At 47.7% G+C, this 120,107-nt stretch overlaps 3 protein-coding genes across 12 annotated transcripts; 2 read left to right on the forward strand and 1 right to left on the reverse strand.

The window, feature by feature from the left end:
• Window positions 1-20,560: 20,560 nt before the first annotated feature.
• LOC115644461 lies at window positions 20,561-83,975 on the reverse strand. The gene is made up of 10 exons (XM_030548828.1): window positions 83,965-83,975; window positions 79,797-79,933; window positions 63,605-63,714; window positions 35,487-35,573; window positions 30,956-30,978; window positions 29,502-29,617; window positions 27,874-27,978; window positions 24,572-24,698; window positions 23,833-23,907; window positions 20,561-20,752 (listed from the first exon to the last, which is right to left on the reverse strand). Exons 1-8 carry the CDS (start codon window positions 83,973-83,975, stop codon window positions 24,589-24,591), a joined length of 699 nt encoding a protein of 232 aa, XP_030404688.1. The 3' UTR covers window positions 20,561-20,752; window positions 23,833-23,907; window positions 24,572-24,588.
• LOC115636566 (zinc finger protein 501-like) lies at window positions 36,199-55,080 on the forward strand. Of its 6 annotated transcripts, XM_030536858.1 has the most exons (7): window positions 36,199-36,419; window positions 38,364-38,490; window positions 39,568-39,681; window positions 41,487-42,275; window positions 43,781-43,956; window positions 46,192-46,285; window positions 47,717-47,749. In XM_030536858.1, exons 1-7 carry the CDS (start codon window positions 36,237-36,239, stop codon window positions 47,728-47,730), a joined length of 1,497 nt encoding a protein of 498 aa, XP_030392718.1. In that variant the 5' UTR covers window positions 36,199-36,236; the 3' UTR covers window positions 47,731-47,749. The 6 variants fall into 6 exon arrangements, 4 of the variants coding, with proteins under 4 accessions (XP_030392718.1, XP_030392709.1, XP_030392728.1 ...); XM_030536849.1 differs by lacking the exons at window positions 46,192-46,285; window positions 47,717-47,749 and adding an exon at window positions 54,314-55,080; XM_030536868.1 differs by lacking the exons at window positions 46,192-46,285; window positions 47,717-47,749 and adding an exon at window positions 51,809-52,169.
• A 12,394-nt stretch (window positions 83,976-96,369) lies between the features above and the next one.
• Window positions 96,370-109,510, forward strand: LOC115636747 (C-type lectin domain family 5 member A-like). 5 transcript variants are annotated; one of them, XM_030537211.1, is made up of 6 exons: window positions 96,370-96,437; window positions 99,097-99,194; window positions 107,007-107,075; window positions 107,197-107,333; window positions 108,094-108,203; window positions 109,372-109,510. In XM_030537211.1, the coding sequence occupies exons 2-6, from the start codon at window positions 99,116-99,118 to the stop codon at window positions 109,484-109,486; spliced, it is 510 nt and encodes a 169-aa protein (XP_030393071.1). In that variant the 5' UTR covers window positions 96,370-96,437; window positions 99,097-99,115; the 3' UTR covers window positions 109,487-109,510. The 5 variants fall into 5 exon arrangements, with proteins under 5 accessions (XP_030393071.1, XP_030393091.1, XP_030393101.1 ...); XM_030537231.1 differs by having other exon boundaries at window positions 96,385-96,455; XM_030537241.1 differs by having other exon boundaries at window positions 96,394-96,442.
• Window positions 109,511-120,107: the final 10,597 nt, after the last annotated feature.

The raw sequence follows: 120,107 nt of genomic DNA on the forward strand, positions 1-120,107 counted from the left end.
CTGAAGGTGCTACTTCCTCACCTGTCCACTGACCTCACAGTCTGGAGGAAGAAAGGCCTCTGGGCCTGCAGCAAAGCGCTGTGCGCTGACTTTTTGAGCAAAGACAGAGCTGGCCAGAGAGGCACGTTTCACTGGTCCTCCCCCCCAGAGTCCTCTCTGTATAAAGTCAGTCAAAGTCAGCAGGTCCCATGGTTTAAGGGCCAGCACTCAGGACTTTGCATCCTGAAATCAAAGTTCAAGCCCTAGTGGGGTATTGAGGTCTTTTAGTTGCCAGCTAACCACACTGGGTTTTCCAGAGCTTCGTCTTGCTCTTTCCAATGACATAGCAGCCTGTCATTTGCCTGCTAGGTGTTGGGACTCACACGGGAGGGGACATTTGATCCAGAAATGAGGCTCTTAGGCTCTGTCTGAACAGAGGTCAATGCACCACTGCACGAGACAGGTCAATTTTATTTTGCTTTGCATAACCAGGTTTTCTCCTGGATCTGATATTTAATGAAAAAAAGAAGAATTTCTCTGGGCACCAGATGGAGAAGCAAGATGGGACTAGTGCTGCTAAGGGAGCAAGAGTAGCAAATTTTCTGAATTTTCTGCCCTCATTTTCTTGACTAGATTCTCTTCTGCACCAAAGTTGCCCTTTGTTGCAAGAGCCTGATTAGGTTAGTTGGTAGAGCTTCAGACTTTTAATTTGAGGGGCCAGGTTTCAAGTCCCTGTGGTCAGAGGCAGAGGAAACCTTTATCTCCAAAACTACAGGATGAAGGGGCAACTTCCTCACACGCTCACTGGTCTCTTAGTCTGGATTAAGAAAGGCCTCTGGGAGCTACAGAAAACTGCTGCATGCCAACTTGGGGAGCAAATGCAGGGCTGCCCCCACTGGGTCATCCACACCAGAATTCAGCAGAGGTGTGGGGGTTCCTTATTGGTCCCATGCTGTAATGTAAGGGCCAGCACTCAGAGCTTTGAATCCTGCAATCTGAGTTGAAGTCTCCATGGGATCTGAGGACAATTCCTGTGCCACCTAACCCTGTCTTCCAAGGCTCTATCTTGCTTTCAAATGGCATGGGAGCAACCACAGAACAAAAACACTAACCCAGGAACCTATTCTTGCAACAAAGCCCATTGCCAACTCTGTCCACATATCTATTCAGGAGGCACCATCATAGGACCTAATCACATCAGCTGTATTTCCCCCTGCCCAAGCTACTATAAGGGCTTCTCAGACAAACTTGGGATGTTGGTAGATCGCTACTATGTAAAAGGCTGATGGTTCAAACCCAGCAGCACAGGAAGATAATGAGTTTTTGTTTTGTTTTAAGCAATGAGAATCCAGTACATTTTAACAGGCAGAAAATCTCCTCTATTCTGGTCTAGTCCCATTTGACTCCTTCTGCCGGTCTTCTTCCTTCCCCCTCAGTGTCTTTCCTTCTCCACTGGAGACATGCAGAGATGAACCCCAGTCAGTCACATCAGCCACACTATCAGAGACTCATTCACCTGCACATGTACCAATGTGATAAATGCCATCATGTGCCAGCAATTCCCTGCTGCCATGTACATTGGCCAAAACAGAAAGTCTCTACGTAAAAGAATAAATGGACACAAATCAGACGTCAAGAATTCAAAAACCAGTTGGAGAACACTTCAGTCTCCCTGGTCACTCATTTACACACCTAAAAGTTGCAATATTACAACAAAAAACCTTCAGCAACAGACTCCAACAAGAGACTGCTGAATTGGAATTAATTTGCAAACTGGACACCATTAAATTAGACTCAAATAAAGACTGGGAGTGAATAGGTCATTACACAAAGTAAAACTATTTCCCCATGTTTATTTGTCCCCTACTGTTACTCACACCTTCTTGTCAACTGTTGGAAATGGGCCATCCTGATTATCACTACAAAAGGTTTTTTCTCCTGCTGATAATAGCTCACCTTAACTCATAGACTCATAGACTCATAAGTCAGAAGGGACCAATCTGATCATCTAGTCTGACCTCCTGCACAAGGCAGGCCACAGAACCCCACCCATCCAATTTTATAACAACCCCTAACCCAGGACAGAGTTATTGAAATCCTCAAAATTGGTTTGAAGACCTCAAGCTGCAGAGAAACCACCAGCAAGCGACCCGTGCCCCACGCTGCAGGGGAAGGCGAAAAGCCTCCAGGGCCCCTGCCAATCCGCCCTGGAGGAAAATTCCTTCCCGACCCCAAATATGGCGATCAGCTAAACCCTGAGCATGTGGGCAAGAGTCACCAGCCAGCACCCAAGAAGGAATTCTCTGCAGTAACTCAGTTCCCATTCCATCCAACATCTCCCCGCAGACCATTGAGCAGACCTATCTGGTGGTAATCCAAGATCAATTGCCCAAATTAACAATCCTATCATAACATCCCCTCCATATACTTATCAAGCTTTGTCTTAAAGCCAGGAAAGTCTTTTGCCCCCACTACTTCCCTCGGAAGGCTGTTCCAGAACTTCACTCCCCTAATGGTTAGAAACCTTCGTCTAATTTCAAGTCTAAACTTCCTAATATCCAGTTTATACCCATTCGTCCTCGTGCCTACATTAGTACTAAACTTAAATAATTCCTCTCTCTCCCTAACGTTAACCCCCCTGATATATTTATATAGAGCAAGCATATCCCCCCGCAGCCTTCTTTTGGCCAGGCTAAACAAGCCAAGCTCTTTGAGTCTCCTTTCATAAGGCAGTTTTTCCATTCCTCGGATCATCCTTGTAGCCTGTCTCTGAACCTGTTCCAGTTTGAATTCATCCTTCTTGAACATGGGACACCAGAACTGCACACAGTATTCCAGATGGGGTCTCACCAACGCCTTGTATAACGGTACTAACACTTCCTTATCCTTGCAGGAAATACCCCGCCTGATGCATCCCAAAATCGCATTTGCTTTTTTAACAGCCATATCACATTGGCGACTCATAGACATCCTGCTATCAACCAGTACCCCAAGGTCCTTCTCCTCCTCCGTCGCTTCCAACTGATGCGCCCCCAACATATATCCAAAATTCTTATTATTAATTCCTAAATGCATAACCTTGCACTTTTCACTATTGTATTTCATCCTATTTCTATTACTCCAGTTTACAAGATGGTTCAGATCTTCCTGAATAGTATCCCTGTCCTTCTCCGTGTTAGCAATACCCCCCAGCTTCGTGTCATCCGCAAACTTTATTAGCACATTCCCGCTCTTTGTGCCAAGGTCAGTAATAAAAAGGTTAAATAAGATCGGTCCCAAAACCGATCCTTGAGGGACTCCACTAGTGACCTCCTTCCAGCCTGACAATTCACCTTTCAATACGACCCTCTGGAGTCTCCCCTTTAACCAGTTCCTTATCCACCTTACAACTTTCATATTCATTCCCATCTTTTCCAATTTGACTAACAGTTCCCCGTGCGGAACCGTGTCGAACGCCTTACTGAAATCTAGGTAAATTATATCTACTGCATTTCCTTTATCTAAGTAATCCGTCACCTTCTCAAAGAAGGAGATCAGATTGGTTTGACACGATCTACCTTTACTAAATCCGTGTTGCAATTCGTCCCAATTACCATTGACCTCTATGTCCTTAACTACTTTCTCCCTTAAATTTTTTTCCAAGACCTTGCATACTACAGACGTCAAGCTAACAGGCCTATAATTACCCGGATCACTTTTATTCCCTTTCTTAAAAATAGGAACTACATTAGCAATCCTCCAATCATACGGCACAACCCCCGAGTTTATCGATTGCTTAAAAATTCTCGCTAACGGGCTCGCAATTTCATGCGCCAGTTCCTTTAATATCCTCGGATGGAGATTGTCCGGGCCCTCCGACTTCGTCCCATCGAGCTGTTCAAGTATGGCCTCTACCTCAGTTGCGGTAATATCCACTTCCATATCCACATTCCCGTTTATCATCCCTCCATCATCGCAAGGTTCCTCACTAGTCTTATTAAAAACTGAAGCAAAGTACTTGTTTAGATGTTGGGCCATGCCTAGGTTATCCTTAACCTCCATTCCATCCTCAGTGTATAGCGGCCCCACTTCTTCTTTCTTTGTTTTCTTCTTATTTATGTGGCTGTAGAACCTTTTACTATTGGTTTTGATTCCCTTTGCAAGGTCCAGTTCAATGCGGCTTTTAGCCTTCCTCACTTTATCCCTACACGTTCTGACCTCACCAAGGTAGCTTTCCTTACTGATCCTGCCTTTCTTCCACTCCCTGTAAGCTTTCTGCTTTTGTCTAATCCCCTCTCTGAGTTGCTTGCTCATCCAGTTTGGCCTACAACTCCTGCCCATGGTTTTTTCCCCCTTTCTCGGGATGCAGGCTTCTGACAGTCTCCACAGCTGCGACTTAAAGTAATTCCAGGCCTCCTCCGCATTTAAATCCACTAATTCCTCCGTCCAATCCACTTCCCTAACTAATTTCCTTAACTCTTTAAAATTAGCCCTCGAGAAGTCAAAAACCCTAATCCCAGATCTACATTTGTTTATCCTTCCATCTAGTTTGAACTGAATCAGCTCATGATCACTCGAACCAAGGTTGTCCCCTACCACCATTTCTTCTACGAGGTCCTCACTGCTCACCAACACCAAATCTAAAATGGCATCTCCTCTCGTAGGTACTTCAACTACTTGATGAAGAAATCCATCCGCTATCACATCCAGAAAAATCTGACCCCTATTATTCTTGCAAGTACTCGTTCTCCAGTCTATATCCGGGAAGTTGAAGTCCCCCATAATCACACATTTCCCCTTTGTGTTTACTTCATTAAAGACATTAAAGAGGTCTCTATACATATCCCAATCAGATCCCGGCGGTCTGTAGCACATGCCAAGCACTATCTCAGGGGAAGCTCTAGTTGCTTTTTTACCCAGTGTGATTTTCGCCCAGACAGACTCTGTCTTATCCATTCCATCGCTTCTTATTTCGCTACAGTTAATTTCATCATTGATGTACAAGGCTACTCCACCACCTTTGCCTTTCTTCCTGTCTTTTCTAAACAGCACATAGCCTTCAATACCCGTGCTCCAGTCATGAGTACTATTCCACCAGGTTTCAGTTATCCCTATAATATCCGGTTTCACTTCCTGCACCAGTAACTCCAGTTCCTCCATCTTGTTACCTAGACTCCTCGCATTAGTGTACAGACCTTTTAATTTTCGGCGTTTGGCGTCAGTGACATTCTTTCCCCCATCGTGCAGAGATCTTTTACCACCAGCATCACCCATTACTCTGGTTTCTCCACTATTCCTCCTTGGATCAATTCTTGGGACCGCAAGGGTATCCCCTCTCACTTTGTTTACTTTCCTCTCCAGGTTATATTCCGGCGTGGAGATCTCCCGAACATCTCCCAACCATCTCCCCTAACTTCCTAGTTTAAAGCTCTCTTGATGAGGTCGGCGAGCCTCCATCCTAGAATTCTATTTCCCTCCTTGCTTAGATGAAGTCCATCCTGAGCGAACAGTCGTCTATCCGTAAACGCTTCCCAGTGACCGTACATCCCAAAGCCCTCCTTATAACACCATTCCCTAAGCCATCTGTTGATCGCCATAATCTTGTCATTCCTTCGTCGCCCCGCTCTAGGAACCGGCAGAATCCCACTGAAGATCACCTGAGCCTCGATGTCTTTGAGCCTCTTCCCCAGTCTGGCATAGTCCTCCTTGATACAGTCCAGCGAGTAACTAGCCGTATCATTCGTTCCCACATGAAGCACAATCAACGGATTCTTTCCCGCTCCCGCTAAGATCGTATTCAGCCTCAGGTCCACATCCTGTATCTTAGCCCCTGGCAGACAGCACACCCTTCTGTTCTCCCGATCAGGCCTAGTTACAGGCCTATCTACTCTTCTCAGTAAAGAGTCTCCAATCACGTAGACTTGCCTTTTCCTGGCGATAGTGCGATTCTGCGGTCTATCCCCCACAGCAGGTGGTCGCAATTCCTTTCGATTTGTATTCGCCCTTACAGTCCTCCTAGGGCTCATACTTGGTGTCGCCTCCATCGACTCCTCCCCTCCTTCTGCAGGACTAGCTGCTCGCCTCTTCTTCCTCGCCCTTTGTCCTTCAGCAGCCTGCTGTGCTCCATCTTCATTTCCCAACTCAGCAAACCTGTTCCTGAGTTCTATTTGTCCATCGCTGGCCCGTCTTTTCCTCTGCCTGGTTCTCCTAGTCACATGCTTCCACCGTCCACTTTCCTCACCCAGCAGCCCCTCCTCAGAGTCCTTTGGTCCTGCTTCTATCCGCTCGTCTGAGCTTGTCCCCTGCGCCTCATCATGTCTGTGTTCCATCAACTGCTCAAATCCCCTTCTAAACTCAGCCAGAGTTTCCACTTGCATCTCCAGTCCCCTTACCTTTTCCTCCAGCAGCTCTATCAGGCGGCACTTCATGCAGATGAAACTCCTTTCAGGTGCTCCCTCTAGGACCATGTACATGCTGCAGCTACCGCATCCGGTCATCCTCAGTGTGTCTGCACCTGCTACCTCTGCCTCCATCGTAGCGCTTCAACTCTGTGCCTGGCAATCCACGCCTCACACCACACCGCAGGCCACCAACAAGCGCTGGGCTGCTGGCAGACCCCTGCCTCTTCCCTACTCTGCCTTCCTGGTTCCTCTGCCTTGGTCCCCCCTGTAACCTCCCCCTGGAAACTCCCACTGAAACTCCCGTTAGCCGCTCTGTTCGCCGCCTCCTGTGCTGCTGCAGCTGACTGCTCACTCTCGTTATAGTGTGTATGGCAACACCCATTTTTTTCATGTTCTCTGTGTATATATATATATAATCTTCCTGCTGTATTTTCCACTGCATGCATCTGATGAAGTGGGGTTTAGCCCATAAAAGCTTATGCTCAGATAAATTTGTTAGTTTCTAAGGTGCCACAAGTACTCCTCATTCTTTTGCAGAGAAATGAATGGAGGTTAAGTCTATGAATGGCTATTAGCCAGGGTGGGTAAGGAACAGTATCCCTAGCCTCTGTTTATCAGAGGGTGGAGATGGATGGCAGGAGAGAGATCACTTGATCTCTGTTAGGTTCAGTCCCTCTGGGGCACCTGGCATTGGCCACTGTTGGCAGATAGGATGCGGGGTTGGAGGGACCTTTGATCTGACCCAGTATGGCCTTTCTTATGTTCTTATGAAGGGAGGGGAAGACTCCTCTGACAGAGTTTCTGTAGTGTAGTGGTTCCCAAGTTGGCTTAAAATATAAAAGGCTCCTGGTTTGAAACCATGCAGAAACACGATGGCTTAATTTTCCCAGCTCCCACTGGCCTGTCCCTGCTGTTGTAGGAAGAGCAGTGATTTCTATGCTCAAAAGGTCTGTTAAACTTTGTCTCCTCTCCCTCTCTGAATGCCTGTGAAGTGGCTTTCCCCCTCTCCTTCCCTCCTGGAGTGCTTGTGGGATGAATGGGCTGGTTGAAGAGCAGAAGAGCTCCCAGGTAGACAAGGTGTCTGGGACTCTAATTAGGCAGCACTCACATACTCAGAGCATGGACACCTCCCAAGCTGGAGTGTGACCCACCAGCTGCAGCCAAGTCATCTTTAGTCACAGGCCATGAGGAGCAGATCCTTAAAAGGGGAAGGGGCCATGTGATCAGGAGTGCACTCACAAGCTTGTACCTCCAGTGAATGCTCTTCACCTGGACTGCCTGGCCAGTGGTTTGCTGTGTAGCATTTTATTGTGCCTCAGGAAGACTTACCTTCATCACACTGTCCATCACAGTGTTGTGGAACACTTACCTTGCAGAATCCTAACATCTCCAGTTTCGTGCCAGCCCTGGGAGCATGAGTATGTGAGTGTGATCCCCCCCGTCTTTCTTTTGAGCTTATCTGTCAGTATAATAAATGTGCTGCTTTCTGCTGGACTCTGGTGGGTCATTAGTCCTCTCTACTCTTACTAGCTGGCCCAATTCCTGGTAACACCTGCGATAACCCCAACCCCTGCATGACAGAGGGTGGTGAAATGAGATGAGAAAAAGCCTTGGCATCAGTAGGGGAAAGCTAGAGGATCTTGACCAGTCACCTTTTGGAGCCTTGTGGCTTGGCCTCCTCTGCCCTCGGAGGTTGGCCTGTGGACGCTGGCTCTTCCTGCTGACCTCTTTTGCTTCACTTGCCAAAGGAGGAAGTGAGGCAGGAATGGGAAAAAAGAGGAAAGTCAAGCTGAGTAAGGCAGGGCAGAAGCTAAGCACCTCAGTGCAGCTAAGTGGGGTTAGTAGAGCACCACCATTTGTTCTGCAAAACCTGGGGATGTGCGGTTGGCTGCTGGGAGGCAGAATCCTGTGCTTGCCTCTTGCCTTCCCAGGGATGGCTATTTGCAGCGCAGGAGAGGAAGGATGGTTCTGGGTGAAAGGAAGACAAACACAGCTCTGGGAGGAAATTTGGGTGCGGGGTGCTGACTCTGTGCTGGGGAAGGGGGTGCAGGAGGAGTGGTGCTTACCCCAGGCACTGCTGCTCCCAAAGCTTCCTGGTCAATGGGAGCTGCGGCATTGGTACTTGGGGCAGGGGGAGTGTCTCCAAGCGCTGCCCCCGCCCCAGGGGATGCTGGGACATGCCAGCCACTTCTGGGAGCTGCACGGAGGGACAGAGGCAGAGTGGGCAGGAAGCCACCTTAGTGCTGCTGGCACATCTATGCACACCAATTGGGGGAGGGGAGCATGCACTGCCTAGGGTAGGGGCAGTGCACAGAGCTGCCTCCCCTCCCGGGTCTATTGCAGGAGTGGGTGAGTGGGGTCTTTTGGCCTGCAAGGTCAAGGTGATCACACTGGTCCCTTCTGACCTTAAAGGTTCTGAGCCTAAAAGGGAGAGGGAAGTAACGGATTTTTTTTTAAAATAAACCAAACATAATACCAGGATGACTCCAACTGCTCATTTTACAGTCTTGCCCCTTTCTTTCTCCCCTGGGTGTTTAATGACCTGCTGAAGTGTGGGACACTGATTGTATCAGTTTATTAATGAAAGAAAGTGACTGAAACTAAACCAATTCCCAGTGGAGGAAACATCACATCATTGCATTGGTTGGGAATCAAACCCAGGTGAACTGTTTGAAAGGCAGTGATGCTCACCACTATACCACCAACACATCTGGTAAAGCACCCTGATTTTTCACACTTGCTGTCTGATCACCCTACTGCTCAGTTTGAGGCAAATGTGGGGAGTTTCCCCATTGATAACATTTCTTGCTCGATCAGCGAAGGGAGAGAGAAGAGGCATTTGCTCTGTTTCATTCCTCTCCATTTTCTGTTCCTCCCTTCCCTTCTAGGGTCCTCCCTTCCGTTTCAGATGGTGCAGTGACACCCTTCCCAAACCGAGGACTCTGGAGCCTCTAGAGGAACATGATCACATGAGAGCCTCAATGACCAAGGGTCTCTTCCAACTTCCAGGAGACTCCAACTTGAGTCTAAAGGAAGCTCTCTTCCTTCCTGGGGATCCTCTCTCCCTTCCTGGAGATCAAGGTCATGAAGCCTCTGCCTTGCCTCCTTGGTCTGAATTAATGTCTGATTTCTCACTATCTGCTCGAAAGAAACAAATGTTTCTAATCCAGGTGAGTGGAGTTAATTCAGCTGGAATCCTTCACCCAGATTCCTTAGGAGATACAGACTGTCTGTGACACAGACTGACTGAGGTTTATCTCTGCATGTCCCCAATGGGGAAGGAAAGACACTGAGGGGGAAGGAAGAAGACCGGCAGAAGGAGTCAAATGGGGCTAGACCAGAATAGAGGAGATTTTCTGCCTGTTAAAATGTACTGGATTCTCATTGCTTAAAATGAAACAAAAACTCATCATCTCCTGCGTTTGAACCATCAGCCTTTTACATAGCAGCCAAAGTGGTGAACTTCCAACATCCCAAGTTTATCTAAGAAGCACCTATAGTGGCTTGTGTAGGGGGAAACACAGCTCAGCGCATAAGTTCGGGCCTCACCCAGAATATTGGTTTTCATTAGCCATGTAGGTTCCCACACTTGCTTTGCCCAATTCACATGGAAAGTGCCATACGAGGGTGATGAGAGTAAATTCTAAACTCTGAAATGAGGAGGTTGGCCCATAGATTGGGATAAGGGGTTTGAAGAGAAAAAGCTCTAAGAGTATAAAACCAGAGAGTCTCCAGGGGCAGATACTGTACAACGCCTCAGCAGGGAGCCATTTGGGGGAGGGGGTTTCACTTCCTCTGTTAAATGTCCTGAGAGGTATTTGAAGGTGAAGATAACACCATGGCTAACAGTTGACTGGCACGTCCTGGGTTAAAGAAAGGAAGGGACCTGGGTTAATAGTCTGAAGATTTGTGTTACTGTCACTGTCTGACCCCCCCTTCAGTGCGGAGCAGGTTTGTACTTTACTGTATGGAACGCACAGACTCCTGGAGGGCAGGGGCAGCTGTTTCCATGGCAGAGAGCCTGGCCCTCAGGAGACTTTCTTGACTTGCTGTTTTGAAGCAATTCAATAAAATAACAGTGGAGCTACAATATCTGGTCCAAAATTTCAGCCCCCTGCTGCAAAAATGCTATTTTAGGATCTAAACAGGAGGCTTCCAGCACTAGGACATCTGATCAGAGAGCTCAGTGGGGGATGTAACAGCTGCTGACTCTGAAGGTCCTGGGCTAAATCCACTTGCAGGTGGAAGTGTTTTGATTTATTTGATGGATAATGAGCACCAGCTACCAGGGGAGAAGCTCTGACAGCCACCGCCACTCCAGCTGCTGCCCCACACAGGGGAATCCCAGGGGGCCAGCTGCTTCTCCGGCCACCCCAGGACAGCTGCTGGGGGCCACCAAGCTGCAGCTGCTCCTGCTCCCCTTGGAACTGCTGGTCAAGCTGTTCCCAGAGCCAGCCGCATTGGCTGCTGCTTGGGCGGTCCCCAGAGTCAGCTGATTGGGAGGCCCTGGAGTGAGCCACTGCAGAAGTCATGGAGGTCACAGGAAGTCACAGAATCCATCACTTCCATCACCTCCGTCAGAGACACAGATCCCTTACAATGAGACAAAGCCCCCCCTGCTGTGACTGCAGTTCCTGGAAGGAAAGAGAACAGAAAGTGAAGAGAGAAAGAAAAAGAGAGACTCCCTGTCACTTCTCTCCCTGCTGCCTCCCGCCCTGTAGTCTGTAACCTCATTTCACTGGGTTCCCTGTGCTGGTGTCATGGGGTTGACATGAGAGTTCTGGGGATTTGTGGGGAGGAGAAGGGGGCTCTTCACTGCTCAACATTTCACACAAAATTGTCTTTGGGCTGAAATTTCTCCTGTGGGGCCTCTCAGTCAGAGCTGTACCTCACCCCCTTTAGTGGGAAGGGAGGTGTAAAATGTGAAATAGGCAGAGAAGTCACCCATTAAGGGTCATATTGTTCTGGTGACTGGTTCTGACCTGGGTCACATGTCCTCTGACACAGGATCATGTGCAGAACATGGAAGCTCTGGCTTTTCCTAAATGCTGTAAAGTTCCTAGGACAGGGCAGGGGGAGAGGGAGCAAGAGGAGAAAGGTAGAGATATTGGAGATGAGGAATTGGGGGGAAAAGAGACAATAAATGATTGAAGCAGAACAGGTGTCCCAACTCAATCTTGCTCATCACAGGTGTTCAGAGAGACAGGCAGTTGCAGGTTTTCCACAGTGTCAAGTCTGAACTTTGATTCTAACAATTTGAGTTCAAATATCAAGGAGATCTCCACATACCTGATCTCTTCCACCCTCCCCTTTTTTACTATTAATTTTTATTTTGAAGTGTTTCGCTTAACTGTGATCTTCTCTTTCCCTAACTATATTGCAATTTGGGGGTTATTTTTATTTTGCCTCCCTTTTGTTCATGTCATTATAATTGTAACAGCAAAGGAATCTGCAGGAGCAAAAACTAACCCAAAACTTTATTTCCGCATCATGCAGGAACATCATACAAACATCACACACAGCTGGAATCATAACACGGAAGGCCAGGGGATGGGAGACGCAGGTTTCCAAGTTTTCTGTCTTTCTCAGATGACACATTCCAGCCCCATGTATGTCTCCATCCTGTATGACCTGCTGGGTTTTGACACATTTATTGTCTCATTCTATTGATAATGTGATTGTAACACAATGTGACAAATTAAACCACTTCCAGACAAGGAAACACAAAAGAGAAAAGCCATTATTGCATTGGCTGGGAATCAAACCCAGATCAACTGCTTAGAAAGCAGCTATGCTCACCACTATACCACCAACACATCTAATAGGAGTGGCTTTCCTGCAGGCTGTGTGTGCTGGCAAATGGGGTGACACATGACCATGGAGCTAGTGAGCAGGGTGGATGGGCTAGAACTTGCCTGACAGCTGGGAGCAGAGTTATGATCCCAGAGTGACTGAAAGGGGGCAAAGGCGAAAACAGATCTCATTGGGAGCTGGCCCCCCCGCCCCCCCTAGGAGAGGGGAACTGAAGCTCAACTTCAATGGTAGAAAAATCTTCCCTGAGAAGGAAGGTAACAGCTTGTTTTAAAGACAAGGTTTGTGTTTGTTCCTGCTACATACGGAGGAGCTGGATAGTGCTGATTCCAGCCCCCAGACTCCGGGAGAATAAGGAACAGATTCATGCTGCCAGTGACCTGCAGGAGGGAGATGATCTTTTGACAGTGACGGACGCCTCGTCCTAAAGGACTTTGTCTGCCCCCTTCTAGTGACTGTTTGGCACAGGAATGCAGCTCTCACTCCTGGGTCTCTCCTGGGGAAATAATGTTTCCGTGCAAAACACCAAAGCTTTTAACAGAAAGGAGGGAAAGGAAATGGCTACACGATGGGACCAGGACATAAGGAATGAAACATAAGATGCTTCTCCCATGTGTATTGACTTTGAACCTTGGTTGTGGTGGTGGTGTATCCATGTTGGTCCCAGGGGTCCTCTCGGGTGCCTGGCATTGGCCACTTTCAGAAGACTGGACAGTGGACTAGATGAAATGGTCTGACTCTGTGTGGCCGTTCTTCTGTTCTAACTGCTGTTTGTGGATGAGACCTTTAAGACTACACAGAACTGAAGAAGTGTGCTGGGTTAGCTCCAAAGCTTGTCTCTTTCACCAACAGAGGTTGGTTCTCTGCAAGCTCTTACCCTCACCCGCCTTGTCTCTCTTGGATTCTGAAAAGTGCTTTCTCTCCACTCCCTTTGGAGAGAAGTTAAGTTTTCCCATTTGGGAAACTATCAGGCTGAAGCAATTGTATTGATTGTGACACTAGAATCCAAGATTTAATATTATAAATAAATGAGTCTAAACCTGAGGTTCTGGTTTTCACATTGGTTTTTCTAACTCAGTTCCCAATGCTCTTCTAGAAAGGCCTCCAGGCTGCCTGCCCACCCCAGCAAAAGTGGCAAGGAGAAAGCCCACAATGCTGCTCTTTCAGGTAGTTGAAGGCTATCAAGCCCCCCTCACTCAGTTAGTCCCCCGTCTGTGGCAGTGCATGGGAGTCTTCCGTCTGAAGTGCAGGACTCTGCACTTCGCCTTGTTGAACCGCCTCAGATTTCTTTTGGCCCAATCCTCCAATTTGTTTAGGTCACTCTGGACCCAAATCCTACCCTCCAGTGCTTGGATTCTTCACATGCTTTCACAGAGCAAAGAGCACATGTTCCATGATTTCATAGGGCAGAGTTTTATGCTTTAGGAAGCTTTCCCTGTGTGAATTTCACAGGTGGATCAACAAAGAGACACATTGTGACCCTTCTCAGGGTGCTGAGGACTGTGAGTCTCCTTGTTGCCACCTGCCATGAGGAAGAGGGAGTTTTGCATTTGGCAGCTGGATGTTAGTGACCAAACTCACTCAGCCTGCTGGAACTCAAGCACCCTCCTCTGAGCTACAGCAGCCACCCTAACCCCTGAGTTCCTTCAATATGTCTCCCTCTGGGGTCCAGCCCGGATCACCAGATATTCAGAGAACTTCCAGATCCTCTCTTCCCGAAGTATCCCAGGTTACTAGTTTTACTGTGGACCACGGCTACTGTACCTCACACAGCACTTGAGTACAGTTAACGAACAAGCACAAATTTATTTAACGGATAGAGATTTAAACAGAAACAAATGTGTGATGGAAACCAACCGTTACCAACAAAACAAAATTAGAAAATGAAACCTATATTTTTAAATAGTTACCTTTCCTATCTAAGTAGATTCTCACCTCACACTTCAGTCAATTTCACTGATTGCTAGTCCCTAGGAGCCACGGCCCTGCCTTTCACGAAGCACCACTGGTCATTAGGAATCTCCTTGGTGAATGGACCCAGAATGTTTTTCTCCACCCTGTTATGAACTGAATAAGTTTTTTTGTCTTTATTCACAGAAAGGACAATCTCTTCATTCTCATATTGTCCTTGACACTTCCACAGGGTTTCAATGTCGCTAGTTTGTCTTTGATGGTTTTCCATTGGCTCTTCTGGATTGGTGCAAAGGTTGACAATGCAGCAATACATCACATAACTGACTAGCAAGGGACAGGTGCCAATTCCCTCCCACTTGAATGGGCTGTCCCCACCAGACCTTTGATTGAGGTGACTCACTTTCACAATATCATATGGGCATAATTTTCCATGTACTCACAGTACTCCTTAAATATGATTCATACACACACCTCACAGTGATTAGGAGTATCAATAATTTACAAGCTTTCAGTAGAGATCTCACTGCTATGCTTCCTGGATAAATATCATAAAAGCAGTGTATTCGGTGTGGCGAGTTTGTCAGGTCTGAGACAGGAGTTGCTTGTGAATAACAGTAACCCCTTTGGCAATTGGCACCAATCAGCTTCTGTCACACATGCACTAAGCTATACAGTCACACCCTGAGAGAATAGAAAGGCCAGCACAAAAAACAGAGAGAGGAACAACAAAATACAATGACAATGGTTGGAATGCTCCATTTCCCTCAGTCTTTGCATTCATGGGTACTAAGAGTTGTAGCTACAGTTGAGGAACCAGGCGATCAGACAGCTGGCTCAGCTCTCCATACTAGTAGATTTCTCACCAATAGGGAGATGGGTCAAAATTGGAATTGATGTCATGACTCACTTCCCAGAGAGGATCAATCTGTCTAAGGCTATGTCTACACTTCAAACACTGGAAATAGTCTTCTGACAACATAACACTGTCTACACTGGGGCTCAGGTCACAATACTACTTTCAGTAGAGAGGACTTTTCACACCGACGAGAGATGTGGCTCTGCCAACATACCTTTTCAGCACAGACCAGCCTTTAGATGGCTTATTGACCTGAAAATATCCTAGCATCCAAATAATGGGGGATATAACAGCCACCTTGCCAACAGATGGAACCTGGGATTTAAACTCCCAATGATCACACTGTGTTTGGAATCCATTTGAATTCCCCTTCCACGTCTTTGATAGTTTCATCTCCAGTCATAGCAACTCTGATATAGGATTAAAGAAGTCAAAGCATCATCTCCAAGCACAGATAATGGAGAATTCTTCATCACAACACTTTGAGAAGTGGATAGAGAGAATGTGATGAAGATAAACTCTACATGGGTCAGACAAAAGGTAACAGTTCTGCAGTGATGTGGAAGGAGGGAATCTCTGAGTCACCTCGTACTCTTCCAGTGTCACAGAGGCTGAAATAACAGTTATTTTCCTGCCTCTTCTCCTCTTCATTTACATATAATTTGAAAAGTTCCCATTATATCTTCAGCATAACCCAGAGCAATGTGAGAACAACTAGCAATGATACAATCTGAATCATTGGTGACTCTAACAATAACTTTTCAATAGAAGGAATGGTATAAATGTGATGCTCCCTGGTTCCTGACAGGAAGGGCACACTAGAATTACTCATGAGACAATGGAGTTGATAGAAAGGACAAATGGGTCCACCTCAAAACAGGGCAAACTGCAAAAAGGCAGCAATGGGCCACTCATCTGGACAAGCTGAGGGATAATGGTGCTGCAAACAGTTCAAATAGCTTCAAAGTTACTATGTGGGAATCAGGAAAATTATTAAAGAAAAAGAAAGTATTGATAGCCCTAGAGGTTTTTATGGTGTTGATCTCCCTTGCAGATTCTCTGATGGATAACATGGGCTGAGTGCCAAGAGAAGGTATTCCCACACTCACTGCATTCATAGGGCCTCTCCCCTGTGTGGATCCTCTGATGGGTAAAAAGGTTTGAGCTGCGATAGAAGGTTTTCCCACAGTCACTGCATTGATAGGGCCTCTCCCCTGTGTGGATTTTGTGGTGTTCAGAAAGGGCTGAGCTGCTAGTGAAGTTTTTCCCACACTCACTGCATTCATAGGGCCTCTTCCCTGTGTGGATTCTCTGATGGTCAGAAAGGGCTGAGCTCTTAGTGAAGCATTTCCCACACTCACTGCACTCATAGGGCCTCTCTCCTCCTTGGATTCTCGGATGGTGAAAATAGCCTGATCTTTGAGTGAAGCATTTCCCACACTCACGGCATTCAAAGGGCCCTCTCCTGTGTGGTTTCTCTGATGCTTTATAAGGACTGAGTAGTCACATAAATTTTTCCCACCTTCAGTGCATGTATTTTTTCGCTTTCCCATGAGGATCTCCTGCTGTGTTGTGGTTTCCTCGAGGTCTGTCTGAGTTCCCCGATAGGAAATACATTTACCCACTTTCTCCCCTGGATGGTTTCCCTGCTCTCTTTCTGGTCTGTGCTGAATCTCACAGGAGTTTCCCTGCTCATGACTCCTGGGCACATTCCTTTTCGGTCTTTGCGATAATTCTCTGTGTTTATCCACTTGCTCAACATTTCCTGCTGAGAATTCTGCTCCTCTTTGTCACATACCATTGCGTCACCTGATGTGACAGAGACAGAAACCTCAGATAGTGATGGAAAGAGGAAGGCCAAACCAAAACAAGTGCTAGAGAGAGGTCATATAAAAATCAGGAACTGAATTCCTGCAAACTCTTCCACCAAATGTAGTAGTAGTAGGATTTTATGTTTGTATTTTATATAATTTGGAATGAAGGATAAAGAATAATTACATAGCATGTATTAAGTGTATTGCTGTATGATCGGAGCACATCCTGCTCTTTTGAATAACAGAAAGGAATGGGCGAATGGGCCAATCGGTAGAAATACATCAGCCAGAATTTGTGTCTGGACTGATTTCAAGGCAGAAACAGACCTTTGAGGGTCACCAATTTGTTGTAGGTTTAGCATTTTAAAATAAGTAAAAGAATGCCATGATTGTTTTCTTTTGCATTGCAATTTGATGTTCCCGTTCAAAATGTTCTGTGTAAATTAATTCTGTTTTGTGTGTGAATAACGAATGCACGTGTTAAGAGCTAAGTGTGAAGTCCATCGCTGAACCACATGTACAAGGGAGGAACTGAAGAAAGACGCAAGGGCACCAGGAGGCTGCAACATGCCCCTATTGAAATGTCAGAGGAGAGCAGATTGATGATTCTAAAGATGAGACAGGCACCTATCAGTGGGGACAAGACAGTTCTGATCTAAACCAACATAGGATAACTCCCTGAGGAACTAGATGAAAGAACAAGATAAAGGATGAGAAGGACAATTTAAGAAAACAAGTACTCATCAAACAACAATTGATTACAGTATGACAGTGCAAAACTCATTGGTTCCAATGTGTCCCTGCCTGCAGGTATATGGGATCTTGGGGAGTAATTACTACACAGGTGGGGTGCCAATTAATTTCTTTATTAAAGGAAAAAGGAAGTGGTGGGAATTTAACAATGAAATACAATGGGATGGAGTGTATAGGGTGTTTACAATAGACAATGATGGGGGGGTCTTCTTACTGAACAGTGTAGGGAGTTCTAACAGTGGGGTACAGGAAGTGGGGTTCAGCACAATGGGGTACAGTACAGTTAATTAGCGTATCAAAAAGAAATGCAAAATAAAATGGTAGCTTCTATATAAAATGGTCAACAATCTTAGATAGAATGTATTAAGTGGTTGGTGGCCTTGTACACAATGTAACACAATGGTATCAATGCAAATACAAAGTATATTAGAAAAGTGGAAGCAACCAATGGGTGTTATAATTACAAGTAAAATGTGAATATAAGTGAATTTATGCAATGTAATGGTATAAAAGAAAAGTAATGACTTAATTTGTGAGGCTAGGATAGCAGATAATCTGTCAAGGAAAAGGAGGGGGGAGGGGAGTGAATGATTAGTGGCAACTGATGAGAGGAGAGTGCGGCTGGAAGCAGCGAGAGACTCTGAAGCCCTGCAGGGTAAGGACAATGGAGCAGCATGATAGTGATCTTCGGTAGGGGAGGGGCAGCGGAGAAGTGTAAAGAAGGGCTAGAGAGAGGTTTAAGCAACAAGCGGACACCAAAAACAAAGGAAAAAAAGCGGCAAAGGGTTTGGGAAGTTTCACAGGGGGAGAAGCAGCAAGGCGTTTGGGGAGTTCGGAGGGTGATGCAGATGCGGGGGGGGAGGAAGCAGCAAGGAGTTGGGAGGTTCGGAGAAAGTGCAGATGCGGGGAAAAAGCAGCAAAGGGTTTGGGAAGTTTATACAGGGGGAGAAGCAGCAAGGGGTTTGGGAGGTTCGGAGGGTGATGCAGACGCGGGGGTGGGGGAAGCAGCAAGGAGTTATAACAGGGAGACACAGAGAAGCACACAGAGGGGGAGATTGGAGCGGGGGAAAAACGGACACAAATTCAAGCGGCAAAAACCTTGTCTATAGACACGGAGAAGTACACAGAGGGGGAGATTGGAGCGGGGGAAAAACGGACACGAATTCGAGCGGCAAAAACCTTGTCTATAGACACAGAGAAGTACACAGAGGGGGAGATTGGAGAGGGGGAAAAACAGACACGGGAAAGTTCAGGGAGAGATCAGGACAGCGGGGAGACAAATTCAGGCAGCAAAAACCTTATCTATCTTAACCAACGACTAGGCAAAACAACAAATATCACAATTCTAAGCAAAACTATAACAAGCAACTATACGGAGCAACAAAACAGTACACTATAACAAGGCAGGTGAACTTACAAGCTCTACAAACTTAACAAACTATGACTTATTAAACTAAAAAAACAAAACCTATGGTGCACCTTATGCTATGGGGAAGTCACAGAGGGCAGAGTGGTATGTGCCCAGGATACAGCTCCCAAGGAAGCCAAGGGATGGTGGCTGTAGCCAAGGGATACAGCTGAAAGCAGGGAGCCCCGAGGCAAAGACCACAGGAGCAGAACTTAGCAGCGGCACAAACTTATTTTTAGCAGCAAAGCGCTGCGGAGTTTAAGAGAGGTTTTAAGACACAGACCAAGGTTTAGCTTGAGTCTGTGTGCTGGGGAAACAGAGCCAGCAGCTAAAATAATAAAAGAAAGGTAGGGAAAGTTTCACAGAAGGATTCTTACCAGTCCCCAAGGCAGCAGCAAAGGCAGAAGCAGCAAGAACATCAGAAGACTCGGTACAGTCTCAATAATCAGGAGATCTCTCAGGTAGCAATTCGTTCTTCGTGGGGGGGGGGTTCAAAAAACGGGGGTACGCTCAAAAAATAAAACGAGAGTGGAGAAAGGACCCCCCAGAACCCCTGGCTGATCAGACCAGGCAGCAATGCAGGAACCTTTCTGATGTTTGTTTCAAAAATGTCTGTTTTTAAAGGCAAACTCAGGCAGTTTCCCGCCAGTAATTCTGATAGGCTCCCTCTGTCACAGGGGAGGAGGCACAGGGAAAAACCAGGCAGGTGAGCACAGAAACATGTCTGGGCAGAGTCCTGTGCAATAGGTCACTTAAAAGCACATGAGGCCTATGACTTATGCCCAGGATCTTAAAAACACAATAGATCTTGCAGCTCTGGACATCGCCTGCCCTACACCGAGCCCAGGTTCAACGAGGTGATAACAGGAGTAACACTTTGAGCAGGGCAGTGGTCCCATTTAGCACGCAGCACAAGTGGCCATCCCTTTGAGAAGGGCAATGGCTCTTGTTAAACAACTCAAGGGGCCCTCCCTTTGAGAAGGGCAGGGGCCCTGGTAAGCAACTTAACAGTCAGGGAAGGGCAGCCACAGGAGGAGAACAAAAACAAAATGGAGTATGGGGACAGCTGTAAGAAACAAAATGGAACAGACACTGAAGGAAAATCACTATATGAACAAGGTGCTTTGCCATAAAACTTTGGGTCCATCCTGCCAAGACTTCCCCAGAGCATCACGTCATGACCAACGGAAGCCGGCTCCTCCTACCCATGATCAACCTAGCTGGCCACTAGGTTGATCTGGACTCTGGACTGGTAAATGTAACATCGACTGGCCAGACAGTGTGTGTGTGTGATTGAATGCATATGCAAATTTATCTTCAATAATGCGGTGTATTGCCTTTTTCCCTGAAAAAGATCCTGTGCACTTCTTATAAGCATAACAGGGTAACACCCACAAGGTAGCTAGCTACCACATCTTGGAGGGACTGTTCAAATTAAGTGGTTCATCAAGACACACTTGATTGACAATGGACCATGGGAGAAACCCATCTACACTGAGTGGACTGTTGTCTAAATGTGCTGTCTGGAATCTAGCTAATGGCTTCCTGCAATGACTAAGGGAAATTGGGCATGAACATGTGACTTGCCCATGTGACTCCAAACTCCATCTTATTGCTGTAATTTTCCACAGTAAGAACAACGGGATGCCCTCCACATGGCAAAAGTTATAAAAGGCCCTGGAAACACCTCCATTTTGTCTTCAATCCTGCTTCTTACCTCCGGATGAACTTTGCTACAGACTGAAGCTCTGTACAAGGGACTGAATGACCCATCCCAGCTGTGGACATACTCCAGAGACGACTTAAGCCAACAGTTTATTCCATCACTGCCACAAGCCTGAACCAAGAATTTTGCCATTACTGGATATAATTGATTCCCTTAGCCAATTTTAACTCTCCCCTTTCTTTATTTTTATGAATAAACCTTTAGACATTAGATACTAAAGGATTGGCTCCAGTGTGTTTTGGGTAAGATCTAAGTTGTATATTGACCTGGGAGTGGCTGGCCCTCTGGGATCAGAAGAACCTATTATTTAATGACAATGGTTGTAAAGAACCACTCGGCTCTGAATCCAGTGTTTTTGATGGTGTTATAAGAACCGGAATGCCTGAGAAAACTGCCTTTATGTTTTCTTGTTAGCCAGTGTGGTAAAACAGGAGTTTACTTTTGTGGCTGGTTTCGTCTATCTTATAAAAGAATAACCATTAGTTTTGGGTTGTGTTTGCTGCATTTCTCAGCAGTTCATCCTGAAGATCACTGTTGTATCCCCTCCATTAACTCTTTTTTCCAAACTAAACACACCCAGTTCCATCAGCCTTTACTCACTGGTTTGCGTTCCACCCCTTTGATCATCTTTGTCACTTGCCTCTGGATTCTCTCCAGTTTCTTTACATCCTGTCTAGTCACTGATGACCCAAACTAGACCCAGGACTCACCCTAAGGATTAACCAGTGCTGAGTAGAGCAAGTACTATCACCACCTGTGATTTGCATGCTACGCTTCTGTTAATGCATTTGCTTCTTTTTGCATTACCATCACACTGTTGACTTCCTGTTGAGGTTGTGATCCACCACAACTCCCAGATCCTTCTCAGTGGTGTTGCTGCCATACCAGTTATCCCCCAGTCAGTATTTGTGCACTGGGTTTTTCTTCCCGAAGTGTAGCACCTTACACTTGTCTTTGTTGAATTTCATTGTTGTCTATAGCCCAGTTTGCCAATTTATCACGATCCCTTTGAAGTTTTGCTCTATCCTCCAAAGAGTTGACAACCCTCCAGCTTTGTGTCATCTGCAAATTTGATCAGTATGCTCTCTATTCTTACATCCAGGTCGTTAATGAAGACATTAAATAGCAGCAAACCCAAAACAGATGCCTGTGAAACCCCATTTGAGAAATCCCTCCAATCTGACATCATTCCAGTAATAAGTATCAGAGGGGTAGCCGTGTTAGTCTGGATCTGTAAAAGCAGCAAAGAATCCTGTGGCACCTTATAAACTAACTGACGTTTTGGAGCATGAGCTTTTGTGGGTGAATACCCACTTGCATCTGACGAAGTGGGTATTCACTCACGAAAGCTCATGCTCCAAAATGTCTGTTAGTCTATAAGGTGCCACAGGATTCTTTGCTGCTTATTCCAGTAATAGTTATTCTTTGCTTGTGGTTGTGTAACCAATTATATATCCACTTAATGGGAGTTCTGTTGAGCCTGCATTTCTCCAGTTTACTCATGGGACTGTGTCAAAAGCCTTTTTGAGGTCCAGGCCTATTTTATCCACCAAACCAGTTACCCTATCAAAGAAGGATATCAAGCTGGTTTGTCATGCTATGTTTTTAGTAAATCCATGCTCGCTGCTATCGATTACCCCTTCATCCTCCAGGTATTCGCAAACTGAATGTTTTATACATTGCTCTAGTAGATTTCCTGCTATCGAGGTCAGGCTGACTAGTGTATAGTTCCCCAGCTCCTCCTTTTTCCCCTTTATAAAGATGGGCACTATGTTAACCCTTCTCTAATCTCCTGGGACCTCTCCTGTCATCTGAGTTTGCAAATATTGCCAGAGACTCTGAGATTTCATCAGCTAATTCTGGGGTGAACAGCAAGAAAGGAGGTGGGGGGCTGGCTTGGGGGGATTAAGAGCTCTGTTATCAACACTTGAGCTGTTGAGCCTGAGTTGATGGCTACCCATCCACAAGGAGTCATCAGAGTGAGGCTGAGATTTCAATTTGGACAGAAGGAGACAGGTCTAGAGTAGAGCGGTGATCTGTGATTCACCAGCATATGGACAGTAGCTGAACTGAGAATTCCCAGAGATAAAGTGCAGAGGAAGTGACCAAGGACTGAGCCCTGTAGAACCCCCACAGAAAACTGGAGTAGGGGTGAGGAGGATCTTCCTAAGGACACGCTGAAGAAGTGGCTACAGAGGTAGGAGGAGAGCCAGGAAGAAGACAAGATGTCAAGAAGATGACTATGGTCAGTGGTATTAAAGGTGGCTGATGGGTCAAGAAAAATAAGGATGGAGCACTGGTTCTGAGCTTTGCTTAGGGAGAACTCATTAAGAGACTTTGGCAAGGATATTCTCAATGAAGGGCCCCAAATATCTGTCTCCCTGAAACCTTCCCTTCCCACTTCTCCCCATCCCCTTCCCACTATCCTCAGTCTTTTCCACTTCCAAGTATCCCAGATCTCCTACCCAATCATCCCCCTCCAACAGCACAACTGCTGGGGTCCTCCACCCCCTTTTCTCTATTCCTAGTCTCCCACTCCCTCAACCCACCACGCTACCTGTTCTCCAGAGATTCTGTCTGATTCCTCACCTCCTCTTCCTTCCACGGTACTCATCCCTCCCTGATTCCCTCTGGTCTAATCTTCCACATACCTATTCCTTTCCTCCCACTACACTCAGCCTGCTCTACCTTGTGGCACCCCACAAGCACTAGCTCTCCCATCATCTTCTCCCACCCCACTCCTCCCTGCTCTACTTCTCCACTACCCCACAAGAACTCCTGAATAAGAACCTCACACTGCTCTCACAGTCACTCGTTGGTTGGGTTAAGAGGACATGCTGTGGCCACTGCCTCTGAGCTACACTCATTCATCTGAGTCAGAGCCATACCACTGTTAACTTTCAGACTACGTATATTGTGTGTTTTGCTGCATTCTGAAGGAGTTCTTCTTAGATGTTTCCCCCAATTCCAAAATTTCAGGGCTGAGAGCAATATTTTAAAGTGTTTTAAAATCCACTTGCAGACTCTGGCCTCTTCTGAGCTGCAAAGTTTTGTCAGCACAGCTCTGTTTGTTAGAGGTGCGAAAAACCACATCCTTAATTGACATAATTATGCTGGCAAAATCTCTCATGCAGACAGAGTACCGAAAAAGTCTATTAAAAAAATAAGGAAATCAAATGTCCATAACTTACATAAATACTGAGTACCGGTTGGCCAGTTCTGCTGCATGCCTTTGCACTAGGTGGGTGGTGGCTAAACTTGAACCTCTGAGAACCAGAAAAGGAAGAGTTAATATACACACGACTCCTAAAATGCAACCTTAACTCTGCCCCTGGCCTTGCAGCTGGCACTAGCCGCTGGGAGTGTCTCAGTAAGGCTGGTGCAACGATTAACAAACTAACAAAGGAAGTGGAGGTTTCTCCATTTCTTGAAGTCTTCAAGTCGGAGTGGATGCCTTTCTGGGGGAGGATTTAGTCCAACACAAGGTATTCAGCTCAGTACAGCAGTAACTGGATGAAATTCTATGACTAGTGTTATACAGGAGGTCAGACTAGATGACCTAATAGCCCTTACTGGCCATAAAAATCTATGATTCTACAATAGATATGAAGGACTAGGAATGTGCCGTTGTTTGTGTTGTGTTCACAGATGGGAATACCAGCATTTTTCCACATGCCTCCAGCTGTGTGCACTGGGTCAGCTGTAGCTGTAACTGGATGGTGGAGCGAGGAGTTGGAGCAGCTTGGCAGAGCTGTGACTGTGATATGAAGGGAGTTGCACGTGAACCCTGAGGGGCCTAGTCTGCCCCATTTCAATGCTCTCAATGGGCTGTTGCTGGGACAGGGCAGGGTAGAGGTGGCATTGTGAGGGTGGCATGAACCTTAACTCTTCATTTCCCCTTCTAAGAACCAAAGGAGCAGGAATCCTTACCCAGCGAGGTCACAGTCTCATAGTTCTCCTGCATGACATCTCTGCAGAGGGCTCTTTGACAGGGGTCCAGCAGAGCCCACTCTTCCCTGGTGAAATACACAGCCACCTCCTCGAAGGTCACTGGCCCCTGAAAGAGCAAGAGCCCCTCACTTACAACCTGCTGCCCCACTCACAGTCCCACTATTCATGGAGGGACAGAGGAGCCAATCAAATGGAAAATCTGGCAGGGTCACAGTCAGCAGAGTCCCACCCTCAGAGCAGCCAGGAGACAAAACAGGGGGGGAGATAGAGGTCCCCGCATGCCCCTCAGCAGACAGAGGGGGAAGGGTCTTCTCATTCATCACACACCTACAAGCCAGAGGCTGATATGGGGGATGGCGTCCCCAGCAGACTCCAGGGTTGGCTCCCCAGTAGGAATCCCAAAAGGCTTCCCATTGCCGGCAGCTGGAAGGAAGGGGAGGGGTTATCTACTCTAGGTCCCACTGGTGGGTAACCTCTCACTCCCTCCTTCGAATCTCCTAGCAGCCTCTGGCCAGTAGGTTCATGTTCCTGCACTGGGAATCGGATACATTTCCCCAGTGCTGTCCAGGGTTCCCCCAGCAGCCCCATTCCACAAACAGGGTAGTTTCCTCCCCCAAACCCCATGGATCTGTTCCTGGAATCCAGGACTTGGGTTAAACAATTCCTAGCAAGTTTGTCACACGCCTTGTGCCCGTCTCTTTCTCCACCCTGGGTATTTCCTGCCCCCATCCCACCTCCACACTGAGCTCCCTCAAAGATCCCAGGCCTTCAGTATTTCCTGCCCCTCTCCTCCCAGCAGGAACCCACTAGCAACCCCGCAATAATCCCTACCCGGACTGGCTCCACTACAGTCAGTTCCCTTCCCTGCCCGTGGGAGGCTGGGACAATCTGGAGCCAAAGGTGGGCATTACTCTGCCGTCTGTCAGCGTGAGAAGGGTGACCGGGAAGATTTCAGAAGTTAGTTCCTGTCACATCGTGATCTTCCCTGGCCCTTTCCCTGCACAAGATGTTTCTGACTTGTATGCTGGAAAAATATTCCATCACTTTATCATAGCCCAAACCCAGCCTTTCCCACCAGAACTAAACCCACTGTCCTAGTTTTAAAACCCTGAGGGCAACTCCCCCAATTGTGGGGACCAGGCGGAGGCAGGGACAGGACAAAGACTGCTCAGTGCTGGTGCAGTAAGTTAAATAAAGTTTGCTGGTGATATTAAGATGGAAGCCATTGTCAATGGAGACAAATAGTGGAACATTAAGTGGGGCTCACTTCCATTTTATGTATTACATTCCTCAGCCTCATGCTTCAGGGCCACAACTTGCAGGGGTCAGGAAGGGATTTTTTCATCCAATGTATTTTGAGAGGGTTTTTTAATCTCCTTCCTCTGAAGCTTCAGGAATGGCCAGAAAATAAGACAGGCTATTGGGCAGGGTGAACTAGGGCTCTGAGGTGAGATCAATCTCTCTCTCTCTCAGGGCTTGGCTGGCTGGTTCTTGCTCCCATGCTCAGGGTCTAACTGATCACAATAGTGGGATAGGGAAGGAATATTCCCCCCCGTGAGTCAGGCTGTGAGTGACCTGGTGGGTTTTCATCTTCCTCTGCAGCATGGGGTGTGGGGCACTCACTAGGATTTCCTGGAAATATCTCACTTAACCATTTCCTGCCACTGAAGGGGCCTGGAGCACTGGTGTACCTCAGTCCCTGCTATTCTCTGCCTGGGGCATGTAAGACTCTAGTCTCCTGGAGGCTGCAAGACTCTGGTCTCACTCCAACTGTTGGGTTTAGTGGGTGGGTGCTAGGGGGTGTTGGCAGCCAGTGCTAGACAAGAGGTCAGACCAGATGATCCAGTGGTGCCTTCTGGCCTTAGACTTTATAACTCTATGACTGGATGTGGGCACATTTGGGAGCTTGTGACCTCCGACCCCCTCACTTATTTCTCCTTCATTTTCTGACTTCTGTTTCCCCCTCTCCCCTCCCTCTGCCTGGGTGACTTAGTGACCAACGATCCCTGGGTTCCTTGACTCTCCTGTGATCGCTGACAACACTCAATGCCAGTTTGGATCCAAACTTTCTGCCTCGTCCCCATCTCTACTAACCACCACAGGGGTTTCAGTCTCGCTGGCTGGGATACAAGCAATGAAAGGGTTACTGTGCACAGCTGAAAACTTCCTAATTTCAGAGCTGAGATAAGTAAGCAAGTACTTTTCCGACCCCCGAACATTTACTAAAAAAGCAAGAATAAAACATGTATCTGTGCTGAGTCTATATATAACTTGTATATTTCAAGAGGCTGACAGAGAACGCTTGACCACAATGAACAGGGGAGTGCAGGAGTGAGGGAGTGAGATTTTCTTTGCTTTAGATCATAATGAAACACTCAACATCTCACAGCCTCCTGACTGCCTTTCCTGAGCCCCCGGGGGTCACAAACCACTAGCTGAGAAACACCAGCCTGGATCATTCTTTTGTATCGGCATTGACTACATATGGAAGCAACTGCTACATTGTACCGGGAAAAAGCCTGAATGAGCCCAGTGCAATGGCATATATGGACCAACCCTGGGAACTGTTAATTCCAATAACACCCAGGTTTTGAACTCTCTTCCTCACTTCACTGTAAAAAGAAGACAAAAGTTCATAAGATCTTACAATACCCTCTAGCAACAAGTTGATGAAAAGTAGGTTAAATTCTTTTCAGCCATGAAGGCCATGCACAGGTGCAAGGAGACCAACTACAGAAAATTCAATTAGTCCAAACAAAAGGGGGCTAATGATGTCGTTCAGGGCCAGTACTAAGCTCTATGCTTGGTGAACAAGAAAACGTGGCAACAAAGTTACCTAGGCCAAATCTGACCTTAGGGACATGGATTTAATTAATAAACAAAATAATAAAAAATAAACGATGTCACCCACTTTTATTCCTTTTGGGACTTTTAAAAAGAGATGGGGGGGGGATCATCTCCCACCTCACCCCTGACATGGCAACACTGCTACTAAACTGCTACATTTCCTTTCTGAAAGGCTTTGTTTTCATTATATTTTAACTTGTGTTCCCTCCTCTTTCTCCTCATGATGCACGATCATTAATTTGCACTTCATTTTGACCATAGTTCTATCCTGTTTCTCAGAAAGGCTCTAAGGGCTTCTCAGTTAAAATATGTTCCAAAGAGACCCATTGCTCCCGTGATCAGTGACTTTCCTAAAGTCTCTCAGTGCTTGTAAGTTAAACTATTTTTCTAAAAAGACTCCTCATTTTAAGAGCAGGATTAGTAATGAAACTTACCCTCGTTCCCACAAGCCACTGCCTCTGTGCCTTTACTCTCCGATGCAACACCTTCAAATAATTCTGCTGAGGATGTTTCCCAGAAATGAATCATCATTGGGATGGCTAGGAATGTGCTGGGGGAAAAAAAATAAGATTCTATTTTAAATGAATAAAATCATTCCAAGAAATATAAATTAATTTAAGGCATAATGTAAGCATAAAAAAAATTAGAGCAAAAAGTTAATTAAGAGAACCAAACAAACATTGCATTCTTAAAGAAGTGCAGGTTATGCAAAAAAAGAAATATTGAATTGCTGTTTTAACAAAATTAGATGTTAATAGATGTTTTATTTAAAGTGTAAAAATCAGCTACAGCTTTTGTCACAAAAGGTAAATAGTGCACTAAAATAAATATAACTTAAAAATGTGAATACATTACCAATTTTAAAAGAATCATAACAAAAAAGTCTTTAAAAAAAAAAAAAGCCAAAAAACTCTAACTTTACTAACAAACTTTCAAAAAAGTATGCTAAAGGAAAAGCTCAGACTCTGTATTTTTTTTTAAAAAGTATCAAGCAGCCACTCAAAAACAGGAAAAGTTGTCAAGGTCTTAGTGGTCTTTAAAAAAAAAGCTTTAAAATCAGACTACGTAAACTTAATTAAAAACACTATTAATATAACTGCAATTAAAACTGCAAAATAAAATTCTTAAAATTAACATAGTAAAAAAGGCAATAATTAAAGTAAAAGCAAAAACAATTAATGAGTACTAAAAAAACTACAAAACACTTGAAATGCTTACGTGATATTGATGAGCTACAACAGGGATTGGCAGCCTTTGGCACGTGGCTCGCCAGGGCAAGGATCCTGGCAGGCCAGGCTGGGCCGGTTTGTTTACCTGCCGCGTCCGCAGGTTCGGTCGATTGCGGCTCCCACTGGCCAATGGGGGCTGCAGAAAGTGGCGCGGACTGAGGGATGTGCTGCCCACTGCTTCCTGCCACTCCCATTGGCTTGGAGTGTCCAAACCACGGCCAGTGGGAGCTGCAATCGGCCAAACCTGAGGACGCCACAGGTAAACAAACCAGCCTGGCCCACCGGGGTGCTTACCCTGGCGAGCTGCGTGCCAAAGGTTGCCGACCTCTGAGCTAAAATATTTAAGAGACAAGTCAGTCGAAAACATAGTGGTGCAAGAACAAAGTAACATCCCACCACATTGTTACACAGCTTCCAGGTGCTGGAGGCTGCGATCCCCTGTCATGAACATGGTTTTTGGTCTAAAATCTCCACATGGCCAGTCAGAGACAGACACATACCAGTATTGCTCCCCAGCTCCCGTCGCAGCATCTCTAGGGGAAGGAGAAGATGGGAGAGGTGAGAATTCAGGCCCTCACATTCATGGAGAAATCCCCATTGCTTATTAATGGAACTGCTGTTAACTATGAGATGGTGACAGACATCAGAGGCCGATAATGCAGCTGCTGCAGACAGAGCCAGCCCCACAGGGCTGCTTCATGGGGAAGGGCGACTCGCTGAGCTCGGCTGTGAGATGGAGCCGAGGATCAGTGACATCACTAGAGTCCCCAACTCTTCCCCAGGGCGAGGGTCGCTCTAACCAGAGGAGATGCCACCCATAGACTCCAATTCACCTTTGAATCCGAGCAGCACCTCCTGGAGCATGGCACTTTTCAGAGAGAAATCGCTGAATCTCTTCTCCAGCTCCGCAAATGACGACTGTGGCTTCCGAAACATCCCATCCTCTCTGCTGGGGAAAGGAGGAGGGGTGAGAAATAGGCCTGAATCCCAGACCCTGTGCCCAGCAACCCCTAAACTCCAGGAAATCTGGATCTGAGCTTTGTAGTCTGAGATGGTCAATATTATTGTGAGTCACCACAGCCCTGTGCTCTCCAGCAAGATGGGAAGTGGAGACACTATAGCAAGGAACGGAGACATTGTTCAGGAGCTTTCTCAGGGACGCTCTGGTTCTGGGGGGGGCAGAGCCACCCCCTACGCTGGTTTACTGCAGTAACAAGGGGCACCAGCACTGGGATTATGTGGAAAAGGAGGAGACACAGACCAAAGACTGGGCAGGTCCTACATGCTGACAGTGGCCACAGACAGAGCTCAGGTCTCCAGCAGGGAACGAACGTGGGCCCTTAAACACCAAAAACCTCAAGCCCTTCAGCTGAAGCAGTAACCTTGGGGTATCCAGCTCATTTGGCAGAGAGGGCCACATTGCACTGTCCGTTATGGTCAGTGGGCCAGGGCATCAGTTTAGGACTTTGTGCCCTGCTCCATTCACAGCAGAACACCCACTGCTCTCCATGGGACACCCATGTACAAAGAACAAGGGAAGAATCTGCCCTTCATAATGGAAATAAAATTTTAGTTCTTAGTATTTTGCCAAGTCTTTGTCATACTCAGTATCACTCAGGAGGAAAACAGCCCCTTCTCGGACACCCTGTAGGGTCCTGCTGGTTCTTCTCTGTGTTTCCCTTCCTTTCCCACCCTCCTTTCTCCATTTCTCTCTTGCCTTCTTGTCCTTGTGTCTCTCCTCTGTTCTTCCCTCCCTACAGCAACTCCCTATTCCCACTCCACAAAGGCTTCACTCCTGCCCCCTCCCCATTCCACCTGCTCGAGTGATCAGCCAGTGAACGTTGAATGTTGACATCAAAGTTCGTCATTTCAGTTGACACCCCGATGACATAAACAGGCGACAGGAGAGTTCACGCTCTTTGAGCTACGGCTTCAGGCTGCTGGCAGCCCCAGTAAGGCAACACTGTCTCTGTTTACACTGGGGAGGTGCTGAGGGCCAGCAACTCACTTTAACAAATGTGAAAGCTGAGATTCTGCACCCTCTGAACACGTGAAGCAGCCACATCAGTCCAGGAGACAGGCCAGGTCTGTCCCATCGGCCCTGTGTGTAGCAGCCCTGCTCTGACCTTGTTAGCAATCAGACAGTAACCAGCTCTTCTCTTACCTGAATCAGCCACTAGGGGAGACAGAATCACACGCTCCAAGGGCAGGGGACAACTTCCTATTCAGCGCAGTTATCAAACCTAACGGTCCATGAGGGGGGAGGGAAATGGAGGCCAAGACTCACCTGACCCCAGTGCTCCCAGCACCCTAAAGAAGAAGAGAAAGAAGACGCTGTCAGGGGGAGTGTCCCTGGGTGGGGAGGCCTCCTGCTCTGCAGGCGTCACCACTGAAGCCTCAGGCAGTAGTGGAATTTCAGGTTTACATTCCCAGAGCAGCTGCCCCTCTCATAGACTTTAGGGTCAGAAGGGACCAATATGATCATCTAGTCTGACCTCCTGCACAATGCAGGCCACAGAACCCTACCCATCCACTTCTATAACAAACCCCTAGCCTATGTCCGAGTTATTGAAGTCTTCAAATTGTGGTTTGAAGACCTCAAGCTGCAGAGAATCCACCAGCAAGTGACCCATGCCCCATGCTGCAGAGGAAGGCGAAAAACCTCCAGGGCCTCTGCCAATCTGCCCTGGAGGAAAATTCCCTCCTGACCCCAAATATGGCGATCAGCTAAACCCTGAGCATGTGGGCAAGACTCACCAGCCAGCACTCAAGAAAGAATTTTCTGCAGTAACTCAGATCCCATCCTATCCAACATCCCATTACAGACCACTGGGCATACTTACCTGCTGATAATCAAGGGACTTTCTATCAGGGACTTTCCCCTACGCAGCCCCAGCAATCCCTGCGGGCAGGTTGCCACTGTGGAAATCTTCTCCCCAGGCACTTTACAGGCAGAAGATGTTTCTCTGCATTGAGAATCAAATTCCCCTCTGTGCTGAGAGACCCAGGAGGCCCCTGACCCCACGAAACCCATTAACCTGCGGTGCAAGGGGCCTTAGGCCTGGCTCGGGACCTCAGCATGATGGGGGAGGGGATTTCACCCTCCAAGTGAAAATGCAGACAGACATTTCCAGGAAAGAAGGTCTTGGGGCTGCAGCATCCAGGACTCCCAGGACCCATCCCTGGCGCCGCTGCCAGATTCACTGTGTGACCTGGGCCAGGGCTCTGTCCCTCCCTCTGCCTCACTTTCCCTATTTGTCCCAGAGGGATAATGCCCCTGACCCCACTTTGTAAAGCTTTGGGGTCTAGGGCTCAGAAGTGCCTATAGAAACGCTGTGTATGATCATTGCAATGACAGCCTGACCTGCAGGGGTTGGCTCAGCGGCTGCTGCCCCTTCTCTCCTCCCCTCTCGCTGAGCAGGGAAATCTCCCAGGACAGGCTGCAAACGCCCTCATCCCTTCTCTGAACAATGGCTCTCTCTAGCTCTTCCAGCTGGGACAGCAGATGCTGCTCCTGCTCCTTCAGAAACCCTTGCAGCTCCTTCCACTCCCAGACAATTTTCTGCCTCAGCTTCTGTCTGTTTCTGCAACAGGGAGATGGTGGCTTAGTAACAGGGGAACATAGAACATAAGAACGGCCATACTGGGTCAGACCAAAGGTCCATCTAACCCAGTACCCTGTCTTCCGACAGTGGCCAATGCCAGGTGCCCCAGAAGGAATGAACAGAACAGGGAATCATCAAGCGATTCATCCTCTGTTGCCCATTCTCAGCTTCTGGCAAACAGAGGCTAGGGACACTATCCCTGCCCATCCTGGCTAATAGCCAAAATGGATCTTCTCTAGTTCTTTTTTGAACCCTGTTAATGTCCTGGCCTTCACAACATCCTCTGACAAGGGGTTCCACAGGTTGACTCTGCGTTGTGTGAAGAAATACTTCCTTTTATTTGTTTTAAACCTGCTGCCTGTTCATTTCACAGAGTAACCCCTAGTTCTTGTGTTATGAGGAAATAACACTTCCTTATTTACTTTCACCACAGAAGTGATGATTTTATAGACCTCTACCATATCCCCCCTTAGTTGTCGCTTTTCAGAGCCGACCAGTCTCAGGCTTTGTCTACACCAGTGGTCCCCAACACGGTGCCCACGGGCGCCATGACGACTGCCAGGGCATTTATGTGCACCCACCTAGTGCCCAACAGGGGAGAGAAGCTGCGGCCCTGCGCCAGCCGAGGACAGAGAACACTGGGGCTGCAAGCGCTGGTGTTCTCGGTTCCTGGCAAGCGCAGGGCCGTGGCTTAAGCCAGAGAGAAGCCGCGGCCCAGCACCTGCTGGGTACAGAGAACTCTGGAGCTGCAGGCGCCGGTGTTCTCAGTCCCCGGCACAGCCCTGCCGCTGAACACACAGAGCATCGTCCCCTAGAGCCGAGCCCGGGCACAGCGATGAGAGGGGCTCCCAGAGTGTGTGAGGAGCCAGGGAGGGAGGGAAGTGGGGCCCAGGATGCAGGGAGGGACAAGTGGTCCTACTGACGCCACCGCTGCTGCTCTGAGTCTCCCAGGGTGGTGCAGCGTTTCCCCGCCCGAGTGGGCTGTGCAGGGTGCCGCTGGGTTGGGTGGGGGTGCAGATCCCACTCATGCGCTGAGTGGCTGGGCAGCCCGAGCTGCCCTCTCCTGCCCCCAGACCCAGCCCGCTGCATACCTCCCCTGCCTCAGCCCCATGCTGCCTGCCCTGGGCGGGGAGAGGCAGGGTCCGGCTCCGAGCGGGGGTTACTGCCCTGTCGGGGGACCCCCGTGCCTCGGGCACCTGGGGGTCAGTGTCCATCCTCTCGGCTCTGCCTGCAAGGGTCTGGGGAAGCAGTTGTCAGCGCCTGCCCGTCTCAGCCTTTACACCCCTCATCCCGCTAGCAGCGTCTTCACTTGTACCTTCTCTCATCGCTCCTTTGTCGCACCCCTTCCCCTTGTACTCTCCCTTCACCCGCACCTCTCCCTTTGTACCCTGCCCCAGCCCTCTCCTCCACATCTCCCCTGCACCCCCTCTCCTCCTCTGCGAGTACATCATACCCAGCTTCTCTGCCAGTGTAAGGGCCCCCAAGCACCCCCACACCCATTCCTCTGCCTGAACCCTCTTTACTAGATACCCATCCCTTGCCGGGTACAAGGTTTGAGGTTAGTCCCTATGCCTTCCATGTGCATTTGGAGCACTAAAGATGGGGTTGCGGGAGATGGGGGACGGTGAGATTTATACTAAAGTGAAATAAAAATAGGAGAAATGGTTTGATCCCCACTGCAAGTGTAAACGGGGATTGCTGTGGTGGACGAGGAGGTCATGGTTGGGGGGGGGAGCCCAGTGCTGAGTGGCAGGAGGTGTGGGTGGAGGGGGAAGAGAGAGCCCAGGGCTGAGGCAGCAGGGGGTGCGGGTGAGAGAGGGCACAGGGGGGCGGAGCCCAGGGCTGGGGTGGGGGCAGCCAAAATTTTTTTGCTTGGCGCGGCAAAAAAACTAGAGCTGGCCCTGCCTCGGCAGGTGCGGGGCCGCCTAGTGCCCAGCAGGGGAGAGAGGCCAGGGCCCCGCGCCTGCTAGAGACAGAGCTCTCCGGGGCTGCGGGAAACCAGCGCTCTCTGTCCTCGCGGCTTCTCCCTGGTTTCTCTCTTCTCTCTGGATTAATATATTATGTAATATTAAATATGATGGTTTTCATATTATTTAATGTACATATACAAAATAAGCCTTGAAAAATTGTTGGCACCCGCCACACTTTTCTGAAAACATGAATGTGCTACTGGCCACACAAAGGTTGTGGATCACTGGTCTACACTGGCACTTCTCTCCTGCCGACAAAGAGCAGCTACACTGAGCGCCTGTCAGCAGCACGGCTGGAGCGCCACAGCCATGTTGCCAAAAGCTGCGGCGTGTAGCTATAGCCTCAGTCTTATTCATCTCGCCTCATACAGAAGCTGTTCCACATCCTTCATCATTTTGTTGGCCTTCTCTGGACCTTTTCCAATTCCAATGTATCTTTTCTGAGGTGGGGCGACCAGATCTGCAGGCACTATTCAAGATGTGGAGGTACCATGGATTTATATAGAGGAAATAAGATATTTTCTGTTTTATTGTCTCTCCTTTCTAATGATTCCCAACATTCTAGTTTGCTGCACATTGAGTGGATGTTTCCAGAGAACTATACACAGTGACTCCAAAATCTCTTTCTTGAGTGGAAACAGCTAATTTAGACCCCATCATTTTATGTGTATTTTATATTATCTTTCCCAACGTGCATTACTTTGCATTTATCACCATTAAAATTCATCTGCTCGGTAACTGGGGAAAATCATAAATGCGCCTTGGGGCAGGTGGCAGAGTTATTTACCAGAACACAAGAACTCTTGCGATGAGTGATGGGAAGTTCATTTATCCCTGGAAGGGAGGTGGGATCAGGGCTAGGGTGAGCTGTACATCACCAGCAGGAGGAACACTTCTCCCCAAAACCTCATCAACTGGCACTGAGCCAAATCCTCCATCTCTGCAGCCCACATTTCATCTTCTTCCTCCCCATGCCCACCAGGAGCTAGAAAGGATCCCTGGTCACTGTGACATCCAGACAGCCTGTGGGCAGGGGCTCTGGGCTAACACAGGCTGACCCTCTCCTGCCCAGAAGCCTCTTGCATCCTAAGGGCATCATGTTACCCCTGTGTCTGACCCTGCAGGCTCCCTGGGCTCCAGTGGGGATGGGGTCCCTGGCTGAGGCTGGTAGGGTGAGCCCTGCATTCACCAGGTCATTCTTATGCCAGGCAAACCTAAGTGGCAGGGGGCTCTGGGCACCTACCAGCAGCTCCTCGTTTTGCCGCTCCTCCTCCGCTTTGGCTGCTTCTCTCCCTTTTCCCAGAGTGATCAGATGCTTGTGTGGTGCCTCCTGGAAGAAGCAGGGGAGGGAGGGTTAGAAACTGCTGCAAACCTCCCAGCTGTCAGATTTCACGGCCTGTCCAGCCCTGCAGATGCCTGTGCAGAGTCGCTGGGACTCAGACTGAGAGAAGATGGTGAAACAGGGAGCAGCTTTTCCAAAGAAAATGCAGGGCCGCAGGCTGCAGTGACAGGGGTGCAGCCCAACCCCCAGCTCCCTGGGGCCTCACCCATATCCCAAGCAGCCAGCTTCAGACAGTCCCCCACTTTCCCCAGCCCCAGACCCCAAACCTCCCACAGGGCCAGATCTGAACATGGAGCCCCCCAAACATCCCCGAACCCCTAGCCCTGACCCCCCAGCACACCCCAAACTCCCAGCAGCCCCACAGTCCCCATCCCCCCAGGTTCCCTCCCCACCCGGCTCTGACACCCCAGACCTCCTCCCCGGCTAACCCCTCTCCTCGCACCCTCCTGCAGCTCCCGGCCCAGCCTATCCCGGCTCCGTCGCCCCAGCCCGCCAGGGACACTCGCGCCCCGCAGCCCCGGGCAGCCCCGCTCCAGCCGCAGGGAGCTCAAGGAGCTCGGCTCCCCCCCGGGCAGGGGGCGAACCAGGAAGCCTGCCCCGGCCCCTCCCGCCAGGAGCGTGTCCGCCCCAAGCGTGTCCCCGCCCCCGGCCATGGCCCCGCTGCCGGCACAAAGGGGCGGGGGCAGGAAACGGCGGTTCCTCCTCGGGCTTGGCCCTGCCCCCGGGGCCTCTCGCAGGGGGGTTAGGAGACGTGGGGAAGCCAGTGTAGCAGCTCCCCCAGCCCCTGCTCCCCGGAGGGTGTCAGCTGGATTCCAGCCGCTGCAGCCAGTTCCGGTGAGTGCTGCAGCCCGGGGGGGTGGGAAGGGCACAGGAAGGGGCTGGAGCAGCTGGGAGCGGGGCGGGAGGAAGGAGGCGGAGTAGCTGGGAGGAGGGGGGGGTTGCAGGCACAGGAAGGGGCTGGAGGAGCTGGGGGGTGCCGGGAGGAAGGAGGCAGGAGCCGGGAGAACAAAGAAGCAGGCGCATCAGCCCCGGGCAGCTCCTGAGAGACCAGACGCTGCTGCCTCCATCGGGAGCTCGAGCTTAGCAGCTGCTGCTTCCCCAGCGGGGCCTGTGCGGGGGGCGGCATTAACCCCTCCGTGCCCGGCCGGGGGGCGGGGGCCTTCTCCGGCTAGAAACCGCCCCGGACTCTACTGAGGTCAACTCCTGAGCCGAGACTCCAGGTGACTGAGCCCTTGGGGCTGGGCAGGTCCCTGACTGCACAGCTCCCCCGCCCCAACTCTGCCCCCCGGGTGTCCGGGAGCCCAGAGCTGCTGCAGCACTAAGGCCAGAAGGATCCTTCCACCAGCGTGTCTGACCCGCTCCCACCGGCTCTCTGCTGTGCCCAGTAACTGTGTGGGTAAAGCAGGTCTCCCCGACTGGTGTCCCCTTCCCCGCACGGGCGGAGCGGGGCAGCCACAGAGCGAGAGAGCCCCCAAGAATGGGATGATGACCACGTCTCCCAACCAGGGGTAGGAAAGTGGAGGAAGAGATGGAAGAGGGTGTCAGGACAAATTAGAGGGGATGGGGGCAGATTTTAAGATCTCTGAACAACCCTCTCCCCCCCCGCCCCGCACACACACTGCAGCATCCTTGCACAGGGTCACTTTCCTGTGAACAGTGTGAGGAGCAGAGAGAGGAAAAACCAGCCCCTGAGTCTCCCGTTCCCCCTGCTGCAGGAGTGTGCTGCCCTGAGGGCAGTGTCAGGGGGAATCCTCCCAAAGGGGCTCCTTTGGTTCTGCTCTTTTCCAGGGTTTGGTTCACACGCTGTTGCTGGGAGGGTTTGAAAATGTCTTAGTGGGTTTAGTCCTAGTTGGGGGTGGGACGGGGGGAGGCTGGAGGACAGGGACAAGGTCTGTACTGTATTATGGGGACTGAGCATGTTCCCAGCATGGCCGAATCTACAATCTCCGTCTGCAGGGAAAGAGCCTGAGGGAATCCTGATGTGAAATGAACTAAATCCTGTTCTGAAACCTCCACAACTGCTCTTCTCACCCTGCCAGGCTGCAGAATGATGCACACGTCTCGCTCCAGCTCATCCCAGCCTTTCCTGGGACAGGAAAGAGAAATGGCTGCAGTTGGGCCAGATCAGGTAGGGGTTATTGGGGGGGTTGCTGGTGGGTTCCTGCTGGAGGGGGAGGGACAGTAAATACTGAAGAGGTGGCAACTTCTGAGGAGTTAGGTCTGGAGGAGGCAGGGAATACCCTGGGTGAGGAAAGGGAGGGGGACAGAGCGTGACAAACTTTCTGGGACTTGTTTAACATGGGCCTAGATCCTCAGAACAAATGCTTGGGTCTTGGGGGAGAAAATTCCCTAATTTGTGAAACAGGAAACAGACAAAGCAAGCCCCTGGGCAGGGGGACCATACATCCAGTGCTGAACCCTCAGCCTGCTAGCCAGAGGCTGGTGTGACACGGAAAGGGGGCACCCAGGGAGGTGTAGGGAAGATGTCCCAGCTCCTCACATCCAGCTGCTGGCAGTGGGGAGGGTGTTGGGATTCCGACCATGGGGCTGTTTCAGCCTCTGGCTAGTAGGTGTGTGATGGATCTGCTGGGAGAGACAAGAGGCTCTCTCTTTGTTCTCTCACCGTGATGCCCCCTGGCTGCTCTCAACAGTATGGGGATAGGACCCTGCCGACTGTTTCTCTCTCAGAGCTTTCATTTGATTGGCTCCTCTCCCCCATGAATAGTGGGTTTGTGAGTGGGACAGCAGGTCCTGAGTATTGGAATCCTGCTCTTTCAGGGGCTGGTGACCTTCGCGGAGGTGGCTGTGTATTTCACCAGGGAAGAGGGGGCTCTGTTGGACCCCACTCAGAGAGCCCTCTACAGAGGCGTCATGCAGGAGAACTATGAGACTGTGACCTCACTGGGTAAGGGTTCCTGTTCCCTCGGTTCTTGGAAGGGGAAATGAAAAGTTAAGGTTCACGCCAGCCCCACAATGCCACCTCTGCTCTGCTTCATCATCACCCCAACATGCCAGTGACACACGTACTAGCCCTCTCCCCTCCCATTACAGAGCGCACTGGGAACAGAGCAGTACAGCAGAAAGTCTCACAACTTCTCCTTGCTAAGATAATATTCGGGTTCATCTCCATCATAGCAAAGAGAAGCTTCCTGCCCCTGGCCTACTCTCCAGTACTGAACCTCCTGCACACAGACCATCTGAGACTTGCACAGTGTTACCACCCCTTTGCCCTCAGCCTGAATTTTCCTTTTGAGTCACTGCCTTCTCTTACCCCTCACTAAGCCCCACAGATCACTCAAACATACGCCACCAGGGTGCTGACAACCCCCATGGCAAGAACACACCCTTGGGCACCTCTGCTGACAAAGCCTGCAACACTGAGCACAGAAATGAGGCAGAATTGCACCCCCCAAGTTTCACATGCACCTCTCTGAGTAGCACAGTCACAGCTCTGCCCAGCTGCTCCAACCAATCCTTCCATCATCCAGTTACAGCTACAGCTGGCCCAGTGCACACACAACTGGAGGGCACGCGGGTAGATGCTGGGATTCCCATCTGTGAACACAGCACAGACAATGGCACGTTCTCTTAGTCTTTCCTTGGATCGATTGTAGGCTCATAGCTTTGAAGACCAGATGTGACTATTAGGTCATCTACTCTGACGTCCTTTATAACACAGACCATAGAATTTCATCCTGTTACTGCTGCATTGAGCTGAATACCTGAGTTCTGTTTGTTAACTTTTGCATGGCCCACACAGAACCATTCTCAGTGGTTCTTGCCAGCTGTAGGGTTAAGGGTTGGGGGCAAAGTTAAGGTTGCATGGGAGGGGTGGCATTTTATCGTTTCTTGGTTTGCAGAGGTTTAAGTTTAGTCACCATCTATACCAGAGGTGGGCAAACTACGGCCCACAGGCCACATCCAGCCCATGGGACCCTCCTGCCTGACCCCTGAGCTCCCTTGTTTTCTTTCCCTTGAGCAGGGTTTCCAGTTTCCAAACCCTATGTGATCTCCCAGCTGGAAGGAGGGGAAGAGCCGTGGGTCCTGGATCTCCCTGGCTCAGAGGAAAGTGAGATCCTGAGAAGTCCCTGCACAGGTGAGGAAACATCAAATCAACCCAGAAACTGTAAGTGCCTGAGAGAACCAGCTGGGATTCTCCATACAGACTTCATGAGCTCAGGATAGTCCCCAGCAGACCTCACTCCAGGCTTCCTACAGAGGATGATTGACATTTTGGTAGGAGCTCCCTCCCTTCCTACTGAGTGTTTGGATGGGATGTGGACAGGGCTGGCCTTGGGAAAATGGCACCCTGGACAAACTTGCATTTTGGTGCCCCTGGCTCCCATGGGTGTGGCACCCCCTTTCTTTCTGTCCCCCATGGGCTCCCCACCCTCCCTTCCCCCTAGCCCCTGCACTGTGCCCCCTTCGCTCCAAATACCTGCTCCCCCTCCTGCACCCCTTCACTCCTAACTTCTGCCCCCTTCTGCCCCTCCCAACACCTGCCCCCTCCTCTGCCCCTAAACCCTGCACTGTGCCCCCTTCGCTTGTACCCCCTCCCCCTCCCTCCTGTCCCCCTAGGCCCTACACTGTGCCCCCTTCAGCCCAACCCCTTCCCCTCCCTCCTGTGCCCCTAATCCCAGAACTGTGCCCCCTTAACTTGTACCCCCTGCACCTCCCTCCTGCACTCTAAACCCCTGCATGGTGTGTACCCCCTGCACCTCCCTCCTGCACTCTAAACCCCTGCATGGTGTGTACCCCCTGCACCTCCCTCCTGCACTCTAAACCCCTGCATGGTGTATACCCCCTTCACCCCAACCCCTGCCCCTCAACACTTGCCCCTTCCCGATCCCCCAACCCATGCACTGTGCTCCCTTTGCCCCAACCCTTGCATCCTCCTGCACCCAAGTGGGGAACCTGACCTAGATGCACAAAGCGGCTGGCATTGCTGCTTGCTCCCCCACTGGGCTGCTACTCCTCCTCCCCACGCAGCCCTGGGGGGCTGGAAGAGGGGAGCAAGGAGCAACATCAGGGCTTCCTGCACCAGGTCATTTTCCCTGCAGGCTGTGTGAGGGCAGGAGAGCAGCAGCTCCTGATGTCTCAGCACAGCCCAGGTGGGGAAATGACGTGGATGCAGGGAGCCCTGGTGTGTGTGTTGAGGAGAAGATATGAAGGAGAGTGTGTGTGTTGAAGGGACTGTCTTAAGGAGAGTGTGTGAGAGTGAGTGCGCTGTCTCTTTAAGAAAGCTCTCAGAGTCAGGAGCCTGAACTAGGCTTGTTCAGACACAAGCAGCTGGCAGGAGCTCTGGCCCCAAAGAGGCAGCAGCACATGCAGATTCCCCTTCTCCCGTCACCTCAGCTCAGTGGAAATTGAGTACTCGGGTTGGGGAGAGGGGGACAACCCATCACCAGTCAGCACCTCTTCTTCCCCCCCGCACCCAACCCCCCGCAGAGCAGTCAGGAGGATGCTCCCAGTCAGGAGTGGACAGGGGCGACTCCAGGAGTGAACAGAGGGTGGGGGAACAGGAACAGCAGCAGCTGCACACGTGGAGGAGGGACCTCTCTGCTCCGGAGCAGTCACCTGGCTCTGATGCTGGTCGTCCAATGGCCCCCTGCAGCTCGGATCTCTCCCACTCCCCCATGCAGCTGCTTATCTGCTTCCCTTGCCACTTTCATCAGCCCAGTGAGCCTCTCGGCAGCAGGTCAGGTGGGAATCCCCCTTGGGTGGGGCACCCGTACAGCCCACCCTAAAGGCTGGCCCTAGGTGTGGAGCAGAACTGATCCCCTCCACTCTCCCGTTTGGGGGAATTCAGTCCCTGATTTTTATTTTCTGTCTCTCCAGCACTTACTTGGGTTTGCTCTCTGCCTTTGCATCCCCAGTTCTGAGATTTCTCCTCTCGTCTAGCAGGTGATGGGGTGGTGAGGGAGAATGAGGAGCAGAATCCTCACCAGGAAGATGCTGAGCTAGCCCGAGCAGATGGGGAATTACTGCGAAGATCCAAAGGGAATGTGTCCGGCCCCCGTGAGCAGGGAAAAACTGGTGAAAGATATCACAGACCAGAGAGAGAGCAGGGAAACCACTCAGAGGATAGAGTGGATGAACCCATTAATTGTCAGGAAACTCACAAGGATTTCAAGGAAACTACATCCCAGGAGAAAATCCTCACGGAAAAGAGAGAGAATACATGCAGTGAGTGTGGGAAAAACTTCAATTACCGCTCAGCCCTTATTCGCCATGAGATAATCCACACGAAAGAGAGACCCTACGAATGCTATGAGTGTGGGAAAAGCTTCAATCATACCTCAGCCCTTATTAGACATCAGCGAATACACAGAGGAGACAGACCTTATAAATGCTGTGAGTGCGGGAAAAGCTTCACTCAGAGCTCAGACCTTTCTGCCCATCAGAGAATCCATACGGGGGAGAGACCCTATGAATGCAGGGAGTGCGGGAAAAGCTTCAATCATCGTTCAGCCCTTATCTCTCATCAGAGAATACACACCGGAGAGCGACCTTACGAATGCTATGAGTGCAGGATAAGCTTCACTCAGAGATCAGCCCTTCTCTCTCATCACAGAATCCACACAGGAGAGCGACCCTACGCATGCTCTGAGTGTGGGAAAAGCTTCACCCGAAGCTCAAACCTTACTACGCATCAGAGGATCCACACAGGAGAGAGACCCTATGAATGCAGTGAGTGCGGGAAAAGTTTCACTGACATCTCCTCCCTTATCTCTCATCAGAGAATCCACACGGGAGAGAAACCCTATGAATGTTGTGAGTGTGGGAAAAGCTTCTCTCAGAGCTCAACCCTTATTACACATCACAGAATCCACACAGGACACAGACCCTATGAATGCTGCGAGTGTGGGAAAAGCTTCTCTCAGAGCTCAGGCCTTCTCTATCATCAGAGAATCCGTAAAGGAGATAAACTCCATAAAAACCTTCTCTAGAGCTGTCAGAAGATTTTTTTTCTAAATTATTTTGAGAGTTTGCATCTTTTGCACACTGTAGTCCCTCAGCTCCCACACGAGTTGCCCACTTTTGAAGCTCGCCCGTTTTTGGATCCTGTGGTCCTTTCTGTCAACTCCATTGTCCTGCAAGTCATGGGAGTGTGTGTCCTTTCTACCAGGAATGTCCATCACCCCAAGTGAGGGAGATGGGGGTGTCTTTAGCCAGCTACATAGAGGTAAAATCTACCTGGGCCTCATCACTGTGATTTCCATGGTGTTAACTAGCTTGTTTGCTTTCCTGATGTAAAAACGCAGCTATTCTTGCAGTAAAAACATGGGCCATGGATAGTGCATGGGGTTTTCTAGTACATTTCCTCCTGATCTGCCTAACCACCATCACATTTCTTTGTCTAAACAAACCTGGAGATTGACATTTATACTCCTCCTCCCAGTGCAAAGATATTGTTTGAGTCGTCAAGTTTCTCTTTGAGGACAGATTGTCTCATTCCCAGTTGTTCTCACATTATCCTGGATTGTGCAGAACAGCAGTTATTTTGTTGACTTTTTTTCTTTATTTAAATATATTTAAATATAACAAAGAGTGAGAGCAGCATCAGGGAAATGTGTCATTTCAGGTTCGATGACACTGGAAGGAGGTGGGCTGACTCAGAGATTCCCTCCTTCCCCATCACCCCAGAACTGTTACCTTGTGTCTGAGCCATGCAGAGTTCACTCCTTCATATTCCTTCACTTCCCAAAGTGTCCAGTGAAGTCGTGTTCTTGGCTGTCCATGCTTGGGAATGGTGCTTGAACGTCTTTGATCCTAAATCAGAGTCAGTCTGGCAGGAGATGAAAGTGTCACAGCCTTGGAAGGGGATTTCAAATGGATCCAAAGCACTGTTCAAATCCCCTTTTCCCTCTATTGGCAAAGCCACTTCTGGGAAGGTTGGCTGTTTTTTCCACCCATTATGAAGGTGCTAAAACTTACGAGACAGTGCTGGGTGAAGCAGGTTTCAGTGGATCATGGGAGAATTCCTCATCCTGATTCTGAGACATCAGATGTAACTTAGTCTGGAATTTCACTTTAAATTAAAATGAAAGTGTCTCTACCTCTCTGTGATATGGGTTTTCTATCATTCATGAAGGGTCCTTGGTCATATAACTGCATCTTTGTTTTGTTTGACACAATGTAGCTCAGATTTATTGGGACATTTCAGAGAAATGACCATCATTTTTTTATTTTAGGTTTGTTTTTTCCCCTGTCCCTGCATGATGACATGGAGAAAATTCAAATACAGTTCAATCAACAGGAGAGAATACTCCAAGCTGCTGGACATATTATCAGAGAAACAGTCATGTTTTTAAATCTCCACTCTGAAAAGCTGAACAGCAGCAGACCCCAAATGGTGCAACTGACAGAAGTAAGTGCACATAGTCACAGGGTAGTTCAATTATTTAAGTCAGTATTGTGTCAGATGATCCAGGGATAGAATTCCACAGCAAGTGACTTGGAACTAGGCAAAATGCCCAGGTATTTGGTTCCCAAAGCATTTGTGACCCAGTCCCTACAGGAGGTTAATCCTGAAGAGATCTCCTAGCTAATCCCAAAAGTTGGGAAACGCTGTCTGTGATGAGGTATATCAACCCTGAACTGGCACTGCTAGGGTTAACTGCACCGTGTGGGCTGAAGAGGCCTCACCCTCTCTGGGCATGCTCCGACTGGAGACAGAGTATAAAAGGGAGCAGCTCAGCACAGCCTGCGTGGACTGAGGAGGAGAGAAAACCATGTTGCTGGCTCCTGCCAGGAAGCCACAGGACTCCCAGGCTGCAGTTTCCAGCCATGTTGAGGCCCTAGCAGAAACCCAATCAACTGCCAAAGATCACCAAGAAGAGACACTGGATGCCAGGAGATTACTGACGCTGGAAGTAAGGATGGGAAGTGATCCAGGGAACGGGACTGTTGCAGTGAGCGATCAAGGCTGGACACAGGAGTATTAGTTCCTCAAGGCCCTGGGTCAGAACCTCGTGGAGTAGGGTGGTCCCAGGTCCCTCCACTACACCGACCACAGGATGGAGTCACCACCTGAAGACAAGCTGTCTCGACCCAGGGGACAGATTTCTTCCCCTCCAAACCCCTGTCTTCTTCCTCATGTGGCCACACACCCTGCAACAGCTGGTCCAAGTCCTGCCCCCCCACCTCTGCCTAAGGCTCTGGGAGGGAGTTTGGGTGCATGAGGTGCAGGCTCTAGGCTGGAGCAGGGGCTTTGGGGTGCAAGGGAGGCAGGGGGCAGATCCTGGGAGGGAGTCTGGGTGTGGACTGTGAGCTGGGTAGGGGGTTGGGGGACAGGGGGGGCAGGGGTGGTGGTGGTGGGCTATGGGAGTGAGTTTGGGTGCAGGAGGGGGGACTAGTTCTGGGAGGGAGTTTGGGTGCATGAGGTGCAGGCCCTGGGCTGAGGGAGAGGGTTGGGGTGAAGGGAGATGGGGGCGGACCCTAGGAGGGAGTTTGGGTGTGAGCTCTGGGTTGGGGTACAGGGGGAGCAGTGGTGGGCTCTGGGAGGGAGTCTGGGTGGGGTGGGGTGTGGGATCTGGGCTGCAGCAGGGAATGGGGGGGCAGTGGCGGTCTCTGGGAGGGAGTTTGAGTGCATGAGGTGCAGGCTCTGGGCTGGAGCAGGGGGTTGGAATTTGGCACCTATCTCGGGCAGCTCCTGAAAGTGACCCACACCCCCCCTCTGGCACAAATCCTACATGGAGGAGGCTGGGGGTGGTGGGTCTCCTGGCATCACTGCACGCAGGTACCACCCCTGCAGCTCCCATTCCCGCAGTTCCAATGGCAGAGTTGGCACTTAGGGCAGGGGCAGCATGCAAGAGACAGGGGCCACAGGGACATGCCAGATGCTTCTGGGAGTGATGCGCCTTGCGGAGCAAGAGTGGGCGGGAATCTGCTTTAGCCTGACTGTGCAGCCGGGAGTGGTGGCAGAAGCCCCCGGGCCCTTTCAAATCGCTCAGGGCCAGCTGCTCAGGCTTTTTGATGGGGAAGTAAAGAGAAGCCACAAGAGTGGTCATGAGCACTTCTGGGGAGTCTTTTTGGGGGTCCTGGAATAGGCAGCAGAGAGAGACAGCCTCACCACTGAGTCTGTTTCCCTGGAGGAGAGAGGGAGATGCAGGCTGATATCCCACCTCTGTGCATCCAAGAGCCTGTGCTCCCCACTGCCATGATGGAGTCTCCACATTTATTTATTGACAAATAAATTTTACAGAATTTTGAAATATTGTGCACAGAATTTTTCTGGTGCAGAATCTCCTCAGGAGTGAGATTGACTTAGGGAACCTCCTTTGATTGTCACTGCTTGGTGAACCACTCTGCCACCACACCAATGCAAAGAGAGACCGCTAAGCCCTACTGCTATGCGGGGGTTGGGGCTGGGGTCAGGTCATACACATTCAGACTGTACGCTCCCCTAGCTACAAACTGCTGCTGATTTTCCATTTAGAACATTAGCCCTTACTGACAAAGTTTGTCTGTGTTCTTTTTTTATCTCATGCTGCTAGTTAGAAGGATCAGTATTGATTTTTTTTCCCCCAAAAATACACAACCCCCTAAACCTGCTTTTAGCAATCGGAATAATTTAGTGTCACCTTATTTTTGCCTGTGCCAGTGCAAAAGAAGAGGCTTCTGTGGTTTTCCTGACTCGGAGGATGAAAACAAAAGTGTGTCGGTCCCAGGGGCGACTCTAGGCACTAGCAAAGCTGGTAGGTGCTTGAGGCAACTCATTTGCAGGGGCTGCAGCTGGCAGGGATCCAGCCTGGGAGCTGAGAACCAAGAGGGGGCTGTGGGAGCTGTAGTTCCTTGGTTAGCTCCCTGCCTATAAAGCCAGCCCTGGAGCAGGGAAAGAACTACATTTCCCAGCATTCCCTTGGCTGCTATCAACAGGAAAGGGAGAGGGAGTATGGTAGCTGAAACCTCATGCTGCAGCTTGCTGTGAATGGAGAGCTCACTGCTAGAACGCGGTGGCACTGTGAGTGGGGAACAAGTGTGCCCAAGGAGTAGAAGGCTTTGGCCCAGATATCCCCTTCAGAAGACATCCCCAGACTGGATTAGAGATACTGGTGTGACCTCACCTTGCAGCCCTCAAAGAAGGAACTGGGTGGACTAAATGGACAGTGCCCCGCTCTATTGGAAGCCTAGCAAGGGAGGTATGTGGATCCCACTAGAATTTAAAATGAAAAGTAAGGGAGGGGAGACTCTACTGGACCTCGGTAGCTTTAGATACAGTACCAGGCATGTAGGAGAATTTCCACTTCTGAGCCATGGAAGCAGAAATTGACTTTTTCCTTTCCAGATTTAGCTAATATTCAGAAAGGGAATCTAGCACCTGCCTTCCAAATTTGAACATCTCAAAATTCAGGAGTGCTCAAGCTCCATTTGGGCAGCTGTTACTTCATTTCTCCCAAATCAAATATACTGATTGTCACGGAGTCCCCAGGCAATGCTCTGGAACTGCTCCCCCGAAAGCCAGTCAGGACTTTGGGGAGCCGCCTCTCCCTTGGAGCAGACTGTTTCAGGGCAAGAAGCTCACACGGCTTTACCTCCTCGGTCTCTCCTTGGAGCATTCATCATCAGAGCACCCCTCCATGTGCTTCCCACAGCGAGTCCACCCCAGCGGGATCCTGGGGAAGCCACAGGGTCCTGCACCCCCACCTTGCAGTCAGACGTGACTCTTAGCCAGCCAGTAAAACAGAAGGTTTATTTAGACAACAGGATCACAATCCAAAACAGGTCTTGCCAGTACAGACAACAGGACCCTTTTTAGATAGGTCCATCTGGGACCCCCAGGGAGGCCACAGCCCTGTTGGGAGACCTGAGCCTCCTTGAGGCTCTCCTCCATTTTCCAGCCAGCTTCCAAAACTACCAAACCCCCTCCAGCCCCTCCTCTCTGGGCTTTGTCTCTTTCCCGGGCCAGGAGGTCACCTGATCTCTCTGTCTCCAACACCTTTAGCATCCCCCTGAAAGGGGGGAAGGGCCTGGCCATTAGTTGCCATGGAGACTTCGTCACATTGATCCACTGTACTTTGCTGTAGAAAAAGTAGGATAAAATTGAGCAAGAAATGCTTCTCAGTGGTTTTTAGGACTGGAATTGTTATTTTCAACAGCCATTGCCCTTTTTTTTCCTTTTTTTTTAGTTTTATTTGTTTAAAAGGAAGACAGTGATATTGCATTGACAAATTCCCCATAGAAACAAAGATTGGAACAAAAGAATAATGAAGGCACCTCAACTTTTCCTCACTTATGGAGGACAGTCTTACAATATGCATCCAGATATCCTCTAATCACACAAGCTGAAAATTGTTCCACTTTAGTGCAGTTCTGTAACCATATGGGAACCAATCCTGTGTGTGTTCTGTGCACATCCAAAATTCCTGCTCAATGACCCACCCGGAGAGCAAATTACCAGTGACCCAGGGCGGGGGCAGAAGGAAGGTTCAGGTAGGGGGGAGCCCAGGGCTGAGGTGGCAGGAGGGGCAGGGGGCAGAGCTGGGGTAGCAGGGTGTGTGTGGGTGGGGCAGCACTGTTGGTGGGGAAGGGGAGAGCCCAGAGCTGCGGCAGCATGGGATGTGTGTGGGGAAGAGCCCAGGGCTGGGACAGCAGAGGGTGTGTGGGTGGAGGGAGCAGAGCCCAGGGCTGAGGTGGCAGAGGATGTGTGGGTGGGAAAGCACTGGTGGGGAGGGGGGAGCCCAGAGCTGGGGCAGCATGGGGTGTGGGGGGGAGAGCCCGGGGGTAGGGTGGCACGGGGTGGGGATGTTGGGGGGGAGAGCCCGGGGTCAGGCAGCAGGGAGGTAGGGGGGGAGCCCAGTGCTGGGGTGGGGGGAGGCAAATTTTTTTTTGCTTGGGGCAGCAAAAAACCTAGAGCCAGCCCTGCCTCCACACACTGTGAGGTAGGTAGGAGCGGATCATTACTACCCCTACTTGAAAGAGGGAGAAGCTAAGGCTGAGAAAGGAGAATTGACTTGTCTTAGGTCACACAGCCAGTCAGTGGCAGAGTTGGGAATAGGATCCAAGAGCCCTGATTTTCAAACTAACCATCGGATCTTGAATTTCATACACTGAAAGACCTGAATAAACTGCTCTCAGATGAACTCCAGATCAACAGCTGTGCACAGTAATTATTCAGACAACTGCAATGTTAGAGAGAATCATGAACTGCTCAGAGATCATTAATGCAAAGAAGCAGCAAAATTCATCAAATGTATAACTGGTTATGACTTATTTACTTGGTCTTAAAAGAGAACAAAGACCTGAGTATCCTTCCTGTCAATAACCCCTGCTGAGCCATTCGGGATAGAGTCTGAGGATGGGAGGCTGAGGGTTCTCACCAGAGAGCCCAAAGGATGGCCCAGGTCACTGGTGAGGATCACTGCCCGAGCACTATTTCAGCTCCACATTTTTGTGTGGAGCTCCCACAGTGGGAGCTGCAGAGCACTCCCCTGCAACACACACACACATACACACCCCTCCTGGTTTTGGGAGGGGAACAGGAGAAAGGACAAAAGAAGCAAGAGAAGAGAAAGGAGGGAGGGAGGAAAAGGTGAAACAAAAAGGACAAACTCTAACGTCCCCAGTGATTCTAAGGGACAAAATCCCAGATGCAGAATAAAATTCTGTCTCCTTAAGCTCATGTTTTCCATTCCTAGAATTCAACTGTCACCAGATGGATCAGACTGAACAGGTTTCAAACCTCGAGGAGGCTCTTACCTTCTAAACAGGGATGGCTGTTTTCTAGTAAAGTCACTAAAAGGGAACGAGAAAACTCGAAAGAGGTTCCTCCTGGTGCTCAGGTATGTGAACCCGAATACTCTCTCAGTCCTCAAAGAGAGACCTGGAGAAGGAGACTTGCTGAAGCAAAGCCATAGGGGTCTCTGAGGTTTCCCTGGACCCTCGCCCCTCTCCTGCCTGGCTGATATCAGCATCTTTCTGTGAGGTCACCACCTCCCCACCACCTTTGACCAATAGTCTGAGGTCCTGCAAAAGGCCTTTGTGATGTCAGTGCCACACCCCTCCCTTGCTGGGCTAATGTCCTGCCCCTGGCCAGGCATTTTGGAGGCTTGACCTACTCCCCTGTGGATCACCCCACTCAATGAGCGTTCGTTCAAGGCAGCATGCCGGATAGACAGGAAAACATGAGATGCTGCTTCCAATGCTAGGCTCAGTTTTTCAGAAATTAGTCGACTTTATGGGCAGAAGAGGCCATTAGAGCATCTTATCTGACCCCCTGCATCTCACAGGCCTCCTGTATGACACAAGAGCTACTTTTGGGGCAAACACATTCCAGAAAGGCATCTAGTCTTCATTAAATGACATCAGGAGATGGAGAATCCACCACTTTCCTTGGTGAATCATCCTCGCTGTTGAATATTTGTGCCTTAATTGTAATATGAATTTGTCTCTTTTCACCTTCCAGCCATTGGGTCTTGTTATGCCTTTCTCTGCTCGATTAAAGAGCCCCTTTAACACCCAATCTTTTCTCTCCATTAAGGCTCTTCAACACTTCAATGAAGTCACCTTTCAATCTTCTTTTGATAAGCTAAACAGGTTGAGGTCTTTCAATAGCTCACTAGAAGGCATTTTTCTCTAGCCCTCAGAACATCTGGTGGCTCTTTGCTGTCCCAGCCCCAATTTCACAACATCTTTTTCAAATGAGGACACCAAAACTGGAGGCAGTATTCCAATGTCAGTCTCACTGATGCTGTGTCACCTCCTGTGACGTTATTGACATAATCTGTAACTGTATAGATCGCCGTTGCGACCACTGTTCAATATTTGCAGCCAATGTTGTAGAAAGGTTGTCATGTAACGGGTCTATGGAGAGGTTATGATTGGCTGATTATAATTATGCTATCTCCAGATGTGTATCATTTCTGTAGTTCACGTTATGAATATTGGCGCTATGCTGCCCGTATTTCAAACTTGTGTTATGCTTCCGGGGAACACCCCAGAGAAGTTGGTGTCAGTTCTGCCTAGCCTGCTTGATGTCTCATTAAGGACCATCAGCTATACAATCAACCCATTGAGAGAAGGCAGATACACCTTACGACTCAGCAAGGTATGCAGGGACCTGCCTATGGACAGAACTCTAAGCTTTTTCTATGCCAGGTGCTGGATATAGTGTCCTTGGAACAAAGAAAGCAAAGACCACATGGCAAGAGACCATAAAAAGCTGATGCCTCGCCTCCATCTTGCTACAAACTGAAGCTCTGTACAAAGGACTGAATGACCCATCACAGCTGCGGATGGACTCCAGAGACTTGATTTGAACCTGCAGTTTATTCCATCACTGCTACATGCCTGAAGCAAGAACTTTGCCATTACTGTATGTGAAGGGTTAAAATCCATGTGCATTTTGTATAACAACCTGGTATATGGATTGTGCCAGCTCTTTTCCAGACCCAAAGTCCAGAGTATGGTCAAGGGACCAGAGACCTAGCAAATAGTGATCAGCTAAGAGAAAACGGGGGTAAACAGAAAGCCTTGCTTGCTAAGATAGGCCTGGTCAGCAAATTGCCAGGTGTTGGAGCTAAGAACTAAATAACTGTGTCTTATTCAGAGTTGCAAACTGAACAAAGAATCCCTGTTCCTATTGTGTTAGTCTCTTCTGTAGGGAGACGTTCTTCCCACAGATTTTGAGTTTATGAAAAGTTGGCACATGTCAGTATAAGATATGGCATCCTTCCACTTCCCTTCCAAGAGAGCAGTGCCTGCCTTAAGACACACAGAAAACAATCTTTATTACCATATACTTTCACTGTTTCTTTGCTTTAACCCCTAGGAATGTACCTGTTGGACAATCAAAAGAGTTGCTCCATTCCTATGGACCTCAAACCAGAATTCAACATATATATTTTATACTACTAACATTTTATCAAAGTATTCATTAAATTTTAATTTGCTAACATGAGACCATAGGTGGAGACATTATGTAACCTGTTAACCATTGGCTAGTGTGCTATCTTGTCTTGCTGCAAAACCTGTCCCAGAGTGTGGAACTGCCTACCCCGTCACTTTCCCCCGCCCATGGAAAATCTATATATTCTATTGTAATCAATTGTTTGGCAAGGTCTGTGAGCCTAATAAAAAAGGTGACACTCTGCCAGCGCTGTGTGTAATAAACTCCTATTCTTGACCTCTACCGGTGTAGATTTATGTCCTTCACAGACACCTGCTGAATAAAGAGGAGATTCAGCATCCAGCTTGGCTCAATGTGTCTCCTCTCTCCACAGCTTGGTGATCTTTTGAGGAAATGGAGAAGACTGCCTTTGCCTATCTGTACATTGCTTGCAAATGAAACAGGTCTTTTTGGTGACAAGTGGTGAAAGGAGCCATTAGACAAATGTGGAAACAAGAAAAATGTCACCTAACTGAACTTGCATCTGTGGATGCTGAAGCCACAACACAGGGTGCTAAACACTATATGAGAATGGCTGGTGTCAGAAGAGTCTCTACCAAAGCCTTTTCCCACCAGCAGGGGCCTCTCTGCACAGAACTCCTGGTAGCTTGATGTCTGCAGGCAGTGGAGAACTCTATTTTGGCATCTCTTTGTCTCTTTTGTGGTGAACATCTGCAGTGGCTTTTTAAAGGTCTCTAGCAGGGGCGGCTCCAGGCCCCAGCACGCCAAGCGCATGCTTGGGGCTGCATGCCGCAGGGGGCGCTCTGCCGGTCACCGGGAGGGCGGCAAGCAGGCAGCCTTCAGCAGCATGCCTGCGGAGGGTCCGCTGGTCCCGCGGCTTTGGTGGACCTGCCGCAGGCATGCTTCGGTTGAGCCGCGGGACCAGCGGACCCTCCACAGGCATGCCTGCGGGAGGACCACCGAAGCCGCGGGACCAGCGGATCCTCTGCAGGCACGCCTGCAAGAGGTCCACTGGAGCTGCAGGACCGGCGACTGGCAGAGCGCCCCCCACGGCATGCCGCCATGCTTGGGGCAGCGAAATGTCTAGAGCCGCCCCTGGTCTCTAGATAGTGATCTTTGGGAAGAGCTGGCTGAAGAGCCTTCCTACTAACCAGGAGAGCCTGGCTTGGCCTCCCAGTTCTTCCTTGCTGAACCTAGTGTCTCTGTTGGCTCCTTTTGTGTATCTCTTTTTATAAAAAGAAAAGATCCATCAGCACAATCCTTCTAAGTGGTTGTTCAAGACAGAGAGAACCTTCCTTGCAGCTAAGTCTTGGTGCCATGGGGCATGCCTCACCACTGCAGCACCTCCTGCTGGCCATCCTGGGAATGATATGGGCTGCTCCAGCAAGCTGCCTCCTGAGTGGCTCTCCCAGTAAGTCCTTTCTTGATTGGCTGGGTTCTGCGCAGCCTCTCCAAGGGTGCCTTGGCCTTTCCCTGCCTGTGTGGGGCACCCGCTCCATCACACTTGGAAAGTGGCAAATGGGAAGTGTGGAGCTGAAGGAAAGGTTACCATGACTCAGGGTTGAGCCAAGGTTGCTCTGACTGAAACACAGAGCACTAACCACTATATGATCAGAGCAGCTGGTGGAAGAAGCGCATGTTAGAAGCCCTCTGTCGACTCAACTGTGGCTTTCTGTGCACAGAGCCAGCCTGCTCAAGGTCTGCAAGTCTTGAGGAAAATGGGAAATGTCAGTACTTTGGAATTTGAAGGTGTTGTCTTGGACCATCAGTTGGAACAGTTGGAAATAAACCACTGAGGAAGGCACTGTGGCTTAGCTGGCTAAAGCGCCTCCCTAATAAACAGGAGATCCTGGGTGCAGCTCCCAGTGGTGCCTTGTTCTATGGCTTCTGTCTCCTCTGCTCAAATTTTTCTGTCTCTTCCTAGGAAGCAGAAGTCAGTACATATTCCACTACTGATTCTCCATTGGGGGGAGCCTTCACCTCCCATTCATCCCTCAGCAAGTCCAGGGGTCCCCTCACTCTCTTTCCATACAGCATTTATGATGGCTCTTTATAAATATATCAGAGGGATAAATATTAGGAGGGAGAGGAATTATTTAAGCTTAGTACCAATGTGGACACAAGAACAAATGGATATAAACTGGACACTAGGAAGTTTAGACTTGAAATTAAGGTTTCTAACCATTAGAGGAGTGAAGTTCTGGAACAGCCTTCCAAGGGGAGTAGTGGGGGCAAAAGACATATCTGGCTTTAAGACTAAGCTTGATAAGTTTATGGAGAGAATGCTATAATGGGGTGAGATCTGAGTTACTACAGAGAATTCTTTCCTGGGTGCTGGCTGGTGAGTCTTGCCCACATGCTCAGGGTTTAACTGATCACCATATTTGGAGTTGGGAGGAATTTTCCTCCAGGGCAGATTGGCAGAGGCCCTGGAGGTTTTTTGCCTTCCTCTGCAGCATGGGGCACGGGTCACTTGCTGGAGGATTCTCTGCAGCTTGAGGTCTTCAAACTACAATCTGAGGACTTCAGTAACTCAGACATAGGCTAAGGGTTTGCTGCAGGAGTGGATGGGTGAGATTCTGTGGCCTGCATTGTGCAGGAGGTCAGACTAGATGATCATAATGGTCCCTTTTGACTTTAAAGTCTATGAGTCTATGAGAAACTCGAAAGGAGAGAACCTGGTTGATTCAGCAGGTGGGTAAACACTTGTCCGAGTCCTTCAGGTGCTGGTTCATAAAGGTTTACACCATCATCTTTAGGGTCCCAGTGAACCTCTCCCCTTATTTTGCCTCCCTTTGTTCATGTTGTTATAACTGTAACAGCAAAGGAATCTGCAGGAGCAAAAGCTGACCCAAAATTTTATTTCTCCACCATGCAGGAACATCATGCAAACGTCTCACACAGCTGGAATCATAACACAGAAGGCAAGAGGATGGGAGATGCAGGTTTCCAAGGGTTCTACCTTTCTCATATGACACAAACCCGCCAGAGCCACCACCAAAGATGCCACAGAGCCTGCACCTGCAGCAGCAGCTAGACTGGTGCAAGAGGCTCAACGATAGCTTAGTGCACTGCTTAGTGCACCAGCAGAGAGCAGTTCACAGTCAATGGAAACAACCCTGTCACCTGCATCACTTCCAGTGGGACCAAGCCCAAGTCCACAACCCAGCAAGGAACTAATGTCTCCACCATCAAGCGAACAGTTCCAGGCAGAGCAGGAAGCAGATGAGAGACTCAAGAGAGCTTGAACAGTGGCACAGAGCACCCACCGCCTCTCAGCTCTTCTAACAGGTCCAGGTTTGTTATAGAAGGACTCTTCTACAAGGAGACTCTTTCTGGGGGGGCACAAAGAGGACTGGCATCCCCAGATACAATGATAGTTCCAACTAAGTATAGGGAAAAGCTCTTGATCTTAGCCCATGATCTCCCTAGTGGCCATGCTGGGGCGAACAGAACCAAGGACCATTTGGGAAAGTAATTCCACTGGGAGGGGATGGGCAAGGACGTTTCTATCTATGTCCGGTCTTGTGAGGTGTGCCAGAGGGTGGGAAAACCCAAAGACCAGGTCAAGGACCCTCTCCAGCCACTCCCGATCATTGAGGTTCCATTTCTGCGTGTTGCTGTGGATATTCTGGGTCCTTTCCCTAAGAAGACACCCAAAGGAAAGCTGTACATACTGATTTTCATGGATTTTGCCACCCAATGGCCAAAATCAGTAACTCTAAGCAACACCAGTGCTAAAAGCGTGAGCAAGGCATCAGCAGACATTTTTGTCAGGGTAGGTTGACCTGCTGACATCCCTATAGATTCAGGAACTAACTTCCTAGCAGGGACCATGAAACATCTTTGGGAAGCTCATGGGCTGAACCACTTGTTTGCCACCTCTTACTACCATCAATCAAATGGCCTACTGCAGAAGTTTAATGGAACTTTGGGGATTGTGATCCGTAAACTCATGAATGAGCACTCCAATAATTGGGACCTAGTGCTGCAGCAGTTGCTCTTTGCCTACAGGGCTGTACCACATCCCCGTTTGGGATTTTCACCCTTTGAACTCATTTATGGCCATGAAGTTAAGGGGCCATTACAATTGGTGAAGTAGCAATGGGAGGGTGTTATATCTTCTCCAGGAACTAACATTCTGGACTTTGTACCCGACCTGCAACACACCCTCAAAGACTCTCTATTGCTTTCTCAAGAAAACCTACAGGATGCTCAGCAAGAGCAAAAGGCCTGGTATGATAAACATGCCAAGGAGCGTTGCTTCAAAGTAGGTAACCAAGTCATGGTCCTGAAAGCACTCCAGGCCAATATGATGGAAGCATCATAGGAGGGGCCATTTATGGTCTGAGAGCACCTCGGAGCTGTTAATTACCTTATAGCATTCCCAGACCCTACCCTAAAACCTAAAGTATATCATGTTAATTCTCTAAAGCGCCTTTATTCCTGAGAAATCAAGGTTCTCCAGTTTACAACCAAGAAGAGAGGTGATGCTGAGTGGCCTGAAGGAGTCTACTATGATGGAAAAAGCAACGGTAGCATGGAAGAGGTGAGCCTTTCCATGACCCTTGGGCATAAGCAGTGACAGCAAATCCAGGAGCTGTGCGCCACTTTCATGCCAATGTTTTCAGCCATCCCAGGACGGATAGAACAGGTGCACCACTCCATTGACACAGGTGATGCTCGCCCAATTAGAGCCCAATCCTACCAGATGGCTCCTCAAGCCAAAACCACAATAGAAATGGAGATCAGGGACATGTTACAGATGGGTGCAATCCACCCCTCTGAGAGTGCATGGGCCTCTCCAGTGGTTCTGGTTCCCAAACCAGATGGGGAAATCTGCTTTTCTGTGGAATACCATAAACTAAATGTAACTCGCCCAGAAAACTATCCAATGCCACCCACAGGTGAGCTATTGGAGAAACTGGGACATGCCCAGTACATCTCCACCTTAGACTTAACTAACGGGTTCTGGCAAGTGCATTAGATGACCCAGCCAAGGATAGGTCAGCCTTCATCACCCATGTAGGGCTGCATGAATTTAATGTGCTCCCTTTCAGATTGCAAAATGCACCCGTCACCTTCCAGAGACTGGTGGATAACCTTCTGGCTGGATCTGGGGAATTTGCAGTCACCTACCTCTACGATATGGTTATATTGTGAGGTGCCAGGGCAGAACACCTGGAACACCTCCATGCTGTCTTCCAGTGCATAAGGGAGGCAGACTTAAGTGTTAAAGCCAAAAAGTGTCAAATAGGCCTAAACAGGGTAATGTACTTTGGACACCAGGTGGGTCAAGGTATTATGAACCCCCTACAGGCTAAGGTAAATGTTATCCAAAACTGACCTGTCCCTAAGTCAAAGAAGCAGGTCCAATCCTTCTTCGGCCTGGCCGGGAATTACCAATGATTTGTACCAAACTAAAGCCAAATTGCCACCCCACTGACAGGCCTGATCAAGAAAAAACAACCAAATGCAGTTCAGTGGACTGAGAAATATCAGAGAGCCTGTAACCAGCTTAAGGCGGCCCTTAAGTCTGACCCTGTATTGAGGGCCATGGACTTCAACCAAACATTCATCGTAACAACAGATGCGTTTGAGGGTGGTGTGAGAGCAGTTTTAATGCAGGAAGGACCAGATCACTAATTTCATCCTGTCGTGTTTCTCAGCAAAACTTTCTGAGAGGGAAAGCCGCGGGTCAGTCTCAGAAAAAGAATCTTATGCCCATAGATGCTGACTTTCTCATGGGTGCTCAACCCCACCCCCACTCCACCCCTTCCATGAAGCCCCATCCCGATTCCAACCCCTTCCCAAAAGTCGCCACCCCAACTTCCCCCCATCCCTGCCCCTATTCCAATTCCTTCCCCAAATCCCCACTCTGGCCCTGTCTCTTCCCCACGTCCTCCCCTGAGTGCGCCACATTCCTGCTCCTCTCCCTCCCCCCCCCAGGGCATGCTAACGCTGCCAAACAGCTGTTTGGTGGTAGCCAGGCGGGAAGTACTGCGAGGTAGACGGAGGAGCGGAGGGAGGAGGAGGTGGAGGGGAGGGGAGCTTGGCTGCTGGTGGGTACAGAGCCAGCTTGACCATTTTAAGTGCTTTAGAATAGACACATTTATTTGAATTGCCTTGAAATGTGGTGTGCCTCATGAGGGTTCCAGGTTGGGTGAGCAACTCAGATTTTGGGCCAATTGACCAAGGGATTCCCAAGATACAGCCCCCCCTGTAAACAACAGTATTTCCTAAAGTTCAAAAATTCTAGAACCGTTGACATTTGAACTCCCCCCTTGATGAGACATCTGAGGGCAAACTGAGCTGGGAAAAAACCTGTCTCCACCAAGGCTGTTTTCAGAAATGTAGTCGGAGTATTTAGCAGATCAACTGGAAGGGTCTCAAACAAATTTGAAAGTAAATTGTACCTCACTGGGAGGGGGTGATTAGGGGTGCAAGCATGGGTGGGAATAGGGCAAGAGGAGGTTGTGTTTGCAGGTAGGGATGGGAGGTTTAATGGGGAAGGCAGAGGACTGGAGGGGTTATGTGTGGGGAACAGAAGAAGTTGGGGTGAGGGGCAGGAGGGACCTTTCAGACTTGTATTCTCCCCTTCTGCATATGTGCTGGATCTGGAGGGCCCCTTCCACTCTCCCTGCCACCTATATATCCTGGGATTTGGAGGACCCTGGCATTGGTCCCCTATGTGAGCTGAGATCTGGAAGAAAGGGGGGTTCAAGGTAACAAATTTCATAATCTGAAATCCAGGAAAGGAATAATTCAGATACATGAGTGTGTGGGGTGGGGGAGGAGAATTGGTCCGAATATGTGGGGGAGGGGCTGGTGTGGAGGGGGTAGACTGGGTAGGGCTAGGGCATGTCTGAAGCAGGGGCTTGAGACCCAGCTAGAAATGGGAAGGAGAGGCACAGCTCAGTGGGCAGTTTGGGCTACATCGGCAAGGTAGCAGACATACTTCTAGTAAGCTGCTCAATTGAGATGTGTGTGCAGCACCACAGGGCGGGGGCCAGCAAGGGGTAACTTCCGCCAGGATTCTGCAGTAAGCACCTTGTGCCGGATCCTCTGCAGAAGGTTCCTGGGTCGACCTTCCATCTTGGTCAGCTCTGAACCAAATCTGAACCAACCGTGGCACATGTGGACACATGATGCACAAATGGAAAACTAGGGGCTAGTTCCAGCAGGAGAAAGCCCCACCCCCCTAGTCCCTGTGAGCGCTGCAGCCCAGAGTGGCAGTGAAGTGAAGGATTCAGGAAGAGGTTGGACTGGAGCAGCTGAAAGTGGTGGGTGCTGGGGCACAGGAATGGGGGCGAACAAAGATCAGAGATCAGATACAGCATGGGACAGACGGGTGAAAGTAATTTAAGGGACTTACTGGAATGCAAGGCCGGGTACTGAGCAAAGGCTGGGGTCTCAACCGGAAGGGGCCAGGGACTTTACATCCCCAGGCCCTTTAAATCATCTTCCCTTTTTAAAAGATGGGTACTAGATTTGCCTTTTTCCAATCATCCAGGAGCGCCACAAGTTTTCAAAGATAATGGCCAGTGGCTCTGTGATCACCTCCGCCAAATCCCTCAGCACCCTCAGATGCATTAGCTCCAGCCCCAGGGACTTGTGCTCGTCCAGCTTTTCTAAATAGTTCTTAACCTGTTCTTTCACCACTGAGGGCTCCTAACCTCCTCCCCATACTGTGCTGCCCAGTGCAGCAATCTGGGAGCTGACCTTGTCTGTGAAGACCAATGCAAAAAAAGCATTGGGAACTTCAGCTTTTTCCACATCACCTGTCACTAGGTTGCCTCCCCCATTCAATAAGGGTCCCACACTTTCCCTGACCACCTTCTTTTTGCTAACATGCCTACACAGAAATCGACTTTGAACCTAATCAAAATATGTTCCTTTTGAAATACAAATCATGAAAATCGATACTGGGTCAGTTTTCTCCTCTACAGTATTTCTCACACACATTCCCCCACCCCAACCTTTGGAGTGAGGTTTTACATCAGGACATTTTAGGCCAAAGGGGGTAAGTTACATCAAAGAAGCTTCTCAGGATTAGTCCCCATTTCCTATATTACTAACAAAAAGAAAAATATAATTCAGTTGATCACATAATTAAGTCTCTGCTTCATTAAAGAGTAACTGTGTGTTAATTTCATTCTCATTGATAATGATAAATACTCAACGCTTAAAGAATCTTCTCATATATGTTAGTTTTCTTTTAATCCCCCTTTCTACCTTGAACCCCTGAGTACAACTGTGGTTAGGGATTAGATCCAGGCCTGGATCAGAATCTCTGTAAGATAACAGAGATGAGGTTTCTATTAAAAAATAGTTATTTTTCTGCAGCCATCTCACATTCAACACTGATTTCATCCTACAAACAGTTATATCACCCACAAATGGTGAGTTCAGCAAAAACACCGCTTCTGTTTCCTCGACATCTACATCATTATGGACAGTGTCATGGGGTTGATACATCCTGTGGCAGGGGTTTGTGGGGGAAGAAATCTGTCCCCTAGGTCAAGACAGCTTGTCTTCAGGTGGTGACTCTATCCAGTGGTGGGTGCAGTGCAGGGTAGAGGGACCTGGGACCACCCTACTCCACCAGGTCCTGACACAGGGCCTTGAGGAACCAATACTCCTGTGTCCAGGCTTGATCTCTCACTGCAACAGTCCCGTTCCCTGAGTAACTTCCCACCCTTACTTCCAGCGTCAGCAATCTCCCGGCATCCAGCGTCTCTTCCTGGCCGTCCTTGGCAGCCAACTGGGTGTCTGCAGGGGCCTCAGTATGGCTGGCCTCTGCAGCCTGGGGGTCTAGCAGCTTCCTGGCAGGAATCAACAACATAGGTTTTCTCTCCTTTTCAGTCTGCCCAGGCTGAGCTGCTCCCTTTTATACTCTGTCTCCAGTCGGAGCATGCCCAGAGAGGGTGAGGGGGTGTGGTCTCTTCAGCCCACACAGTGCAGTTAACCCTAGCAGTGCCAGTTCAGGGTTGATACACCTCATCACAGACAGCATTTCTCAAATTTTGGGATTAGCTAGATCTCTTCAGGAGTAACCTCCTTTAGGGACTGGGTCACAAATGCTTTGGGAACCAAATACCTGGGCATTTTGCCTAGTTCCAAGTCACTTGCTGTGGAATTCTATCCCTGGATCATCTGAGGCAATACTGACTTAAACAATTGAACTACCCTGTGACTATGTGCACTTACTTCCGTCAGTTACATGGTTTGGGGTCTGCTGCTGTTCATCTTTTCAGAGTGGAGATTTAAACACACGACTGTTTCTCTGATAATATGTCCAGCAGCTTGGAGTATTCTCTCCTGTTGATTGAACTGTATTTGAATTTTCTCCATGTCACCATGCAGGGATAGGGGGGAAAACAAACCTGTAGTAAAGAATGATGGTCATTTGTCGGAAATGTCCCAATAAATCTGAGCTACATTCTGCCAAACAAAACTAAGATGCAGTTATATGACCAAGGAGCCTTCATGAAAGATAGAAAACCCATATCACAGAGAAGTAGAAGACACTTTCATTTTCATTTTAAGGGAAATTCCAGAGTAGGTTACATCTGATAACTCAGAATCAGGATGAGAGATTCTCCCATAAAACCTGCTTCACTCAGTGCTGTCTCATTAGTGTTATTTACAAAAGTTTTAGCATCTTCATAAAGAGGGGGAAAAAACAGCTGACCTTCCCAGAAGTGGCTTTGCCAACTGAGGGAAAATGGGATTTGAACAGTGCTTGGGTTCCATTTGAAATCCCCTTCCAGGTCTGTGACACTTTCATCTCCTGCCAGACTGACTCTGATTTTGGAACAAAGACATCCAAGCACCATTCCCAAGCACAGATAGCTAAGAATACTACCTCACCAGACACTTTGTGAAGTGGAGGAATATGAAGGGGTGAACTGTGCCTGGCTCAGACACAAGGTAACAATTCTGGGGTGATGGGGAAGGACAGAATGCCTGAGTCACTGCATCTCCTTCCAGTGTCACAGAGCCTGAAATGACCCTTATGTCCCTGACACTGCTGTGGCTCTTTGCTATATTTAATTATATTTTAATTGAGAAAAATGGTCAACAAAACAGCTGCTGTTCTGCATGATCCAGGGTAATGTGAGAACAACAGGGAATGAGCCAATCTGTCCTCAAAGAGGAACTTGACGTCTCTAACAATAACTTTGCACTGGGAGAAGGAGTATAAATGTGATTCTCCAGGTTTGTTTAGACAAGGAAATGTGATGGTGGTTACGTCAGATCAGGAGGAAATGTGCTAGATAACTTCACCTAGTTTCCATGGCCCATGTCTTTAGTGCAAGACTCAAGCTAGCGAACTCCATGGCAGCCACAATGATGAGGCCCAGGTAGATTTTATCTCAACATAATTGGTTGAAGACACCCCCCATCTCCCTCACCCGGGGTGATGGACATTCCTGGTAGAAAGGACACATGCTCCCATGACTTGCAAGACAATGGAGTTGATAGAAAGGATCACAGGATTCACCCAAATGATGGGCGAGCTTCAAAAGTGGGCAACTCGTGTGGGAGCTGAGGGACTACAGTGTGCAAAAGATGCAGACAGCCTTAATGCTCACTACCTCGGAATTGTCAAAAGAATTAAAGAAAAAAGTCTTTTGACAGCTCTAGAGAAGGTTTTTATGGAGTTTATCTCCTTTACAGATTCTCTGATGATTGAGAAGGCCTGAGCTATGAGTGAAGCTTTTCCCACACTTGCAACATTCATAGGGTCTCTCTCCTGTGTGGACTCTCTGATGAGAGATAAGGGAGGAGAGGAGAGTGAAACTTTTCCCGCACTCACAGCATTCATAGGGTCTCTCTCCTGTGTGGACTCTCTGATGAGAGATAAGGGAGGAGAGGAGAGTGAAACTTTTCCCGCACTCACAGCATTCATAGGGTCTCTCTCCTGTGTGGATCCTCTGATGTGCAGTAAGATTTGAGCTCTGAGAAAGCTTTTCCCACACTCGCAGCATTCGTAGGGTCGCTCTTCTGTGTGGATTCTCTGATGAGAGATAAGGACATATCTCTGAGTGCAGGAAATGTTTTACTCATAGCATTATATAGAGTTTGTCTCCTCTGTGTACTCGTTGATGTCCAATAAGTACTGACGTACGATTGAAGCTTTTCCCACATTCACAGCATTCGTAGGGTCTCTCTTTCATGTGGATTATCTCATGTCAAATAAGGACTGAACAGTAATGGAAGTTTTTCCCACACTCACTGCATGTATTCTCTCTCTTTTCCCTGAGGATTTTCTCCTGGGATGTAGTTTCCTTGAGGTCCCTGCGAGTTCTCTGACAATTAATGGGTTCATCCACTTTCTCCTCTGAGTGGTTTCCCTGCTCTCTCTCTGGTCTGTGGTAACTTTCACCAGCTTTTCCCTGCTCATGGGGGCTGGACACATTCCCTTTGGACCTTGGCAGTAATTCCCCATGCGCCTCGGCTAGCTCAGCATCTTCCTGGTGAGGATTCTGCTCCTCGTTCTCCCTCACCACCCCATCAGCTCATAGACTCATAGACTAAGGTCAGAAGAGACCATTATGATCATCTAGTCTGACCTGCACAACGCAGGCCACAGAATCTCACCCATCCACTCCTGTAACAAACCCCTAACCTATGTCCCTGGAGCCCACTGTACTGTGCGGAGAGCGAGCACATCCCACAATGCAGAGTTAGAGGAAGCACCTCCCTTCCCTCCCAATTGCTGGATCAACTGCCCAGGAGGCAGCTCTGGAGCTTAATCTCCGTAGGGTGGGGATCTGGGTCTCCATAGCTCCTTGGCTGGATGGAAGGTGAAAAAGCTGGAAGTGAACCGATAATGATGGTGCCCCACTTGGCAATGGCATGCTCCAGGCCAACCCTTAGCCCTTCTCCTCAGGGCATGGCTGGCTATTGCTTGTTGCTGCAAACGGCTGCTTTACTGGTCACCTGAGAATACTACTGCTACGCAAGGTTCAGGGGAAGGTTACATCAGGCCCATAGACTCCAGTATGGCAGACACCGTAGCAGCCTAGCTGCCCCCTGCACAGCACATGGCCTCTGCTTCAGATTTGTTCTGGAACACTAATGCGCCTTAGTTTTCCTTGTCTCTTAACTGCCCCGCAGTTCCCCCAGTGGTCTGAAGCCATCCCTACCCAGCCGTCAGTACCTTCTTTCTGTTGTCATCCAGCTCAGCTGCTTTCCGTTTCTCCCCTCGCTTCTCCTCCGTCTTCTTCTGGAGGGACCGACCAACTGCTTTGCTGCCTTCTGGCTTCTTGGCTAGAATAGAAGAGAAATTTCAGAATTGGGGATGGAAAGGCAGAGAGCAAACCCAAGTAAGTGCTGGAGAGACAGAAAATAAAAATCAGGGACTGAATTCCCCCCAAACTCTTCCGCATAGGAGACAGTGGAGGGGATCAGTTCTGCTCCCTACCCAGGACTGGCCCTTAGGGTGGGCCGTACGGGTTCCCCACTCTAGGGGGTGCCGGGCACAGGGTTTGGATTCCCACCTGACCTGCTACCGAGAGGCTCACTGCGCTGATGAAAACAGCATAGGAAGTAGATAAGCAGCAGCGTGGGGGAGTGGGAGAGACCTGAGCTGCAGGAGGCAATTGGACAACCAGCCGTCAGAGCCAGGTGACTGCTCTGGAGCAGAGAGGCGTCTCCTCCGCCCTGCTCCACGTGTGCAGCTGCTGCTGTTCCTGTCCCCCCACCCCCCACTCTCTGTTTACCCCTGGAGTCGCCCCTGTCCACTCCCAAGTGGGAGCATCCTCCTGACTGCTCTGCGGGAGGGAGCTGCTGATTGATGGTGAGGTGTCCCCCTCCCTCCCATCCGGGTACCCGGTTTCCACTAAGCTGGGGTGACAGGACAGGGGGGAAACTGCGTGTGCTGCTGTCTCTCTGGGGCCGGAGCTGCTGGCAGCTGCTTGTGTCTGAACAAGCCTAGTTCAGGCTCCTGACTTTGAGAGCTTTCTTAAAGAGACAGCGCACTCACTCACTCAGGCACACACACTCTCCTTCACATACTCCCTTCAACACGTACAGTCCATCATATCCTCCCCCCACCCCAATACACACACACATACACACACAGTCCTCCCAACACACACACCAGGGCTCCCTGCATCCACGTCATTTCCCCACCTGGGCTGTACTGAGGCATCAGGAGCTGCTGCTCTCCTGCCCTCCCCTTACACAGCCTGCAGGGAAAGTGACCTGGGTGCAGGAAGCCCTGACGTGGCTCCTTGTTCCCCTCTCCCAGCCCCCAGGGCTGCGTGGGGCGGAGGAGCAGCACTCCAATGGGGGAGCACGCAGCAACGCCAGCTGCTTTGTGCATCCAGGTCAGGTTGAGGGTTGGGGGCAAAGGGGACACAGGGCAGGGATTAGGGGCACAGGAAGGGGCAGAGGTTGGTGTGAAAGGGGTATGCACCATGCAGTGGACCAGGGTGCAGGAGAGAGGTGCAGGGGGTATGGAAACTGGAAACCTTGCTCAAGGGAAGGAAAACAAGGGAGATCAGAGGAATTCATAAGCCATTTGTCATAAAATAAAACATTCTATTAGTTTATCCCTAGTCCATTTAAAACCAATAAAATCACAGGGGCAGCTCCCCAGGTGCTCAGAGGTGCAGAACATTCTGTTTATGAGGGACTTAACCATCGCCATCTTTGCTGGGAACACACACAGCCAGACACTCATTATCAAAAAGGCTCCTAAAACACAGAGAATGGAACTGCATGTCCCAGAAAGTGAAGACTCCAGACAGAAGGCAAGTCTCTGGCACTGCATCTTCCTGACAGAGAGGGGTGATGGGACAGGGGGAATCTGTGTGTGCTGCTGTCTCTCTGGGGCCGGAGTTGCTGGCAGCTGCTTGTGTCTGAACATGTCCCAGAAAGTGAAGACTCCAGACAGAAGGCAAGTCTCCCTGGCACTGCTTCTTGCTGACAGGTCCAGAGACAATGAGAGTCCTGGGGCAACTGGGAACAGTAAGCATGGGCTGGTGGGGTTCAGTGCAATGAGGAATAGAAAGGGCAGGGATATCACTGAAGGCAGTGGTGGATTAACAAATTTGCCGCCTCTAGGCCCTCAAAAAATTACAATCCCCCCGACCCCCAAGCTCACCTCTGCTCCCCCATGGCAAGCCTGGGAGGGAGGGGGGAGAAGGGGAGTTGTGGCGCGCTCAGAGGATGGCGGAGGTGGAGTGATGGTGAACTTGGGCAGGGACTGGTTCCCTGCCCCCGCCCCAGGAAGAGTTACTCCCCGCGCTCGCCAGCCCCTGTGACGTTATTGATATAATCTGGGACCATATAGAACATGGTTGCAACCAAGGTCCTGTAGAGGCACCAAATCTTATGTCTAAGACCAGGTTATGGGTTGCTGGTTATGATTATACTGTCTATATGTATGTATCATTTTGTAGTTGAAGTTATGAGTATTGGCTCTGTACTGTCTGTATTTCAAATTTGTGCTGTGTTTCTGGAAAACATCCCAGACAAGTTGGTGTTAGCTCTGCCTAGCCTGATTGATGGCCCATTAAGGACCATCAGCTACACAACTAACCCATGGAGAGAAGGCAGATACACCTTGTAACTAAGGCCACATCTACACTACAGCATAAAATCAAAATTATTAAAACCGGTTTTATAAAACTGGTTTTATAAAATCGATTTTATGCGTCCACACTAGGGCACATTAATTTGGTGGTGTGAGTCCATGGTCCTAGGCTACCATCGATTTCCGGAGCGGTGCACTCTGGGTAGCTCAGTAAAAGAATGAGACCAATAACTTCAATTTCCGTCCACACTAACTCTAAATCGATATATTAATATCGATTTCCAGAGCGGTGCACTCTGGGTAGCTCAGTAAAAGAATGAGACCAATAACTTAGATTTCCGTCCACACTAACCCTAAATCAATATAGTAATATCGATTTTAGGGTTACTCCTCTCGCTGGGGAGGAGTACAGAAATCGATTTTAAGAGCCCTTAAAATCGATTTAAAGTGCCTTGTAGTGTGGACAGGTACAGCGTTAAATCGATTTAACGCTGTTTAAATCGATTTAATGCTGTAGTGTGGACCAGGCCTAAGCAAAGTATGCAAGGACTTGCCCAGGTGACTCCAGACTCATTTTGCTGTAAAGCCTATAAAAGGCTGATGCCTCATCTCCATCTTGTCTTCAGTCCTGCATCTTACCTCTGGAGGAACTTTTCTACAAACTGAAGCTCTGCACAAAGGACTGATGACCCATCCCAGCGGGAGATATTCTCCAGAGACTGGATTTAAACCTGCAGTTTACTCTATCACTGCTACAAACCTTAACTAAGAACTTTGCCAATACTGTATGCAATTGATTCAATTTAACCAATTCTAGCTCTCATCTCTATCTTTTTTCTTTTATGAATAAACCTTTAGATTTTAAATTCTAAAAGGATTGGCAACAGCGTGATTTGTGAGTAAGATCTGATGTGTATATTGACCTGGGTCTGGGGCTTGATTCTTTGCAATTGAGAGAACTGTTTTCTTTTATTGGGGTGTTGGTTTTCATAACCATTCATCCCCAGGACGAGTGGGACTGGTGGTGATACTGGGAGACTGGAGTGTCTAAGGAAATTGCATGTGTGACTTGTGGTTAGCCAGTGGGGTGAAACCAAAGTCCTTTTTGTCTGGCTGGTTTGGTTTGCCATAGAGGTGGAAAAACCCCAACCTAGGGCTGTAACTGCCCTGTTTAAGCAGTCCTGAATTGGCACTCTCAGTTGGGTCCCGCCAGAACTGCACTGTCACAGCCCCGCGTCATCTCCGCTATTCCCCAAGCACGCTGCTACTCGCTTCTCCTCTCTTCCTCCCAGCGCTTTCACACAGTGAGCCTGGGAGGGACGGTGGAGAAGGAGAGTTGTGGCGCACTCGGGGGATAGCAGCAGTGGAACGGAGGTGAGCTGGGGTGGGGAGTAGTTCCCGCCCCCTCCCCGGCTTGCTCCTCACACCCGCGGGCCACAGCTTACCTCTGCTCTGCCTCCTCCGAGCGCACCGCTACTCGCTTCTCCCTTCCTCCTAGCGCTTTCATGCAGCAAACCTGGGAGGGAGGTGGAAGGAGGGAAGCGCGGTGCACCTAGGGGAGGAGGCAAGCTGAGGATTTGGGGAAGGGGAGGAGTTGGGGAGGGGGCATGAGCAAATTTGCCGCCCCTGCAAATTTGCTGGCCTAGGCGATAATATGTCACTGACTGAATGCAGGGATTCAAGCAGCATTAGATGTGAGGAAAACACATCCTGCAGCATTCGGGAATCTATGGACTCAGGTGTAAAGGGAGGGAGCATAAAAAACATTGTGCGTGGAGAACGCTGGCAAATTAGATGGTGTAGTTCAGGAGCCACAGACTAATTCTTCTGCCAAAGGAGAATGTGAAGAATAAGAATCAGGCCATCTGACTTCAGGGGGGACAGATTCGAAGATCCAAAGAACATGCAGGGAAGAGAAGGCAGCTCTTGGAGGTGGGGATGGAAAAGGAAGAGTCTCTGTGGTTCATGGAGCCAATTAGTTCATTTTATCATTCATTGATCATTGTTATGGTCATCCCGTATGTTATTTCAAATGTAATCAATGTGTATTTAATACATTTAAGTTGTAGGTATAGACAGAAGTAAGACAGAGAGAGCCCTGCATGGATACAAAATTTATATCCACGTCCAAGCTGCGATCTGCAAAAATGGTCCATGGATATCTGCAGATTTGCAGGGCTCTAGGTTCAAAATTTATACCCGCAGCTCATCCGCAAACATGATCCGCATGCTCCACCGGAGATGTGATCAAAGCAAAGGGCTAAGGCAATGAATTGTAAAATCTTCAAATATAGGGCTGGAAGGGACCTCAAGAGGTCATCTGCTCCATTCCCCATAGCCCTGTGGCAGGATATGGTATAAATATGCCATAAGTTTGTCTGACCTGTTCTTAAAACCCTCTGGGGACAGGAATTCCACAACCTCTCTTTGTAATCCATTCCAGCACTTCCTTATCCTTATTGCTGGAAAGCTTTTGTATTACTCACCCTCAACCTCCCTTGCAGCAGATGAAGCCAATTACTTCTCCTCCTACCTTCAGTGGACATGACGAACAATTAATCACCATCCTCTTATAACAACCCTTGACATATCTGAAGACTGTTCTCAGGTCCCCCCTCACTCTTTTCTCAAAACTAAACATGCCCAGTTCTTTCAACCTTCCCTCATAGGTCATGTTCGAGGACCAGGAGGTAGCTTTTTCCTTCAGAATGGAGATGTGCAAGGTGAGGTCAGAGAAAAGGATGTTGGAGTAACTGAGACAGGAGAGGATGACAAGAGCTGTAGCTGCATGGATGGATAGGAAAGGCCAGATGTTAGGGAAGTTACACAAAAAGAAAATGCCAGATGTAGGCACAGCCTGGATAGGAGGGCCCAGAGGCTCTGTGCAGGGCCATCCTTAGGCATAGGCAGAATAGGCAGCCGCATAGGGCCTCACTCTGCCTGGGGGCACCACTCTGCAGGCAGCCCAGACAGTGTAGAAGCAGGGCTGCTGGGTCCTACAGAGAGACGAATGCAGCACAGTCTGAGGAATGGGATTAGCTGCTGGGGTCTCTGGGAAGATGAGGGGGTAGGGGTTGGGGAAGGAGCTCACCTGTGAGTGTGACCCTTTCCCCCCGGCTGAGGTGAGGTGAGGCAGGCTCTGTGGCTCTGGAACCAGTATCCTTTGTTGTCCTCCATAACATCCATTCTTCTCCCCCCCACCCCATGGAGCACCCCCTCCTTTCTCCCTTCTCCCCAGGAGCACCCCTCTCTCCTCCCTCCCCTCCGTCAGGGCTGGGTTGGGTGAGGTGCTGGGGGATAGGTGGGGGGAGGGCTGGCTGGCTGCCTGCTGAGGAATGAAAGTGAAAGTAACTCACTTCCTCGGCAGGCAGCCAGGATTGCAATGTCACACAGGGCTTGGCTAGGGTTAGCCAAATGTGTGAAAAATCAGGATAGGGGATTGGGGTACAGTGATCAGATATCCCTATTTTATAGGGACAGTCCCAATTTTGGGGTCTTTTTCTTATATAGGCTCCTTTTACCCCCCCCCCATCCCTGTCCTGATTTTTCACACTTTCTGTCTGGTCACTCTAGGTGGGGGTAATTGATGCCTATATAAGACAAAGCCCCAAATATCGGGACTGGCCCTATAAAGTCAGGACATCTGGATCTGGCCACCCCAGCTGGGGAGCGCCTCTCCCCCGGGCTGGCAGCTGCCAGCGATCCATCTCATCTGGGGGGAGCTGCACAGGGCAGGATGAACTGCTGTGGCTCCATGGGTGCCCCGTCCCTGAGATCAGATGATGTGCTAACTTCACCATGGTCCGTAAGGCTGGTGGTGGTGCTCATTGGCGTGTGATTGGACCTGAGGGTTTGCTGCTGCTGTTGCCACTCTGCACCCCAAGAGGTGGATTTTGGGGTCCTGCAGTTTTCCACCTATCTCCTCTTCTACTGCAGCTGTTGGACCAGCAGGCTGGGGGGTGAGCCAAGCATGAAAGCAGTACTGTGTTGCCATTTAGATTGTCATTTAACAACTTTGTTTTCCAAAAATTCTTGCTAACAATCCTGAATCCAATTTCAATATCTTTTTTTTAATCAATATCTTAGCCAAAAACAGAAAATTAAGTTGTTGACAATTATTAGTGACAGGTTTGGTTTGAGGCAGGGAGTGGGCCAGTTTTCATCAGAGAAACAAAAAATGTTGACTGGCTTTCCTATAGCCTGTTACTCCTGATAAGAGCCCTCCAACAACTGTAATATGCTCATCTCCTTACTAGTGTATAAAGAAGGGGTCGGCAACCTACGGCACACGTGTCAAAGGTGGCAGGTGAGCTGATTTTTGATGGTATGCAGCAGCAGGCTGAGCGGCTCAGCCCATCACTGCTCTGGGGTTCCGGCTGCTGCCCTATTGCCAGCTGGGATACCAGCCATCGGCCCCACTCAGCACCTGCTGCTGGCCTGGGGACCCCCAAGGAACTCCAGGCTGGCAGTGGGCTGAGCAGGCCAGCTGAACCACACAACCTGCTGTCAGCCTGGGGTTCCATTCACTCAGCCGGCAGCGGGCGGAGTGGGCTGGTGGTGGGCTGAGCAGGGCCGGTGGGGGGTTGAGTGGCTCAATCTGCTACCAGTCTGGGGTGCCAGCAGCACTCAGCCTACTGCTACTTCGGGGTTCCGGCTGTCGGCCCCTTGCCAGTCAAGAGCTCAGCTGCCAGCCCCACTCTGCCTCCTGCCAGCCTGGGTAAGCAGAATCCCAGGCTGGTAGTGGGCTGAGGGGGGGTTTGCGGCCGGGATCCTGGCTGGCAGGAGTTGGTGGTCAGAACCCCAGACCAGCAGCGGGCTGAGCAGGGCCTGGGATCCTTGTCTAGGGTTTCAGCCACCAGCCCGCTGCCGGTTTGGGGTTTCATTTACTCAGCTGGCAGTGGCCTGAGCAGGACCGGTGGCTGTCACGAAGTCACCGGGCGATGCTCTGGAACTGCTCCCCACCAAGCCAGTTAGGACTTTGGGGAGCCTCCTCTCCCTTGGAGCAGACTTGTTTAGGGCAAGAAGCTCACACGTTTTCGCCTCCTGGGTCTTTCCTTGGAGCATTCAGCATCCTCTGCTCCTCCGTGCGCTTCCCACAGCGAGCCTGCCCCAGCGGGGTCCTGGGGAAGCCACAGGGTCCTGCACCCTCACTTTGCAGTCGGACGTGATTCTTAGCCAGCCAGTAAAACAGAGGTTTATTCGATGACACGAACAGGGTCTAAAACAGAGCTTGTAGATACAGCGAACCGGACCCCTCGGCCGGGTCCATTCTGGGGGGCAGTAAGCCAGACCCCCTACATCTCCACTTCACTCCTTGTCCCCAGCCAGCTCCAGACTAACAACCCCTCCCAGCCCCTCCTCTCTGCTCAGCTCCTTTTCCGGGCCAGGAGGTCACCTGATCCCTTTGTCTCCAACACCTTCAGCTGGCACCTTTGCAGGGGAGGGGCCCAGGCCATCAGTTGCTAGGAGACAGAGTGCCAGGCATTTAGGTGCACTGGCCCTTGCTCTGCCAGATACTTATGAACTGCCTAGGGGACACTGAGGCACCAACACAGTATTCAGAGAAAACATTAAGAACATTCCCAGTTCGTCACATCTCTCCCCCCTTCGAGACCGAACTGAGCAAGGTCACTTCAGCCAGTGACCTGGGGAAGTTCGAACCCACCACTGTTCCGATGGATGCCCCAGCATCTCTCCCATTTCTTGGTGTGAGTTACACCAGGGCAGTACAGTTTCACACCCTCCCTTAGGTTGGGTGTGCTTGATGGCACTTGCAGACCGCATGTGGGAAGGTTTATGCAGCCCACACCCTTTGCCACCCCAGTACCCCTGGGGTTTAAGCTGGGATTGGGTCTTTTCCCAGCCCTTTGGTCTGTGATTCGGGCTTCCTTGGTTAAGAGCCCTCAGCTTGGCCTTGGCCAGCTTTGGGCTTGGGCAGCCGCTCCCCACCTTGTAGCCCAGATAAAACACCTCTGCCATCCTCACCTTACACTCTCCAGCTTTTACCATTAGTTCCACCTTTTTGAGGCAGCCCAGCACCCTCTTTATCTGGGACACCTGTTTTTTCCAGGCCTGGCTAAAGATCCACATGTTATCAGTGTCTGCCAGGGCCAAGTTTTTCATCGCCCTTTGCTTGTCTAGAATTTTCCCAGGCCTAGGCATGGGGTCGGTATGGGACACTGTGATGGCTTTAAGCTTCTGATAGCCCCCATAAAACTAGATCATCCTATCTCCCTTGGCGATCAGCCCCACGGGTGAGGCCCATGGGCTGTAAAACGGCTGGATCCCATTTAAAGCCAGCATGTTTTTGACCTCTTTTTTCAGGATTTAGGTTGCTTTTTTAGTGACTTTGAACGGGGAACACCTGATGGGGAGATTGTCTCCCACCTCAGGGAAGAGATTTCCCAGGGGGTCTTCCCCCTTCTCCATTCAATCCTCCCCCTTTAGGTTCAGGGGTTCCCTCACTCTCCTCCCATTTAGCAGCTTGAGAGGGAAGAACCCTGTGAATTTCTGGGGCACCACCAGCTGCCTCCAGATTCCCCCCAGTTTTACTTCCCCTTGGGGAGCCCCGGTACAGGGATCCCTTTTCCTGCAGGACTCTGTCCCTGCAGCCTTCCCCAAGGGTGTTTGCAGCGCTGTGGCCAGCAAGTTCCCTCAGCTTCTCCAAGGAGGGATCCCTCTGCAGCTCGGTCTGGGATTCAGCGGCTGGGGCAGAGAGTGGGACCTGCTCCCTCTCGCTGGCTGGGCCTGGGGTCACAGCCCCCCTGAGCCCTGTTCCTGGTAGCTCCCTCCCTGCTGTGTAATCACTTCCCAGCAGCACGTCTGGACCAGGCAAACCTGTTTGGCAGCTGACCTGCCCTGCCTGGGTGTCCCCCCACTCAGCTGAGGTCTCAGCTCCCCCCGTGCTCAGCGCTGCCCTTGCTGTCCCAGTGGGGGCAGGCAGCGAGCTCTCTGCTCTGGTCACAGCATCAAAGCCAGCGTGAGCCCCGTCTCCGGTGTGCAGGGGGGCGGGAAGCATCTCTTCCTCCCACTCAGCCCCAGGGGGCTGGTTACAGGCAGGCAAGTATCCTGAGCCCAGCAGCCCCTCCCCCCTGCCAGCCAGGTCATTTGCATTTTCACTGACCATTTCCATCCTAGGCAATTGGTTCCCTGGATTTGAATTCAAACCCTCGGTCGTTACAGGAGCGGGGCCTGGATCCTGTCCCATGGGGAGACAGTCACCCCCCAACAGGGCCTCCGAGCCGATATCCTGGAGAACCTCAACTACCAGCCAGCCTGACCCCTCCTGGGTCTGCACAGGGATCTGGGCCATAGGCAGGGCGAGAGGCTTCACCCCAGGGAACTTCACCCAGGTCCCACAGTTCCTCAGCATCTGGGGCTGCACCACCACAGTTCTCTTTGTCAAAGGGTCTTGCCCCCGCAGGCGTGTTTCCCCACTGACCCCTGGGCAGCCCCCTATGTCTCTCTGCTCCATCATCACCAGTCCACGCTGCTGCTGCTTCTTCTGCAGCTTTTCCTCGGGCTCTTGCTTTCTCTCACGGTCCTCTTGCTTTCTCGGGCTCTGCTCCCATCCCATCCGTCTCCAGTCTCCTGATGGGGAACCCAATTGTGAAGATCCTCGTCTGATTGGGGACCAGACTCCTGGAGATGCCTGGCTGCTGCTCCAGCTGCTCTTAGATCCTTTTGTAGCCCCATTTGGGCCAGGAATTTGCTCCTTAGAGCGGTCCTTCTCCTCCAACTGCACGATTAACTGTGCCTTGGTGAATTTCCCCATGCGTAACCCTCTCTTTGTGCACAGGATCACAATGTTCTTCTTAAGGAGATGGTGATAGGCCATTACTTCACCGTTTCCAAGTGGCTCTGCACTCACAGGCCTGTGTGCTCTTGGCTCCTCCATGGTTTCCAGGAAGAACCGAACCCCTGGTGTGCCAGCCCTTCTCTTTGCCAGGGTTGAGCTGCAGACTCCTCCGCCCCTGGGACTGCTCCTGCAATCCCCAGGGGGAACCCTGCTACTGCAAAAATCCTTCTCTCTCCCAGGGTCGAGCGGCAAGCTCCTCTGCCCCTGAGACTGCTCGCTGCAGTCCTCAGGGGGACCCCGTTACTCCAACAGTCCTCCTCGCTGGTCACACACTCCCAGAGGTTAACCGCCCCCTGAAACCGTCCCTCTCTGAGCCTTCAGCACACCTGGTCCTCATTATCCCTCCTTTGTTCTACTGCTCCCCAGTCACTTACTGCAAGCAGCGCCATTTACGGGGTGCAGTACGTCCCGCCGCTGCCACCAGTTGTTACGAAGTCACCGGGCGATGCTCTGGAACTGCTCCCCACCAAGCCAGTTAGGACTTTGGGGAGCCTCCTCTCCCTTGGAGCAGACTTGTTTAGGGCAAGAAGCTCACACGTTTTCACCTCCTGGGTCTTTCCTTGGAGCATTCAGCATCCTCTGCCCCTCCGTGCGCTTCCCAAAGCGAGCCTGCCCCAGCGGGGTCCTGGGGAAGCCACAGGGTCCTGCACCCTCACTTTGCAGTCAGACGTAACTCTTAGCCAGCCAATAAAACAAAGGTTTATTCAATAACAGGAACAGGGTCTAAAACAGAGCTTGTAGATACAGCAAACCGGACCCCTCGGCCGGGTCCATTCTGGGGGGCAGTAAGCCAAACCCCCTACGTCTCCACTTCACTCCTCGTCCCCAGCCAGCTCCAGACTAACAACCCCTCCCAGCCCCTCCTCTCTGCTCAGCTCCTTTTCCTGGCCAGGAGGTCACCTGATCCCTTTGTCTCCAACACCTTCAGCTGGCACCTTTGCAGGGAAGGGGCCCAGGCCATCAGTTGCTAGGAGACAGAGTGCCAGGCATTTAGGTGCACTGGCCCTTGCTCTGTCAAATACTTATAAACTGCCTAGGGAACACTAAGGCACCAACACAGTATTCAAAAAAAACATTTAAAACATTCCCAGTTTGTCACAGTGGCCAAGACCTCAGACAATAACAATAGTTTATTTATATAATATAGACATAGAGAGAAACCTTCAACAAACATTAAAATGTATTACTGGCACGAGGAACCTTAAATTACAGTGAACTTGGCACACCACTTCTGAAAGGTTGCCGATCCCTGGTATAGAGTGACTATATGTTGTACTAAGATTCTCCTGCTTTTTTTCTTTCCCTGTGAGTCAGTATAACTTTTGCCAGCCCAGAAGTTGGGCAGCCAATGTTTTACGTTTGCACAATGTTTTCTCCAACTTTCATAAAGTAAATACATAGTTAATATTCTTTGAGAAGAATCTGTACAGCAGATCATGCCCATAGACGATCCAGAAATGAAATCTGACGTTGAATTTTTTAATGTTGTGATGGATAAAGCACTATCTGCTGTTGATGAAAGGTTTAATACCTTGCAAGTACACCATGAACAGTTTGGATTTTTGTATGACATAACTAAATTCAACGAAATAGGAAAACAAGAGCAACTAATGACAAAGTGCAAGAACCTAGAGTGCCTCCTAAAGCACGGTGATAGTTTTGATTTAAATGGACTTGAACTGTACGAAGAATTGAGTACACTGTCATCAATGTTGCCACATGCAAAATCGGTGATGGACATTGTACAGTTTATTCATACCCGCAAACTTGTTGACATATATACTAATGTGTACATTGCCACTCGTATTCTACTGACAATTCCTGTAACAGTAGCATCAGGAGAAGGGAGTTTCTCAAAACTAAAGCTCATTAAAAACTATCTCCGCTCTACAATGAGTCAGGAAAGCTTAACTGGTCTTGCTATTCTTGCAATCGAACAAGACACGACTTTGTCTTTGTCATACAATGATATTATTACTGATTTTGCAGCCAAAAAAGCCAGAAAGATTGCTTTTAATTAAAAACAAATCTTTGTTTCAATACCTCTTCATATAAATTTCCAATAAAATTTTGATAAATTAAAAAATATATATTATTTGCATCATTCTGTCATATCAGAATTTTTTCTATAGTGCTGCTTCTTTAGTGCTAGTCCATCAGCCTTACAGTGTGCTTAATTAAGTTAAACTGGTTTTAATAATGTGAATGTGGCAAGTTTTCCAATACTGTAAGCTTATGTTTGTATTGCTAAGAGCAGATCAGGCACAGGGGCACCAGTTTAATAATCTCGCCTAGGGCACCATAAATCCTAAGGCCGGCCCTGGCTCTGTGACAAAGGTATTGCCCAGTTATGGGCCTGAATGACAGGCAGGACAATGGTGCTGTTTGCGGTGGTAGAGAAAGAAGGTGGGGGGAGGATTTGGGGGAAATATTAAGAGCTTTGCTTCAGCTGTTTATCTTTAACTGATGGCTGGACATCAGCGAGGAGATGAGAGAGAGTCTGAGATTTCAGTTGGGACAGAAGAAGACAGGTTCAGGAGCAGAGAGGTAGAACTGTGAGTTAGGAACACAGAAATGGTAGTTGAATGTGTGTGTGCGGATGAGATTACCCAGAAATAAGGTGCAGAGGAAGAAAAGATGGGGAACAAGGACAGAGTTCCGTGGATCCCAAACAGAAGGCTGGAACGGGGGTGAGCTGGATCATTCTCAGGACACTCTAATGCAGTGATTAGAGAAGGAGGAGGATGTGACTCATCATAGACCTCTTGATACCACCTGGCAGAGGGCACAGGTTGCCTAATGTTTTACTGGGATCCCACAGGCCAGGTATAAGCATATTAGTTCACCTAAAGGTGGCATGTCAGGTATCTGTCTAGGAACTAGTTAGGTAGGTCTTAGGTAGCTCTTGAAAGCTTTGCCAGTCCAGCACTGTTATTTAAGGCTTTGAAAAAGTGCACACACGCATGCACACACAGGCACACCATCCAACATAGTTCTGCTGGCAAAAGCTCAATTACGGACATAGCAAAAAACTCCATTTTGTAAAACAGGAAACTAAATGCTCATAAGCTATATTAATGCAGAGTTATGGTTGTCCAGTGCTGTCTCCTCTTTGCACCGTATAGATCGGGGCGGGCAAACTTTCTGGCCTGAGGGCCACATCGGGTTTTGGAAATTGTATGGAGGGCCGGTTAGGGAGACTGTGCCTCCTCAAACAGCCAGCCATGGCCTGGCCCCTGACCCCTGCTTCTTGCCCCCTGACAGCGCCCCCAGGACTCCTGCCCCATCCAACCTCCCCTGTTCCCTGATGGCCCCACATGACCCCTGCCCCATGCACCCCCCCTCTCCTTGTCCCCTGAATGCCCCTGGAACACCCACCCCTGACTGTCCCCCACCACTCCATCCAACCCTTCCTCTCATTCCTGAATGCCCACCCCCGGGACCCCTGCCCCATCCAACCACACCTTCTCTGACTGCTCCCAGAACCCCTGCCCCGACTGCCTCCCACTGACCTATGCAACCCCCACTCCTTCCTGACTGCCTCCCGAGACCCCTGCCCCATCCAACCACCCCTTCTCCTTGACCGCCCCCAGAATCCCTGCCCCTGACTGTCCCCCACTGACTCATCCAACCCCCCCATCCTTCCTGACTGCACTCCAGGACCCCTGCCCCATCCATCTACCCCTTCTCCCTGACTGCCCCGCACTGACCCATCCAACCCCCCCTCCTTCCTGACTGCCCCCCGGAACCCCTGCACAAATTCAACCCCCCATTCCCTGCCCTCTGACTGCTCTGACCCCTATTCACCCCCTACCCTCTGACCACCACCCTGAAATCCCCTGCCCTCTATCCAACCCGTCCTGCCCACTTACCGTGCTGCCTGGAACACCGGTAGCTGGTGGCACGGCTGTGGCTGGAGCCAGCCATGCCACTGCGCTGCCCAGAGCACTGGGTCAAGCCCCAGCTCTGTAGCTGCACTGCCTGGCCATCCAGAGCATTGCACCGCTGGTGCGGCACATTGAGGCTGCAGGGGAGGGGGAAAAGCGGAGACAGGGCCGGGGGCTAGCCTCCCAGGCCAGGAGCTCAGGGGCCAGGCAGGAGGGTCCTGCAGGCTGGATGTGGCCCACAAGCCGTAGTTTGTCCACCTCTGGTATAGATGGTGACTAAACTTAAACCTCTGCAAACCAGGAAATGAGAAGTTAATGTAAATGCCACCGGTCCAATACAACCTTAACTTTGTTCCTAACCCTTAACCCCGCAGCTGGCAAGAACCTCTGAGGATGGTTCTGTGTGGGCCATGCAAAGGTTAGACTGCCACAGGAACTCAGGTATTCAGCTCAATGCAGCAGTAATGGGATGAAATTCTGTGGTCTGTTGTATAAAGGACGTCAGAGTAGATGACCTAATAGTCACATCTAGCCTTCAAAGCTATGAACCTATAATCGACATGAGGAAAGACTAAGAGAACATCCCATTGTCTGTGTTGTGTTCACAGATGGGAATCCCAGCATCTATCCGCATGCCCTCCAGCTGTGTGCACTGGGTCAGCTGTAGCTGTAACTGGGTGATGGAGGGATTGGTTGGAGCAGCTAGGCAGAGCTGTGCCTGTGCTATGCAGAGAGGTGCATGTGAAACTTGGGGGACCAATTCTGCCTCATTTCTGTGCTGAGTGTTGTAGGCTTAGTCAGCAAAGGTGCTCAAGGGTGTGCTCTTGCCATGGGGATTGTCAGCACCCTGGTGGTGTATGTTCGAGTGATCTATGGGGCTTAGTGAGGGGTAAGTGAAGGGAGTGACTCAAAAGGAAAACTCAGGTTGAGGGCAAAGGGGTGGTAACACTGTGCAAGTCTCAGATGGTCTGTGTGCAGGAGGTTCAGTACTGGAGAGCAGGCCAGGGGGAGGAAGCTTCTGTTTGCTATGACGGAGATGAACCCGAATATTATTTTAGCAAAGAGAAGTTGTGAGATTTTCTGCTGTACTGCTCTGTTTCCAGAGCGCTCTGTAACAGGGAAGGGGAGAGGGCTAGTGTGTGTGTCTCTGGCATATTGGGGTGATGATGAAACAGGGCAGAGCAGAGGTGACATTGTGGGGCTGGCATGAACCTTAACTCTGCAGTTCCCCTTCTAAAACCCAAGGGGACAGTAACCCTTACCCAGCAAGTCACATTCTCATAGTTCTCCTGCATTACGTCTCTGTAGAGGGCTCTCTGAGTGGGGTCCAGCACAGCCCCCTCTTCCCTGGTGAAATACATAGCCACCTCCTCAAAGGTCACCAGCCCCTGAAAGGGCAAGAGCCCAATACTCAGGACCAGCTGCCCCACTAGTCATGGGGGAAAGGAGCCAATCAAATGGAACATCTGAGAGCGAGACAGTCAGCAGAGTCCTATCTCCACACTGCTGAGAGCATCCAGGAGACATCTGGGTGAGGAGACAAAGTGAGAGCCCTTTATCTCTCCCAGCAGATCCACCACAGACCTACTAGCCAGAGGCTGATACAGGAGACAGAGCCCTCAGTAGAGTCCAGGAACAGCCCTATGATAAGAACCCTAACACCCTCCCCACTGCCAGCAGCTGGATGTGAGGGGCTGGGACATATTCCCTACACCTCCCTGGTGGGTGCCCCCTTTCCACGTCATATCAGCCTCTGGCTAGCAGGCTGAGGGTTCTACATTAAAAGTCTGGTCAGTTTTCCCAGCTCTGCCCAGGAGGTTACTCTGTCTGTTTCCTGTTTCACAAATTAGGGGCTTTCTCTCCCAACACCCAAGCGTTTGTTCTGAGGATCTAGGCCCACCTTAAACAAGTCCCAGCAGGTTTGTCACACTCTGTCCCCCTCTCCTCACCCAGGGTATTCCCTGCCCCCTCCAGACCTAACTCCTCAGAAGTTGCCACCTCTTCAGTATTTCATGCCCCTCCCCCTCCAGTAGGAACCCACCAGCAACCCCCCAATAACCCCTACCTGAGCTGGCTCCACTGCAGCCAGAGCAGACCCCCCAGGCCGGGCCTGGAGGAGTTAATGCCGGGCTCCCCCTCCCAAAGACCCCGCTGGGGAAGCAACAGCTGCTCAGCTCCCGTTCCCGATGAAGGCAGCAGCGTCTGGCCTCTCAGGAGCTGCCCGGGGCTGATGCTCCTGGTTCTTTGTTCTCCCGGCTCCTGCCTCCCCTCCCGCCCAGCTGCTCCAGCCCCTTCCTGTGCCCCGCAACGCCCCCGGGCTGCAGCGCTCGCCGGGGCTGGCTGCAGCGGCTGGGACAGCCAGGGACTCCTTAGTCTGATGATTCAGCAGAACCAGCCCCTGCCTCTGCTTTTCTCCTGGCGAGACCCAGCCCCTTTCCTGCCCCACTCCGGGCTGAGGCGGGTCCCCACTTCCCCGCGGGTCCCAACCCTCCTGCGAGGGGCCCCGGAAGCAGAACCAGGCCCAGAGAGGAGCCGCCGCTTCCTGCCCCCACGGCCCGGCCCCCGCCCGTGTGTGCAGCAGCGGGGCCATGACCGGGGCCGGGAGCGCAGCGCGGAGGCTCCTCCAGCCCTGCAGCCCGCGGGGCAGCGCGGGGCCCGGGAGGGGGGAGGCGAGGATACGCGTGGGGCGGACACGCTCCTGCCGGGAGGAGCCGGGCCCGGCTTCCTGGTTCGTCCCAGAGCTCCCCGCGGCTGGAGCGGGGCTGCGGGGGGCGAGTGTCCGGGGCGGGGCAGGCCCTGCTGCGGGGCCGGAGCAAGGGAGCCCGGGAGCGGCTGGGCCGCGAGCTGCAGGAAGGGCCCGGAGCGCGGGAGGGATCTAGGGTGTCAGAGGAGCTGGGGGGATGGGGACTGTGGGGCTGCTGGGACTGGGAGTTTGGAGTGTGCTGGGGAATCAGGGCTGGGGATTGGGGATGTTTGCTGGGCTCCATGTTCAGATCTGGCCCTGTGGGAACTTTGGGGGCTGGAGCTGGGGAAAGTGGGGGACAGTCTGAAGTTGGCTGCTTGGGATGTCGGTGAGGCCCCCGTGGAGCTGGGGGTTGGGCTGTACCCCTGTCACTGCAGCATGGGGCCCTGCATTTTCTCCTGAAAAAGCTGCTCCCTGTTTCACCATCTCCTCTTAGTGGCGTGGATTTTTCATACCCCTGAGAGATGTGGCTATGTCACCACAGCTTTTCACTGTAGACCAGCTTCTAGGTGGCTTTTTGACATGAAAGGAAATGGAGTACTCAGCTTTTTCCTTTATATTGATGGTTGACAATTGCAACTTTCTTACCTGCTGGACACATCCTATGACAGATCTCATGCCTTTCCTTTGCAAATTAGAGAAGTGGGGAAAGTCAGTGACACTCACAGGCTAAATGGGTAAAAAGTAATAAAACTTGTCTCCTTGAGTAGTTTTCCTTTTAGTAGGAATTGACTTTAAAGCTAAGCAAAATAAGTTTTATTTGAAATACAACACAACTAAAGTCAATACTGGGCCAATAGTCTCTTATACACTCATTCTGACACACATTCTACCACCCCAATCTTTGAAGGGAGGTTTTCTATCAGAATGCCTTACACTACAGGGAATAGATTAAATCAAAATTAACTTTTCAAGATTAGTCATCATTTCCTGAATTATTTCCAAAGTAATTCAGATCATCCCTCAAGTAGTCTCTTGCTCTAAACCAAGAACTTCACCTATAATTTCATTTTAACCGGTAACAGCAAGGAGTCAAAGAAAAAATTTGTGTCATATATGTTGGTTTTCTTCTAATCCCCATTGCCAACAACTGAACCTTGGCTCAATTTCTGCGCATTTTCTAGTCCTTTTTTTTATAGCGCTCTTGAAACATAAACTACTTCACCGGAGCTTTTCAAAAGCCTCAATGAAAGAGCTTTGAGAAGGCAACCGCACCCTTTGCTGGTTCCGAGGCAAAACTCTATCTCTGTCTGTCATACAATAAAACTATCTAGAGGACAATGGACTCTAATTGTACCTCATACAGTCCGAAGTGCCCAGTTTGCTAGGTTTACATTCGGGCTTTCACTTAGGCACCAAGGTAGTGAACTTTGAGTTTGATCTGTAACATCTATCCTATAATCACAGCAATAGAACAATTTTAATCAAGCTATGAAGAAGCTGCAGCTTGTAATATTAGCCTCTCTATCCAGGCTACTGAAATTATTTCTCTCTGGAACAAAGTTTCCTAGGCTCATTCTCGTTCCTGACTTTAATTCATTGATGGAAAATGTGTCTGCCTTTTTGAGTCCCCCCTTCCTAGTGCAAAAACTATGGCTTCCTACATTCTTTCAGGTACTTTCTGTAGTTGACTTCTCTAACAACAGCCTAGTCTGCTATTGTAAGCTCTTGAGGGACGTAGTCTCGGTCAGGACAGGAGTCTTTGAAACAGCTGAGCAAATTTGCTGTAGAAATAACTTGCTAGTCGGCCACTGATTTTAAAGACACCCACGCTCGTATCATGTCTAGCTACAAGGGGACACGCTCCCTTTGAAATGTACGCTCTTTCAGAAAAGGAACTCGAAATGGTTTCAAAGCCTACAGATGCCCACAGCTCACAGGTATTGGGCTCAGGGGGTTGGTTTTGTGCCGCTCTAGAGATAGAGATCAACTGCAAATGGCACCTCCAGCTACGGCGTCAATTAGTCACCTACCTGAAGTTAAGGGTATACATATGCAGAGTGCTAGAGATCTATCGAACGATCGCTCGAGCGATCGAGCTAACTAATCACGGACACTAATAAGAAGCTTTAATTTTTCTTGTTTAAGCAGCTCCATTGTAACTGCCCCTGTTTTCCTGATAGCATTACTCAAGATCTATACAGTTACTCTAGCAAGCAAGCAAGCTAGCTAGCTATCGGAGCCAACAGGCACCTGCCTACATAAGCCATCATTAAATATCAAGAAAAATACTCGTTAACCTACACTAGAAAAAGAGAAATGAACACATAAAGGATGCAAACAGTTTCCCCCTATCATGCACTGCCTCATCATTAACTTCAATTTATGTGATTGACAAAACCTTACCTTTGCAACGGCCTCTTCTCCAAGTGAGCTACACTATGGGATCTTTAGAGATTATAGTTTTCTACACAGATGATAAAGATTTCAACCACACATGTAGTTCTACACGCAATGAAAGTATGTATATACCGATAGGTTCCAAAGTTTAGCCGCCTCTCTTGAAAGACATACAGAAAATCTTTTAATGTTCTTCTCCCCTTTCTCTCCAGGAGCACTCTGCTTCCACTTGCACCTCCAGGATGCAGGCAGAAACTGTTGGGCAGAAGAGAAAAAGGAAGAAAATCTATTTATCTCTCTGTGATGCAGTAGGGACTATGTGGGGGATGAGAGAGCCGGGGATGATATTAGGTGAAGGACAGGACCTGAGGCAGTCACCTGAGCCAGGCAGGGAGTAGGATGTCGACACCTTTGCCTGAGAAGCTGGACCCAAGAAGAGAGCCTGCTGGAGAGAGTTAGTTCCGTTTCGGTTTTGGGCTGGGCGGGAGGAATTTAGGGAATCCCTAGCTGGAAACTAAGCTTCCTGAAGCCCCAGAAGGACTTGATTGAGGGGTCCTGGTTGTGGCTACAGGCTCTGCTGTAGACTGCTTTCCTGTTGTGCAATAAGCTTGCTGTTTTACTGGCTGGCTGAGATTCACTGAGAGGCCCAGGAAGAGGGGTGCACGGCCTGACTCCCCTTAGTCTGTGACACTGTCATCTATCTATCTATCTATCTATCTATCTATCTATCTATCTATCTATCTATCTATCTACATAGCGAGCTATCTTTTCTCTTTTTTCTTTACTTACCTTTTCAGACATTCTTTAATAAACTTATCGAATATCTTCAGTTTGATTCAACTTATTTAGTGAAGAATAAATTCTAGTTTGAACACTGAGAGCTTTAATTAATATATTTTTAAGCATTTCCAATGTAAGTGCCCCTATTTTTCTGACCGCTTTACCAAACATTTCTACAGCTAGTCTAGCTAGCTAGCTATCGGATCAGACAAGCACCTGCATACAGAAAACATCATTAAATATCAGTAAAGTTGCTCGTTAACATAAAGTCCAAAAACGACAAAGGGGCACATAAAGGGGCCAAACAGATTCCCAGTCTCATGCATTGCTTCATCATTTACTGCAATTTAGGCGGCTGACACAAGCTTACCTTTGCAACATCCTTCTGTTCTCTATTTGAGATAAGCTATGGGATATATAGAGAGAAAGTATTGATTTTAAATAGTTTTCTACATAGGTGATAAAGATTTCAGGCAAACATGCAATTCAACCTGCAAGGTATACCCATAACGATAGGGTCCAAAGTTAAACCTCCCCTGCTGAAGGACCTACAGAAAAATCCTATAATGGTCTTCTGCCCTTTCCCTCCAGGAGCACTCTACTGCCCCTCGCACCTCCCGAGTACAGGTAGAAACATTAATTCTTATGGGATATTATAAAATCCGGCTCCTACAGAGCTCCCTTTTGACACAACTACGCAGGTCTCTCTAGAGGTAAACAATTACAGCAAGTGTTTATACCTTTTGTTACATACAATAATAAGCAACAGCTTCATTTTGTTTATACATAGTCCATCTTGATGTCTTATTTTTCTCACTTCTATTTAGACTGGAGTCTACATTCCATATCTAACACAAGGTTGCAACAACTTCACACAGTTCTTTCCCATTCGCCTCACACAATTTTCACTTCTACAAATCTTGTGTTATTAGGGTTAGAGCTAGCCTGACTCTTGCTCACCGACTGTCATGCATTGAAATCCCCTTCAAATCCTTGTCAGTTCTTGCTCTACTTCCACATCTCCCCCCTTTTGTACTTATAGTACAAAAAATATTCTCAAACCTCTATTTGCATTAAGCCATGGATTTCAGATTCTACATCAGATGTTTCAACCTTAGGGGTTTTAATTGGATGTAATGACAATGCCTGATTAGCCTAGACATGAAAGCTATTACTCTTATCACATCCTTTACAACAACATAATCCTAAACTAAATAACAACCGTACAAGCAGTAACAGTCTCAAAGTAATATGATGGAGTAGTTGCACAGTTTTAATCATAGAGCACAATACATGATACTTAATACATAAAGTAGACACTCTATAAGCTGTATGAAATGCATACTTTTCAACTTGATGTATACTTTGAAGCATATGAATTTGCCCTTGTACCTTAGAGATTCTTTGAACCCCTGGTAACAATTAAAGCAAATCTTGAAACCGATCAGGTAGTAAACTAGTCCTATTAAAGGCTATTTGGAACCTAAGGGCTACTTGTAAAATTCTATCTGCAGGCCAGTAAATAATATGATTGCCTGCAGCAGTAGTGAGATGAAAATATATATCTCACAACATGGTGGTTTTTAACATACACACAGCTTATCATTAGCTTGAAAAAGTAGGTATCCTGTGTGAAAGTAGAATGAATTATATAGTAAGAATAGAAAGGATTAAAGAAATGCTGTCTGTACCTTTAAGCAAAACTGTTGGAATGCTGCAATCCAGGTGTCAGGAATACAGACATTAACATAGAACAATTGCACCGTTTAAGGGCAATTGGTGAAGTATTAGCCTTAGATCGATAACAGTTAGTAAGGAAATAGAATATGCATGCTGTGCCCCAGGTGAATTTTCCTGTTTTGCTTTCTTTGTCCCTTTGTCTAATTCCCGCTTTTTTATCTGTATAAATAAGACTGTTTGGGCCTTGCATGGCCACTCACATATTCTGAATGTTATTGGCGGAGCACTGCGCTAATAAACAGAGTGGTCTGACAAATTGTGAGTTCTGATTCTAACTCTGACAATTTGGAGGTTCCACTGAGATGGCAACCGTCTTCACTGGGGCTGTGTGATTCCTGACTGTTTTTGTAGGATGACCGTGGCAGCCGGCACCTGGGCATTTGGCCCAAGCGGTCCTCCACTAGAGCGGAAAGGCGCACAGCCACAGTGAGGTCTATGCCATCGAACCTGTTGGTTCCCACTCTGTTCTGGTTGGGGTCCCGGGATCTGACATCAGGAATCTGGTCAGGTAATTATTTCTGTGTTTTGTCCGGACTGAGGACTGTCCTGTCTCTGTGTCTATCTGTCCTCTTGTGGAGTGTTTGAGTCTGGGTGCCATCTCTGTCTGGGGATCGGCCGACCAAGGGGTTCCTGTCCCCGCGGTCTGAGGGAGTGGAATCTGCACAATCGCAGCCGCACCGCACTTTGGGTAAAACCCCTGGTGTGAAAGCAAGGGCGATTGAGGCAGTAGTCTGTGGGCTCCTTTTGTGTGTTGCAGCGGGCATCGCTCTGATAAACCCGAATTTCCTTCCTGTGTGATTGGTGTGTGAAAGTCCTCCTGTACTGGTAACCAGACGTCTAAGTCGGGACAGTTCTCTAAATGAACGCCGGCTCATTTTATGTATTTAGGATGGGTCCAGACTCCTGTAAAAAGGGTCCAGACTCCTGTAAATTTCTGGGGAAATGGTCTAGGCTAACTCAGGGGGATCCCAAAACTCAGTGGCCACTGTTAAAATCTTGGAACAAAGACTGAGTGGACGTCTTCAAGGACAAACTCGGCCAACCTAAAACTAAATTGGCTAAAGGAGAGGTTAATTGTTTCATGCAGTGGTGGGAAGAGGCAAATCATAGGTGGACAAAATCAAAACTGGCCTCTCTCAATTATTCAAATAAGTTAAAAGCTTTATTAAAAGCCTCCTCTCCCACCACTAGACCGAGCGCTCCTCTTTACCCCACTCTCCAAACCCCGGATCGATCCAACCCCCTTCATACTCTCATCTCATTGTAAAAATGACCAAAAAGCCCCTTGTTCTGTTCCCCTTTGTTGTCTGCCTCAAAAACTGATTCTTTAGTGTTCCACTACCAATTCAGCAAGGAGGGTGGGCTCCTCAACTAGCCCCCACCCTTCCTGGTCCCTTTCCTTGAACACTTCTTTCAAAATTGTAAAGTGACCACAATAGCACTCACAAACGGTTCATTGGAGGAAGAAAAAAAAAAAAAAAAGCAGGATCGGGCCCAGAAAAGCAGGCAAGCAACAGATAAAGAAACTGAAAAACAGGTTGAAAGCCCTAAGGGAATAGTGTTAGAAGTAAGAAAAGCAGTAAGTGCAGGCATGAACCCCTGGAACAATACCTAAAATGGTGAAATCTGAGGTGATAAAGGTGTCATTTTGGGACATAAACAAGTAATTTAAGTAAAAAGAGTGAAAAGTTAACTCTACAGAGGCTGGAGAGAATTAAGCAGTTAAACTTTGTGAAAATGTTAAAAAAGGACCATGTTAAAGAGAGAGAATTCTTGGTTTCTTTGCAGCCATTCTGAAGGGAAATGGGCCCCTTTCCAGAAGAGTGCCTGTAAATAATCCATATATATATACAGCTATGTAAAAACAAAACAGTGTAAAGAAATGTTAAGGAAAAGAAAATGTGTATGTATCTATGTCTGTGAAAATATGTAAAGTTCTAAGAATCTAAACCAGCACATCTGGTTTGTAAAACTCCTGTTTTGTAGATATGATAAATTGATTTTGTTTTTTTTGTTTTTAATGCCACTACAAATTCATTTGACTCTAATTCAAAGTTGCAAAACTGACAGACCTTTTTGCAAGACACAGGCAATTAGTGTTGTTTGGCTTTGGGATTTAGCATTTAACCCTTAAGGTGTAACTGCATTCTTTACAAAAATTAAAATGTTTTAAATAAAGACTAAGTCATGGCTGCAATAGGGCAGTCAAAATCAGGAGAATAGGTAGAGATTCTGGAGTCTTTTTGTTTGTTTGGTTTGGTTTTTTTGTAACAATAGCAGATAAGAGCTGTAATGAAAGAATAAGAAATTAACAGTGACCCTCTGAAGCAACAGCAGAGGTGAGGTGCACAAAAAAAAAAAGAAAAAAAAAAGAAGCAATGTTAAAAACACTGAGCCTTAAAATGGCTCTGTGTAATCAGACTGTCACTTTGATAAGGATACATGAAAACTCTGTAAGAACAAAAGAAACAGTTACACCTTATGTAAAAATTGATATGGCTAATGTTTTTGAAAAGTTATAGTATAGAAAGAATGTGCATTTTCCCTGGGACATGTGCAGTGTATATTGTAGAAAGGTGAAAACTGCCAGCACAAAAGCAGCTGCAAATAAAGAACATACCTGGTCAGCAAACAAATTGCCTACATAAAAGGCATGGTATAACAAAATACCTTTAATAGATTTGATGCTAATGTTATTGTTAATATTAAACATTAAAATAATGTTAATGTTAGTAAGTACCCCTGTAACAACTTGTAGTGTGTATGATTTTTGGAAAGATCCTTTAAAGTAATATGGTAATAATGCTTCTCAGCTATTACCTGTGAATAAACTTAAAGCTTAACACAGCAGGAAAAACATTAAAAACTTGGTCTGCTATATAAAAGGAAAAACTTGAGGTACACCACCTCATGAATTTAATAACTAAACAGTGAAATAACTTCCGCATAACCCTTAAAAAGTAGAACCCATTAAAACCTGGCCTGCCTATAGAACAAAAAACCACAAGAAAATAAGGGGGTAATTCCTCTGTTTTGCCTGCAGTCAGGAAGGGTATTTGTAAAAGAATGGAATCTTTAAGCAATAATCAATGCCACCCCAAAAGGGGTAGAAAAATGTTCTTTTTGTCTTTCAGATAATCCAAAGTACTGTATAATGGACTATGTGTATGTGTTAATTCTTGGGGAAAAGTGTTTAAAAAGTGTTAGCAACTTACCAGAAGACAAATGTAAATGTAATGTAAGTACTGTGTTTACCAATAATCACATTTACTATTTGCCACAACAACAACAACACGAAAAGAGTCTCAGCTTACTGTAAGCACTGATTTAGTTGAGTTCTCTATCAATCTTAGCATTGAATGGCAAACAGTTACCAATCATCTGTTAAAAGGTAAAAAGGTAACATAGTTCCTAGTAAAAAAAATGTGGAAAACTGGACCATTCATATTATACACGCAAATGGGGACATGTTAAGAATTGCCACTACAGAAAAACATCATAGCTTACCATTGGTAATATTTTCTGGATGGTTTCCCACAACTACTGGCATACTAATGTTACTAGCCCTAATTGTGTTTTTGGTTTTAAATTGTATGTGTGTAATTGAAATGTTTACAATGTGCTGGTGGATTAAACAAATGTGTGCAAAGCTAAAGCCACAGGCCCAAATCATCTCCCAGTATTTTCTATTACATGGACTAAATAAGAAGTGACACTGGCGATTAATAATCTTAGTGTCAAAAGGGGGATATGTAGGAGCAGAATTTTTAGGATTTTATAATGTCCCATAAGAATTACAGTATAATTTGATTTCATCCTGCTAGCCACCTTTTTTAAATACCAGAAAGAAATAACCCTCTGGGACTATAAAATTCTGTTTTCCCATATGCATTACAAATTGGGCCCTCTCTAACTCTTTGTTTTAAGATTTAGGTAGTAAGAGACAGGATTCCCTACTGTGTCTATGTTAAATAAATTAAAGAAACATTGAAGGCCTGGGTCTCAATGTAAATTTTCTTAGTTATCAATTGTAAAACTTAGCAAGGTTTAATTTGCAATGCTTTTTTTGTTCTATATAAAATACTACTGTTTGTATTCTCAATCTATTTGTGTAAATGAGGAATGTATGCATCAGGAAAAAATAAGGTGTAAAGGCCATTGTTACAGCCAGAGTCAAGGGACGGCTGTTAAACTGTCTGGCATCTCAGAGTGGATACATGCTTCGCAGTGTAAGAATGCACAGACCCCAGTGAACCAATCATCACCTCAGGACCACGCAGAGTCAATTTTTTGACTCCAGAAGAAAATGTACAGGAACAGCCTGCAATACCTTACAATCTACGCTCTCGTAATGGTTGCCAGAAGCAGATGACTACATAAAACAAGGCCCAAGAAGAAGCAGTAGTAAGCCTAGCGCCTGCTGCCTGGTGAACATAAAACTGTGACTGCAGTTCCCTCAGTTAAGGTTGTCAGAACCAGAAGGGCCCTGCCTCCAACATGCACCTCTGGTGGTGCCTGTTCTTCAGCTGCTGGTGTCTTAAGGTCTGGAAAGTCCACAATGAAAATTCTTTTATCCAGCAGCAAGTGTAAATAGCTCAGACCCTTATTATTTCTAAATGCTGGGTCTGCAGACACATCCCAGCCCACTCTCAAACTGGTGTTCCTGTCCTGGCTATCCCACTCAATTCCCCAGACCTCACTGGAGGACCTTGTCTGTTTAACACAATATAAAACAGTAACAACACCTGGGAAGAGGCTATTGGCAGTTCCTTTACCCCACTTGGGGGAGCAATACACCAGGCAAAAAAGGCTCCTAAGTAGTTAAATAATGGCAAATAAAACCAAAGAAAGTTTAAAAGCCCTGGCCAAAGAAAAAGGGGCGATCGGACAGGTGGCCCTCCAGAACCGTCAGGCATTGGACATAGTGCTGGCAGCCAAAGGAGGGACCTGTGCTCTCACTAAAAAACAATGTTGTGTGTTTATACAATACCAATAAGGTAATAGATCGCTATAGCCACTTAGAACAAATCACATATCTTCCCAATGAAAAGTCGAGTTCTTTATGAAAGTGGCTAAGTAACCTGTTCAATTTCTCTGGCATAGAAAACTGGTTGTTTCAGGAAGCCCTAACTATCCTGTTTAAAATCTTAGTAATTTTTGTATGCTTTCAGTTAATCTCCTGTTGTATACAAAATTGTGTCACCCAGATAACTGCCCCAAAACAAAGTGCTAATATAATAATTTTAAATATCGCTAATAAACTAAAAAATAAGGAACGGTTAATTTGTGGAACTCAGTAAGGGTTGGTCATGGCGTACGCCTGACCAAAAGGAGGGATTGTGAAAGTAGAATGAATTATATAGTAAGAATAGAAAGGATTAAAGAAATGCTGTCTGTACCTTTAAGCAAAACTGTTGGAATGCTGCAATCCAGGTGTCAGGAATACAGACATTAACATAGAACAATTGCACCGTTTAAGAGCAATTGGTGAAGTATTAGCCTTAGATCGATAACAGTTAGTAAGGAAATAGAATATGCATGCTGTGCCCCAGGTGAATTTTCCTGTTTTGCTTTCTTTGTCCCTTTGTCTAATTCCCGCTTTTTTATCTGTATAAATAAGACTGTTTGGGCCTTGCATGGCCACTAACATATTCTGAATGTTATTGGCGGAGCGCTGCGCTAATAAACAGAGTGGTCTGACAAATTGTGAGTCCTGATTCTAACTTTGACACCTTTCAGGGTAGTTCCTTGTCCTCTACCCTCCCAGCAAATGTTATGAACAGTGACAACTTTCTCTGGCTTCTATTTACATATACACTGAAGCTGGCGGGGTTCTAACAGCCAAAATGTCCATTGACTCCCTAACCCCATCCAAATGTTGAGTGTTTATTCCAGGAGCACTAACAGCAAATCGGCTAGGCATATGGGGTGGTCTAATCTCGCAGCAGCTACGTCAAATCCGTCTGTAGCTAACAGAAATAAACGCAAACACTCCCTTGTATCTGAAGAGATGTTTAGTTTTACCCTTGGTAAACTACAAGACTAAAGGGAAAGATGGTGGTGCCAAAAATAAGAGTGCAACATGAAACACCTGGCAATTTGCTGACCAGCTCTATCTTAGCAAGCAAGGCTTTCTGTTTAGCCCACCTTTCTCTTAGCTGATCCCTATTTGCTAGGTCTCTGGTCCCTTGACCATACGCTGGACTTTGGGTCTGGAAAAGAGCTGTGCCCCAGGTAAATTTTACATTTTTGCTCTTTTTGTCCCTTTGTTTAGTTCGCACTCTTTTATCTGTATAAATAAGATAGTTTGTGTCTTGCATGGGGCTCACATTATTTGGGTGTTATTAGCAGAGCGCTGTGCTAATAAAACAGAGTGGTCTGACAAACTGTGAGTCCTGAGTCTAACTTTGACAATTTGGAGGTTCCACCGAGATGGCAAACCTCACAAACGGTTCATTGGAAAAAGCAGGATCGGTCCCAGACAAGTAGGTAATCAACAGATAAAGAAACTGAAAAACAGGTTGGAAGCCCTGGAAGGGCCTAGTGTCAGGTGTAAGAAAAGCAGTAAGTGCAGGCCTGAACCCCTGGAGCAATACTTAAAATAGTTAAATTTGAGTTCATGAAGGTGTCATTTTGGTAGATAAACAAGTGATTTAAGGGAAGAGTAAAAAGTTAACGCTACAGAGGATGGAGAGAATTAAGCAGTTAAACTTTGTGAAAATGGACCATGTTAAAGAGAGAGAATTCTTGGTTTCTTTGCAGCCATCCTGAAGGAAAAATGGGCCCCTTTCCAGAAGAGTGCCTGTAAATAACCCAAATATATGTACAGCTAGGTAAAAACAAAGCAGTGTAAAGGAATGTTAAGGAAAAGAAAATGTGTATGTATCTATTTGTCTGTGGAAATATGTAAAGTTCTAAGAATCTAAACCAGCACATCTGGTTTGTAAAACTCCTGTTTTGTAGGTGTAAGATAAATTGGTTTTGTTTTTGTTTTTTAATGCCACTAAAAATTCATTTGACTCTTGAATTCAAAGTTGCAAAACTGACAGACCTTTTTGCAAGACACAGGTAATTAGTGCTGTTTGGCTTTGGGATTCAAGTTACTCCTTAAGGGTTAAATGCTAATTCTTTACAAAATTTAAAATGTTTTTAAATAAAGACCAAGTCATAGCTGCAATACAGCAGTCAAAATCAGGAGAATAGGGAGAGATTCTGGAGTCTTTTTGGTTGGTTGTTTTTTGTTTTTTTTTGTAACAATAGCAGATAAGAGCTGTATTGTAAGAATAAGAAATTAACAGTGCCCCTCTGAAGCAACAGCAGAGGTGAGGTGCACAAAACAAAAAGAAGCAATGTTAAAAACACTGAGCCTTAAAATGGCTCCGTGTAATCAGACTGTCACTTTCATAAGGGTACATGAAAACTCTGTAAAAACAAAAGAAACAGTACACCTTATGTAAAAATTGATATGACTAATGTTTTAAAAATTATAGTATAGAAGGAATGTGCATTTTCCCTAGGACATGTCCAGTGTCTATTGTAGTAACGAGTAAAAGAAATACAAATGAAACATGCTACTGAATTAAAATCCTATTAGGGCTCCAAAAAGAGCCGCAAAGACTGTGTTTTCTTTTTCAGATCTCTGTGTGCTTTGTAAGCAGGAGTTGAAAGTGGAAAGAAATCAGCTCTGGTGGAAGTTGATTGTGTCCCTTTTAAGATAGAGTCTCTGAGTTCTGCTGATGGCTTTGACTCCAAAAGCCAAGCCTATGTTGATGCAAATTACCTAACTGATAAAGAAAGCACAAAAGAAGCTGCAAATAAAGGACATACCTGGTCAGCAAACAAGCTGCCTAAATAAAAGGCATGGTATAACAAGATATCTTTAATAGAGTGGACGCTAATGTTGTTGTTAAAATTAAACACTGAAATAAATGTAATGTTAGTAAGTACCCCTGTAACAATGTATACTGTGTATGATTTTTTGAAAAAAATCCTTTAAGGTAATATGGTAATGCTGCCTCTCAGCTATTACCTGTGAATAAACTTAAAGCTTATGAAGGGTATGGTTGTGTTTATTTTAGATAAAATGTGGTTTGCAGGGTGCTTATGCATAGGGAAGCATGCTGTGGCTCACCAGCCTCGGAACATTCTGGAGAAGGCCACGGGGAGGGGTGTGAGCTCAGCATGTGGACTGGAGCTCTATGAGCATGTGATAAACAAACCCATATATGGGTTAGAGGTTCATGATATGTAAGTTGTTATATAACGTGTTATATGAGCACCATGTGCTACAAAGTAGCAAGGGGAGGGGCTCCTTGCTGGAGGGACTCTGCCTGATTCTTGGTACCAGGAGCTCTCTTTGTGCACATGTTGAATAAAGCTTTGTTGAATTGAATTGAATCGCATTGGATCGAAGCCCCATGATTTCTACCCAGCATCAGACTCACTGGGAACCACCTAATCCCAACACTTAACACAGCAGGAAAAACATTACAAACTTGGTCTGCGATATAAGAGGAAAAGCTGAGGTACACCACCTCATGGATTTAAAGACTAAACAGTGGGATAATTTCCCCATAACCCTTAACAAGTAGAAGCCATTAAAACCTGGCCTGCCTATAGAACAAAAAAACACAGGAAAATATGGGGGTCAGTCCTCTCTTTTGCCTGCAATCAGCAAAGGTATTTGTAAAAGAAAGGAATCTTTTAAGCAATAATCAATGCCACCCCGAAAGGGGTTGGAAAATGTTATTTTTGTCTTTCAGAAAATCAGAAAAAGCTAACGCCAGCTACAGAACAACCTATTACAAAAACAAATGAAAGTTTAAAAAACCCAACTGCGATAGCTATAGAATGTAGTGAAACGCAGATATTACCCAAAACATCTTATGTTCTAAATATCAGAAAATATTAAGGTTTTGATTCATCTGTTAAAACAAAGGAAAAGATCATTGTTTAATACCTAGCAGTATAAATGAATGCAATATATCTCCATTAGGGTGGGACCAAATTTGTTAAGTAAATAAAGTGTTGTTAAAATCGCACACCAACAGGCTCTGGGCTATGGAAAGTTAGCCCACTCCCCAGATTGCACCTGGGATCCTTCTGGCTACCCTGGACCTCGAACCAGTGGGCTGGGGAGGGAGGGAAACTATTGGACACTAGAGGTTGTACCAAGTAAACTCTTCAAAAGTGGGTATGCTTATCCATGCCTATTGCTCCAAAGCCCTGTAGTAAAGACATTTCACTAGACTTCTGTATGAGAAATAAAATTAATGATTAGACCAAAATATTGTATAATGGGCGATCTGTGTGTGTTAATTCTTAAAAAGAAGTGTTTTAAAGAATGAAAGTGTTAGCAACCCACCAGTAGACAAATGTACATGTAATGTAAGTACTGTGTTTACCAATAATCACATTTTCTATTTGCCACCACCAAAAAGTCTCAGCCTACTGTGAGCAGTGATTTAGCTGAGTTCTCTATCAGTCTTGGCATAGAATGGCAAACAGTTACCAATCATCTGTTAAAAGGTAAAAAGTTAACATAGTTCATATTATACACGCAAATGGGGACATGTTAAGAATTGCAACTGCAGAAAGACATAACGGCTTACCAACAGTATAACATATTTTCTGGATGGTCTCCCACAACTACTGGCTTACTAATGTTACTACCTCTAATTCTTTTTTGGTTTTAAATTTGTATGTGTTTAATTAAAATGTTTGGAATATGCTGTTGGATAAAACAAATGTATGCAAAGCTAGAGCCACAGGCCCAAATCACCTCCTAGTATTTTCTATTACGTTAACTAAGTAAGAAGTGACACTGGCAATTAATAATCTTAGTGTCAAAAGGGAGCTATGTAGGAGCAGGATTTTATAATGTCTCATAAGAATTAATGTTTCTACCTGTACTCGGGAGGTGCGAGGGACAGTAGAGTGCTCCTGGAGACAAAGGGGAGAAGACCATTATAGGATTTTTCTGTAGGTCCTTCAGCAGGGGAGGCTTAACTTTGGACCCTATCGTTATGGGTATACCTTGCAGGTGGAATTGCATGTTTGCCTGAAATCTTTATCACCTATGTAGAAAACTATTTAAAATCAATACTCTCTTTCTCTCTCTATATATATCCCATAGCTTATCTCAAATAGAGAACAGAAGGATGTTGCAACGGTAAGGTTGTGTCAGCTGCCTAAATTGCAGTAAATGATGAAGCAATGCATGGGACTGGGAAACTGTTTGGCTCCTTTATGTGGCCCTTTGTCGTTTTTGGACTTTATGTTAACGAGCAACTTTACTGATATTTAATGATGTTTTCTGTATGCAGGTGCTTGTCTGATCCGATAGCTAGCTAGCTAGACTAGCTGTAGAAATGTTTGGTAAAGCGGTCAGAAAAATAGGGGCACTTACAATGGAAATGCTTAAAAATATATTATTTAAAGCTCTCAATTTTTGAACTAGAATTTATTCTTCACTAAATAAGTTGAATCAAACTGAAGATATTCGATAAGTTTATTAAAGAATGTCTGAAAAGGTAAGTAAAGAAAAAACAGAAAAGATAGTTAGCTATCTAGACAGACAGATAGATAGATGACAGTGTCACAGACTAAGGGAAGTCAGGCCGTGCACCCCTCTTCCTGGGCCTCTCAGTGAATCTCAGCCAGCCAGTAAAACAGCAAGTTTATTGCACAACAGTCTACAGCAGAGCCTGTAGCCACAACCAGGACCCCTCAATCAAGTGCTTCTGGGGCTTCAGGAAGCTTAGTTTCCAGCTAGGGATTCCCTAAATTCCTCCCACCCAGCCCAAAACCGAAACGGAACTAACTCCCTCCAGCAGGCTCTCTTCTTGGGTCCAGCTTCCCAGGCAAAGGTGTCGACACCCTACTCCCTGCCTGGCTCAAGTGACTGCCTCAGGTCCTGTCCTTCACCTAATGTCATCCCCGGCTCTCCCATCCCCCACATAGTCCCTACTGCATCACAGAGAGATAAATAGATTTTCTTCCTTTTTCACTTCTGCCCAACAGTTTCTGTCTGCACCCTGGAGGTGAAAGCAGAAGCAGAGTGCTCCTGGAGAGAAAGAGGAGAAGAATATTGCAGGACTTTCTGTAGGGTATACTTTGCCGGTAGAATTGCATGTTTGCCTGAAATCTTTATCACCTATGTAGAAAACTATTTAAAATCAATACTCTCTTTCTCTCTATATATATCCCATAGCTAATCTCGAATAGAGAACAGAAGGATGTTGCAACGGTAAGGTTGTGTCAGCCGCCTATATTGCAGTAAATGATGAAGCAATGCATGGGACGGGGAAACTGTTTGGATCCTTTATGTGGTCCTTTGTCATTTTTGGACTTTATGTTAATGAGCAACTGTACTGGTATTTAGTGATGTTTTATGTATGCAGGTGCTTGTCTGATCCGATAGCTAGACGTGCAGGTGAATGAGCCCCTGATGGTGTGGCTAATGTGATTAGGTCCTATGATGGTGTCACTTGAATAGATATGTGGACAGAGCTGGCATCGGGCTTTGTTGCAAGAATAGGTTCCTGGCTTAGTGTTTATGTTGCATGATGTGCGGTTGCTGGCGAGTATTTGCTTCAGGTTGGGAGGCTGTCTGTATGCGAGGACTGGCCTGTCTCTCAAGATCTGTGAGAGTGAGGGATCATCTTTTAGGATAGGTTGTAGACCTCTGATGATGCGCTAGACAGGTTTTAAATGGGGGCTCCAGGTGACGGGTAGTGGTGTTTGTTATTTTCTTTGTTGGGCCTGTTCTGTAGTAGGTGGCTCTGGGTTCTCTTCTGGCTCTGTCAATCTGTTTTTTCCTTCAGCAGGTGAGTACTGTAGTTTTAAGAATGCTTGATAGAGATCTTGTAGATGTTTATCTCTGTCTGAGGGATTGGAGCAAATATGGTTGTATATTAGAGCTTGGCTGTAGTCAATGGATCATGTGGCATGTCCTGGATGGAAGCTGGAGGCATGTAGGTAAGTAGAGCTGTCAGTGGGTTTCCGGTATAGGGTGGTGTCTATGTGGTTTCTTAAAACTACAGTACTCACTTGCTGAAGTGAAAAAACAGATTGACAGAGCCAGAAGAGTACCTAGAAACCACCTACTACAGGAAAGGCCCAACAAATATTGTAGTTTTAACAACCACATAAACACATCTACCGACGTGATATATCCATCATGTGCCAGCAATGCCCCTCTGCCATTTACATTGACCAAATCGGACAGTCTCTACACAAAAGAATAAATGGACACAAATCTGACATCAGGAATCATAACATTCAAAAACCAGTGGGAGAACACTTCAACCTCTCTAACCCCTCAGTGACAGACTTGAAGATGGCAATTTTGCAACAGAAAAACTTCAAAAACAGACTCCAAAGAGAGACTGCTGAACTCGAATTAATATGCAAATTAGATACAATTAACTTAGATTTAAACAGAGACTGGGAATGATTGGGTCATTACACTAATTGAATCTATTTCCCTATGTTAAGTTGTCCTCAGACCTTCTGTGGGTCATCTCAATTATCACTTCAAAGTTTTTTTTTTCTCCTGCTGATGATAGCTTATGTCAATTGATTGGACTCTTCCAGTTGGTATGCATACTTCCACCTTTTCAAGTTCTCTGTCTGTGTATCTCCGGTCTGTGTGTTCCATTCTATGCGTCCAAAGAAGTGAGCGGTAGCCCATGAAAGCGTATGCTGAAATAAATTTGTTAGTCTCTAAGGTGCCACAAGTACTCCTGTTCTTTTTGCGGATACAGACTAACACAGCTGCTACTCTGAAACCTGAGTTAGTAGTGTTGTTATAGTCAGGTTTGGTCCAGGATATTGGAGAGACAAGGTGAGTGAGGTAATATCTTTTATTGGACCAACTTCCGCTGGTGAGAGAGACAAGCTTATGAGCTACACAGAGCTCTTAAGAATCTGAGGTTAGATGCCCTCAAAAGTGGAGTTGTTAATATAGGAAGCAAATAGTTCACTAGAGATCTCCATTTGAATGTCAACTGATACCATCTATTAATTTACCATAGTATGTCAGTTATTGTAGTTATTTCCAATTCTAAGTCCACCACCATTGTTGGCAAGTATTGGTTTTATAATGGTGACTGAAATTACTGTATGAGGTAATCGTTTTCATAGAATCTAAATTCATCAATCTTGGGGAGACTTGATTTCAGTTGTGATCCGTTCTATTATTGCATACTACTTTGGCAATGCCGCTATGCCCGCAGGTGCTTCCTACCTAATAATCAGTTGAATGTTAGAATCTTCTTCCATGGACAGTAGTTTGTTATCCAGACAGCAGCTAAACAGATAGCTTTGTCCAACTGGAAGAAGGAATGAAGGGAGTAATTGAAAATAAAACACTTTAAAAGCAGCAAAGAATCCTGTGGCGCCTTATAGACTAACAGAGGTTTTGGAGCATGAGCTTTCGTGGGTGAATACCCACTTCGTCAGATGCATGTATTCACCCACGAAAGCTCATGCTCCAAAATGTCTGTTAGTCTATAAGGTGCCACAGGATTCTTTGCTGCTTTTACAGATCCAGACTAACATGGCTACTCCTCTGATACTTTATTAGTACAAACTTTACTAGTAAATGATGACAGCCATTCTATTTCATGACAAGCTGCCATAGATCCCTGTGTGCTCAGATATCATGGAGATGAGTGCAGACTAAAAACTTCATGTTGATCCCAGGAGGCAATGGAGAACAGTTGCAAAGTGGTAAATTGTGTCATTTTAAACTTTTCAGGGCTAAAATTCAGAATAACATGAACTCACAGCTGGTGATTCCTGGCTTGATCATCTTGGCCATTAAACTTGTCGGAATGTCCCTGTTCATTGTATATTGTGAGTATCAAACAGTATTTGTTATTTCTCAAGTGGAATTTACATTCTCTGGGATCTTTGTAATTAAATCTCACTGCCTCAGGCAAGGCCCATATAAATCCCACTGGGTGGCATTCAACAAGATTATCCATACCACCGTTACTGCCTTTGTCATCTCCAGGTTGGACAACTGTGCATTGGATTATGCTTGAAAACAACTCAAATCCTTCAGCTAGAGCAGAACTTGTTTACCTGTCTAAATGACAGACTGATGTGAACACATAATACCTGTGTTCTGTACCTTACGCAGTTTTCCCTTCCTCGCTCAGCTGCAATTCAAGTGGACGGGACTTCGCTATCTCAGATATCTCTTCTTCCCATATACCTTTAAATGCTCTTGTTGTCTGCCTCCATGATTGAACTCTAGGAGGGGAGGGAGGTGGCATTTTAATGGAGGGCTCTGAGTGCTAGTACTAGTACTTTTTACTATTGCTCATATTCTTCAATTTTTAACAGAGTGCAAGACACATCTGGCCAATCTGTCCTTTAGCCTCCAAATGAGTTTTGCCAATAGTGTGAAGATGAAAGAGAGTCAGCTGCTATATGGTTCTTGTGACCATATTTTGTAATTGGTATTGATTATTTACATTTTTATACCTACCTGGAGAGAGTCCCAGACAAAACATTTTGGTAAAATGTAGTTGTAGCCAAGAAAAAAAATCCGTAACTTAAGGAAACATGTAAGATAACATCATGGTTCTCAAAATCGAAATATTTAAGAGCCAGGAAATTCAAGAGAATATTAAAATTTAAAAATTGTTTGAAAGTATAGGAACTGACCATTAAGATCTCCTGAGCAACCTTAACTCTGCCCCTCTGAGCCTCACCTAGCTCAGCCACCATTCCAGTGACAATTATATTCAACAATAGAGGGCAAATTGACAGTTTTGATATTAGTATTGCATAGGGCATAGAGGCCACATCAGGGATCAGGGCCCATTGTGCCAGGTATGTCAAATATACAGCAAAAAAAATGCTTCCCATAAGAGCTAGCAACCTAAGTATAAGACAAGAGCTATCAGATGGCTACAACAAATAGATGTGGAGGGGGAGCACAAAGCAACAGTGAGATGTCTATGACCATGTGAGTGGCACTGAGGTGCATACAGTGACTTGTGTGTAATTTGGCATATTAACTGAGGTGCCACCTGGCTGCTGTTTGTGTTTGTATTTCATAATAACTAAATCCTGTCTAATAGTCAAAGGAAGAAGTTTGCTGGAAGGTGCAACTTCCTAGCATCAACTTTGTAGCTTACACAATTCATACAGAAAAGACATCCTGACCTATACAGAGGAGATCAGTTTACCAATAATATACCCATACAGGGATGGTAGAAATGTGCGGGCTGCCCTCTTGGATGACACACTGAGACTGAATCAGGGATCTCCATTATTAAAAGCACAAGTTGCTACAGCTTGAGCTAAAAAGTCAACTTCCTGTAGCTGGTGGCTGTAACACTCACATCCTCTGTGGATTAGTTCACAGAGGTTCCTGTAACACACACTGACCAGTGGATTACAAAAGTGCTTCCTAATATTGTCTGATATGTGTATCTATTTATCTATCTATCTATCTATACTTGAGAGGTGCTGCCCTTTGTTGGGGAATGTTCCCTTCCTTGAAAAGGGATGGGCATGCTTTGCACACACATAGTTCTTGGTCTCTGTTCCCCTTAGGTATCTAGGGACTGATCAGAATATAGAAAAGCAGCAACTGTATGGACTGGCTTTGGATACAGGGGATCTGTTTGTCATGTGTATTTCCCCCATTTGTATTTATTCTGCGAAAAGTCTTTCTGTACTCTTACTTCTCTATAGGCCAAATTGACAAATTACACCCCCACCAACTCCAGAGACACAGCCATTGCATGAATGGAAAGAAAGGGGAATGGTTGTCTCAGAAGTGACTAATCTGGCAGGTTCATATTCACTTTGTTGCACAACACTGCCACAGCCAGTTTCCTGTTTTACTATGAACTGACAATTTCCTAAGGGGTCCATAGCTACCAAAGGAAATGGCTTATGTATGTCTATGGCAAGTGGGAGAGAAAGAAAGGACTGGAGTTTGCAAGCATCTCCATCTAAACCAGTGGAGATGCGTAGTGAATGGCCATCATGTGCTGTCTGCTGATGAACAAAAGTTCCACTGCCAATGAGAATCCAGTTGTATAACATGTTTAGAGAACTATAATTATCCCCAAATCTACATGCATCCCCAAGTATGGATTAGGTTGTCCTTTCCCCAAAGCCATTCACGGTTGCTTCCATGATTGTGATGTGAATTTCGTGCTTTGTGGAAACTATAGCATGTGAGACAGGAGCTGAGCCACACATCTTGTAACAGAAGAGCATGATAGCTAGGCAGTCACCTTAATATGTGCCTTTGTCTGTGCGTGTCCTTTTACTTAATTTGACTGTTTGTGCCTCTTGTGCTGAGTTTGCACCTGAACCCATGATTGTTTTGGCTGTACATGTGCCTGCATCACTTCCCATGCTCATAACTCCACCTAAACTTGTTGTCTGTATCGCTGCTTGTGTCCTTGACCTCTGCTTGCTCTCTTTTTGCCTAAATCTCTGCATGGGTCGGATCATTTATCATTTGATGCTATTTCTTAGAATGTCAGAGATGTATTACTCCCTCCCCTGAATGCTATATTTTCCCACTGTATTCTTTGCCATCCTAAGGCCTAAGGACATGCTCCAGTGTCTTGGGAATGAGAGGCAATGATGAACTCTTGCTGAGATCCTTGGTGTTCCCAAATGCAGTATTAGTAATAATAAAGTAAAACAAGAAATGCACAACCATTCAAAAATGTATCACCCCAGGTGCACTTCATATTGAGTATTATAGATCATTTCCCAGAGATCAACAGCTAGTCTTGTGTTCAGTTCCACAGATCTTCCCCACTCTGGTTTCTCAGAGGATGCTCAATTCCACAACTGAGGGGAACAGACCAGATAATGTTCAGGCAGTGAGATTCTGGGATTTGCTGTGAAATTCTCTGGGGGCAAAAGGGGATTTATCTTGGTTTGCATTCCTGATTCCCTATCACTGATGTCCACTTCTGCAAAGTACCACATTGGCTGAGGTATTTGCCCAGAGAGATACTAATATTTGCATTTGCGTCCCAGCTGGGGTAGGGGTCTGCAGAGATGGGATTGTCCCTCACTCATCATAGTGGATGGGAAATGGTTAGCAGCATCCATCTGGGATATGAGGTCTCTCCTGTCTGCCCCTGTGTCCTGAACCTTGTGTGCTACAGGTATACCTGTGCTTCTTATGCCTGGATTTGTGTTTGTGCTTTCCTTGGAGCCCTTCCCTGCACTTCTGGACTATTATTATGTCATTGGTCCAAAGCAGTGACAGTCTTCTGGCTATTCACCATTTTTTGCAGGTCAGGGTTCAATGGAGAGTCCTCTGCTGCCATTCCCAATAATCCCAGCAACCATAATAATGAAATAAAACCTATCCTTGCTTTGGTTATGTCCAGACCTTCCTAACCTCTAATTTATGGACTCTGTGTGTGTGTTCTGGGTTTTGGGGATAATGATGGGTGCAGCAAAGAGGGAAATCTCAACCTTTTCAATTTTGCACTGTAGATCAGGAAGCTCATTTTGATAGGTTGGATCACAGAAACCCCCTTGGGAACTGCCATCTGATGCGCTGAGATTATCTCTGAGCCTGTTTTCCCTGGCAGCTGGGGACTTCAGTGCCCAGCCTGGTTGTGCCAGACATGCTAGCCTGCTACAAACACAGACTCAGGTCTGAACCACATCCCCCACAAGCTGCAGGCTTAACTGAAAACATCTTAAGAAGTGTTCCTGTCTCCAACACTCAGATACCCAACTCCAAATGGGGTCCAAACCCCAAATAAATCTGTTTTACCCTGTATAAAGTTTATACAGGGTAAACTCATAAATTGTTCACCCTCTATAACACTGATAGAGAGATATGTACAACTGCCCCCACCCCCTGGTATTAATACATACTCTGGTTAATTAATAAGTAAAAAGTGATTTTATTAAATACAAAAAGTAGGATTTAAGTGGTTCCAAGTAATATCAGAGAACAAAGTGAATTACCTAACAAAATAAAATAAAACATGCAAATCTAAGCCTAATACAGTAAGAAAGTGATTACAGATGAAATCTCACCCTCAGAGATGTTCCAGTAAGCTTCTTTTACAGACTAGCCTCCTTCTAGTCTGGGTCCAGCAATCACTTACACCTCTGTGGTTACTGTCCTTTGTTCCAGTTTCTTTCATGTATTTTTTGGGAGCGGAGAGGCCATCTCTTGTGTGAGCTGAAGACAAAATGGAGGGATCTCCAAGGACTTTACATAGTTTCTCTCTTCTGAGTGGAACCGTCCCTCTCCCCCTGTGTAGAATTACAGCTGCAAAATGGAGTTTGGGAGTCACATGGACAATCACAGGTCCATGCATGACTCAGAACTTTACAGGCCAAACCACATAGCCAGGAAAGCTCAGATATGGATTGGCTTCTATCAAAGTCTATTGTCAGCTTAAGTATTTCTTGACTGGACACTTATTGAGTGTTTTCTCAAGAACCTGACTAAATGCTTCACTGAGGCTAGTATAAATCAAACAAATACACATCCAATATTCATAATTTCAAATACAAAAATGATACGTATATACAAATAGGATGAATATATGCAGAAGAACATAACCTTTGCAAAGATATGTTACATAGCATATCTGACATAAAGCATATTCCAGTTATGTCATATTTATGAGTAAGCATATTTCTATAAAGCATTATGGGGTACAATGTCACACTCATCTCCTACAACTTCTTTTTTCCTGGCCTTCCTGATCCCCATCACAATCCACCTCCAGACTAGTGCATCTAGACCACTGCTGATAAAATCTTTTCCCCTCACCCATCATGCAGACCATGTCCCTCCTCTTTCTGAATTATTCCACTTTCTGTTCTCTTACCGTCCATAGCAAAAACATGCTTGTCGTCCTCCCCTTCTAGGCTCTGCACAGTCATGCTTTCATTGTCTACCATTCTTCCCCTCGCTCTCTTGGATCCATCGAAGAATCCAACCTTACTGCTAACATCATCCTCTCTCAGGCCTGGTCCACACTACGCTGTTAAACCGATTTTAACAGTGTTAAATTGATTTAACGCTGCACCCGTCCACACTACACTGCTCTTTATATCGATTTAAAGGGCTCTTTAAATCAATTTCTGTACTCCTACAAAACGAGAGGAGTAATGCTAAAATCGATATTACTATATCGATTTAGGGTTAGTGCGGACGCAAATCGACATTATTGGCCTCATTCTTTTACAGTAGCTACCTAGAGTGCACCGCTCCAGAAATTGACACTAGCCTCGGACCACGGATGCACACCACTGAATTAATGTGCCTAGTGTGGACGCGCACAATCGACTTTATAATATCTGTTTTATAAAATCAGTTTAAGCTAATTCGAATTTATCCTGTAGTGTAGACGTACCCTCAGGCTTTTTTTCATGCCCTCTATCCAGGGTGGCCCAGGCTGCTTAGAATGCTGAACATGTTCTGACCTGTTTGGTAAATGGTCTATCTTTTTGCTTGTCTAGACATAACTTTTAATGTGGCTGTGTTCAACCAAGACAAACTGACCATTTATCAGACAGGGGATGAGGTTAGAGAGGTCTGTGTAAGGGAAGACTCAGGCTGGGGATGGTCTCCAGGCATGGGGCAGTTTTTTACTGGAAAGAAGGCATAGTGTTTTGGCTACCCATGCCTGGGGACCATTCCCTGTCCCAGAATGCCAGCAGCTGTTGTCTCTTTCATAGCAGCTTGGTCTAGGTCAGGACTTAAGGTGACCCTACTCAGCCCAGACTGTGGGTACGTCTACACTACAGGATAAATTTGAATTAGCTTAAACCGATTTTATAAAATAGATATTATAAAGTCGATTGTGCGCATCCACACTAGGCACATTAATTCGGTGGTGTGCATCCATGGTCCGAGGCTAGCGTCGATTTCTGGAGCGGTGCACTGTGGGTAGCTACTGTAAAAGAATGAGGCCAATAATGTCGATTTGCGTCCATACTAACCCTAAATTGATATAGTAATATCGATTTTAGCATTACTCCTCTCGTTTTGTAGGAGTACAGAAATCGATTTACAGAGCCCTTTAAATCGATATAAAGAGCAGTGTAGTGTGGACGGGTGCAGCGTTAAATCGATTTAACGCTGTTAAAATTGGTTTAACAGCGTATTGTGGACCAGGCTTGAGTCAGCTAGTCAATCCATAAGCAACAGAGCCACAAACTCTATCTGTGTCCCAGCAGCCCCAACAAATAAACTCCTTTATATCCATTACAGTTAATTCCTGTCTCTTCTCTGCAGTGGGGAACATTGTCACTTACTAGGGTGACCAGACAGCAAATGTGAAAAAGCGGAACAGGGGGAGGGGGTAATAGGAACCTATATAAGAAAAAGACCCGAACAATCAGGACTGTCCCTATAAAATCAGGACATCTGGTCACCCTATCACCTACCCTCTGGTCTTTCAAATAGTTCCTCAAAACTCACTTCTTCCCTGAAGCACGAGCCCACATAAGTAAAATGCTCTCATCCACCCCATAATTACCAAATAAACAAAAACCCACCCCGATAAAATCTTCCTGTGGATCTCCCAATGTATGTGTTGTGCTGCCCATCTGTTTAGGTCACAAGATTCCAGGACAAGAACAGTCTCTCTTGACATGTCTCATAGGGCAGTGTTTTTCAAAGTTTGGGTCACAACCCTGTACTGGGTCATGGCATATCAGGCACTGGGTCACTCTGGTCAGCACCGCTGACTGGGACGTTAGAAGTCCTGTCGGCAATGCTGCTCAGCTAAGGCAGGCTAGTCCCTACCTGTTCTAACACCGTGCTGCACCCCAGAAGTGGCCAGCAGTGGGTCTGGCTCCTAGGAAGGGGGCTATGAGGGTCCACATGCTGCCCTCATCGTAGGCAACAGTTCCACACACCCATCGGGGGGCGATGCCTGCAGGCGACCGCTGTGCAGAGCCACTTGCATACCTCTGCCTAGGAGCCGGACCTGCTGCTGGCCACTTCCAGGGCGCAGCATGGTCCATGATGCCAGGACAGGCAGGAATCCTTTCTCTGCATTTTGGCTGTGCCACTGACTGTGAGCTGCCAGAGGCAAGTCTTTGCCCCAAGCCCGCACCCTAATCCCCTGCCCCAGCCCTAATTCCCCCCCAAACCCAGAACCCCTTCCTGCACCTCAAACCCTTCATCCCCAGCCTCAACCCAGAGTTTGCACCCCCATCCCAGAGCCCTGAACACCTCCCACACCCCAATCCCCTGCCCCAGCCCTGAGCTCCCCCTAAACCTGAAGCCCTTCCTGAACCCCAAACCCCTCACTGCCAGCCCCACCCCAGATCCTGCATCCCCAGCCCAGAGCCCTGACCCCCTCCTGCACCTCAACCCCCTGCTCCAGCCCAGAGCCCCCTCTCATACTGTGAACCCCTCATTCCTGGCCCTACCCTGCAGCCCTTACCCCTACAACTCAACCCTCTGCCCCAGCCCTGAGCCCCTTGTGCACCTCAAACCCCTCATCCCCAGCTCCTTTGGGTCATGGGCATCAACAATTTTCTTCAACTGGGTCCCCAGGAAAAAAGTTTGAAAATCACTGTCATAGGGCATCTGGCACTTAATAAATCAAGAAGAGCAAATGCCGCCTAAGCATTTATTGCCAAATTTATTTTTATAGCCAAAAGATATCAGAGGTGTGTGTTTAGTTTCACAGATCTTCTCCACTGAAGACGCAACAGAGAACTCTTGGTCTTCAACCAGCAGTGGAAGAACAGGTAAGATCAGTGCATTGAGAGTTTGATGTTTGCTGTAAACTGTGATTGAGAGAGAAGAGTTCTTTTCCTGCCAATTAAATGTTGGTATTTTCCTCTTTCTTTGCATGTGCCCCTCCTACAGACTGCCCGATACGGTGGACTTTTCAAAGGGGAAAATGCTACTTCTTTTCTGTTCAGGAAAAGACTTGGAATGCCAGTCAAAGAGCATGTTCTGAAGCAAACTCTAGTTTAGTGATCATCAACAGCAAAGAGGAACTGGTGAGAGTTATTGTAGAAAGAGCATATAAACCATGAACTCTGCTTCAAAGAACTTCCCAGCCTGTCTTCTCCATCTCTGAGTTCCCCATGCAAGTTTCCTATGTGCACTCTTCCAAGTTCTCCCTTTCTCTCCTTAGCTACACCCTACTTTAATACCAATTCAGGGGCTCGGCTGCCTTTGTGCAGGCCGAGATTCATTACCTGCTTCTCTGCTAGCTAACTGAAGACACTCACTCCAGGATTTATGATGCACCACGATGCACAGTGTGCTAGCATGCATACAGAGAGGCAGGGTCCAGCAATACGACAGTCAGGCCCCCTGTGTACTACATGACAGATGTCAAAGTACTTGGCAGGGAGATGGAGTGGGGAGAGATCGGGGAGAGGCATAAAGCCACAGTGGGCATACTAATATGTGGCCAGATATCCCGCCATAGGAATGTGCTGTAATGGCATTTAATAGGCTCCTATTATGAGCCATTGGCAAATCTGTTAGATATAAAGCCCTGTGAGAGCGTTGTCCTACAGAGAGTCTCTGATGGGGGATGGGACCTAATAGGCTTTGTGTTGGGTTTGCAGCAGGCTGCTAGGGATCACTTGGTCAAGTTTGGTTTGTCTAGACTAGGAAAACAGTTTTTGGCTAAACTGGACAAACCCAGAAAATCACCCCTACTGGCAGCCCAAATAGATGCTAATGCTATTGAATTGTCTCTGGCCACAGGTAAGAATTCTCAGAACTCACTGTATGCTTCCTTTGCAGGAGTTTCTCCATAGTAACACAAAAGCTGAAGATTACTTCATTGGCTTGTCAGTTAGAGGAGCTGAAGGTAGATGGAAATGGATTGACAACACAGAGCTTAACACAGACATGTACGTTCATTCTGTATCCAAGTGTCAGATACATCAGAGGAAATAATTGCCACAGGTGTATTGTGGAGAAAGGGAACTGTACACAGGCTAGGATTTTCCTGTGCCTACAATAGGGAGAACACAGGCAGAATAGATGCTAAGGTTAAAAAGCTACTCTTGGGGGCATTCTGCGCCAAAAATAAAAAATTCTATGCATGATTTCTTAAAATTCTGCAGATTTTACTTGTCAAAATAACACTATATAATCACGCCAGTTTTACTTATTTGGTAATTTATTTCAAAATACCTGTCAGCAAGTATGTCTGTAACAATACAGACACACACAAAAATTCCCTCATGAATAGAGTTAAAGAAACCCCTATGACAACCCAATTCCTGTTTCTCTGCCCCTTGCCTCCCCCTCAGAGTCCAGGTGGGGGGAGGGGGGCAGACACCCACAACCCCTCTCTCACAGAGCCCAGCTTTGGGGCCTCCTCCCAGCCAATATACCCGAGCCCCCTTTCCCCCAGAACCCAGCCATGGGGTCCCCCATTCCAGATACCTACACTTCTTTCCCCCACCCAAATCCAGCCATTGGGTCCCCCCTTCCAGGTACCCACACTTCCTCCCCCTAAGAGTCCACCCAAAGGGCCATCACTTACCCAGGTACCCACAAGCCCTCCTCCCCCAGAACCCAGCCTCTCCACCAGCCACAACTCCAGCCCTGGCCCCAACTGTGGCCCCGCTCCTGGCTCTGGTCATGGCCCCAGCTTGCAGCTCTGGCTCAGGCCCCGCTCCTGGACACAGCTCTGGTCATAGCCCTGGCTGTGACTCCCAGGGACTGTGGACAGATTTTTCCGTTACCTGGGGGGGGGGAAGAAAAAAATTGGGCACCACTGCTCTGGAGAGTGAGAATCTCCCAGGCTATTCTGTAGAACCAGATAAAGAACTCATTGTATTTATGTGTGCATCAGAGAGAGAGAGTTGAAAAACTGAGTGTGTGAGTGTCAGAAATGTGGGGATTGAAGGAGGTGACAATATGAAGTGGCTTCCATCACTCATCAGGAAACTTCTGACTAGAAGGTGAAATATCCTTAGTCTGTCTTTGGAGTTATTGCATAAACTTTGGATAATTCAGAATAATAGGAGTGAATGCCCTGATTCTCATTTCTTTTTCATCTCCACACAGATTTATGAAACGTTTGAATAGTGACACCTCTGCTTGTGTTGTAATCGGATTAACTGTCGTGGGTACTATATCTTGTTCTGTACCAAACCGGTGGATCTGTGAAAAGAAAGCATAACAGCTCCCTTGGACAGAGGAAGACTCTGGGGCTGTCACACACAGGCTAACTGGAACTTGGGTGGCACTGTTTAGTGGTTAGAACAAGCCATTCGGAGTCAGGAGACAGGTTTTCTTCTATACTGTATCGGCTGAAAGGCCTTGGCATAGTTACTTTGGCTTTTGTGCCTCAGTTTTCCCATCTCTAGAAAAAGAATAATAGTATCCACTTTTGCAAAGTATACCCTTGAGCTCCTCAGATGACATGCACTCAGGGCCGGCGCTTGCATTTAGGCGGCTTAGGCAATCGCCTAGGGTGCCAACATGATTAGGGGGCAGCATTTTGCCGGAGGGGGCGGCAGGCAGCTCCGGTGGAGCTGCCACAGTGGTGCCTGCAGAGAGTCCGCTGGTCCGCGGCTGTGGTCGACCTCCTGCAGGCACGACTGCGGCAGCTCCACCGGAGCCACGGGAGCAGCTGACTGTCCGTAGGCAGGACTGTGGAGCTGGGGGACCAGCGCGTGGGGCGACAAAATGGCCGTGCACCTAGGGCGCTCAAACCCCTAGAGCCGGTCCTGCATGCACTATGGTGATGCCATGTACTGATGTTAATGCCCATATAATGCTGTATTCACACAAACTTAAGTAAATCACTCCCATATAAAATTGCATAGAGGCTAATTCTCTGTCTTACACACATATGCAGTCAGGGACAAACTTACCACTGACATAAGCAGGTGCAATTCTATTAACTTCATAATAAAATGCAGAGAATCCTTGAATTAAAATAAGCATGACAGATAAAAAGTGGAGGCTGAAGAAGACAAAAGTGGTGTTGGAAATGACAATGGTTAAAAACACTGTTATGTAGAAAGGTTTGGGGGTAGAGCAAGACCTGTGCACCTGGAAGACCCTGTTCAGACCAAGGACATTAGAATCCTTGGAACTGTTGAGAACAACACAACTGGAGGCCCTTTTTAAAAGCAATATAGCAGCTCAGCTATATTTAGCACTTTGATAGAGCTTTATGGGCCTGATTCTCTGCTCACTTTCACAGGAATAACTTTATTAATGTCTTTGGAGTTACACCCATTCAAAATCAACCTGGCACCAGGAGTAAAATCTTGAGCCCCCACTGGAATCAATAGCAAAACTCTCACTGACTTCAATAAGGTGAGGATTTCACTCCTAATCGTGTGAGAAACGCACAAACATTAGCTAATTAAAGAGAACACAGTTTCCTGTAGGTTGAACACTGTTGTTACTGATCACCACAATGAAACACATGGAAGGTACACCACAAAGGGAAGTACAACGCTTGACACACTTCCTATGATGTATAAAACGGAAGATTTTAAATAGCAGCAGCTGTGGTGAGACGCTAAGATCGTATTATAGCTGGCACGAATTGTTAATGTTTCTGGACTTAAGCCTTGTGATGCAACAGGGAAGTAAAAAAATTGTAAAAAAAAAAAATGCAGTGTTGTTATAGCCATGTCAGTCTCAGGCTATTAGAGAGACAATGTGGGTGAGATAGTATCTTATTTTATTGGACCAACTTCTGTTGGTGACAACCTGAAGAAGAGCTCTGCTTAAGCTTGAAAGCTTATATCTCTCACCAACAGAAGTTGGTCCAGTAAAAGATATTACCTTATTATAAAGAAGAGTTTTTTTTGACAGAGTATTTCCATCTCAGGCTGTTGCAGGCAAAACTAAAACATTTATCCTGAAATAAACCACCTTGTTTTGGGGGTAAATTCAGCAGTGCAACTGCTGGAGATAATCATTGAGACTGTGAGGTGAAGGCTCCCAATCCATACTTTTGGAGAACTAAACCATAGTTATATTCAAGACTACCCTAAAAGGCTACTCTCTCTTTTAAGGGATGACATCAAAGTATTCCTCAGTTGTATTAAATACAGCTCAGCTCCACTTCTACTAAAAGACCCCCTCAATTAAGCAACCAAATGTCAGTTTCTTCAGTGGTTACTTAAGATGGGTTTCACTATATATTTCATATACCCAGGGCCGGCACTTCCATTGAGGAGAACTAGGCAATCTCCTAGGGCGCCAGAATTTTCAGGAGGTGGCATTTTGCCAGGGGGGGCAGCAGGTGGCTCCGGTGGACCTGCCGCAGTCGTGCCTGCGAAGGGTTCGTTGGTCCGGGGCTCCAGTGGAGCTGCCCCAGGCATGCCTGCGGACGGTCCACTGGTCCTGTGCAGCTCCGGTGGACCTCCCGCACGCACGGCTGCAGCAGCTCCAATGGAGCCGTGGACCAACAGACTCTCCGCAGAAATGGCTGCGGCAGCTCCACTGGAGCCGTGGGAGCGGCGCGCGGGGCGGCGAAATGGCCGTGCGCCTAGAGTGCGAAAAACTTTAGTGCCGGTCCTGCATATACTCAGATTCTTGGTACAATTTGTGCTGAATCCTGAAGGATTGCTAACTGAAATTTGCTATTTGCCTTTTATTGTAAATGTAAGAGTGCTGTTGTCTTGTTGTGCTTTTAGATTATTTGATTTTATACTGTATCTTCAATTGTATCTAATCTAATCCATTCTATTTACATCACATAACCACAGTATGTAACCATCTATTGTCGTCTACAAATAGTAGATAGATTTTCTGCAATATTCTGAAATCCCCAGTCTCCTCTGTTTCCCCTTTTTGATTGTTATCCCTTATGTGTTAGTGAGGCTTAAATTTTATATATTTCTGCAAATACTAAATAACATGTCATTATGAATTTCTGTATGTGCATACATATATGAAGCTTAATACTGAAGAAACCACAATCAATGACTGTGTATGAAAAAGATGGCTTTTGTGAATTTACAATATTAAAAACAAAGTTTATTTTTAAAATGCTGTGTTCATGAGTATATCTTCATGTCATCCAGTTTGAATGCCTCATCTGGCAGTGTTGCCTGGGACATTCCTGTGAAAATGATTTTTAGGTGCAGCATTTCAAGAGGCAACACCAGAGAAAGTGATGCCTTTTTCTGCTCTGGGAATTAGTTTATTCAATAGTGGAGAAGATTTACTAAGCAGCTGCTCTCAATGTGTACATACTCACCACATTACCAAAGCCAAAACTCAATCCAGGAGTTTTGTGAGATCTTCAAGTAGGAGGTCTCAGGAAAGCCAAGACAGTTTCTTTCCCAAAGTCAATCTTCCTCTGACCTAAAGGTATGCTCTGTATCCTGCTCCTAATTCATTAAATCAGTCATCCCATATGGATTTATGTTTGATTGAAAACAGGGACCTGGCAATGAGAGGCTTCCTATCCCATTCTTCCATCCTTTTGTGCTAGGGCAATAGCCCAGACCTGTTCACCCCTAGTCAGGAATGTGTCACCAAGATAAAGGACCCTCACCTCTGGGAAGTTAGCAACCATGCTCTAAACTCTTATGGCCAACGGTTAGTGTTTTTTATCTTTTAACACAACTTTTTGTCTGGAAATGTCCTTTGTTTTGGGGGAGTGATTTTTAAGAGCAGTTGAGTGACACCAGGATGCACATGAATGACTTTGAAGAAGCTCTGCTCTGGCCCATCTGCCTCTTGGAAGCTCTGAACTGGACATTTCTGTTTTTGTGCTGTTAAGGTGACAACAAACAAAATGAATGCCACCACTAATTCCATCTCAATTCCACTTTCTAAGCCACAGCCACTGTTGCTGGGCTGGAGCCTCATTTGAAGGCAATATAGCCAGGGATGTTTGCAATGCAGTGCAGTAGTTCTGCAAAATGCAGCGGGCACCTAATAATTCCACACAGGGTTTACATTTGCAGAACACTGTGGGCCAAATTCTGCGATCCTTACATAGCATGAGTAGTACCTTGTTCCTTAAACAGTCCCACTGATCTCAGTGGCTACTCAAAGGGGGCACAATCTACCCATAACTAATCTTCTAAACTACCTAACTATTAGCCCCATGAGGAAAGTGGGACTCAGGCCTGGTCTATACTACGAGTTTAAACCAAATTTAGCAGCATTAAACCGATTTAATCCTACACCCGTTCACACAACGAGACCCTTTATATCGATATAAAGGGCTCTTAAAACTGGTTTCTGTACTCCTCCCCGACGAGGGGAGTAGCACTGAAATCGGTATTGCCGTGTCAGATTAGGGTTAGTGTGGCAGCAATTTGACAGTTTTGGCCTCCGGGTGGTATTCTATGGTATGTCTACATTATGGGATTATTCCGATTTTACATAAACTGGTTTTATAAAACAGATTGTATAAAGTCGAGTGCACGCGGCCACACTAAGCACATTAATTCGGCAGTGTGCATCCATGGTCCGAGGCTAGCATCGATTTCCCGAGCGTTGCACTGTGGGTAGCTATTCCGTAGCTATCCCATAGTTCCAGCAGTCTCCCTCGCCCCTTAGAATTCTGGGTTGAAAGCCCAGTGGCTGATGGGGCAAAAATCATTGTCGCAGGTGGTTCTGGGTAAATGTAGTCAGTCATTCTTCCTCCAGGAAAGCAACGGCAGACAACCATTTCGAGCCCTTTTCCCCTGGATTGCCCTGGCAGACGCCATAGCATGGCAACCATGGAGCCCGTTCAGCTTTTTTTTTTTACAGTCACCATATGTGTACTGGATGCCGCTGACAGAGGCGATACTCCAGTGCTGCACAGCAGCATTCATTTGCTTTTGCATGATAGTAGAGTTGGTTATCTGTTGTTCTGTATTGTCTGCTGCCAGTGTAAATTGGCAATGAGATGATGGTTATCTGTTCTTCTGTGCTGTTTGCTGTTCTCATGGGTGCCCCTGGCTGAGATCAGCTGGGGGTGCAAAGATAAAACTAGGAATGACTCCCTGAGTCAATTCCTCCTTTATGGTTTCTAAAAACAGAGTCAGTCCTGCTTAGAATATGGGGTAAGTGTACTAGAGAACTAGTGTATCAGAAAGCACAGCTGCTCTGTGCCAGCTCCTGCAGAAAGGATGAGCTACATGCCATTCACCGGGGGTGTCTCTGCAATAATCCCACCCATTGCTTCCCTCCTCCCCCAACCTTCCTGGGCTACTGTGGCAGTGTCCCCCCCATTTGTGTCATGAAGTTATAAAGAATGCAGGAATAAGAAACAATGACTTGTTAGTGAGATAAAATGAGGGGGAGGCAGCCTCCCGGTGCTATGACAGTCCAGGCAGGACATTAAGCAGTGTGGGGGAGAGGAGCCCAGCATGCTGCTGCTATGATAGTCCAGGCAGAACAGAATCTTTTCTTTACACAGGAAAGGGAGGGGGCTGATGGAGCTCAGCCCCCAGTTGCTATGATGAGGACGGTTACCAGCCATTCTGTACCATCTACTGGGAATGACCGAGAATCATTCCTATTTTCACCCAGGCACCCCCGGCCAGCCTCACCTGAAGCCAGCCAGGAGCACTCACGGGTTGATAAGAAGGACGGTTACCAGTCCTACTGCACCGTCTGCCACCAGGCAGGGGAGAGGAGTGCATAGTACTCTTCACTGCTGCAGCATCGCGTCTGCCAGTAGCATTCAGTAGAAATAGAGTGACAGTGAAAGAAGTCAAGAAACGATTTCTTTCCCTTTTCTTTCACATGGGGGGTGAGGGGGGGAGTAAATTGACGATCTATTCCCTGAACCACGCCGGACAATGTGTTTGAACCTACAGGCATTGGGAGCTCAGCCAAGAATGCATATACTTTTCGGAGACTGCTGGGGACTGTGGGATAGCTGGAGTCCTCAGTACCCCCTCCCTCCCTCCCTCCATGAGCATCCATTTGAGTCTCTGGCTTCCCGTTATGCTTGTCACGCAGCACTGTGTAGCCTGGAGATTTTTTTTCAAACGCTTTGGCATTTCGTCTTCTGTAACGGAGCTTTGATAGAACAGATTTGTTTCCCCATATAGCGATCAGATCCAGTATCTCCCATACGGTCCATGCTGGAGCTCTTTTTGGATTTGGAACTGCATTGCCACCCGGGCTGATCAGAGCTCGACGCTGGGCAAACAGGAAATGAAAATCAAAATTTCGCGGGCCTTTTCCTGTTTACCTGGCCACTGCATCTGAGTTCATATTGCTGTCCAGAGCGGTCACAATGGTGCACTGTGGGATACCGGCCAGAGGCCAATACTGTCGATTTGTGGCCACACTAAACCTAATCCGATATGGTAATACCGATTTTAGCGCTACTCCTCTTGTCAGGGAGGAGTACAGAAATCGGTTTAAAGAGCCCTTTATATCGATATAAAGGGCCTCGTAGTGTGGACTGGTACAGCGTTAAATCGGTTTAACGCTGCTAAAATTGGTTTAAACGCGTAGTGTAGACCAGGCCCTACAGTGCGCCATTGCGACCGCTCTAGAAACTCATCTGAACTCGGATGCACTGGCCAGGTAGATAGGAAAAGCCCCACGAACTTTTGAATTTTATTTCCTGTTTGGCCAGCGTAAAGAGCTCACCAGCACAGGTAACAATGTAGTCTCCTGAGAATCGAAAAATAGCTCCAGCATGGACCGCATGGGAGGTACTTGATCTGATCGCTATATGGGGAGAGGATTCCATGCTAACAGAACTCCGTTCCAAAAGACAAAATGAAAAAACATTTGAAAAATTATCCAAGGCCATGATGCAGAGAGGCCACACCAGGGACCCAGTACAGTGCAGTGTGAAAGTTAAGGAGCTCAGACAAGCCTACCAGAAAACCAAAGAAGCAAACAGAAGGTCTGGGGCAGGGCCGAAAACATGCCGCTTTTACGCTGAGCTGCATGCAATTCTAGGGGGGGTCCACCACCACTACCCCACCCCTGTCCGTGTATTCCGAGGTGGGGGTGGTAATCTCAGCCATGGCTGAGGATTCTGCGGACGGGGAAGATGAGGAGGAGGAAGAGGAGGATGAGCTTGCAGAGAGCACACAGCAGGAGCTTTTTCTCACCCTGACAGAATTACCCTCCCAGCCCTCCCAAGCCACTATCCCACACAATGAAGCCATGGAAGGGACCTCTGGTGAGTGTACCTTTGTAAATATAAAACATGGTTTAAAAGCAAGCATTTTTTAAAGATTAATTTGCCCTGAGGACTTGGGATGCATTCGCGGCCAGTACACTTATTGGAAAAGTCTGTTAACATGTCTGGGGATGGAGTGGAAATCCTCCAGGGACATATCCATGAACTTCTCCTGGAGGTACTCCAAAAGCCTTTGCAGAAGGTTTCTGGGCAGGGCAGCCTTATTCCGTCCTCCATGGTAGGATATTTGACCACGCCATGCATGTAGCAAGTAATCTGGTATAATGATTTGCATGACAAAGCCTAGCTGCGTATAGTCCCGGTGTTTGCTGGCATTCAAGCAACATCCGTTCTTTATCTTGCTGTGTTATCCTCAGGAGAGTGATATCGTTCACGGTAACCTAGTTGAAATTCAGGAATTTAATTAAGGGGACAGAGATGGCCATTCCTACTGGGCTGTTTGCCTGTTGCTTAAAAGAAATCCTTCCTTGCAGGTAGCCAAGCAAGGGGAGTGGGGGGTGATTGACGCTGAGCTTTTTCACGTTTGGCTAGCAGTGATCTTCAATGATACCAACCACGCGGTGGGGGGAGGGGTAAAGCGATCATCACAGAGAATTGGATGGTGGGGAGTGGTTTCTGCTGCTGCATGTTAACAGGAAAGAAGCAGCACTGAACGGGGTTTGCTTGGTATTTGGGAAAGGAGGGCACTGTGTATATGAAGGCTGCAGAAGCCGAAAGACAATGGCTTACCATGGACGCATGCAAGCTGAATTCTGCTGCCCGGACCTGCGTCTATGAGATCTCTAACACCAGAGCCGCAGGCACTCAATATTAAGATGCAAAATGCGACCCTGTAGTGAAATCACATGTGCTATGTAAGGTGAATAGTGTTGTTCACCGTAAAAGAGTATAAGCACTGTTTTGTAAAATGTATCTTTTAAAATACTTCTCTCCCTTTTTTCCCTCCCTCATGCAGCTGCAAATTTTTCAAGCCTCCCTATTCCATCCCGAAGGCTATCTGAGATAAGGCAGAGGAAAAAAAAAATGAGGCGAAATGTTCTTGGAAATCATGGAAGTGACCTGCAATGAAAGAGCTCATCTGAATGAGTGGAAGGATGTGTTATCAAATTACAGGAAAGATGCCAGTGAACGTGAGAACAGGAGGGAAGCTCGAGATGAGAGGTGGCGGCAGGAAGATCAGAGGAGGCATGATGCAACGCTGGGGCTGCTGCGTGATCAAACTGACATGCTCTGGCATCTGGTGGAGCTTCAGGAACAGCAGCAAGATCACAGAGTGCCGCTGCAGCTGCTGTGTAACCACCCTCACCTCTCACCTTGTTTCATATCCTCCTCACCCAGACGTGTAAGAACGTGTGGGGGGAGGCTCCGTGCACCCGCCCACTCCACCCACGTGGACAGCCGAACCAAAAGGCTGTCATTACTTTGAAATCTTTTTTAGTGGCCTTTTCCTTCCCTCCTATCCTCCTTCCAAACCACACATGGGTTACCTTGTCAGTTCTCTCCCTCTTTTTATAATGAATTAATAAAGAATACATGATTTTTAAATGATAGTGACTTTATTTCCTTAAGCAAGCTGTAATTGAAGCCGGAGGGTTGGTTGCTTACAGGGAATGAGTCAATCAAGGGGAGGGGGTTCATCAAGGGGAAACAAACACAACAGTCAGACCATACCCTGGCCCATGGTGAAACTCATTTTCAAAGCTTCTCTGATGTGCACCGCTTCCTGGTGTGCTCTTCTAATCGCCCTGGTGTCTGGCTGCGCATAATCAGCGGCCAGGTGATTTGCCTCAGCCTCCCACCCCGCCATAAAGGTCTCCCTCTTACTCTCACAGAGATTGTGGAGCACATAGCAAGCAGCAATAACAAAGGGGACATTGGTTTGGCTGAGGTCTGAGCTAGTCAGTAATGTGCGCCAGCGCTCCTTTAAATGGCCAAATGCACATTCTGCCACCATTCTGCACTTGTTCAACCTGTACCTGAACAACTCCTGACTACTGTCCAGGCTGCCTGTGTATGGCTTCATGAGCCATGGCATCAAGGGGTAGGCTGGGTCACCCAAGATAACTACAGGCATTTCAGCATCCCCAACTGTTATTTTCTGGTCTGGGAAGTAATTCCCTTGCTGCAGCCATTTAAACAGAGTAGTGTTCCTGAAGATGTGAGCATCATGAACCCTTCCTGGCCATCCCACGTGGATGTTGGTGAAATGTCCCTTGTGATCCACCAGTGCTTGCAGTACCATTGAAAAGTACCCCTGGTGGTTTATGTACTGGGTGCCCTGGTGCTCCGGTGCCAAGATAGCGATATGTGTTCCATCTATCGCCCCACCACAGTTAAGGAATCCCATTGCAGCAAAGCCATCCTCTATGACCTGCACATTTCCCAGAGTCACTACCTTCGGTAGCAGCAGTTTAATGATTGCTTTGGCTACCTGCATCACAGCAGCCCCCACAGTAGATTTTCCCACTCCAAAATTGATTCCCGACTGACCGGTAGCTGTCTGGCGTTGCAAGCTTCCAGAGGGCTTTTGCCACTCGCTTCTCAACTGTGAGGTCTGCTCTCATCTTGGTATTCTGGCATTTCAGGGCAGGCAAAAGCAAGTCACAAAGTTCCATGAAAGTGCCCTTACGCATGCGAAAGTTTCGCAGCCACTGCAAATCGTTCCAAACCTGTAAAACTATGTGTTCCCACCAGTCTGTGCTTGTTTCCCGGGTCCAAAATCGGCATTCAATGGCTACAACCTGCCCCATTACCATCAGGATCTCCAAAGCGCAGGGGCCTGCGGTTTGAGAGAATTCTGTGTCCATGTCCTCATCACTCTCATAGCCGCACTGCCATAGCTGCCTCCTCCTCGCCTGGTTTGCAGGTCGTGGTTCAGCATAGACTACTTGATAATGCGCGAGGTGTTTACAATGTCCATGATTGCTGTCTTGAGCTGAGCAGGGTCCATGCTTGCTGTGCTATGGCGTTTGCACAGTTCACCCAGGAAAAAAGGCGCGAAACGGTTGCCTGCTGCTTTCACAGAGGGAGGGGTGAGGCTGTACCCAGAACCACCCATGACACTGTTTTTTGCCTCATCAGGCACTGGGATCTCAACCCAGAATTCCAAGGGGTGGGGGAGACTGCAGGAACTATGGGATAGCTACGGGATAGCTACCCACAGTGCAACGCTCTGGAAATCGACACTAGCCTTGGTACATGGATGCACACCGCCGAATTAATGTGCTTAGTGTGGCTCGTGCACTCGACTTTATACAATCTGTTTTAAAAAACTTGTTTCTGTAAAATCGGAATAATCCCGTAGTGTAGACATACCCACAGAGTGTTTATGTAACTTACTTGGGCCTGGTCTACACTATGAGGTAATACTGAATTTAGCAGCGTTAAACCGAATTAACCCTGCACCCATCCACACAACAAAGTCCTTTATATTGATATAAAGGGCTCCGATATCTGTAATCCTCCCCGACGAGGGGAGTAGCGCTGAAATCGGTATTACCATGTCGCATTAGGGTTAGTGTGGCTGCAATTTGACGGTATTGGTCTCCGGGCCCTATCCCATAGTGCACCATTGTGACTGCTCTGGATAGCAATCTGAACTCGGATGCACTGGCCAGGTAGACAGGAAAAGCCTCACGAACTTTTGAATTTCATT

The sequence above is a fragment of the Gopherus evgoodei genome, chromosome 1, assembly GCF_007399415.2.
Source record: "Gopherus evgoodei ecotype Sinaloan lineage chromosome 1, rGopEvg1_v1.p, whole genome shotgun sequence".
NCBI classification, from domain to species: Eukaryota; Metazoa; Chordata; order Testudines; family Testudinidae; genus Gopherus; species Gopherus evgoodei.

What these genes read in the sequence shown, in the direction of transcription:
- LOC115636747 (XM_030537200.1), top strand. An exon ending in GTCCCTGTTCATTGTATATT is followed by an intron (nt 99,195 to 107,006) that starts GTGAGTATCAAA and finishes GTGTGTGTTTAG; the next exon opens with TTTCACAGATCTTCTCCACT. An exon ending in ACAGAGCTTAACACAGACAT is followed by an intron (nt 108,204 to 109,371) that starts GTACGTTCATTC and finishes ATCTCCACACAG; the next exon opens with ATTTATGAAACGTTTGAATA.
- LOC115644461 (XM_030548828.1), bottom strand. An exon ending in GGCAAAACGAGGAGCTGCTG is followed by an intron (nt 30,979 to 35,486) that starts GTAGGTGCCCAG and finishes CTTCTTCTTTAG; the next exon opens with GGTGCTGGGAGCACTGGGGT. An exon ending in GCTGGGAGCACTGGGGTCAG is followed by an intron (nt 29,618 to 30,955) that starts GTGAGTCTTGGC and finishes TCCTTTCCCCAG; the next exon opens with CAGAGAGGATGGGATGTTTC.
- LOC115636566 (XM_030536849.1), top strand. Translation starts at nt 36,237, where the DNA reads ATGGCCCCGCTGCCGGCACAAAGGGGCGGGGGCAGGAAACGGCGGTTC. An exon ending in TGAGACTGTGACCTCACTGG is followed by an intron (nt 38,491 to 39,567) that starts GTAAGGGTTCCT and finishes TCCCTTGAGCAG; the next exon opens with GGTTTCCAGTTTCCAAACCC. An exon ending in AAATGGTGCAACTGACAGAA is followed by an intron (nt 43,957 to 54,313) that starts GTAAGTGCACAT and finishes TCCACCATGCAG; the next exon opens with GAACATCATGCAAACGTCTC.